This window comes from Plectrocnemia conspersa, unplaced genomic scaffold (genome assembly GCF_051122295.1).
Source record: "Plectrocnemia conspersa isolate PC_06_02 unplaced genomic scaffold, ASM5112229v1 ptg000007l, whole genome shotgun sequence".
Classification (NCBI taxonomy): domain Eukaryota; kingdom Metazoa; phylum Arthropoda; class Insecta; order Trichoptera; family Polycentropodidae; genus Plectrocnemia; species Plectrocnemia conspersa.
In genome coordinates this window covers 1,335,351-1,457,246 of record NW_028277171.1, presented here as the reverse complement: position 1 = coordinate 1,457,246, position 121,896 = coordinate 1,335,351, and the positions used below count along the sequence as shown (strand labels likewise).

At 33.5% G+C, this 121,896-nt stretch overlaps 11 protein-coding genes across 15 annotated transcripts; 6 read left to right on the top strand and 5 right to left on the bottom strand.

Moving 5' to 3' along the window:
• Positions 1-1,497: 1,497 nt before the first annotated feature.
• LOC148233614 (beta-3 adrenergic receptor-like) lies at positions 1,498-3,003 on the top strand. The gene is made up of 2 exons (XM_088188645.1): positions 1,498-1,719; positions 1,779-3,003. The coding sequence occupies exons 1-2, from the start codon at positions 1,604-1,606 to the stop codon at positions 2,791-2,793; spliced, it is 1,131 nt and encodes a 376-aa protein (XP_088044771.1). The 5' UTR covers positions 1,498-1,603; the 3' UTR covers positions 2,794-3,003.
• A 9,808-nt stretch (positions 3,004-12,811) lies between these two features.
• Prosbeta4 (Proteasome beta4 subunit) lies at positions 12,812-14,434 on the top strand. Its single transcript, XM_088189074.1, has 4 exons — positions 12,812-13,015; positions 13,090-13,283; positions 13,984-14,146; positions 14,209-14,434. Exons 1-4 carry the CDS (start codon positions 12,922-12,924, stop codon positions 14,382-14,384), a joined length of 627 nt encoding a protein of 208 aa, XP_088045200.1. The 5' UTR covers positions 12,812-12,921; the 3' UTR covers positions 14,385-14,434.
• A 1,505-nt stretch (positions 14,435-15,939) lies between these two features.
• On the bottom strand, positions 15,940-19,219 carry LOC148233612 (uncharacterized). Of its 2 annotated transcripts, none has more exons than XM_088189076.1 (4): positions 17,484-19,219; positions 16,666-17,116; positions 16,495-16,596; positions 15,940-16,425 (listed from the first exon to the last, which is right to left on the bottom strand). In XM_088189076.1, exons 2-4 carry the CDS (start codon positions 16,801-16,803, stop codon positions 16,132-16,134), a joined length of 534 nt encoding a protein of 177 aa, XP_088045202.1. In that variant the 5' UTR covers positions 16,804-17,116; positions 17,484-19,219; the 3' UTR covers positions 15,940-16,131. The 2 variants fall into 2 exon arrangements, with proteins under 2 accessions (XP_088045202.1, XP_088045201.1); XM_088189075.1 differs by having other exon boundaries at positions 16,666-17,440; positions 17,484-18,814.
• LOC148233611 (bleomycin hydrolase) lies at positions 18,958-22,084 on the top strand. 2 transcript variants are annotated; one of them, XM_088189072.1, is made up of 10 exons: positions 18,958-18,997; positions 19,082-19,485; positions 19,555-19,692; positions 19,754-19,874; positions 20,960-21,087; positions 21,155-21,282; positions 21,343-21,441; positions 21,509-21,629; positions 21,707-21,817; positions 21,889-22,084. In XM_088189072.1, exons 1-10 carry the CDS (start codon positions 18,988-18,990, stop codon positions 21,988-21,990), a joined length of 1,362 nt encoding a protein of 453 aa, XP_088045198.1. In that variant the 5' UTR covers positions 18,958-18,987; the 3' UTR covers positions 21,991-22,084. The 2 variants fall into 2 exon arrangements, with proteins under 2 accessions (XP_088045198.1, XP_088045199.1); XM_088189073.1 differs by having other exon boundaries at positions 18,958-19,485.
• A 27-nt stretch (positions 22,085-22,111) lies between these two features.
• Positions 22,112-29,517, top strand: LOC148233610 (glucose dehydrogenase [FAD, quinone]-like). Its single transcript, XM_088189070.1, has 10 exons — positions 22,112-22,264; positions 22,325-22,585; positions 24,997-25,171; positions 25,234-25,558; positions 25,616-25,796; positions 25,856-26,271; positions 26,332-26,497; positions 28,604-28,814; positions 28,880-28,924; positions 28,985-29,517. Exons 1-10 carry the CDS (start codon positions 22,244-22,246, stop codon positions 29,089-29,091), a joined length of 1,908 nt encoding a protein of 635 aa, XP_088045196.1. The 5' UTR covers positions 22,112-22,243; the 3' UTR covers positions 29,092-29,517.
• Positions 29,139-30,761, bottom strand: sqh (Myosin regulatory light chain sqh). Of its 3 annotated transcripts, none has more exons than XM_088189077.1 (4): positions 30,588-30,761; positions 30,244-30,468; positions 30,044-30,182; positions 29,139-29,536 (listed from the first exon to the last, which is right to left on the bottom strand). In XM_088189077.1, exons 2-4 carry the CDS (start codon positions 30,431-30,433, stop codon positions 29,338-29,340), a joined length of 528 nt encoding a protein of 175 aa, XP_088045203.1. In that variant the 5' UTR covers positions 30,434-30,468; positions 30,588-30,761; the 3' UTR covers positions 29,139-29,337. The 3 variants fall into 3 exon arrangements, with proteins under 3 accessions (XP_088045203.1, XP_088045205.1, XP_088045204.1); XM_088189079.1 differs by having other exon boundaries at positions 30,244-30,485; positions 30,588-30,734; XM_088189078.1 differs by having other exon boundaries at positions 30,244-30,485; positions 30,553-30,715.
• A 4,190-nt stretch (positions 30,762-34,951) lies between these two features.
• LOC148233608 (cuticle protein 10.9-like) lies at positions 34,952-35,749 on the bottom strand. Its single transcript, XM_088189069.1, has 3 exons — positions 35,555-35,749; positions 35,304-35,492; positions 34,952-35,241 (listed from the first exon to the last, which is right to left on the bottom strand). Exons 1-3 carry the CDS (start codon positions 35,718-35,720, stop codon positions 35,081-35,083), a joined length of 516 nt encoding a protein of 171 aa, XP_088045195.1. The 5' UTR covers positions 35,721-35,749; the 3' UTR covers positions 34,952-35,080.
• Positions 35,750-35,824: 75 nt separating this feature from the next.
• Positions 35,825-46,041, bottom strand: Vps37B (vacuolar protein sorting 37B). The gene is made up of 3 exons (XM_088189068.1): positions 45,905-46,041; positions 45,660-45,831; positions 35,825-36,171 (listed from the first exon to the last, which is right to left on the bottom strand). The coding sequence occupies exons 1-3, from the start codon at positions 46,013-46,015 to the stop codon at positions 35,825-35,827; spliced, it is 630 nt and encodes a 209-aa protein (XP_088045194.1). The 5' UTR covers positions 46,016-46,041.
• A 720-nt stretch (positions 46,042-46,761) lies between these two features.
• On the top strand, positions 46,762-47,807 carry LOC148233606 (chromobox protein homolog 1-like). The gene is made up of 3 exons (XM_088188542.1): positions 46,762-46,855; positions 46,946-47,178; positions 47,241-47,807. The coding sequence occupies exons 2-3, from the start codon at positions 46,965-46,967 to the stop codon at positions 47,564-47,566; spliced, it is 540 nt and encodes a 179-aa protein (XP_088044668.1). The 5' UTR covers positions 46,762-46,855; positions 46,946-46,964; the 3' UTR covers positions 47,567-47,807.
• Positions 47,808-51,185: 3,378 nt separating this feature from the next.
• Positions 51,186-52,105, bottom strand: LOC148233605 (uncharacterized). The gene is made up of 4 exons (XM_088188541.1): positions 51,909-52,105; positions 51,755-51,842; positions 51,587-51,695; positions 51,186-51,523 (listed from the first exon to the last, which is right to left on the bottom strand). The coding sequence occupies exons 1-4, from the start codon at positions 52,056-52,058 to the stop codon at positions 51,298-51,300; spliced, it is 573 nt and encodes a 190-aa protein (XP_088044667.1). The 5' UTR covers positions 52,059-52,105; the 3' UTR covers positions 51,186-51,297.
• A 3,891-nt stretch (positions 52,106-55,996) lies between these two features.
• On the top strand, positions 55,997-60,440 carry beag (IC cytokine homolog beag). The gene is made up of 8 exons (XM_088188587.1): positions 55,997-56,207; positions 56,278-56,545; positions 58,933-59,118; positions 59,190-59,254; positions 59,323-59,563; positions 59,620-59,971; positions 60,028-60,197; positions 60,269-60,440. Exons 1-8 carry the CDS (start codon positions 56,062-56,064, stop codon positions 60,347-60,349), a joined length of 1,509 nt encoding a protein of 502 aa, XP_088044713.1. The 5' UTR covers positions 55,997-56,061; the 3' UTR covers positions 60,350-60,440.
• The last annotated feature ends 61,456 nt before the right edge of the window (positions 60,441-121,896 follow it).

Here is a 121,896-nt window from a genome sequence, read left to right as displayed (position 1 = left end):
TACCCCCCCACCCAAATTACGTCTCTGAGCAAAAGTAGCGAAAGACATGAAAACTAAGGATTTGACTGAATAATTTGTGAATATGAAATGTAGGAGGAAAGATTTTAGTTTTTAATATTTGTTTAGAACTAGGTCGTGCTAATATTATATGAAAAATGGTTTAATCGCAGGTGTACAGATTTCCTACCCCTGCCACAATATTTGACTTTGGGTACTACACAATCAGCTAGATGCTCTTCTTCGACTGTGTACTACACTAAGTCCCAAAAACTTGAAATATGTTAAAAAATAATGATAATTTTAAAAATATATTGCTTTAGAATTTTTTTAATAAATTAGGTTTTTTAAATTTTTTTATCAACCAATTTTAGTTTAAAATTACCTTAAAGTTGGATTTATCGGACCAAGTGACTTTCGCCCAATCTTGGTGTTTTCGGGCCCACTCTAACCTTCGAATTTTATTTATTTCTGAAAGCCTCGGTTTATGTCGGGCTTTACAACCTCCGAGTCCCTTATCACCGTCCGCGAAAAACTGGTTGGTCTTCCGCTTGCAGAGACTTCTGCAGCCAGTTTTAAAGACGTTTCTTGGCGATTTTTAAGGGCCAACATTCAATCTTCTTTACAGATGTCTTTCGTGTTCTTTCACTTCATGGCTTTGATTTGTAAGAACCACATTCATTGAACCGTTTCAAAGCATTTTGGACAGCGTGTCGTGAACATTTAATGTATTTTCTAATTTCCGATATATTCCGTCAATAATATGCGAATGCAGTGAAATTATATTCGCTCTTTTAGCTTAATTCGCATTATTTATAAAATAATTAAAACGACAAATAAAGGATGAAATCAGGCAACTGAACATAACGGTCACTTCAGCGAGACTTCAATTAGACCTGCAATCCTTTTTTAAAACTCAAATGAACAAATAAAAACGACAAATTCCTTTATGTAGTTGCCAAATTTACAGTTAAAACTACCTGCTAAAAGTTTCAGTCCGACTATGCACTTGTAAAGATCTACACACTTTAATTTTTCTATATTTTATTTAATGTTATATTATATATACAATATTTGTCTATAAAAAATTATATTTTTTATGGATGTACTACATATTACATTGTTAAGGTTTTTTAATATGTGTTTGTTTGATATTTATTTTAATTTTCTGTTTTTATATGTAATTTGAAAAAAATATTCAGAAAATTAGTTTTTCTTTAGGGGGAAGGGGTGAGGCTGATAATAATTTTTGCCGGTTGCCCAAAACTTGAAGTTTCGTCACTGTTATCTACCTAGTATTAAAACAAGTATGGGTGCAAAGGATTAAGTAATTTTCTCGACGTTTCGACTCTATTATTACTATAAAACATAAAATTGTCTTTTCTTTCCTAATAATATGAGTTTTTAATTCGGTTTAGTTTACTAGGGGAAAGAAATGCGAGAACTGAATTAGCGCGGAGCGGTGGGAGATATTAGGAGTCGGAAGCGCCGGAGGGCTTCCGAGTGACGTCGAAGGAAAAGTCGCGAAAACGGCCGTCGCGTCGGCAGTCGGCCGTCGGCGGAGTCGCAGTGCGCTCGTCCGAGAAGGGGCGACGCAGGCGACCGGATGATATCGCCGTGGTCCTGGGCCGTGGGAGGCTGCGCTCTAGCCGCAGTGCTAGCCAACGGCCTGGCCCTGACCGCCTTCTGCGCGCGACCCGCCCTCAGGACCGTGGCAGACAGGTGCGTCGCTTCTTTCCGCTCCTCTCGAACGCGACCTTCACCCGAGCTTCTGTCCGCAGATTCGTGGCCAACCTGCTGGCCGGAAACCTGGCGTGCGCCGCCGTGCTGGGACCTCTGCTGGCCTTCGACCTAACTGCGAGCGGGAGGCCCTCGCCGTGGGCCTGCGCCGCCGCCGAGGGCGTCTCGGCCTTCTTCTGCCTGGCCGCGTCCTCGGGAGCGCTGCTGGTGGCCGCCGACCAGTACCTGGCCGTGACCGACCCGCTGCGCTACAGGGCCAGGGTCAACGGGCCGCGCTGCCTGTCGGCCGTTCTGGCCCAGTGGACGGTCTCCGCTCTGTTCGGCGCGGGAGCCGCGCTCGCTTCCGCCCCCTCGTCCGGACCCTGGGGCTTTTGCGAGACGTCGACTGCGCCCCGCGGTCTCTACGACGCGGTCTTCTCCTGCCTCTACGTCGGCTGCTCGCTTTCCTCCTTCGCCTCCGTGTGCCTGATGCGCGCCCGCATCTGGCTGGCGGCGAGGCGCAGCTTCCGCCCTCCGGCGCCGTCGCCGATCCGCCCGGCCTGCGTCTCGCCACCCACGTTCAAGATCGACTTGGTCGCGGACGACTGCCTGCGCTCCGTGCGCTCGAGCCCCGAATTAGGTGGACTCCTGCACCCGCCCTCTCCGGCCGCCTCGCCCAGACCCTCGCCGGCCAGCTCTCTGAGGTGGCGCGTCTCGAACGAGTCCCGGGCCGCTAGGGCTGGAGGACTAGCGGCCGCTCTCGCTGCAAGTCAACTCCCGGCCGCCGTCTCGAGGCTGTTCCCCCGTCTCGGCGTGCTGCCCCTGGCGATGCTGTGCCTCGGGGCCGCCGCCTCTCCGTTCCTGTTCGCCTTCCGGAGCCGCCGAGTGCGCCGGGAGTTGTCGGAGATGTGCGGGGCGCGAGAGGCGATCGGGAGAGACTGGCCTCCGAAGACGGCGCTGCTCGTGACTCGCGCCCTCGCGGCCCGCAAGGCTCGCCGCCTGCTCAAGAGGTCCCCGCTGCGAGACAGGAGGCGCAGGAGGTCCTCGACAGCCGCCTCCTCCGACGACGCCGGATGAGCCCACGTGTCTCTCTTCTGGGCTCTCCTGACGGTTCGTCTGCTGCGGGGCGAGACGGCCCAATTTTTCCGCGCGGAAAATCCCGACGCGACGTCGGCCGCGTTCGACTCCGGATAAAGACGCGATAATGTACAGGACGCGTGTTATAATATTCTCTACGATCATGTAATCGCGTATACGAGTGAATAAAGTGATATTTTTTAATTTACATATATGCGCGTTGTATTATTTTTAACAAGCGATATATTAATCCTCGCAGGATTAAGAATAAATAACGCTTATTTTACAACGATGAAAATGGAATAATTTTTTTATTATTTAATTTATCTGTTCCTCTTATGAGCAGTAAACCACTCACAAAGAATACACAGACAAGGCCGGCTCGAGAGTTGCGATTGGGATTGCAATAATACCGGTACTGACATTATTATTATTATTTCAATTAATTGACTTGCATGCAACTATTGTTTCGATAAAATAAATATTTTAATTAAAACATTTTAATTATTTATTATTTTGGAACAATAATCGTCTTTCACAAAATATCTACAATGAACGACCGCTTCTCTATGCCTCCTAAATGTTTATACCAGCGGTCAAAACACCACTCGCCAATTTCTTCCAATAAAATATATTACTCATTATTTTTTGCCAGTTACGATTATCCGAAAGAATGATAAAGGAATGTGGAGAAAAGTGTAAATCTGTTTGTTCAAACTTTTTTCAAAAACATATTTATGTGATTTACTTTAATTGCAAATTTAATATTTATTTTAGAATATCTCAATTATATTTATTTTCGAAAGATTGATCTCCCGTAAACTTATTTATTTATATTTATATTAAAAGAACATTAATTAAATTTGAGTTATAAATGTTTATGTAAATATTATAAAATATAAAATGCATATATAATGCACAACTCTTTTGACCCAGACAATTTGGCCTTACATATGCGATTTTTTTTTTTTAAATAATTAATTTGCATTTTTACAATAAATTATGTTATTAAAAATTGATTTTTTGTGTACTTTCAATGATGTAATGTAATAATTTCATATTTATTTACTTTCATCAACTTTGATGTAAAAAAAAAAGGCAACACATTTCAATTATATCGTCTGGTACAATTTATTTTTATTTGGTAACAAAAGAAATAACGTTGCATTATTTTTATATATATGTTTCACACAAAACATTGGTGTTTAGTGAAGCGTATTCTGTGGACTTTTTGGTTAAAAATATAGCGTTATATATAATTGCACTAAACATTTGATAATATGCACTTTGTACACACGAACATAAATTTGATTACTTTACACTAAAAATTTGATAGTATGCATTTTGTACACTCAAACTTGAATTTAATATTTTGCACAGATCTTTTTGACATATTTATAATATACATATGTTGTCTAATGTTTTAGTTTTTTTAAAACGATCAGAGGTTCTCAATATTTAATATTTAATTACGAAATGTATACCAGTTGTAAAACATCATTGGGATCATTCAGTGCAAAGTATTAATTATTAGTGCAACGTATTACTTTTTAGTGCAAAATATTCATTTTTAGTGGAAACTATTTATTCAAAATGACATAATTTGTTTTAAGTTCAATATATCTGTCGAATGTTATATAATTTATTTTTATTTTTGTGAATACGATTAAAAAAGTGTTTATGATGTTAAAAACCGTGCATTTAAATACAAGCCAAAAATATGTCTGAATGGAAATAATTGTCGGGGTATTCCAATGTTTGAGTTTTGCTAATCCGAGTGGTACTCGAATTATTTTTTCGTTTTTTTGATATCAATTAATTGAAATAATAAAAATAATGTCAATACTGTTATTTACTGCTTTGTCTCTAGGTAATATCGGTATTGAAAATTCCGGTATTTTTGCAATCTCGAGTTGTGTCTCACCCATAGGCCATTTTGGTTTTCAGCGCCCCATATTACAAAAAGATTCACTTTTTTTATAATATATATTTATACAATCCATACATATATAATTTTACTGTACGTATATGTACATAGATTTTTTGTGATTATGACTATAATAATATAATACTATGATATAATATTAATAAAGTATAATAGAACAATTAAAAAGACATATACTTGGTAAACGAGTACAGTGCAAATAAAATTAATAACAATATTTATACAAAGGTTTGCACCAATGTTTCTTAATCTTTATCGGCCATGCCCCACCAAAATATCTGTAAAATCCTAATGTAACAAGAATCTTGGCGTCAATGAAAGAGAAAGATAAAAGAAATATCGACAGTTAAAGTACTGAGGAAGAAATTACCAGGAGATTGTTAAATAATATGAGTGATAAATAGTTGTAAAATATACGAAAATATACAAAAAGAGAAAACTGACGTGCATAAAATAATTTTGGTTGGAGCCTTTCATGCAGTTCTAGTTTTCTAAATTTTTGTTTGTTTTTCATTTTATAAGAGAACCCCCACTTCAACAATCCACATTGATTAAATTTTTTGTCTGAAACATTTTTTTATACAATTGAAGGAGTTTAATAAAACCAAATATCTTGTATTTTGCATAAATTGGTAATTGTTTATTTAAAAAAAAATAGTATTTGAATATATCTGTTCAATTACTCGCAAATACTTGATCGTTAACTGATTTTAAAAATGTCATTTCAGGTTTGACATTTAAAAAGTCATTAAGAATATTGAATAGTTTAAAGCATGGTTTCCCAAACTATGTTCCGCGGAACACTGGTGTTCCGCGGAGCCGAAATAGATATTTCACAAAAATTTGGAGTAGATTACAAATATTATTAGTCTTGCTAATACATAAAAATTGTTTATAAATTTGATAAAAATCTTGAAAATATGTGTTAAATATTCAACATTGATGTGTACAAATTCTGGAGGGAAAAGTTTCATATGTCAGTGTTTGTTATGAAAACTTTATTTATGTGATGTCACTTTTATGCAATTTCTTTGGTGCAAATTTACTTTACGCAAATTCACTTGTACGTGATTTTTATACAAGATTTTTCAATCTTAGGATCCAATCTGTCAAATTTACAAAAGGTTATGGCGGATAATTTTTCACGCCTTTTTATTCTACGTGTTAATTCCTAAAACTAATTTATTGCGTTAAAACAGGATTGGGTGTAAACTTTTGGAAATGTAAATGAATTAAATAAAGTTTGCATAAAAATGAATCGATATTCTTGTACATTAATTTAGTCTGATAGCTACAGATTTTTACATTTTGCCAAAAAAAATTACAGAATTTACATATTATTCAAAAACTACCCATGGATCTTTGGTTGAAAACAGGAAATTTGACGAAATAAAGGCCAAATACTTTTACTGATACGTCTACATCGAAGAAGAAAATAACCCAAAAAATGTGATTTCTTCAAAATCGAATAAAGAACAAGTGTCATCTATAATATGAACAGACCAAAATGAAAGTAAATTATTTAAATTTTGGATTAACGTATATTAACAATTCAGATGCTCCTGATGCAATGTGTGTTTTGTGTCAAAAAATACTTGCAAACAGTTCTTTGGCTCCAGCTAAACTTCGAAGGCACTTCGAAGCACACACTCTGATTACAAAGGAAAAGACATGCAATATTTTAAGAGACAACGTGACTCACTAGAAAAGTCCAAATTTCAAATGATTACAATGGCTGAAACTGAAAATGAAAAGTTTCACGACGCATTAAAGATATTTCTACTAGAGTTAATTCGTCGACATGGACTTTGCAGTGAATATACATTGCAAATGGATGAATCTACAGATGCCGCAGGACTAGCTGTGCTATTGGTATTTGTTCGTTACACATATGATAAAAGCATTGAAGAAGATTTACTCACGTGTGCATATCTACATGGAAAAACTACAGTATTAATAATTACATTACAAAACAAGAGATAGGCTGGGAAAAGTGTATTGATATTTGTACAGATGGTACTCGTGCAATGGTAGGAAAAATGTAAGGTGTTTTATCACGTATCCTAAAAGTAGCTACAAGAGATACTAGCATTCACTGTATTTTGTATAGGCTTGCAGTGTTGACTAAAAAAATTTCCACAAATTTAAAAAATGTTATGAAGAAGCCGTGAAAATAATAAACTATGTAAAATCTAGACCACTTCAATCCAGATTAATTAAAATTTTGTGCGATGAAATGGGTAGTGAACATAAAGCACCTTTGTTACATACTGAAGTGAGATGGCTATCCAGTGGAAAAGCACTATTAAGACTTTATGAACTTCGAAATAAATTATTAGTCTTCTTGAAGGCACAAAATAATTTGCAACATTATTTTATCAAATTTTTACCAAATCTTTCCTGGTTGATACATCTTGCATATCCGGCGGATATTTTTACAAAGTGCAATGATGTTAGCTTATTACAAGGAAAAAGTATTATAATTTTTAATATGAGAGATAAAAAAAGATCTTTTGATAAAAAATTACAATTTTAAATTTTATCGGTTGAATCTAATAATTTTGATTGTTTACCTGTCTTGGATGAATGTTTAAATGAATTGAATTTTCAAGTTGATAAAAAAGTTTCACAAGTATTTTTAGAACATCTATAAAACTTGAAAATAACTTTCGGAATATTTTCCGAAAACTAGTAAGGACGATTCCTGGGTTCAGTTGAACCAGTGGGCTTAAGTGCAAGGGATTATGAGAATTTAGTTAAATTAATGAATGACTCTGATTTGAAAGAAAAATATAAAGATCAGCCATTAAATGATTCTGGGCGAGTGTGACTGAAGATTTCCCCAATGTGTCAAAACAAGCTCTGGTTTGTTTACTTCCATTTTCCACGACGTATTTATGCGAAGTGGGATTTTTTAAATATATTGCAACTAAAACAAAATACAGAAATAGACTCGACGCTACGGCAGATATGAGAATACAACTGACCAATATTGTGCCTGATATAATAAAATTGTAATTTAAGAACCCAAAATCATCAGAGTCATTAAGAGTTTTATTTTTTTGGGTATTTTTATGTTTATTAAATAAATTTAATAACATTTTTTACCCAACCTAAAAAATAAGCTAAGTGTTCCGCCAAAATTTTCGGATTTGCCAAGTGTTCCGCCGCTGAAAAAGTTTGGGAAACCCTGGTTTAAAGAATCTCTTCGGACAATCTCCGCGAAAACTAAATATAATACCGAGTTTATCTTGTCGTCTATAATTAATCTTAAATATTTAGTCAATTATTTTCCAAAGCCCGAAAAACAGTTTGAACCAAAATTGAAGAAACGAGTCATTGTGCTGACGTATTCAAATCCATTTGCATGATTGTTTCTAACTAATTTGTATCTTTAGTGTAATAATAATATAATAAACGGCAGTATCTTTGACGTATAGCTGCATATTTTCGTTGTTTGTGCACGAAGCCATGTCATTCACGTAAATCGGGAAAAATAAAAGTCCAAGTATAGAACCCCGAGAAACCCCGCAATCAGTAGTGGGGTAAAGGCGGGCCCGTTGGCTAAATTTATCTGATATTCAGATTTTACCCAATTTAAGCAAATAATTTAAATTTAATTAAAATTATAATTTTAATAAAACAATAAGTCGAAATAAATTATTAAATAAACTTATAATCGCGTGTTTAATTTTCCATTCCATTACGTTACGAGGTTGTGCTCTGTTATGTTAAGAGTATTTCCAATCTTTAACATTAAATCAACTAGATATTCTTTTCTGCAAAAACCCAAAAACTTATTGAAAAAAGTATGATTATTCTTTTAAAATATTGCTTAAGAAATTTTGGAATAAATTAAGTTTTTAATATTTTTTTGTATAATATTAACCAATATTAGTCTAAAATGAAAGTTGGATTTATCGGACCAAATGACTCGCCCAATCTTCAGGTGTCCAATCTCGGTGTTTTCGGCTCACTCTAACCTTCGAGTTTTATTTATTTCTGTGTCGGGCTCACATCGTTTATATAACAATATATTATTAAACAAAAAAATTATAACTGCAAATAAAGGGTAAAATCACGAAACTGAACATAACGGTCGATAGGCAATACAGAACAATAAGACCAGTAATCCCATTTTAAAACTCAAGTGAGCGATAAAAATCGACAAATTCATTTGTTGAGTTTTCAAAATTATGTTTTAAACTACCTGCTAAAATATTTTGGTCAGATTATGCACTTGTAAAGAGTTACACACCATTTTAAGGAGTGCCCCATTATTATGCTCAATACTGTATGTACGGAGATTATTTTTGGCGCTGATTTTGGACGACGTTTATATAGAATTTTTTTTTAACCATACTTGTCGAAGTCAAAATAGTTCAAGAAATATTAATTTTCGCTCGAATCGGGCTTTTTTAAAAACTTTCCGTGTCGATAAAATATTTTGCCTTTTTTCGAATGAGCAAAATTCATCTCGATAGTAAAACCACCCACGTTATTTCTTATTACAATGGAAGAGAGATCTCTTGACTATGCAATTGTATTAATAATTGGAAATATTTAACGGACTACTCTTTGTGTTGAAAGGCATTGCGTTCTACCCTGCACATAATAATGTTGTCTCTACCCCAGAGTGACCATCTAAATCGTTTCTTTTTAAGGCGAAACAACACACGACACAGATTGTGTCCAAGAAGCGATGCAATTGTTCCGCAAACATCCCCATACGTGATTCGCCAGAGCTGTCTCTAACCAGCATTATTAAAGATGTAACGTTTAGTCACAGACGGGGCAGACAGAGAAAAACTCGATGAGACTCATCAGAAGACGCCTCAAAGACACATCAGCGGATCGTACCGCATCATCACAACGACGAATATTCAACTCGAGATTCGAGCGAAGACTCTCCGTTTTCCAAGACCTGTCATTTCAAATCCACCGCCTGATAGCGGTATCTACATTTCTCTTTATTTGTAAGTTTAAAAAAATAATTATTAACAACTTTTCCGGCATCTATTTTAGCTGCAAAATAACGTCCCTTCGACGTTAAAACTCCAAGAAAAAAATATTTGTTGGCGTATTTTAAAAATATATCAAATTATATAACAAATACATTAAACATATTTATATAGTGGAAAGTTTATACCTTTTTTCTCTTAAGGCTTACTAATCAAGAGACACTGCGAGAATATTTTAGACAGCGACGTAACAGACCAAGGTACTTGTAGATTCCAAAGGGAGAACCTCAGAGAAGTGTGCTAGGCCCTTTCTCTTAATTTTATATACGGACGATACCAGTATTTTTGAAAACGCTGACCACGCGACAATATTAACTAGTTATTGCGGTATTAAAGCAATTGCGTTTAAAATAAAAAAATCCTACATAATTTAAATAGTTATTCAAAAAATATAGACAATAATAATTAACACGGATAAAACGAAAGCCATACTAGTTTTAACTCGTAGGAAACGGGGTAATTTCGTCAAGTAGAGAGCGAGTGCTAAATATCGAACGACACTAACGTCACTACACGTAAAAATATTTCGCGAGAACAAGCAAACCAACTAACTCACTAATTTCGAGTATCAACGACAGTGATAAAATCCAAATTTTAATATTATAAACATAAACTTCAACTACAGCAATCCCAGGTCTCTAAAAAAACTATTATGGTTAAACTATTCATGTGTATTTTTCTTTCATTCATTCTTATATATTTATCTTCATAATATTTTTTAGCGAATCTTCTGGTCTTTTTTTAGTAAATAATCGTAAACTGAGAACGGTGGTAACAAAGCTGTTATTTAAATAAATTAATGGATATGCATAAAAAAAACGTAGGTTCAAGCTAGTTTTTCTTCTCCAGAAAATGTCAAATCGAGAAATTTTATAAAGCATTTTTTATTATATAAAATTAAATTTGTTCGAATATTAAGATAATAAACCATTTCGAAGGTGTTAGTGCCAGATGTTTGAAAATATGCATACATTTCTCGGAAGATCGAAAGTATTTGAATGACCAACATTTTTTTGCAATCTAACCGGCCGTCGGTTTTATCTTTGCTTTGGTGATCTAAAAACACCTGCAGACGATTTAGGGCTGTTTTTATTTTTCGATAATAAAATAATAAGATAACAAAAAAAAACGATGATGTTTAATTCTAATTTAGATGGCATGTGTTTTTTAAAGGGTTGTTTTAAGAATAATATGTAAGAAGAAGTATAGACAGACTTCACATCTTGCATATTTCTCCATAGTTAGTCTACACCTGGATGTTTTAAAAATATGATAGCTATCCTTACCGATATTAATACAGACTTAATATTTTCAAACCGAATTTTGGTCAATAGGTGTGCGCAAAAACAAGTATCACTTCTAAGAAGTCAAAAATTGACAAAAATCGGGGCATCGCAGTGGGAACGTTGGGTAACGAGCGTTCCCACTGCGACGGCGACGGCATGATTTTATTGCTTTTGGCGTGGATTTTTGACTTCTGAGAAAGAATAATTTTTTTTGCGCTCTCTTATTGATCGAAATTCTGTTTAGATATGTTAAACTGTTGTTTTTCGGACTAAAAATATTTGTTGACATATACACTTGTGCGCATAAACACTCCATTGACGTTTGTTATCGTCTACGATATTTAGAGGAAACAATTAATCAAATCAAGCTCATGCTCCCCCCCCCCTTCCCTCAAAGCACTGTAGAAGATTTTTCGGTGCAGTAGACGCTGTATAATATTTTGGAACGATTCTAGTACTGTGCGACTTTTTCCGGTTCGTAGAATAATTAAGAAGTTATTTTTAACACTTGCCAAACGTAACAATACAAAGGCGCGTCCGATATTCGATTGCAGCAATTGAACCGATACGATTTCGACTATGCAAAAATCCCGAATCGAATGCTTCGACCGGAAACGAAATGAACTGCAACGGTCGCGGCCTTGTAGAGATATTCATTTTATCCAAATATATTTGCAGTTTGATTATTTGGCATGCAGTTCTATCGAAACGTTGCAAGCGTATACAACGTTTTAATAACGATTACGATATAGAGCAGCTTTTCAAGAAAGCTTTCGAAGCAATAGACAAAAGTATAATGTTAACGAAATTAGAGATTTAATAGTTTTAAGATGTTTTTTAATACAATAGTATTGACCCACTTCAATTATTGTGCAACAGTCTACAGTGTGTGGTCGTACCCGATCGTCTAGGACCTAGACGACTGAAGAGCGGCATACGAGAGACACCTAGACACACCTCTACAGTCTGCCTCGTAATGTCTCGTGTGTCGCTCTGTAGTCTCTCTTGTAGTCTGTCTCGTAGTGTCTGCCTGTAGATGTCTCTCGATGTATGTCTCATAGTGTCTATCAATGCCACTTGAAGATCGGCCTTATGGATCGTAGGTTGGGAAGGTCTCCAGCGAATCACAACCATACAGAGATCATTCAACCAATTGTTGCACTCGTATATTTGACCAACGAAATATGCCCACATCCTTAAAAGTAAATAGATATATAATGGGTATAGATTCTCTGTATTTTGAGGGTAATTACGACGTTCTTCAACACATTGTTTATGTATTCCTTTATGTTCAAAGGATCGTTTATTTCCTCTGGACATTACGAGGGTTTTTCAGTGTCAGTCTATGTTGTCGTTCTTGCGGGTTATTCTTTGTTTATATTATACAATTGACAAGATACATTATTGTAGTTATCATTTGGGGGGAGAGAAATTTTAGAATAAATTAAGTTTTTAATATATTTTATATTAACCAATATTAGTTTAAAATGACTTAAAAGTTGTATTGATTGTCCCACATCGTCGAGTCTTCTTGTCACCATCCGCGAAGAAACGGATGGTCATTCGTTTGCAGAGACCTTAGACTCAGTTTTTAGCTTTGATTTGTAAGAACCACATTCTTTGAACCGATATGATAGCGTGACAGCTCTTTTTTTCTACTTTGAAATGTTTATATAATATTATAAAATATATATATATATATATATATAACTAAACAATAGGAGCTGCAATCCCTTTTTAGAACTGAAGTGAGCAATAAAAAAGGAGAATAATAAAAGAGGCAATGGCCGGCGCGAAACGACGTCGTGGCCAACGACGAGTGAGTTGTGTGTTTCGCCGGCGCTCGTTCGGGACAGTCATAGCCTCATAGCGCAAAATGGAGTGCATAATAGGAGTGAAGTTCCGCGACTTCGTCATGCTGGCGGTGGACACGAACCTCGCCATGGGCGGCCTGATCCTGGCCAAGGACGGTAAGAACGCGACTGCTCGGCGTGAGCGTGAGTTGACACTAACTTGTAGCCCTAACCTGTTTCACCCGTTTCAGACGAAAACAAAATGTACCCGCTGACGAGCCGGATGGTGATGGCCGCGGTGGGCGAGGCGGGCGACACCACCCAGTTCGCGGAGTACATAGCCAAGAACATCCACCTCTATAAAATACGCAACGGCTACGAGATGAGCTCGGCGGCCGCCGCTCACTTCACTAGGAACAACCTCGTCAAGTGGCTGAGGAGCAGGGTCAGCTTTTTAATAATTTTACATCATTTTTACCATACAAAATTAAATAATTAGTGGTTTCAATATCCTTATATATAATATTATCCTAAATTGGTTTTCTTATTTAGAATCGATGCTGACCGATAGGGGATATTTTCTTGGGTTGCTGAAAACCAATATGAGAACTTAACAGTTATTTATTTTCTTTATGGCAAAATTCAAATTATCATTTGACTTTTTCACGCATAATATACAAAATCTATGAGAGGTCCGCTCTTGGTATTGGACTGGAATCGTATTATTTACATGCAATGCATAAGGGCTCGATATCTGACTGCGGCGACAGGCGACAGCCTTAAATGTTACAGTGAATTTGTATTTTTCACTAGTGCACTTCAAATACATTTTCATCAGTAGATACATAATTTAACTGTTATGTATTATAAAAGTTCGAAAATTAATTATAGGTTTACAACTTTCGTTAGGTCAAGTCATCGCATATTACTTCATAGTTTGTCTGCAATTCAATATTAAATTATTTTAAAAATATGATATACTGCAGACATTTGATATGGTAGTAGCAAACCGAATTTTGGTCAATAGGAGTCATCATGTCTCCTATTGGTCAAAATTCGTAATATTGTTATAAAAAGTCTTGATATCAACGCTAAATAACCCAACAATTTTAATTTGACCAGAAAAATGCATGTATAATCCGTAGAATCCGTACAACGTCAACATGCTGCTCGGCGGGTGGGACAAACAGGAGGGACCGCTGCTCTACCACATGGACTACCTGGGGGCGCAAGTGCCCGTTCCGTACGCGGCCATCGGCTACGGCGGTTTCTTCGCCCTCTCCATCATGGACCGATACCACAGAACCAGTACGTCGTTTTTCGATATCACCTGACACCGTGCGCTTTACGCTACTCACATCAATTTACAGATCAAACCGAAGACGAGGCTTACGAAATCATGAAGAAATGCGTCAGAGAAGTGCACAAACGACTCGTCATCAACATCCCCAATTTCAAAGTGGCCGTCATCGACAGAGACGGCATCAGAGACATGCCGACCATCACGTCTCTGAAGCTATCGCAAGAAGAAATGGCAGCGATTTAAGATACATATTTTTATACATTATTTTATATTCAATAAATTTGTCTTTCTAACCTGTGTGACCTTTTTAATGTGTGAATGAATTTTCTAATAAATTCACTACACTTACTTCTAAATGTGATATAATATACTTAACCTTATTACCCCATATGTGCGTATTCTTCATATGACCCATTATCTTTATTTTAGAATTAGAATTTAAAACAATCCAGCAAAGATGGAATTATGTATTATGAAACGTTACTTCTATTATTCAATTTTATTATTAAAAATCAGGTACGATTTAACAGGAAATTTTTTTGACAAATGGACATAAAACGAATTCTTCGTCTATTTATGTCATGTAAATCTTTTGAGTTATTCGTGAGATGATTTCACTGTTCTGATAAATGCTCGCATAATAATGCACAAACAATTATTTTATACATTGCTCATTTAAATTGTCCTCTATTCTTTTGCAAACATCTCAATTGCATTGACTCATTACGCCTGAAATTCATATAATAAAGTCAGCTTCTAGTATGCTGCGGACTAGGGCATCATAAAGAGTGCGCATTTCTTAATATAAAACTGAGTTTCCAATGCTTTTCGAAAGTCTCGCCTAGATCCTTAGTCAAGGAAGACCTGTAAGAGTATTTCGCTGGCATTGAGGACCTTAAAAATGATATTGTGTGGCATTTGTTGACACTAAAAGGTAATCGGTTATCAAAAGCCCACTTCCATAAAGAATTGAGATCATCCGTATGTAATAAAAAAATTTGAACAATTCATTGCTGTTTCTATGTCATTAATGAACAATAGACCCAAGCTGGATCCTAGCGGTACTCCAGTAGAGGTCTTATATCGTTCTGAAAATGAGTTTTTATACTTGAACTGACATCCATTGGTCAAATAATTTGAGAATAGCTTTATGAGACCTTAAGAAATTAGATAATTTTTTCACAAGTAAATCACGATTAACTCGATCAAACGTCCAATGTAAGAAGAAACAATGATTAAAAATGTATTTATGTAATACAATTTTTAATAATAAAAGTGCTAAAAGCAACACTCAATGCGAGACTTTTCACCCTTTTTATGAACAAGAGGATCTCAAAATTAAATTCAATATAAATCATAAAGTCCTTTTAAAATAAAATCTAGTCCTGAAGAAAAAACGTAAAGACAATTATTATAAAGAAACCGCAGAATAGCATTAACGATTATATTATAAGAAATAGATTTAAAGGTGTGTTTTTGCTCCTTTGACGAATACGATGGATGTAATGGACAGTTGGACCAATACAAGAGAAAATCAAAATTCCCTCATCACCGTAGACAATATTGTAAACGATATTCGTTCGGAGGATGAGGTGGTTCGACATGCTGACCAATAATATTTAAGTAATAATTAAAATAGTTAAATAAATATGCAAAAGCATGTAGTTTAATTTGAATAATATTTTCACAACAATTTCAGTATTATTCTCTATTTTTTATAATAAGTCTGGAGCTGACTGAATTGTATCTTGTCTTGATTAAGAATAGGCGCTCAACGCTTTGAGGTGAACGTTAAAAGTTTTTTATAATATAAAATGCGGTATTTATTCATAAGTTAGAACATATATGTATTATTAAAATTACAAAACATTACACAATATAACAGGTATTTATTATAGATTGGAATAATTAACGACAAAGCACTCGATAATTTATATAATAATTATTGCCAAGATTTCCGTTAGGATTGAAGCTATTTGTTTGTTGTTGACTATTTGCGCAGTAGCTTCTTCATCTGCTTGTTCTGGCTCTCCAGCGAGCATTGGGCGTTTTCGGCTCTGCTCAGCATACTGTCCAGCTTGTCCACCTGCGACGATATCTGGTCGTGCAGCTCGGAGCCGGGGACAGGGACGCGAGTCTCGGAGTCGTCGGGCAGCGCTCTCGGCCCGGAAGTCCCCTGACTGCCGTCCACCGGCAAGTAGCTGGGGTCGGTGGAGTACGACATGTTGTCCTTCGATCCGCCCAGCTTGTTCTTGATCAGATCGGCGATGCTTCCGTACATGCCCTGCGGTGGAAGACGGCTGCCGTTTTATACACGCTTGACCGCATTTTGAAAATACAGAGGGGACACTACCTTGATCCTGTTGATCTTGCGCTGGGTGCCCGTCAAGATGGAGTTGAGCTCGCTCAGTCCTCCGCTCGTCTGCTGGTACTCTTCGTTCTGCAGCGAAATGTCCTGTGGGTGTGGGTGTAGATGTAGAGGTAAGACTAGACGCAGGAGGGGTAGGGGCGAGAGAGGACTCACCTCGAAGCGAGCGGCGTCGGCGTCGGTGTCGGTCGCGATCGACGGCGCGTTCTTCGCGAGAAACTCGTCCTTGTCGGGTCTGTCGAGCCCCAGGAGGTCGGCCCGCATGCAAGCGTGCTCGTACGTGCCCTCCGCCATCGCTTATCGATCGCCGGTCGTCGCGAAGGTCATGCCCTTTTCGTCGGGACGGCCAAAGGGCGGGTCTCCGCGGCCCGTCAGCGACGGCAGCCGAATTCAAGCTTCGCGCTAAATCAATAATCGACCCGGTGTTGCCAGCTATTATCGGTACATATAATGTAGCATATTTGGAAGTGGCTAGGGATGTGCCCTAAAGTGGATTGGGAATATGAATGGGGATTTTATAAAAGCATTTTTTGTTTAACTATCTAAAATATTGTTTTATTATTTCTTAGCCTCGCGTTTTATAGAAAAAAAAACACAATTTGACAGTCTCGTTCAAAATTCAGAATTCAGGAGAGCCACTCGTCTCTGATAAAGAAAGGTATGTGAAAGTTTAATCACTTTTTATTTTACTAAGTGCGTCACATTTCCGAGAATCCTTCCTCTAAATATCGCCTACGATAATAAAAGTGCACGTGCATACGTATTTCTAACAATGCATGCGAAAACAAAATATTTTTAATCCGCAAAACGACAATTGAATCATAATAATAATATTATTTGTGTCAATATCAGATATATTCTCTGTACATACAACTATATCTTGAGTAAAATAAAAAAAATTCAGTTTACGAGAAATTGTTTTTTAGATTTTCTTTAAAGTATAACCCGAGAATTTATGGTTTAGAATCAGGAACTTCATTTTAGCTTATAGTATATGGTTTGTTATATAGTTATTACAATATATGGGTGACCAGTGCACGAGGCAGCACCGCTAGGTCGGCTACTGCTAATGCTCCGGTCACACTTCTATCTGGAATGGCGGGCACCGTTGGATCTCCCATCCGCTAACTCACTCACACAATAAGTTTTAAAAAAGTTTTGTTTAATTGATTTCAGGGACGGTAATGCTGACGGGTGGCAATCATACACAGATTGAGCCGCTGCAGTAGCATTTTTATTGAAGATATGAGCTGAGTCCGGAAGATTGGTCGTGTAGAGAGATATTTGTCACGCCAGTGCTACTCAAGTGCCGACCTGTTTTGGCCATAACAAATCTAAATTGGCCCCCATATGATTAATAAGCCTACAATATTGCAAAAACCCACGATCGAACGCGAATTAAATTTTAAAAAGTAAATTCAAAATATATAATTTTTTCCACGGCACAGCTTCGAGATTCTATTTAAGAAAAATACCAGTTTTAGATAGCGTATATCGAACTAGTGATTGCGGTTGTCGTATCGTCCAAGCGCCTAACGATAATGCCATTTTAATTTTCGAATATTACGTAATTGATTTAATTGAATTTTAATTATAATTATTATTTCAATTAAATAGAAACGATTAAAACAAATATTCTCCGTACCAGGGGTGAGATTAGACATTTTATCACCTGAGGCAAAAGACATAGTTTTAGTTATGTCGTCAACTTGGTTTTAATAACAACCCGGATTTTCTATCGATTTCTCCAAAGCAAAGATTATTCTTAAAATTAATTTATTTGCTTTAACGAAATTTTGTGTTCTGGATTGAAGTGCATTCGACAAAATATATATTTCTTCCAGATTCCTAATATCGGTTACGCAATTGCAAATCACAATTTGAAAAGATGGAAATCTTACTAGATTTCCTTGACAAATTAGATTAAATTCTTATGGATTTAAAGGATTGTTAAAATTGATTGAATACTTATTTAAAAGTGATATTGCAGCTTTTATTTTATTGCAATATATTGTAAAGTATAATCTAAGTAAAATCTTCCAATGATTCTTAGAATCCGACCGATTCCCAGTCCGACACCCTTTTGTCGTCTCATTCTTCTACGCTTATGATTTTATTAAAACATTCCAGAAGTTATATCTCAACATAGCTATGTATAAACCCATATCTGAAAACTGTTTCTTTATGTCAAGACGACATTCATGATGTTAATTTTAGCAAACATTTGAAATTGCTATTGTGAATTTTAGTGGTGTAATCACCAGAAGAAGCCATAATTTTTTGTCAAACTAGTCTTTTGCTTTCTATTTTTTCTTTTAAACTTAAATGGATGTAGTAAAAAAAGACATACAATACATTATAAATGTTAAAATTGTAGACTGAGATAATAATTTGAAGAAAGTGAAAATGTTGCAGATTAGGTAAAATAAAGCGCGCATTGGCAACATCGTTCGGTTGTGACGTTCGCTTCTTCGAGTCATGGCGTTCAGTGAGTTTTTTGGCGCACAATCACAATACGTACCTACTTTTGTGAAACATTATAATATACCGCTATACGACCTTTTCGTTTCAGATCCTCTGTCGAAGAAGAGGCTTTCGAGGTTGAGAGAGGAGTTCGAAGAGAACCCCGTGAACGTGCTGGCGAGGAACGTCTGCACAAAGATCGACCCGTTCGACGCGTGCACCTCCAGGAAGAACGCGGAGACGACTCAGCACGTCTTCCAGTACAAGGTGGACTCGGAGGTGAAGCCGGTCACCAACCAGAAGACGGCCGGGACGTGTTGGATCTTCGCTGCGCTCAACGCCATAAGGATCCCCTTCGCCAAGCACTGCGCCCTGGACGAGTTCGAGTTCTCTCAGGCGCACCTGTTTTTCTGGGACAAGATCGAGCGGTGCCACTACTGGCTGACGGCCGTGGTCGAGGCCGCTCGCAGGGGAGAGGACGCCGAGAGCAGGACCGTCTCGTACGTGCTGCAAGTGAGTCCGACTCTGACTCCGTTCCTCTTTTCCACTATGACTTCCTTTTTACGATTCGTTTTAAAAAAGGAGCCCGCCACCGACGGCGGACAATGGGACATGCTGGTCAACCTCGTCGACAAGCACGGACTGATGCCCAAGAAGTGCTACCCGGAGACCTACAGCTGCGATTCCAGCGGACGGCTGGGAGCCCTGCTGCGCTCCAAAGTGAGATATCACGTATCCGTATTGTATTATTCACCTTCGCTCAACCTGAATTACGTTTCAGTTGAGGGAGTTCGCCAAGGTTTTGTGCGATTTAGTGCGCGATAAAGCCGACCAGGAAAAAATACAACAAACCGTCGACGATCAGATGGTCGTGATCTACAGGATCGTCTCTATCTGTCTCGGTGCGTATCCTACTCGATACTACAATTTCATATTTTTGTGTTATTTCTTTGAAATTTCATTACAATTTTTAAACCAATTTATTTATTCATCATAAAACATATATTATATTATTTATTTTTATATATACCTATTGATGAATTTTCGTTTGCGCAATCTAATACCTAGTATTCATTAAAACTCAAAATGTATTGCTTTTCTCCAGTCACATCCTATAAAGGTGTCTTTGTCCATATAAAATATTTTAGTTTAGTTATGCTGTTATTATTGTGATTAAATTTAGTTCAGTGGCGTAGCTATGGGGGGGCGGAGGGGGCGGGCCGCCCCGGGCGGCACTTGCTTGGAGGCGGCATATTCGCGATGGGATCCTCTACTGTGGTTCTTATTGGTTACTTATATACATTTACAAATAACAAGAGCTTAATAATAACCAATTTATTATTTTAAGAAATGCTGATTCTATGACCCTACAAAAAATGTATGGGGGGGCGGCAATTTTAAGGATCGCCCTGGGCGGCACATGCCCTAGCTACGCCACTGATTTAGTTATTAAAAATATTAATAAATAGTGTATTCCGGGAGAATAAAATCGTGAAATAAAATTAAATTTAATATGACAAGTACTATAGTCTATTTATTTTCAAGAGTCAGTGCGCAAGAACATTGTTTAACGCGTAATCATAACATGCTTTTAAATTTCTGCCCTGTGATTGGTCGTTCGCCGTAAGATCAATCGTTTCATTGAGAACGACCAAGCACAAGGCAGAAATTTAAGAGCACATTTTGATTAAGCGTTAAACAATGTTCTTGCGCACTGACTCTTGAAAATAAATAGACTATGAGTAGTTGTGAAAAACAGAGTTCATTTTGCCAAAAATCACATTAATTGGACAATCTTTTGTACAACAAAATACATTAGAAAAAATCGAGTGAAAACAGTAAGAATATGAACAGAGCTTCAAAATAATAATGAAAGCAAACTAACAAAATTACATTTCTTTTCGCTTTATCTAATATTTATAAAAAAATCCCACCGAAATAACGATTCGACTATTAATTCGTCATTTCGTAATGCAAACGATTTTAGGAACTCCTCCTGAGAAATTCACATGGGAGTATTACAACAAATCCAAGGCGTACAAGTCGTCGGGCCCTATGAGTCCTTTGGAATTTTACGAAACCCTAGTGAAACCTGTTTTCAACGTAGACGACAAGGTACCAAACTTTACGATATCTGTAAATTGTCAACTATGCAGTTTTCTAATCGCTCTTCCGTTCGAAGGTCTGCCTCGTCACGGATCCGCGACCCAAACACCCGTACGGCTCGCTCTACACCGTCGACTGCCTGGGAAACATGGTCGGAGGACGACCGACCCTGTACAACAACCAACCCGTCGAGCTACTGATGAAGTGAGTTGGGAGGGACCCGCCGTCGACCGCCGCTCTCTAACCGTGCAATTTTATACACAGCGTCGCCGCCGAGAGCATTAAAGGAGGCGAGGCGGTGTGGTTCGGGGCGGAGGTGCAGAAGCGCTTCGACAGCAAACACGGGCTGCAGGATCTGGAGACGTAATATCGCCCCCCGACTCGTTCGACGCCGACTCGCCCGTCGCCCTAAAGACAGATCGCTTTTCAGGCACGACTTTCGTTCCGCGTTCGGCGAAGACTTCCAGATCACGATGAGCAAAGCCGACCGAGTGATCTACGGGGAGTCGTCCATGAACCACGCCATGGTCTTCACGGGCGTGTCGTTCGACGTCAGTATTCGACCCGACGACGGTCCGTTCTGTTCGGATCTCTCCGGACGGGGTTGACTCTTGTGATTATTTTTCAGAGCGACGGCGCGCCCTCCAAGTTCCGCACCGAGAACTCCTGGGGAGACGAGAAGGGCGACAAGGGCTACCTGCTCACCACCGCCGATTGGTTCAAAGAGTTCGTCTTCGAGGTGAGCCTTCGACCTTCGGGTCGCGACGCGGTCGATAGTACGCGCAATTTAACTTATTTCGCGATCGTCAGGTGGTGGCCGACAAGAAGTTCGTCCCTGCGGAAGTCCTCCAAGTCTTCGAGCGGGAGCCGATCTCGCTGCCCGCCTGGGACCCGATGGGAAACCTGGCCTAGCGACGATTCGGCGATCGTCGTTTTTAAACGCGTTTCGTACGAAAATTCGGCGCTGAACACCTCGCCTTTCGAATAAAGACTGATGAAACCCTAATTGCGTATCATTTTTCCCGATCTCCTAACGAATCCGTTAACGAGCCGCTAATGGTCCGCTCGGGGTCATCGCCGTATCTTCACCCCGAATACCAGTTTGACCAGGTCGACGGTCTAGGAGTCGACGACATTTCGGCCGAGGGCGTCGGAGCGGCCGGTCATGGAGCACAGGTTCTCGCAGGTGAGTCGCGGGAACGCGGAGAGGAGATGAAAGAGGACGTGATCGCGACGAGCTTTTCAGGAATGCGGCTGTCCCTCGGGTTACGCGGAGCCCGCGTCGTATTGGGGACCTAGCGCCGCGGGAGCGTGCGGCGGAGGCGCTTTCCTCGTCTTCATGTCCGTGCTGGAGAGCATCCTGCGCGGGCGCTGCGACCTGGCGGACCCCTGCAACCGCGTCAGGCCCCGGACCTCTCCCGACTACGACTACGACTTCGTGGTGGTCGGAGGAGGCACAGCGGGATCCACGGTGGCCTCCAGGCTCTCCGAGAACGACGACTGGAAGGTAGGAACAGAGGAAGAGACGAGCGGACCGATGCACTGTGGATATTTGGTCGACAAAAATTATTTCTCCAATTTAATTGATTCCATAAGTGCTCTTAGTTAAATACAGTACTCCCCGATTACGCGGTAGATTGGGGGCGTGCTAAGTGGGAGCGTGTACACGGGGATAAAATTATAATTTTTCGCAATACATATGTACGAATCAGTCCTCCCTTTAGCTTAAATGGGTGCGAGTGAGAAAGGAAAGCATGCTTCTATCTTTGGGTGAATAGACCTCCCATATTTACGGAACATGTAATTTTTGCACATTTTATTTCACTGTTCTAATTAAAGTCGTCGGGACAATTAAATGTCCCGTATTCAAGTAATTGTCGATAAAAAAAAGATTCTTAATATAAATATTTGAGAAAATTTGATTTCAATAATATTAAAGAAATATATTCAGGATTACAGTAGTATTTCGGAAAGATAAAGGAAAATGCTTTTTTTCGTAAAAAAAGATTTTGCTAATTTCGTACATTACTATTCTGCATTAAAGGGGCATGAATTTTTTTTTGTGTATTTTTAAATAATATGGTGTGCACTGTGATGCACAAAAGATCCCAGTGAAAATAAATCGAAAATGACTTCAAAAACAAACAATAAAATTATTGTACATTGTAAAATGCACTGGGTCTGAAGAGGTTATGGAATTGGAGTGAACCTTTAAACAAATATAAAGTTTTTGCATATTATTGGGAAAATCACCACACTGAATAAGTTCAAAAAACGGCTGGGTATCTATCTGATTTAGGAATAGAAGTAAATAAAAATGCCTTCTGTTCTAAAACAGTATATTACTAAATAAATAGAACATGCGAGACCAATGTACCAATACAAGGTCATACCGCACCTAATCATTCTTAGCGAGTGGGTGTGACGTAGTTCATGAGTGGGGGGGGGGGAGCGTTCTCGAGTATGAATCGCAGATTTTCTCAGGGGATAGTTCTCACAGGGCGCGTGTTCTTCGGGGGTCTACTGTTTTTTTCTTTTTGGCTATTTTATCGATATTCACCGGTTAGGTTAGGTTAACTAATAATTTAATTAAAAATTTTAACAAGTTTATTATTAGTCCAATATACAATTTTCCATATTAAAAACTATATTTTTTAATTCATGTGCAGGGCATAGCAGCATTTTGCCAACACGCCCTATACAGAAAAAAAAACAAAAAACTATTAACAACATATATTAAAAAAAAATATATTTACAAAAAAAAAACAAATTATATACATAAATTGTTAGATCACAACGCGTCCACCAACTGCGAGTACCTGGCTGAGAACTAATCAATACTATCCAACAGACAACTCCCCAATAAGCAGTGCTTATTTGCGCGTTGTCTAATATCCTGGACTTGTTACGTCTCCGACATAGATAGTGATACCAAGAGACCCTTATTAGACCCTTCTTCAATCAGATTTCTTCTCGTATTTGTATCTTCTTCTGCAATACTATTAATTTTTCACGTTCAGTTCACAGCTGCCACTTATTGTCAGGTAATTTATAAGATAGATGTAAGGTAGACTCAAAAAACGGATTCTAGCATTAAATATTTAAAGCCCAAACTTAAGTGTCTCAGGATTAACTTATTTATTAACTGTTAAAAGCCCTTAAAAGTTATACCACAAATGTAACATCTTATTGTAGAAGTTGTGTTGGTCTAGCATTCCACACCTTTTCATCAATTATGGTGTGCTTTACTAAATACATTTTGCTGCCGTCATGACTAGTAATCGCCAAAAGCAAGAAAATCGTGCCGTCGCAGTGGGAACACTTGTTACCGAGCGTTCCCATTGCAACGGCACCGACACGATATTATTGGTTTTACCGCAAATTTTTGACTTTTGAGAAATGATAATTGTTTTTGCGTTAATTGTCTTATATCAGAAGTCTGTAGTAATATTGTAAGGATAGCTATAATATTTTTAAAACATAGTGTAATACACATGTACAGACTAACTATGGAGCAATATGCGAGATGCCACGTCTGTCTGAATTTCCTCAAATGTCCCCACTTGCCCCCCCCCCCCCAAATAACGTCCCTGGTATTCAAAAGACGTCAAGAAACGAAGCGCGTGCATTCGCACAATTATCACCGAAACGGTCAATTGCGGTTGTCAATGTTGACATGATTGACGCTCATTGATGAGACCAATCGATCGCTTAGAGGCAATTGAAGCGCTGTAAACAATCAATTGGTCGCATCAATGAGCGCCAATCGCATCAACATTGACAATCCCAATTGACCGTTTCGGGGACCCTCAACAGAGCAACCGTTTTTAAGTATTTATAATCGACTTTTGCTGGCTCAGATCGAGCAAATACCCCACCCGCGACGAGCGAACGTACTCAAGCTTTCGCTTTTTCCAGGTGCTGCTACTAGAGGCTGGAAGTGACGAACCCCCGGGCGCGGCTGTGCCCTCTCTGCTGTCGTCTTACGCGGGAAACCCCTACATGGACTGGAACTACAGAACGGAGCCCGAAGAGAACGCCTGCCTGAGAGAGCCTGAGCGCCGCTGCTCCTGGCCGAGGGGTAAAGTACTAGGTAACTGAAATCTCTCGAGAAATATCTCTCTAGAATTTCGTTATATCGACGCGTTCTCCTAGGGGGCTGCTCGACGGTGAACGGCATGATGTACATCAGGGGGCACGAGAGGGACTACGACGGCTGGGCCGACGGTGGCGCGCGAGGCTGGGCCTGGAAAGACGTGCTGCCTTTTTTCAAGGCGTCGCAAGACAACCGACAGATCGGCAGCCTGGTGTCCCGGAAGCATCACTCCGCCGGAGGGCGGCTCACGGTGCAGCAGTTCCGCCACAGGCCGCCGCTGGCCGACGACCTCCTGAAGGCAGCCGAGGAGCTGGGCTACGGGACGAGTCGCGACCTCAACGGAGACCAGTTCAAGGGGTTCGCGGTGGCGCAGGCGCTCAACAGGTAGCCATTCTCTCTTCCCGTTTCTCTTAGTCTCTCTCACGCGGCGCTCTTCTTCAGGGACGGCTCTAGACTCAGCGCCGCGAGGGCCTTTCTGCGACCGGCAGCCGGAAGGAAGAACTTGCACGTGATGCTCAACTCGACGGTCACTAGAATCGTGATCGACCCGATCACCAAGATAGCCACCGGAGTCGAGTTCCTCTATCGCAGTAGAGAGCATTTCGTCAGAGCGAACAAAGAGGCGAGTGGTGTTTCGCCAATTCGTTTGCGATCGAATGTTATTTTATTCGCCGTTTTCAGGTAGTGCTATCGGCCGGCGCTCTCAATTCGCCCCAACTGCTGATGCTGTCGGGCGTGGGACCCAAGCGGCATCTAGAAAAGACGGGCGTTCCGGTGACCGTGGACCTGCCGGGCGTAGGGGAGAATCTTCACAACCACGTGGCTACCCTTGTCGACTTCGAGCTGACGGCGATTCCGGGTAGGAACCAACTGGACTGGGCCACCGTAGTCGAGTACCTGCTGCGTCGCGAAGGGAGCATGTCTTCCACCGGCCTCTCGCAAGTCACCGGGATCCTAGACTCGAAGTACGCCGCCCCGAACGGGAGCCACCCCGACGTTCAGATGTTCTTCCGAGGGCTGTCGGCCTCCTGCTCGCGGACCGGCGCCATCGACGAACCGCCCGATCCGGAGCACCCAAACGCGTTCGCCAAATTCAGGTGATTCGCGTTTATTTCGAAAGGAAGTCGATTCTCCGGAATAAAGCGTCGTCCTTTCAGCATAAGCCCTGTGATTCTCCACCCAAAGAGCAGAGGGCGCCTGGAGTTGGCTTCGAAGGATCCTCTGGTGCCGCCCAAGATGCACGCTCGCTACCTGACTCGCTCGGAAGACGTGGACACACTGGTGGCTGCAATACGAATGGCACTGAGGTTCGCCGACTCGGAGGTTATTTTTTAATATTAAAATTGCTCTTAATGACCAACAATTAATTTTACTCATATTTAATAATTTATGTTTCAAGCATTATGTTCATCCGTTGGTTTCCAACAGTTTTCTGTTTTACACTACACATTCGCTAATAGTAAACGAGTTACAGTAATGATAACTAGATCAGTTCGAAGGGCTCAGTCCTTTTTAAGAATATTAAAATCACGGAATATTAAAATCTTTGCAAGTTGTCCACATTGAGAAGTTGTGACTCGTTGTTGACGTGCTGTTGGAGCCTCGTTTAGCAGCAAAATGTTTTATAGCACTGACGACGTCTTCGACATCTAGGCCACGAATATCACGATGTATGTCTATATCGGGAACATACCACGGAATATTAAAATGTTTCGTAACATTTTATTTTTAAATTTCTTAATCATTTTAACGTAGCACTGTTTGGCACATCCCCAGAGTTGTATGCCGCAAACTCACACTGGTTTTAGGATTTGATTGCATATCTTGATTTTATTATACATTGATAGTTTGGAGTTACTTATTATCCATTACAGCTTTCTATATTTTATTTAATGTTCTTATTTTTACGTTTCAATGTATTTAGCTGTATTTTCAAATGGGATAGTGTTGCTGTTTATGAAAATGATTGATTTGGTAGTATGTTGTTTAGTTTTGTCTCTGTGTCATACTTTATCAAAAGCTTGAGCAACATCTAAGAAATCAGGCAATCAACTATTTTTTTCTTCTAGCGCCTTTTTCTATTAGATTAGTGATGCCATGCACTTAATCGATAGAATATACATTTTGGAACTAAAACTGATGGTCAGAAATTGCCTTTTTCTTCTCTATTATGGGTTTCATTCTTTTCAACAGGAATTTTTCGAATACTTTGGATATTATTAGTTTTGTGACGGGTGGCAATTAGACACAGATTGAGCCGCTGCAGTAATGTTTTATTAAATTTTAATGGTTGTTTACATTGTTAAAAAGCGGACGCGAGAGGACGCGTCCGAACGCCCGGATGACTGCCAGTGGAGAGAATAACCGTCACGCCAATGCTACTCAAATGCCACAAAGTTTTGGCCATAACAAATCTAGGCTCCCACATTAGTAGCGATGATATACATAGATCTGTACGATTTTACTTCGCTTAATGATTTTTCTGGCTTGGAAATCATTATTACTTCTGCTATTTTCTAGGCATTAGGCACATGTTTTAATCTAAACACTGCGTTAATTAAATATGCTAGATTAACTATTGCCTTTTTTGGAAGCTTCCTCATAATTTCTCCAGTTATTGTTTGGGTGTTTTATTTGAATTAATATAAGTTATTATCAGTGGCGTAGCTATGGGGGGGCGCGCCGCCCCGGGCGGCACTTGCTTGGGGGTGGCATATTCGCGATGGGATCGTCTAGTGTGGTTCTTAACCCTGAATGCACTAAAACATATATAAATCCACGAATAACAAGACCCTTATATTAACCAATTTATTATTTTAAGAAATGCTGATTTTATGACCCTGCAAAAAATGTATGGGGGGGGGGGTGGCAATTTTGAGGATCGCCCTGGGCGGCACATACCCTAGCTACGCCACTGGTTATTATTTCTATAGCTACTTCTTTTGGTGTAACATATTTTACTTCTTCATTTTCTATTCAGCCTCCTTGTCACTGTCTTGTATTTAAATTTCATTGCGTTTGGAGATTTTTTTCAAGATATTAGCAAAAGGGTTTTTGTTTGTTAATTATTCGCCCAATCTTCATTTATCGTTTTGATTGGCGGTATATGGATTATAGGCCTTTTCATAAATAATATTCTGTATCTTTATCTGCTATTAAATTGTTCAGGTAATTATTTATTGAATTTTCCTTAATTTTCGTTTTAATTGTTGTGCTTTATTATTTAGAATATTTTTATCCTTAGGGTCTCCGGTTTGATGCCATATTCTTCTTGTCCTTTTTTCATTTACCAGATTTATTATCTCTATTGTGTAGTACCTTGTAGGTGAGCTCTTTAGTATTGTTTCAAGCTGCTTTTTGTATGTCCTTGAAGTAGTAAAGGACTCGGAGGCGAGGACATTTCCGATTCGATCGCTCTTCCCCTTTCAGGTTCTGAAGAAGAAATGGGGCATCCGAGCGTCAAAGACGCCGATTAAGGAGTGCCTCAAGTTTGGCCAGTGGGGTAGCGACGGATACTGGAGGTGCTATGTGACCTATGCCACCGGTCCGGAGAACCACCAAGTGGGCACGTGCAAGATGGGCTCCGTCGACGACCCAACGGCGGTGGTGGACGAAGAGCTTAAAGTGATTGGCGCCAAAGGTTACAATCCTTCTTAACAAAACATTTGCCAAATCGCATAATGCTGAAAAAAAATTATCCGTCAGGTCTGAGAGTGATGGACGCCTCGGTGATACCGACGATCACTTCTGGTAATTTTTATAATTTTTTAGAAAATTGGGGTTGTTTACGACTAAACTTTTCAAACGCAGGAAACACAGCCGCTCCGGTCATCATGATCGCCGAGAGGGGAGCTCGCTTCGTACGAAACGCTTGGATCTCCAACAGACCTCCTACTGTGTTTGATCGAGTCGGATAGGGATCGAGGAGGATCGTCAAAAGAAAAAATACAATAAATAATATATATATGTATATAAAAACGTATTTTATTTATAAAACATATTCTTAAACTCCCGTTTGCTACGAATTAAGTCACGCTTTGTAAAAAAGTCCGAGAAGAATACTTTTTGGATTAAATGCCTCGTTTTTTATTCAATAATACTCGAATTGGAATGATGGATTTTGATTTTTATGGCCTCGATAAATGTAAACGTCCCTCTCTAAATCACTGCTCGTCCTTCTCTTTGGCGCCGTGTTTCAAGATGCGAGTGAACTCGGCGTAGTCGAAGAGACCGCCCATGCGAATCGGAGCCTCTCTGTACATCTCGTCCACGTCTTCGTCGGAGAAGCGGTCGCCCATCGTGGTCAACAACTCTCTGAGGCGGTCCTCGTTTATCACTCCGTTGTTCTCTTCGTCGAAACACCTGTATTGGAAATCCGAAGCTTTAATATTATTTGATGCGACTTTTTCTATTTTTTTTACAATGCAGTTATATTTTTTATGTAATTAAAAAGGTTAAAAATGAAAATTCTGGATGAGGAGTTAAATTTATGTGTAGATGACAAATGGTAAGGCCAGATATCCATTCAATCAATTAAAATGATACACATTATGACTCACTGTCGTATTTTTTTTGATAATAATCATTATACCTAATTATAATTTATATTTTATTTGCAAACGATATATCTTGTAAATAATAGTTTGTTGCGAAATTGAAATGGTTAAATAGGGTTGGCACAACAAAGATTTTTACACAAAGTAAAAAATCCAAACGAGCAATATAACAATAATAAAAGATAATTGTAAAAACCGTATTATAAATTATTAATTTGAATATAACTAGAAATGTTTTTGAGCAGTAAGCATAAGATATATGAAACAAGACACATTAATTATTATATAATAAAATAACGAACAAAGAGTTTACCCGAAAGCGTTCTTGATGACGTCTTCGGGGTCTGTGCCCTGCAGCCTCTCGCCGAACAGCGTCAGGAACATGGTGAAGTTGATGGGACCCGGCGCTTCGTTCATCATGCCCTCCAGGTAGTCTTCGGTGGGATTCTTTCCTGCGTCGGAGCGAAGGGCGCGTCAGATGGGGTCGAAGACGAGAATTAACACTAGACTCACCCAGCGAGGCCAGCATGTCGTGGAGGTCGTCCTTGTCGATGAAGCCGTCGTGGTTCTGGTCGATCATGTTGAAGGCCTCCTTGAACTCGGCGATCTGCGCCTGGTCGAACATGGCGAACACGTTACTGGTGGCCCTCTGGGCCCTCTTCTTGGTGGTGCCTCGGCGGCCGGCCGCTTTGCGGGACGACATCGCGACTCCGACTGACTCGCTGACTCACTGACTGACTGAAACGAAATCGCACCTTTTAAGGCATCTAGGTCGCATTGCGAAAGGTCACATCTGTCGGTCGAATACGGTCAAGAGTTTACTTTGCGGAGTGCGAAGGGAGGGTGGACTGAGTTACCTTCGAGGGGAAGCGCGAAAAGCGCGAAAAGCGCGAAAAGAATAAAAACCCCGCCCGAAGCACGATGACTAATGCACCGTCAGAGACGACAGACGGCAGCCGATGTTGCCGTGTTGCCGTTCGGGAGCGAATTCTCGCCACAGTGCTGCCACTCGAAATAATTAAATCGCGTTCGTAAATTCGCGTCGACGAACATTTATTTATTTCAAACTTTGAGAGATGGGTGAGTATATTCTCAGACGGCGTTTCAATCGTGCGTCAGTATTTGTTTGCCTATCGTCGAAGCTCAGAATATTCCTGCGCTTCTTAAATATTTTTCAATTACATCGTTAAATAATTTTAATATAAACTAACTGTTGACGCCCGTTTCGCTTATTGAATAACAAGAGAACGTTTATTTACATAAATCGCAAACGTCAGCGATAGAATTATTCCCGAAGACTCTTGATCCCGAAGGTTTTCCTACAACGTCTTTGTCCAGTAGTACTCTTAATATTTGACGAGTATGTACACTACGGCTCTGGTTTTGTAATAGTGATTTTAGCAAATTCTACTTACTTTTTATGACAATTCTAATATTATTTATATTTATTGTTTGCCGTTTCTGATGAATTCATTTCGGCAAATTGCAATGATTCTGCAAGTCTTTTTATACTTAAAATCTTTTTAACTTAAACAGATGTATAAAAATAACTTATTTCGAACGGTGGATATATTTCATAAGACATGAAGTTGTGCACTAAAAAAATTATATAATGGTTTAGTGGTGTTATAATATTCAGATTCTACGATTACAATTTTCTTACGAGGCAAGTTAAATTATTTTCTTAATAAATTCCAAATCAAATTCTTGGTAGTCGTTTACATTAATCATTTCATTAATGTGTGCGTATTCAAGATCTGCCATGTTGTAATCTCGTGAAGATAAAAATGAATTTAAGCAATTTATTGAAATTTATACGAATAAAATAAAATATATGGAATAAATTGATTGGGCATTTACGAAATACATGCAATAAACTATATCATAAAAATATGACATACGCGAGCAATTTAGAATAAAAATTGCATTATTCTACATAGTTCATAATTACAGGCTTTTTCTTATTATTTATAGTTCTCAATTATAAGATATTTTTATGATTTCATAACCCGACTTTTAATACTTGAGTTAACTCGTCGAGAATTAACTTGAGAATTTCACATATTTTTTAAAGTGTGTTTTATTCAAAATACCTACGCATACCTTCTTACTTTGTATATTTGGTGCAGCATTTGTTTATAAATCCTATTAGATTCCTGTTTGATTGAATTTTTGTGTGTCGAAAAAAAATTGAACTTTGTTAAGTAAAACTAGTTTTCACTTTGAATATATTTTTTAATACTGAAATATTATAATAAATTTCAAAATAATTGTTAACTGTAATTTGTTGTAATATATAATAGTGCATATAAATTGATTGTACCTATATCGAATAGAGAGGCTAAAAAAGGAACAAAGTAACGTATAAAATTCAATTTCTTTACAAAGCTGCTGAAACAAAAGAAACCTGAATCTTGTATAGGATATTGTTCATAAGAATTCATTGGAACACATAAATAATTTCACCACGTGTATACTATTTGAGAAGGCGATTTAATTAATGATAAAAATAAGTTCATAAATTAACTGAAATGTTTTAAATATCGTATAAAAAATATTGGAAAATAAAAATTCGAGCACTATTTATCATATGGATATTTCGAATGTACTGAGTGACTAGGATTTAAAATAAGCTTATTCAAGTATTGTACAAGCTATACGTATATTTCTGACAATCCCATCGACAATGGCCACGGACGAAATAAGTCTTATCAAATTAAAAATAATCAAAAAATATTTGAGATCAACAAGTAGTCAATTTGTATCTTTCTTTTTAAACAATTGATTAGCGCATTAGAAACATATAACAGGTAATTCGTAAAAGTGCCAAGGATAGTCACTTTGCGTTGCCTAATCCGAATAGCCGTTCTTCTCGTTCGGCCGACGTGTGCGAATATACCGATACATACATAAATGATTAAATGAAATTTATGTATTTATTGCAATATTTTTTTGTGGATTTATGTTATTATATTTTGAATAAAATTAGCAATAAATCTAAATAAAAATAACACTCGTTTGGAATATGTATAATTTATCGACAAAAGTAACCGTGAAACTGTCGTTTAATAAAATCTGTATTACTAATTTCGTTACTGGCAGTGTCGTAGTGGGGCCGGCGCTTTATTTAGAGGTAGGAGCGCGCTCATGTACATTTTACAAATTTCCAAATTTTTAAAACGTACCGGAAATTTCACGACAAAATCAAAACTGAAAAAAACCGTTCCTATCTGCGCCCGTGTAACACAAAAGAATCAAAGTAACAATAGGCAGTCCAATTCTATAGGTTGTCTGTACAAAGTCATAAACATACAACACAGTCTTTCTTCTGTGACACAAACACTTTTGCAGCCGATTGTCTTTTATTTTGAATTTTGACCGACCGTATTCAGGGGAGTGCAACCTTGGTACCTTATTCTATAATACGATTATGAAAATTTAAGCGCAGGTTAAAAAAAAAGTTGCTCTGTAAAGCTGAAAATTTTGCGCATAATAATCAAAAATTCCTCCACTCCTTGCATAACGCTAGCGCCCCACGACCGGTCGGAAGTAAGTCATCCCTTCGAGTGCACGCATCGTTTTCTCGGCGTCGATTGCATACTCGTACATTGGACAATTATTATTATTTTATTTGAGTACAGTTAAAAATCCAAACCATTGATTGTGATAAAGCAGGTAAGTGTTTCTACGTTTCATAGCTCTTTGTTGCAGTTGCTGTCATATTAAATACACAATATTGTTTTGAATAAGTACCAATTTTTAGTACTTTTTCCTATTTTTTTTTCTAATTTTGAGTTCATTAGTTATATTTCCCACCACTTTTTAATGTAGATTTTATATACAATATAAAGCTTAAGTCTAATTGCATACTATTGTTCTTAAAAATGGGACGGGGCTTAGTCGCGAAAGTTAGGACCTAAACGTTTTAAACTATTATAACTTTTTAATTAGCTGACGTGCTAACGTCAAATTTAAAATACAGTTTTATAATGATTGTTATTTTTTAATAATATAATCACCATGGTAAAATCAGTAAACCTCAAATTGTGGATCGCGTACTAATAAAATAAAAATTTGTTTAGAATCACCAAATATACACATGTTTAAAAATGAAAACAATACCGAGTATGATAAAATACTAGTCAAATACTTTTTCTTGTTAAAAAAACAGCAAATATCAAACTTTGTGACATATACAATTTATTTTTTATTTTTAACACTTGACGCGGCGAAATTCGCACGATCGTTCGACACGGAATTCCTTTTCCTCGAGCCTACAATTTAAGAAATACTTTAAATAAAATTGCATAAACTATTTCATGAAAAATATTTTTTTAAAAAAAAAAAGTTTTTTTTTATAATGTATTTTTTAACACTTATAATATTATATATTTGACTAAGAGCACTTATGGCAAATACCCCACAGTGCGACGCACTGTGGGGTATTTGCCCGAATAATCATTTCTTCGCTTTAGTTGATTCCATAAGTGCTCATAGTCAAATAAGTGTTAAAAAATACATTACAGAAAAAAAAACTTTTTTTTAAATATTTTTTATTTTTCATGCAATATTTCATGTATTATTATTTTAAAAAAGTATGTCAAATATTTCTTAAATTGTTAGCGCGACGAAGAGGAATTCCATGGTTCCTCGTCTAAACCAGTTTTTCTTCCTCGTCCAACGATTGTCCATTTGTATTTAGATGAGGTTCAGCTAGAAGTAAAGTGGCTACTGTATTTTTTAAAAAGAGTTTACTTTTTTGTTACATACTGGTCGCATTCCCGCTATGACAAGATTTGAACTTAATAATATTCTGTAAAAAAGACTTAATTAGATATATATATATATATATATATATATATATATATATATATATATATATATATATATATATATATATTTGATATGGAAAAATAAGAGTAGTTTTAAAATGTTCGTATTTTCTATTGCATATTGTAAATCAATGTTTAACTACTTGTTTGTCGAGCGTTTGGCGCATTTAGAACGGGCATCGTCATCGGCCTGAAATCGCTTTCGCTTTTTTGACTTATCCGCATCCGCGTTGAGTTTTCGCCGAAACGAAAAATTTTCGTGAGAGAATTTTCCACGATTCGATCCGAGGGCGAGCGAAGGTCTCGCGAGTCGCGACCGCGCACATAATTCGCGCGTTATGCAAACGTGCAATATTATGGTAATGGGAGATGACGAAAACGCGCGCTCGTTCGGTTATGCTCGTTTATTTACGTTCGTACATAATAATATAACAATTTATAATATAACGTTCACGACGCTTCTTCGCCTTGACCTTTACGCGGCGAAGAGCGCCTCAAGGCGGAAGAAGAGAGAGAGACTATCGCGCGGAGTCGGGGGGTAAGGCTGCTGTCCTGGCGGCTTCCCTCTCGGCGGCTATTTGCGCGTGCTCGGCGGCGATTCTGTCGAAGAGGGACAGGTGCATGATCCGCTCGTAGGTCACCTCGTCGGTGTCTATCGGGTGGGTGCCGTCCACGTTCACTGAAAGCCAACGCCGAGTTATCGAGGGTCGGAGGGATCTAGGCGCGGAAGGAGAGAGTTACCCGGAGAGCTCCTCCGGAGGGCGTGGTCCTCGGCGATCCTGTCGTAGAGCGCCGCGTGGAGGTTTTTGGCCGCGGCCACCTCCGGCGTGTCCGCGACGGGGTGGCTCAGCGAAGGGTAGAAGCCTTGTTCGTCGGCGACGTAGTCAACGGTGCGCACCTGATGATCTGGGTCCACGTAGGAGAAGGAGCCTTCGCGGAAGAGATAGCGTTAGTTTCGGATCGGGGGCGGACGCGTCACCGACGGCGGATACCTCTGACGACGCCGCTGCCGTCGCCCACTTCGCTGTGCACCCTGTCCGAGTGACCCGGGTACCTGCCCGCCTGGTAGCTGAAGGCGTAGGGCAGCGGCGGAGGGACGTCTCGTCCCGCGACGACCAGCGCCGCCAGCAGCGCCGGCAGGATCCGCGATAGAGCCATCCGACGGAGATCGCGATCGGCGCTTCAATGAGGCGACTCTCTCCTATCTCGCCGGCCTCGGTTTCGTCTCTCCCGCCCGTTCCGCCCGATCCGCCTCGGTTCGACTAGAAGCGGTCGTAGCCGGGCATGGGCATCGCCGGAGGACGCACCGGGTACGGCATCGCGTCGCCCCCGTACCGGGGGTATCCCTGAGGGCCGCAGTCGGGATAGGGGAAGAGCGGCGGCCGCGCCCCCGAGTCCGTTCTCAACAGTTCCGACATCTTGTCGGCCTTCACCTTCCTCAGGTGCATGACCACGCGCTCCTTGGAGAACTCTTCGAGAAATTTGTCCAGGTCCAGTTTGCCGTCGAGAAACTCCTGCGCGATCTTCTCCGACGACTCTTCGCTCTCGGCGGCGGCCGTCTCCAGGAGCGCCAGGGTCGTATCTGACGACACGCTGCTCGTCTTCGACTCTGAAAAAAACAAACTTTACAGGCGGCGGCAGAAAATCGTAAAAAAAATAACTTGGTGACAATATTTTTTAACTACAAAAATGGCCCGCGTAAAAAGAAAGAAACGACACGAACTTTCACAAACGCGAGTCTAAAACAGCGGTTTCGTCGGAGAAAATTTTAATTCGCGGAACACTTGGGGTTTATTTTTTAACAAAAAGGTGCCGGAATTCACTTCTTGTCAAGCTTTTTACTAAAGAAAATTATATTCAAATATCATTTAAATGAAATTGAAAGCAGCAGCGCATAAAAATTAAACAAAGAGTATCATAATTTTTCTTTACTTTAACAAAAGTAAAATAAAATCGTAAAACATCATTTATTTGACTAAAAGTTTATTTTGGTCCTTCTCGATTCCTTGTTTTAGTGTTGGTGTCTATGGCCGAATGAAATCTGAGAATCCAGAGATCAACGTATTTTGAAGAATCGAAAAATAGCAAAGGCGGTCCGACGAGGTTGATAAACAAAAGTGCCGAAACGAAGCTCGAAAGCGAAAACCAGCGTTCACTTTCACTTGAAAAAATGGGAATAGAATTCAGAGCATATATCAAACGCAATATATTTTCAGGATGTCTTTTCGAGAATGTATTCGCGAAATCCACGAATCATTTCTTCTTTATGGTAGTCTGATTGACATGTTCCTAAATTCTTCAGACCAATATTTTTAGTCAAGTACGCGAGCGCAAAGTGCAAACTCAACCTTTTTATATTTACATATATTTAAAAAAAATTATTCTTTCAACGTGGAATAAAATGCTTTCGAATAAATAGGATCATTTTTTGAAAAAAAAAAATGTGGTGTGAAATATACAGCGGCTGCAGCACATTTATAATAGGGTCTAAAATCAGGATGTCATTTAGGGGGAGGGCGATAAGTGGACAAAACGCATGTCATTTAAAGTTTTAAGTTTGAATATACTTTGACCAACACTCAGAAGTCCGTAGTAATATCGGACCAAATGCAAACAAACTATGGAGCAATGTGCGAGATGAGACGTGTCTGTACTTCTTCCTCTGCTTATAGTTTGGGTTATAACTAGGGCTGTGGAGTCGTTGGAAATTTTTCCCGAGTCCGACTCCGAATTTAAAAATTTCGATAAGATAATCTTAAGATATTAAATTAATTTTTAATTATTTTATTTATTTATTTTTATGTAAATAACAACAAAGAATTAAAAAATCAAAAATATTTATAAGAAATATGATTATAATTAGTTTTTGACTACTCACGTGCTTAATTTAATCAATAATATATTAAAAAATCCGTGATTCAAAGGGAATTAGATCTTTAAAAAAATAATTGCTTCTAATACTTTTGTTTACTTCATATTACCAACTTAAAACGCATTTCGCACGACGAACAATAAAAAAATGATTGGTCGGGGTGGAAAGTGTTAAAAATGAGTTGGAGTCGGTCGATTTTTTACGCCTCCGACTCCACAGCCCTGGTTAAAACACTAAATGGACTTTTCGCAACTGTCAAATTGAGTGTCACCGACATTTTAGATCACTAGCATATCAGTCAATTATATTTTTGCTAGTATAAATATATTTCTACTGGTGGATTGCAATACTGGTGTTAGGGCAAAATTTACCTTCGATACTACTGGTTTTACAAAATTAAATACCGGTAGTACCAAAAAAATTTTTTTTTTAAATTCCTTAAGTCTTATTTGTTGAAAACTATATGGCTTAGAACTACTAAAAGCATGATGCCCTATATTACTTGAAAGCAAAAGTTTAGAGTAAAATGATGCTCATTGTAGGGGATTAACCAAAGTAGTTTTATCGGGGTAGAATATCAAAGTAGAATAATATTATTTTTAGTTCAAGAGGACCAAAATATCGGCCCACCCTACCTATGCGAAAAACCCCCACAGGCCGATATATCGGCGCAATTTTTTAAAATTTAATTTAACATGTGCGATATTTTTGTACATGCGAGACGTGTAAATATACAAAGAATACATTTGCATTATCTTAGGTAAATCTAACGATACCTAGCAGTTCTCAGTAATTGTTATGTAACAAAGACATGACCGCAGCTTTTTTACGATAGGGATGACTGGCGAAGTGAAAACAAAAGCAGGTATTGCATACATGAAATTCTTTCTACTATTTGTACATTTTTGTCTTTATGGAGACATATTTTTACCCAAATAGTTCACGTAATATGCTTCACTAAACATTGGTATTAAATATTAGCAATAAGTAAGACTCAATAATTACATTTAAATAAAAAATTGCCTTTTTCTTTTTAAATATTTTTTTTTATTAAAAAATAATGAATTTATTAAATCAAAATTGATTTATATTTTATTTTTTTAAGTAAATAAATATGAAAAATACATTTTCTTTTAAAAATGTTTTTGTAATAAAAATATTAAATATATCAAAGCAATAGTTGACGTTATATTCGAATACTTTGATTTTGCTAATCAATAAACATGGTGAATCATTCGAGCGGTACTCGGATTATTTTTTCGGTAAATTAATAAAAATAATCATGTCAATACCGGTATTATTGCAATTCCTATTCACAAGTGAAAATATAACCACACTGAAAAATACACGTTCACTAATACATTATAATATTTATAAATCGCATGTAAATAAATAACGATAAGTATGTAAAAGTATATATTACTACATATGGAAAAGTTGATATCATATGGTTTTACTAGCACCAGCCAGATAAATTATATTTTCACTGGTAAATTTATATATATATATATATATATATATATATATATATATATATATATATATATATATATATATATATATATATATATATACAATACCTATGAACATGTATTCAGATATTTCACTAAATTGACATATTAAAAAAAATTGGGATAGATTCGAATGTTTTTTTTTATATTTTCTTTGAGGGATAAACCGAGAAGTTCTGGTTTAGAATAAGAGACGTCATTTCAGTTTTATCAGGGGAGGGGGGGGGGGGAATTGGCCAGTCAGTGTTTTTTTTTTAATATTTCGATTCATAGTACATATTTCATTATCTCTTTGAGCGGAATCGCCGTACATGTATGGTTGTCCAGATAGTTATATATTTACATATATCACTGAATAAATCATCACGATGTCACATTGCCACCGTTGATTTTGCTTTGTTTAAATATATCTTAATTTAGTATTAACTATTCGTATCCTGTCACACACAACTCATAAATTAAGTTTTAGATGCTCAATGTATCTCAAATTCCTGGCATAATGACATCATACACTTTCATCTTCACATAGGTCAAACCCGTGTAAAATATTGTGGCGACCCCACAAATAGTCGCACAAATAGTTACACACAAAAAGGGCAATTGTCTCATTGTTGATGACCGTGACCAAAAACGTTCATGCATTAACAATGAGACAAATATCATGGCACAAGAGGGATTCCTTTGGCCACACAACACGAGTCGTTAAGAGAATCTTTTTTGTGACAAAACGGTACGGACGCAATCAATCACCACAATGCAAACCCTTTCCTTAGAATTCGAAAGTCTGGAGCCAAGCAAAAAACTGGCTTTCGAAATACACATCCGATTTCTCGAATTCTAAGAAGACACTGTAGCGATTGGTTAGGAGATCGTTGCACATTCGTGATTGGCCAGCTAGAGTGCATCCCCCTAAAGGATATAAGCCCGGGCTCCGACGAGGAGAGGGCAGTCGGTCAAGAGACGGCCCAAGGCAGACGCTCCGAGATACGAGACGTCACCAGCAGAGCCAAGCGTCGCAGACGACCAGAGAGCCAAGATCTACCAGCAGCCATCCGGAGGAACCAGCCACGCGCCCTAACCGACAGACCTACAGATCACTCCTGACACTCGCCACACGCAGCCACAGAGCCCTGAGACATCATCACCTGCACACCTTCATCGCAGGACACGTCACGCCGTAATCTTTCATAGTCAAAATTGTAATTATAACTTAATAAACAATCTAGTAGGATTCATCGAAGAGTCTCATTGGCCGCGAGGTTAATCACCCCTAGGGCTACGCCCCCTAAAATATGTATAAATACGGCGTAAAAAGTTAAATAAAACACAGAACTATTTAGCCAGTCGGGCGAAGTTGAGCTCTAATATAGAAAGTATATAATATGAAATAATAGATTTTTTGATATTCACTTGTAAAATATTATTTGTAATATTTGATTTAATGCTGTTTTATTGTTATTGTTGAATAAAAATGCAACCACAACGACAATATATCGATCGTCGCACAAATATCAATTGCATTGGATTGAACATTGCAAGGTATACGTGGAAGCGAACATCTATTCGGTGATGCGTTAATATTATTAAAAAAAAAAATTGAGCCCCCTCATAATATGCAGCCTGGGTACCAGTGGCGTACGGTGGGTGTTAATATTGGGTGTGCTATAAAAAATTAAAAAAAAACGTACATTTTTTCATTTTTATTAGCCGAGGTTTTGGCATGCCTAAACTGCCTTACAGCTTTTTCCCGTATATAAATAAATAAATAAACATCAAACCTAATCTAAAATATTATTATATAAAAATATCAAATTTCCAATAAACATAAAATTATAATTATTTATATATAAAATCTAATCTTCTTTCTTTAATCATAAATTTTTCTATCACGCTGTCATAAAAAGTGCTTTTCTTTTTAATATCCATAAGGATCCCTTTTTCTATTGAAATCAAGCTAAGGCCACATTGACTTTCTTGGCCTTGGGTACTTCGATAACAATTATTAATTCGTTTCAGAGCAGAAAATGAACGTTCTGCTGAAGCAGTACTGCTTGGAAGAGTTAATATTAGTTTGCCTAATTTATCTATTTCCTGAAAACCTGACTCAAGATTATTTGTGTTCATAAATTGTACAAGCTCATGAACAGATTTCTCTGCAAATTCAGGTAAATGATAAAGAACAGCAAGCTCATTTTTTAAACTTATATAATCAAATAATGTTCCATAGAATTGTTGCAGTTTGGTAAGTAATTCATTTGGAAATTTTCCTTTATATTGCTCATATTTTTCTTTCTCCAGTAGGTGAAAAAATTCCAATTTGGACATTGAAGAAAAACGGTATTCAATTTGCTTACATATATTATCAACTATTGTATTAAATAGTTGGCTAAACGCGTGCTTTTCTTCAACAAGCAAATCATTTCTCAGTCATGGATAATTTTCTTCCGTTACATAAGAATCCCATAATGTTTCATAATTATTTTCCTGTTCATGTCTGAGTTGTTGCAAAATTTAGGTAATTTTCTTACAGCAATATAATATGTCAAAAGATTTGGATTGTAAAATGTTGTATAACACATCAGTTTTTCCAAAAAGGTTTGAAAATATGTGGAGAAGTTTTCTTGTTTCAAAATCTTCCAAAAAGCTAAGAAAACCTCGTGCTTTTATTACAGTGTCGGGGTCCCATAGTTCACAATTTTTCACGACGTCTCGAAAAAAGTCCGTAAATTCATTTCTGTATTTTTGCACTGTGTTACTTAACCGTGATGTGTAATTCCATCTTGTAGGTGTAACAGAAGGAAGTCTTCTAGCTACAAACTCTTGTAAAGCATTTATTCGTTTGGAAGATTTCGAAAAGAATGCAGACAATCCATTTAAAGTTTGAAAGAATGATTTGCACACTTTTATATTGGAAAGACCTTGTTGTAATGTTAAATTCAACATATGAGCATAGCAGTGTGTAAAAATGGCCAATGGATAAACTTCGAGTACTTTGGCTTGCAAACCATTAATATGCCCACTCATTACACTCGCCCCATCATAAGTCTGTCCAACTAAATTTTCTTGAATTTGAAATTCTTCAATTATATTTTCAACGTGGCAAAATAAGTCATCGGCTGTTTTATCAGAGCTAACGTCTGTAAAGCCAATAAACCGCTCGTAAACTTTACCTTCATAAACAAAACGCAAAACTGTTGAGAGCTGTGAGCTCGTCATTATATCTAAAGTTTCGTCAAGAATAATAGCGACAAAATTTGCTGAATTTACTTCTTCCTTAATATGATCTTTAATAACATCACCAATTGCTTCAAGTATGTCATTCTGTATGGATGGGGAAGTACCACGAAACACCGTTGCAGTATTTAAATGAGTATCCAAAACAGAATCGTATTCTCGAAGTGCATTTAAAAATTCAAGGTAATTTCCTTTGTTTAGTGAATTACAGGACTCATCGTGGCCTCGAAAAGGTTGTTCTTGTTTACCTAGATATACTACTACTGCGTCAATCATTCGTTTTAATATTTCTCTATTTTTATTAACTTGTTCATTATGTTGACTTATATTAGCTTTACGTTGAGCGACAATCATGACTTCAATTCGTTGTTTTCCAAACATTTTGAGAGAGAAAAATGATTGAACGTGTGACTGCGCTCTTTTGTGTTTTTTCAGTGCCGTTATCAGATGACTAAGGTCAGCAAATCCACTTTTATTCCACACGCTTATTTCTTTGGAAAACAATAAATATGGCCAACAGAACAATCTAGATCGAAGTTCGCAACCTGTTAACCACTCAGTTCGTTCATATGATGAAAATGAAAAATGTCTTGTATATTCACATTTATTGTCTTTATGCTTCATAAATAAATTAGGAAGAGGTGGACGTGGTTTGCCAATTTTGATTATCTTAAGTTTAATTTCATAACTTCTTTTTGAAAATGGATTATTCAAAATATCTTCAACAGTATTCTTCATCATTATTGGGGTAAATAAAAAAATATAATCCAGAATAGAAAATTAAATATTGATCATATGTAAATAAGATAATAAACTATTTTACGCCAAAATATAAAAAATGAGTGACCTGCTATTGTGATATAATGTAATAAAAAAGCAGCGACGGACGCAAAATTTTTGAAGTACGCGCACCAAATTCGAGACCAATTTTACTACTGAGCGCTGCCAGCCGACAGATCGACTTCAGCCGTTAAATCTCGGAACAATTTACTTTAGTCGGCGGCCGCCCGCAAGGTCGGCGCGTTATATGTGTTGTTCCAAAACGATCGCTCGCGCGAAAACGTTCAGAGCGAATGACAAATACCAATGCATACTATACACTGCATATTAAAATTTTATAATTTTGCATACTACTGTATGCAAAATGATGTCGCTTTACGCTCTAAATTTTCTAAATTTCTAAATTTATATTTTAGATGGTTTTGCGGGTGTGCGCCGCACACCTAGCACACCCTGAATATACGCCCCTGCTGGGTACCTTGCACCCGTTGCACTGGAAACGAATGCCAACACGTAGGTTTATTTCCATAGAGGAGAAGACTGCTTCTGGATTTAAAGCATCCAAGGACCGCCTAACTCTTCTCGGTGAAAATGCATCTGGAGAAATAAAATTGAAACATTTGTTGACCTACCAATCAGAAAATCTTGGTGTCTCTAAAAAAAATTTACCAGTTCTTTGGCGAAGCAACCGTAAGGCTTGGATGACACAACATTTATTTATGGACTTGACTATTGAAGAGCTGCAGGAAATGGACTGCCATACGTCCCTACAAAATGACGTCACTCGAACCTGTTCCCGTGTGAAATTTAACTGTTAAAACCATCGAAAAGGCCCTTTCTCTACACAATCAATGCATGGAATTGTTAGAAGAGAACGACGAAAATTACAAGCAGGTGAGTGCTGTTAAACGTGGCTGTAATGCTTAGATCGAATCTTGATTCGTGTGTCCCTTTAAAATCATCGAAAAACGTCTTCAAAGCTGGCTACTGAAGTCTCTGCAAGTGGATGGTCATCCATTTATTCGTGGACGGTAAGAAGAAGGCTCAACGATATGGGACTCAGAGGTTGTAAAGCCTGAGACAAACTGTTTCTATCAGAAATAAATAAAACTTGAAGGTTAGAGTGGACCCGAAAACACCGAGATTTGACATCTGAAGATTGGACGAAAGGCATTTGGTCCGATGAATCTAACTTTGAAGTACTTTTAAACTAATATTGGTTAATATAAAAAAATAATTTATTTAAAAAATTTTATTTGTTCATATTTTTGTATATTTTAGTCACGAGTTTTCACTTCCTATAGCTAATGTAATTCGGAAAATGTTCTTTGCGAAAATAGACAGTAGTAATTATCAGGCGCGTACGGTGAGATACATTCTCTTTCGCTCGCTCGCGTGTTAAGTGACGAGAGTGAGTGAGAGATAAGGGCGAGCGTTACGTGCGTTCCGCACGCCCATTTTTTCTCGCCTGGCAATTATATATAAAGTATATATTTTTAGTCCTATTTTTCACTTCCTAGAGATTTTAAAAAAAATAATCGAAAAATAATTATAAAAGGTAGTCACTACCTATCTCGTCGCCTAACATCAGAGGAAGAAGCCAGTAGATACTACCCGGCCCGTCGGTTAAGTGTTAAGAATGAATTTTGCTAAAATCCTTAATATCAGAGGACTTATGGAATACAGTGGACAGAGAAAAGTTATTATTTTTGTAAGAAGCGGCGTATAAAATTAAACCATTTTTCGGTTCGACGTATTTATGCGAATCATTGTTTTCAAACATGAATTTAATAAAATCAAGATATAGATCTCGACTCTCCGATGAGCATCTTTATGATTGTTTGCTAACAGGATTATCATCATACTCTCCTAATTATGAGGCACTGGCCAATGAAATACAATGCCAAAGATCACACTGACAGATTGATATTATATTATTTTTATAAAATGTTTTCTTGTTTTTTGTTTACTTTGTATATCGTTTTGCACGTACGTTTCTTTGTGTGTATGTAATTTGAGCAATAATTTTATTATTTATTACCCCTGTCCAATTATAAATATCATTAGAAAATATAGGCAGTGCCCGCCGCCCTACCGATATTTTAGAATGCGCTCTAGGGCAAAAAAAGGTTAGATTATTCCAAGTGTAAAAAATTGCGACGAAAAAAAAACTACAAATTCTTAAATAGCCACAATTGCAAAAAAGAGTATATTAGATTACTAGGTATAACTTGAATTATATTTTTGAGTTATTAAAGTACAATATTAATATGGGGCGCTAATGGACGATGAATAAACGGCTTAACGATGTGGCACTCAGAAGTTGTAAAACCAGAAGAAGATTGGGCGAAAGGTAATTTAAAACTAAAATTGGTTAATATAAAAAAATTTAAAAAATTGAATTTATCCAAAAATTTCTTGAGCAATAATTTTTTAAAATGTTTATATTTCAAAGTTGGAATCCACTTTCCGATTGTAACAAAAAAAGTAACGAGGAAGTGCCATACTTGGTTTTAGAATGTATACAGCATTTATTGTCAAAATTAAAAGGGAACAATTGCAAATCGAAAATGGTTGTATCATATATATATGTTAACTTTCATTTTTGATAATGACCATCTGTAAACATAACACGTCATCTAAAAATAATATAATAAATATTGACTGAAAAAAATGATTCTGATAATTAAAATAACGCACTGTATATCTGCAGCTTCTCGCGGATGGATCGGCACAGCTCCTCTCCCGCACCGGACTTGTCGGCGAGCTCCTGTTTGGCTTCGGACAGCTCGGGCTCCTTGGCGAGGTTGAACTCAGCCAGCGACCTGTTGCTGGCTATCAGCATCTCCTTTGCGGTCTCCCAGTCTTTGATCTGCGAAAAGAGACATAAACGGAGTGCCGAGAACCGAGAGATAACGACCGTTTCGACCGTTCGAAAAGCTCACCTGCTTCATGTCCTTGAACAGCGCCTCGAACTTGTCCTCGTCGTTGAGCAGCTCCTTGTGCTCCTCGCTGCTGAGGTGCGACAGCAACCCCTGAGCCTCCGCCAAGTCCATCTTCGCTGACGGCTGTCACTTCGGACGGAATTCGGACGTCGGCCATGACCGTTTTCGATATATTTTTCATTTATTTATTTATCATACATTCAAATATTCATGATTCAATTTTATTATAATTCCACAATTAATTTATTATGTCATTTCACTTTTTTAAATATTTCCTTTTCATTCAGATTCACTGTATCCCTTTACAAGAACCACTGGCAATCTTAAGACTTTTTTAACAATATCAGACGATCGGTTAGATTTTAAGATACTGCAGAGCGGTCGATTACGAAACAGACATCATCACGCCACATGTTATATTAAAATATATGCTTTTGAATGGTGAAGCAAAATAATAAAATAGGTTAAATTGGTAGAATAGAATGGATAATTCAAAATTTAGTTCTAGAACATGTAGCTTTAGTTGAATTATATAACTCGTTTTTAAGCGGTAGAATCTTTCTAATTAAAGTAAAAATTATCGCTATTCCAAATAATAAACCTCACAGAAATGATACCACACGGCCATTTTATGTTGTTGTAAAAATCCCCATCAAGCTGTAGATAGATTTGAAAAGAGAAAGAAAGAAACAAATTTGTAGATTGTAGGTCTTACCTTATATTCTAAACTTTCGACGATGTTTAAAATTCATTTTTATGTAGCACTATTTTGAATATAGAAAATTGATTTATAGGATTATGAAGTTTAGAGATTTTAATAAAGTTTCCCGCGATCCGCAACTTTGTACGCTGGCAACACTCGACCGGCGTCTTTTCGTTCCTGCGCGTCCCCGGCGCTGCGCTCGCTCGCCTTCGCCCCCCATTTTGCCCTGTGTTTCCGGACGGCCTCAGGTTCGTTCAAATCGTTTCGTATCGCTTCCGGTTCGCTTCCGGTTCGCTCGCTCGCAATCGCTCGTCACAACTTTGTCGCCGTTTCCGCAGCATTAACGGCGACGCGGAGATGTCGAAGAAGGAGGAGAAGGGAGCCTCCGAGGGCGAGGAGGAATTCTCCGTGGAGAAGGTCCTCGACCGCCGGATCAGAAATAACCGCGTCGAGTACTATCTCAAGTGGAAGGGCTACACCGACGACGACAACACATGGGAGCCCGAAGAGAATCTCGATTGCCCGGACCTCATCAGCACGTTCGAGGAGGCCCGGAAGAAGCGGGAGGCGGGTGAGTTATTCCCTTATTTGTGGCTGTTGTTATTTCGCTGTTCGTGCTCGTGCTCGTTTCAGAGGGAAAGACCGACGGAAAGACTAAGGAGGTGAAGAAGAAAAAGGCGCCGACGACGCCCGCCGACGTGAAGGGCGCCAAGAAAAAGTCCCCCGACGACAGAAAAGCTACCGGCTTCGACAAAAACCTCGAGCCGGAGAAGATCATCGGCGCCACCGACAGCTCCGGCGAGCTCATGTTCCTGATGAAATGGCAGGGCACGGACGAAGCGGACCTGGTGCCCTCCAAGCAGGCCAACCAGCGCTGTCCGCAGATAGTCATCCAGTTCTACGAAGAGCGCCTCACCTGGCACACCCCCAACGCCGACGAGCCCGCTAACGACGACTAGCGCTCTCGGTCGCCGTCGCCGTCGCCGTCGCCACTGCCACTGTCGCTTGTAAATAAACAACTACTTTTAATTTTAACAGATCGCGTTTTATTCCGCCAGAGAGAGACTCGACAATTTTGCACCTCCCGGTTTTTGTACATTTACGCGCACCTTCGTATATTACCTGTTAATTAGGTTTAATCTTTGAATTGTGAATTAAATTTGTACTGATATTTTTACATAATAAACGATGTTAACCAATCGTTAATTGTTTTTAAGCTCTCTTAAATACCCTCTTCTGTCTTTAATATTTGCGGCAGTCAAAAGGTGCAGAATTGTCGTTAGGGAACAACTTGAATTTTTTTCTTATTAAATCCACTGTGTCCATTTTTGATTGGGTTCATTGACTGCAACACATCCGTATCTAAAATAGAATTGCTCTTAATGTAATATTTTTTCCAAGTAGAAATTGTGCCTTTGTTGGATGATTCTTGTCGTGTTGGGTGCATTGTAAACAATCAATGGAACTTTTTTTAAAGCACGTGGTCTTAGAGATCGGGTTAAATAGTTGATCTGACGCATTACTGCAAAACAATTCAGACTACTCAAGTGTCGGTCGATAATTTGTAGTAGGACGTTTGTACAGAGTGGCCCTTGTGAAATCTCTCATCTTGTGGCGTAGTTTCGACTGGCATAGAAAATTGTTTCCAAAATCTGTCGATAGATTAACAGATTTTACGACCATTAGTGATATGACAATTCTAGGTAAAATGGTTGGAAATTACCAAATTTATTTATCGTAATATATCGAGGAGCCTAGTTTGAGTCGGTCTGTATCTTTGTGAGATATTTTTTATAAAACTGTTTTTATTTCCTAGTAGCAGATGGCGATCGGATTTCGATAAAGACAAGTTAAAATCTCCAGTTGATTCCGATCCTCTTAAACCGTCGACGAATTAAGCCAGAAACTTCGTATCTTCCTGATCTACGGTGCGGTTTTATTTAGAAAGGATCGGGCAAGTGAATAGAATGGGCACTGCAACAAGACAACGCACACCCTCATACAGCAAAAATGACATGAGAAAAAAGTGCTGAATTGGAGAGTTGCACCGCACCTGCTTTATTCACCAGACCTCGACTCATCTTATCATATTTTTCGATCTATGGAGCACTCTGAGAAACAAAAAATTCTGAAATGTGAACGACGTTGAAAGTCTTAAACCTAATCCGTTATTTTAACTCAAAACTGCAAAGTTTTTACAGAAGTTGAGTGTAGAACTAATATTTGTAGAAAAATAACGAACGCATAGATGAATTTAGCAATAGAAAATAAAATAAAATTAATAAATAACGAACGTTTTCAGCAAATCATTAATTTTCCAAAAATTGGAGCTTTTTCATTAATTTGAGAAATAATTCCGAAATAAAGAATCTTAAAATGTGTTGTGAAAATTTAAAATTAATTCTTATAAATAAAGTTAAACAGCAATTTTTCATCAATTTGTGAAGATAAATGCACTCCTATAGAAGTGTTTTTTGATATGAACGAATTACAAAACATCTCGGTTAACCCATACGTCACGGTGTCAAGGAACGAAATACGCGAGCCGATGGGGGCCATTTTGGTCCCAAAGTATTTTAATCCAAATATACGTTAAATTCCTAATAGATTTGTTTTGCATTCATATAACCATTTGTCATAAAATTCATAATTTTATTGATATTTATCAATAATAATTACGGATAAATATGACGAAAAGTAACCCAGGTCCAACCACTCCAAAAGCGCATTACGCACTGGTGGTGGGATTTTTTTCAACGTTGCATCGGCTCTAATACAGTATGTCCCAAATATTACACTCATAATCAATATAATTAATTTTTATTTAAGATATATAATTATTGCATATAATAATACGTAAAATTATATTTACAGGATATACTAAAATCGGAGTTCAATAATTATTTTTAGGTTTCAATAAATTCTATTTTTTAAAATAATATAGGTATATTTAAAAAAAACGAATGTGTGAAATTCAAATAAAAACGTAAGGCTCGGTTTGCTTTTTATATAAACTCTAAATTTACAATTTCTTCGATACACTGCTAATCTTTCGTCAACTGTAATATAATTTTGTTTGCATGCACCTTCAAACTTGTCGAAAACCAAATTGAATGCTTCCATTTTGTCTCCACTTGTATTCGTTCTCTCCGATCTTGTCAATCGGTCGTCAAATCTGAGAACACTATCTCTTGACATTGCAGCCGAATTAAAATATTGTCTAAACAATTCATTGGTTGTCCATAATTGCTTAAATTGAATTTTGCGGCCATTGAGTCTTCTCGAAGAAAGTAATATACCTACAAATGCATTTATTTCGACAACACTAATTGGAGAAATACACTTTTTCTAATATTATCTCGATCTATTTATTTTTTTTCACTGCAAAAGCGAGTAATTATTTCTTCCGTTAAATAAAGTAAAAATAGGTACATCTTTTATAAACGTGAAATTTCTACCCGAGTAAATTAGGCCAGATGCAAAGTTGATAATGTTAGCTAAACGGGTTCTGGACTGTCTAGGCGGGTTGGATTTTCAAGAAAATCCCGATTTTGAAACGTATATCAATCTATCGTCGAGTTCCAAGTCTACATCCCTTTCTTCCGTGTCAGTGTCGTTGTTGTTATCGCGTTCTACTAAATCTTCTTCGTCGGTCATGTTACATCCTTCCTCAATATCAATATCACTATCATATTCGTGATCACTTTCATCCAAGTCTTGTAAAATTCGAGGTAACTCCCCATCAGGGATAAATTTTTCTGCCATTTTCAAGCAATTATGATAAAATCCTACACTAGGTGAAAAAATATCATATAATATATACTGTTTTTTCGAGTAACACTGTCGTCTGGGCGGTGGAGTGGGGGAAATACTCGGCTCTGCTCGTCTTCCAGTGCACATGTACGCAAATCTGATGGATAATCGTAGTTTTATATTCTTTTGCTGTACTTATAATTGGAATATAATCCTTGACATGTTTTTAACAAATACGCAAAGTTTCAAATTTATAGTATTAATATCAAACGAGTCATTCAAGAAATAATAAAAAGTTGGGGTATCCGAATCCCCCATCGGCACGGATGGGTTAATCTGCGGATATTCCAATAAGAGTTGCTTCACTTGATTAACTATTTATAGCAAACTCAAACTTTAAAGAAATTCTTTAGCAATAGAAAGTGATTAGGAGATTAAAAATACAAATACAAAATTATTCTGGACAAGTTAACTGATAATATTTGACGATGGTTCATAAATACCCACTTGTTGCTTATGTTGAGGGAAACTATTTTATTTCCTTGGAATCGACGTACATTATTACCGATTAGAATAAATTTAGTTTTACGCCACTTATTAGATTAAAATATCATGTATATATTGAAAAAATGTTCATTACACTTAAAAGCGTACCGTATTTTTGTTTAAATACATGTACCTTAAAATTGTAAAACTTTCGTTAAATCGATTCGTATTGCTATTTACAGTTAATTTGTTTTATTAAATTATACTTTGTTGCATATGTTGATAAAAAGGGTTGTGAACATCCCTTGTAAAAGGTAATATTAGATAAAGAAAACAGGGTTATTGAAAATAATTTAATGTCCTATATATCGATATACACCTATTGACTGCGATTCGTCGGTGACGAAATAATTGGCGATGTTTCAACTCGCGAACCAAAAAACGAAGCATTTCATCTGTCCGGCGGGTGGTAGGGCGACGGCGTCGGCGTATCGTAATCGTTTCGCTCCGAAAGAGCCCCATACAAACACACGCCGGCTAGAATTGCGAATACGAGCATCGTTCCTACGAAATCGTCGGCGGGGTTGGACATGGGCTTGCTCATTTCTTCTCGCAGTATTCGACTGTGAATCCTGCCCTGATGCTTCTCGAAGCTCTCCGTGTAGTGCTGTTTCGTCCTGGAAAGACGAGAAAGGAGTGAGAAGCGTCACAGAGTTGGAGACATCGCGCGAGAATCGTACCACTCGTCAAAGTCGTAGTGGCGGCGGTCGTAGTTGGCCGCGTTCCGCTTGGCGCGGTGGACCTCCGGCTGCACGGTAGAGTGTCGCACGTAGTGGTGCTGTATCACACCTGTAAGATTAATAGTTAATATAACAAGAGAAGCAGAACTCTGCGATCTGTCTAGTGACCTTTATCGTAGAGTCTCTTCAGTTTGACGTTGCCCAGGATCTCGTACGCCTCCGTGATGGCCGTGAACTTTTCGGGGGCGCCGCCGTCCTAGAAGAGATGAGTCATGATATCCGTTGATGATATGATATTATGAACGGCGACAGGTCGGTTCACCTTGTTGACGTCCGGGTGGTGGGATTTGGACAGTTCGTAGTAGGCTTTTTTTATGTCGGCCTGAGTCGACTTGGGGGACACGCCCAGCACCTCGTAGTGGGTGGCGGCCTTTGCGGATGAGTAGGACCGCCACCACAGGCGAAACGACATCGTCCTTTGACAGTCGTCCGTTTGACAGTTAGCCGCCGAGCGATGGCAACACCTCGGAGCGACCTTCGTGTTACGAAACGATTTTATTTACGAAATCAGATCAGTATTATTTTCTTCATTTTTACAATTATGAAATCTTATAACAGAACAGAAATTATATATTTCTGGTACACATTTGTTTGTAATTTTATACAATTTATATAAAAATAAACAAAGTGATCCACCAAAAAGGGAATGAATTAAACAAACAAATATTATTATTTTATTCTTCTTAAATCCGCTAGTAACCTATTAGTATACCAACTCATACGTTTATAACTTGGTGGTGGCAAATATTGGTATTTATAAGGCACACTGGCATTACTAGTTATTATTCTCCAATTTTTTGATGCGGTGCGATTTGTTTGTAATTTAATCTAATTTTAACGTCACTTTCTTCACTATCATCATTAGAAGATGAAAAATCCTCCCCATCACTATCGTTTCAAAAAATATTTTCATTACAATCACTGTATTCAGCCATAGCACTGGTTTTTTTTACGATAAAATTTAAAAAAATATCAATCACTATATAGTCTTACTTGGACATAAAATACACACACCCGAGAGACTGTCGAAAACAATATAGTCCAGTAAAATAAGACGAAATAAAGGCTAAATCTCAGAATGAAAGATAGAAAGCTGAAATTTTGCATATAGGTACCTTTGTTTTGACGTTTTAAAGACGGGTTGAAAAGTCTCATAAGATGCCCGCTAGTCAAGATATCAAAGGTCACGAAAATCGTATTTTTGCAAATATCTCGCTTCCTATACGTCGCATGTCATTAGGAGGTTTTTAGTCAACGTTATACATCGGTATAAAACTGACTAGACCTACCCTTGCATTTTACCCCAAAAGTGGTTGGTTTAATTTAATAAATTGCATTTATTAAATTAAATTTTATTAATTTAAAATTTTAATTAATATTGTCTCATAAATTTCTTATTTATAAATAATTATAAATTAATATTATTTTTATTATATAATTAACTTTGTAAAGTGTACTAGACATAACGCCCTGTAGTTTATATAGTGTTATCCTATAAACGGGTGCGCGCATTGTGCCCGCTTCCCGCTCTCCGCGCTATATTTCGTAAACTGTTAATCATATAAAGAAATGAAGTCTATTGAACTTGTACAAAATTTTAATGACATCCAATGTATAGGAAGCGAGATATTTGCAAAAAAAAAATTGTGACCTTTGATATTTTGACTTTCGGACATTCGATCTTATGAGACTTTTCAGTCCGTCTTAAGAACGTCAAAACAAAAGTCTGCAAAATTTCAGCCATCTATCTTTCATTCCGAGGTTAATTCCTTATTTGATTGGACTAAATAGGCAATAAAAACGTCACCGACGCGTGTCTACCGAAGAACGATCGCCAACTATTGTCTTCGGGAGAAAGCTACGGCACATCTGCCTTTAAATTTAGTCATAAAAAAACCCGACTTATGGCGTTAATGAGCTCTCTCCGGCTTGATTCAGATAAAAATGATATGCTTCTTGAAACTCTTGTCTACAACACTGAAAAAATGCCATTCAAAACATGCATAGGAAATACCCAAAAATCGACGTTATATTTCATTAATTGAAATGCTGCGCTTGACGCACCATAATATAAAGCCAAGCGCTGGTGAGTCCCACTCGCCTTACGAGCGCAACAGGGTTAATATACAACATAGACTCTAGATTATTAGCTTAATTATTTATAGAGGAAGAGTTGACAAAAACATATTTGCGGATCCGTTATTTTTAATTTAAATTTGTTTATAACAATTATAATTTTCACATCAATTCCGGCAAGTCATCAAAAAAGATTTAGAATACAATTTTATTAAATGGTTTCTACTATTATACTAATGGACGGTTTACATGGCATTTTCGGTTCAATGACGAGTGCTGGATCTAACGGCGGACGACTCTTGCTGATTTTAAACCGAACATTTAGCATCCCACTTTTTGCGGGGACTTGCAGGTGTCACAGCAGTAAGTAAGCTTTTCGGACGGTTTGGTTCTTAACTTTCACGCTATATCGCTTTGTCGGAGAATTTCGCAAGAGAAAGATGGGTGAGTATATACTGTTTCTCGCACGGATTTTCTTGTACGTGTGCGAGCGAGATATACAAGTGCGTGTGACAGAGCGAGTGAGCTAGGGCAAGGTGCCTCGCGCGTCAGTATTTATTAGTCTGTCGTCGGGAGATTTGCGTCAAAGCGCAGAATATTCTTGTGCTTCTCATTACAATTTCCGACTTGACAAGTATATATCATATTTTTATTTCGATAAATAATTTTAATATAAGCTAATTTTAGTTTAAATATTATTATATTTATATCGATGGCCGAAAGATATAATGGTTCCGATGAATCGAATTTGAAGGTGCAGAATTTTCTCGGATAACGAAGACGTGATTAAAATGTTCGAATCGAAATCAAACGAAGATTATTACAATTACGAAGTAAGTACTTTTCTGTTTGAAATTATTATTTATTATAAAAGCAGTAATGCGTTCATGTGCTTCCTAACACGTTGGCGGTCAACATTTTGGTGACGGGTGACAATTATACATAGATTGAACGGCTGCAGTAGTATTTTATTGAATATAGTTAAAATTACACGTTAGAATATATGATGGCGGATGAACGGTGCACGAGACGCGCACCAGCCGTTCGAGTCCGCCAAAGATAACGTGTTTACGTCACGACAGTGTTACCAGAGTGCAGTCAAGTTTTGGTCATAATAAAACCTCAATAAATATATACAAATGGGCTCCACAAAGTATATTAAATAATAATTATTACACGTACGTATTATCCCAAAACAGTTGAAAGCAAGTCCGTTTGCCTTACTTAGCTTATTATATTTTAAAGCGTATATATTTTAAACGTTTAATGATTAGGGGGGTCCATTTATATATATATATATATATATATATATATATTCATTTAGGTTTACTATGGACAAAACTTTATTCGGCGGCATTCTGTTAATACTGGCGTGACGGACACACATTCTCTTGGCGACTATGGCGGGTTGGCGTGCTATCCACTCATTGTAATAATATTGAATAAAAATCACTGCGGCGGCTCAATCTGTGTCTATTTGCCACCCATCACCTCCCGTCGCCGAAAATCTATATTCGATAATTATTTTAAGACAGATTACGATAAAATATAAATTTACACTAATTCTTAAAAATAATTAATATTTTGCCAAAATAATAAAAACGAACATCTAAATAACGTAATGGGATATGACGTTTCACAATTTGTACAGAATCGTCCGTGGTGTATGGTGTACACCAAAATTCAAATTTATATTTACGCTTCGTTATTCCGCCACAATAATTTTAATTAATACATGAAATATTGAAACATATTTGTCGATTTTTCATATACTTATTATACGTTAATTTATTGAAAAACTGTTTCATTCTATTGTTACAATTATTGTATATATTGTTACACCTATTGTATGTGTCCATATTTAGTCGGCACTGAAAAGCTACATACAAGTTCATGAGTTCAGATACATAGAAGGGTTCTGTTGCTCGGTAGTCGGTACAAAGGTTTTTGGTACACAGAGAGCAAAAGGTGATAATTTTTATAAAAGAACAAAAGGACGATCATGCCGTCGAAAGTATTGCAGAAGTAATCAGCGCACAACACGTACGAACATAAACATAAAATGGAGTATTCGACAGTTTGATAAGCTCTGCAGTATTTCGGAAAAATACTTGAATGTTAAAAATTTGTATTTTAAACGATTATGTTTTTACAATTTAGTAATATGACATTTTTTGCAGCTCTTTCTGTCAATATTAATATAACTTGCGGAATTGTTGTTAGAATCGGTTTCGGAAGAAATGGTAATTTTAGTAAATAGTTTTTGGCTCTGGCAGCACTCGACGCCGATCTGTTTGACGTTTGGCCAGTTTGACAGATAGAAGAAAAACGCAGATAAAATGGGGGGCGCTTCGGACGAAGGGGGCGCGGAAGAGCCGATGTCGCAGCGCCTCACCAACGAGGACTTCCGTCGGCTGCTGATGACGCCGAGGGCTTCGCACACTCCCGCGCATCCGCCGCCGGCCGCCAAGGACTCCGCCCCCAGGTGCCGTTCGCTTTTTATTAAAAATAAACATAATATTAAGACGCGATTAAAAATAAAGATAATATTTCAGCTCCGCCCCGACGCCCGACGGTGAGGACCGCGGCGAGGCGCGAAGGAAGAAAAAGTCGTACTACGCGGCGCTGAAGAAGCAGGAGGACAATAAGTTGGCCGAGCTGGCTGAAAAATATCGGGACCGTGCCCGAGAACGCAGAGACAACGCCAATCCGGACTACAACCCCGAAGACCCCGTGGCCAACGCCAGCAACGCCTACCGTGCAGTCGCCCCCGACGTCAAGTCGGGCTTGGACGCCAAGGAGCGCCGTCGTCAGATGATCCAGGTGTTGAAACGTTTCGTTGCTTTACACATTTATAAAACATCTCGATTATAGTGTAAATATATAACACATTCAGCTATATATTTACATACATATACATATATAACTGAAAAAATATTGAGTCTCTGAATTGATATAAAAAAATCAATGCTTAAAATGAATTATTGAAAGACGCTAATACAAAAAATAAAATAATAATGAATAAATAACAACAGAAATAATTATCAACTGACCAGATTTTGAAAATATCCAAAGAGGACACTAAAAATATAAAGAATTTTATTTCGATTTCCAAATTTCCTTCAGATGAACGTATTTCATCATTGGGAGATCCACTTTTTAAATATGTAAAAGAGCTTCAAACTGTTATTTTTTCATTTTGGTTTTCGATTCATTGATTTTTAACTGATTTTTCCGGAATTGATTGATTGATTCATTCATTTATTTATTTATTTATTTTCTACATAGAACATTTCCTTGCATATTCCTTCTTTTGTAATAGGTATACTACATATATTACATAGATACAATAATATAATATAAATAATAATAATTAATTAAAGATATGATACTTAGAACTACAAGTATATAATATATATTATAATAATATAATTTATTTCACGAAACATATGTAAACGAAACAAATTTGTATATTCACAGTTACCTTTACTTATTAAAATATCTTCAAATGTATTTTCGTTTAAACTATTTCTATTGTCTCGTAAAATAAACTTTAAACCAGAGAACCACCATCGCAACTTTATATAAATAAGGATATGTATTTTTATTTTCCTCACAAAATTTTAAAATATGATTTTTTCTGTCTAATCTTTATACACGGTTCAAGTTATTTAATATGAATTTTATGTTCGCATCGGTAGAAATACGGAAGATGTGTCTCTATTGCCAATTCGCTCTTTGATTCAGTATTAGAATTCCCGGAGAGTAAAGACAATGATTTGGGTCACAATTTAAATATCTCAAAAAATGACATCGCTTATATGACTGATTTACTTGCCAGATTTAACGAGACTAATTTGAAACTACAAGGTGACACATTAAATTTAATCAAAACTAAAAGTGTAATATCTGCGTTTGTTGCAAAACTTTTGCTGTACAAACAAAACTAAATTCTCAGTTTCCAATCTTTCAAAATTGCAAAATAAAAAAACAAAAATTATAATTTTAATAAATACTTCTTCAACAAAATGTATTATTTATATTTTATTTTTACGTCACCATTTACCATTAAAGACATGAAAGTTAAATTTGTAATTTTTCTATTATGCATTTATGTAGTTTTTCACTCAGGGTCCGTGGGCCAAAAGAGTTTGGAAACCACTGGTCTAGAGTGAAGGGGGTTCACCCAAATATGTCTTCGAAAGATAAAGATTTAAATTCTTCGCAAGAATCATGAGCTGAAGATTATATATTGTTAGAAAAAACCCTATTCAAGAAGAATTACAAAATGCTATTTTGTCGATAGTCGAAGGAAATAAGGGAAGGAAAGAAGAAAACATAAAAAGAGATTTAAAAAAATTTGATATCTATTAAAAGCAAACAGATAAATTAGAAGCCTTAATAGACGCGTTGATGACAATAAGACCAACATCAACAACAACGGAATAATAAAAATAAAACTTCGCAGTAATATTAATTTCGAGACACTTGATGCATTCTTTTAAAAATATATGTTCGTAAAGTTAAAATATATGTAAAAGTTAACCTAATCTTTTATTTATTTATTTATTTATATGTGCTCGAATTTAAAATAATAATAGTTATTTTGGTACATTTGGTATATACTCGAGAGTACTCGAGTACTCGAGTATTTTAAAATTTTATTATTCGATACTCGAGTAGTTGATGGTTCGATTAATTTGAGACTCTAGTGGCTTCACTAGATGCTTGTGCTTGCTCGTTTGTAATTGAAATTGATTTCTTTCAAAATTGTAATTTGTTCCTAATATCTTTCAAATGTTGCACATTTTGTGATGTAGAAAGAAAATGCTCCTAGTATACAAACACTTTCTAGTAACAACGTTTATTTATATAATTCATTATAAAAATTTATATAATTCATTATAAAAAATATCTATAAAGAATTTTTTTAAATTACGTAATTTTATTTCGTTTGAACGATATTTTTTTTCAGTTCAGTTCCGATTTTCGTTTGTTATTATGTTAAGGTAAGCTTCTTCGTTTTTTATAAGTTTATATCTGGCATTTTTATATACCAATTATCAAATTCAGAATTTGTTTAATTCTAAATCTAAATACTCGACGTGACTGGAACATCTAACTGTAAAATATATATAAGCCTGGTTGTTTTTGTCCGCATGTGAAATATTTAGATTCAGACCTAATTCGCCCCACTCTCGTTCTCGCAGGAGTCCAAGTTCTTGGGTGGCGATATGGAGCACACTCATCTGGTCAAGGGGCTGGACTATGCGTTGCTGCAGAAGGTGCGGTCGGAGATCCGCAGCCGCGAGACCGAACAGGAGCAGCGTCTCGAGCGGCTCGCCGACGACGCTGAGGCCGAGCGGATCGACAGGGCCGAGAGAGACGATGCGAAGGCGAGTCTCGCTCGCTGCACTCTTCCGTTTCTCTGACATCCTCCGGATTCACGTCTTTTCTCCCGTTTCAGGAGGACGAGACCGAGTTCAAGACGGCGCTGGGACGCGACGTCTATAAGACTTTGGCGGCTTTCAAGTGAGTCTCCACATTTTCCACCCTCTCGCTGACGATTGAGTGTCAACGTTTTTCCTTTTCCTCCGTAGGAGCGAGCAGATCGAGAGGAACGAGATGTTCGCGCCCGGCAGGATGGCGTACGTGGTGGATCTAGAAGAGGACGGCGACACGGACATCCCCACGACGCTGATCCGAAGCCGAGCCGAGATTCCGGCAACGGCGTCCGGCCAACCCACGCTCACCACCAACGACATCGTCATCAACAAGCTCGCTCAGGTCCTCTCTTATCTGAGGCACGGGGCGAGACACAACAAGAGCAAGAAGAACAAGGTTTGCGCGTTTCGTTCGGTCGTCTCTCGTTTCCATCTGACCTCGTCTCGTTTCAGGAAAAGGCGAACAAAAGCGCCAAATCTAAAGATGACTCCATCTACGGAGAGATAGGAGATTACGCGCCGACTCGCGCCGAAGATGGCGCGGAACGCAGGGACGTGCGCGGCGAGGACTCTCGGAAGAAGGGCGAGTCCTATTTCGACGGGCCGCTCGAGAGAGAGAGAGAAGAGGTAGTCGTCTCGGGCGCTAAAGTGCGAGCGGCCAGTTTGCTGTCCAAGCTGGCTGCGGAGCCAGAGGGTTACGCCGAGTGTTACCCCGGCCTGCGCGAAATGGACGACGCCATAGAGGACTCGGACGACGAGGCCGACTACACCAAGATGGACGTCGGCAACAAAAAGGGACCCATAGGTGAGTTCCTCGAGTTTCGTATCGCCGCCCGTCGCTAACGGCAACTCCTCTTTCAGGTCGGTGGGACTTTGACACGCAGGAAGAGTACTCGGCGTACATGAACCAGAGAGAGGCGCTACCCAAAGCCGCATTTCAGTACGGCGTCAAAACCACCGACGGTCGAAAGACTCGCAAGACCAACAAGGAGAAGAACGACAAGGCCGAATTAGACAGAGAGTGGCAGCAGGTACGTCAGCGTATCTTTGTCATCTGTCGGCTTCGCTCTATGATCCTTTCTCTCTGTTCCGTCTGTTTCAGATCCAAAACATCATTCAGAAGCGAAAAGGCCCCAAAGATAAGTCCAGCGAAGAGCCGGATTTTAAAGTTCCCAAGTATTAGCGTCACGGATTTGCTCGGTTTTTATTTTATCGGATGACTCATTTCGAATACTATGTATATTTATTATGTAATAAAAATAAAAATTCGTTCATGCTTTAGTTTTATTTTATCTCATCTGATCTACTCCTAGTTTGAATTTTTTTAAATATACAAACCTCATAGATATTTCGGGGAAACGCGACACCTTCCCGACTGCGATAGCCTTACAATCAGGAATCTCACTTTAGTTTTTTTCAAGGGGGGAGGGCAAAAGTGGATAAATCAGTGGTTGTTTTTTTTTATATTTCCATTTTATTAGATAAATACCGTAACTACGATAATTACAAGAATGAATGTGACGATGGGATTTTAGCGCCTGCCTTCCAGAAGGGCGCTATTGCTTGCCGAGCCCAGGAAACGGTTAAGTAAAAATTGAATTTATGTGTCTAGATCACGTCGGAGGGTAACCATTTTAACGCCGACCGTTTAGGAGGCACTGTGGTGGTTAGCCAAGGAAGCGGAATGGCGGATGCCACCCGTTTCCTTGGCTGTAATCCACCCAGCAATAATAATACTGTTGTTCAGCGATGGCGCCAGTCGACCACACGCTGGAGTTCGCCATAAACAGTGTGGGAGAGTGAGATACCTCTTTTAAGTTTGAATTCCCAAACTCTTGAGAGGAAGTAAACTCATGCAATGTAAATGCAATATTAGTGCAATGCAGTCCGGAGAGCACTTCCCCGAACGCTCGGGAGAAACACTACTGAGATTCCAACAAACAACGTAACGCTACAGGGGTAGATCCCGCTAATCTGGCCGTCTAAAGCTGGATGCCGCCAAAAGGGTTGGACTCGTAGGGTTCAAGTACCGGTAACGGCGGTGGTTTAAGCAATGGAAAAAAGTAGTCATCGCTGTTGTTCAGTAATCTGCGCAAGTCGAATACATGCTGGAGTTCGCCGTAAACAATATTGGAGAGTGCGGGACCTTTCTTGTGTTTGAATTCTCAAACTCTTGAGAGGAAGTAAACTCTAAGAATACCCATCCGAGGTAGCGTCCTTTGGACTACCAATGACGACTAAATCATATCGTAAGTATAGTCGAAACCGTATCGTAAGTATAGAAATAGACCGTATCGTAAGTATAGTCGAAAGCTCTATTTTGTATAAAAAATTCAAGTCGATTTCTTAAATAGAAGCCTCATACGAGCGTTAACTATATGCAGAGTCGCATAAAAGCTCGTTCGAGGTCTCGGTCAATATATGGTAAGACTCGGTTTTTATTAAAAAAAAAAAAATTAAAAATTGCTTTTATATGAAAATTAAAATTCCAAACACTTTTTGCATACGACATTTTTCAGTAGGATTTCATTTAGCAAAGTTATGACACTTTTAATTTTTACGATAGCCGCCATTTTAAAAAAAAAATTTTATATATTTTTTTTTAACTTAACGTATAGGGGCTGCACGTTAGTTCTATGCGATACTTAAAATCAAAGTTTTAATCTTCGAAACCAAGCAGTTAAGAGCGTTAACTCTTCCGAAAGTCTCAAAATGGCTAGTATGGGGGTACGATCGAACTGATACATCGCTTGTTTTCAAGCAAAAATATATATTTTTTATATTTTACTTAGATGAACTTTAGGCTTCTCAACATTTCATGTATAGAGACCTTTTTGACAAAATTCAACACTACTGAGTTATAAGTGATTGAATTTTAATACTTGTCGCCATTTTGCAAAAAATTGACAAAATGGATTTTGCTAACAAACATACACAGGATGCTTAAGAATTCTATACTGTCACAAAAATAAAAATTCAAATATGTATAAATAAGCTCACACTGACCTAAACTATATTGAAAATCTGATGAGCGTATGTATGGTGGGTCGATCGACACATCACACTAAACGTGTTTTGAAAAAAAAATACTTTTATTTTTTAATTTTTAATTTTTTTTTATAGTATCGTAAGTATAGTCGAAAGCTCTATTTTGTATAAAAATTCAAGTCGATTTCTTAAATAGAAGCCTCATACGAGCGTTAACTATATGCAGAGTCGCATAAAAGCTCGTTCGAGGTCTCGGTCAATATATAGTAAGACTCGGTTTTTATTAAAAAAAAAATAATTAAAAATTGTTTTTATATGCAAATTAAAATTCCAAACACTTTTTGCATACGACATTTTTCAGTAGGATTTCATTTAGCAAAGTTATGACACTTTGAATTTTTACGATAGCCGTAATTTTAAAAAAAAAATTTATATATTTTTTTTAAACATAACGTATAGGGGCTGCACGTTAGTTCTATGCGATACTTAAAATCTAAGTTTTAATCTTCGAAACCAAGCAGTTAAGAGCGTTAACTCTTCCGAAAGTCTCAAAATGGCTAGTATGGGGGTACGATCGAACTGATACATCGCTTGTTTTCAAGCAAAAATATATATTTTTTATATTTTACTTAGATGAACTTTAGGCTTCTCAACATTTCATGTTTAGAGACCTTTTTTACAAAATTCAACACTACTGAGTTATAAGTGATTAAATTTTAATACTTGTCGCCATTTTGCAAAAAATTGACAAAATGGATTTTGCTAACAAACATACACAGGATGCTTAAGAATTCTATACTGTCAAAAAATTTAAATTCAAATATGTATAAATAAGCTCACACTGACCTAAACTATATTGAAAATCTGATGAGCGTATGTATGGTGGGTCGAACGACTCATCACACTAAACGTGTTTTGAAAAAAAAATACTTTTATTTTTTAATTTTTAATTTTTTTTTATAGTATCGTAAGTATAGTCGAAAGCTCTATTTTGTATAAAAAATTCAAGTCGATTTCTTAAATAGAAGCCTCATACGAGCGTTAACTATATGCAGAGTCGCATAAAAGCTCGTTCGAGGTCTCGGTCAATATATGGTAAGACTCGGTTTTTATTAAAAAAAAATAATTAAAAATTGCTTTTATATGCAAATTGAAATTCCAAACACTTTTTGCATACGACATTTTTCAGTAGAATATCATTTCGCAAAGTTATGACACTTTGAATTTTTACGATTGCCGCCATTTTAAAAAAAAATTTTATATATTTTTTTTAAACATAAAGTATAGGGGCTGCACGTTAGTTCAATGCGTTACTCAAAATTTAAATTTTAATCTTCGAAACCAAGCAGTTAAGAGCGTTAACTCTTCCGAAAGTCTCAAAATGGCTAGTATGGGGGTACGATCGAACTGATACATCGCTTGTTTTAAAGCAAAAATATATATTTTTTATATTTTATTCTGATGAACTTTAGGCTTTTGAACATTTCATGTATAGATACTTTTATGACGAAATTTAACACTACTGAGTTATAAGTGATTGAATTTTAATACTTGTCGCCATTTTGCAAAAAATTGACAAAATGGATTTTGCTAACAAACATACACAGGATGCTTAAGAATTCTATACTGTCACAAAAATTAAAATTCAAATATGTATAAATAAGCTCACACTGACCGTAACTATATTGAAAATCTGATGAGCGTATGTATGGTGGGTCGATCGACTCATCACACTAAACGTGTTTTGAAAAAAAAATACTTTTATTTTTTAATTTTAAATTTTTTTTTATAGTATCGTAAGTATAGTCGAAAGCTCTATTTTGTATAAAAAATTCAAGTCGATTTCTTAAATAGAAGCCTCATACGAGCGTTAACTATATGCAGAGTCGCATAAAAGCTCGTTCGAGGTCTCGGTCAATATATGGTAAGACTCGGTTTTTATTAAAAAAAAATAATTAAAAATTGCTTTTATATGCAAATTAAAATTCCAAACACTTTTTGCATACGACATTTTTCAGTAGGATTTTATTTAGCAAAGTTATGACACTTTGAATTTTTACGATAGCCGCCATTTTGAAAAAAAATTTTATATATTTTTTTTAAACATAACGTATAGGGGCTGCACGTTAGTTCTATGCGATACTTTATATCTAAGTTTTAATCTTCGAAACCAAGCAGTTAAGAGCGTTAACTCTTCCGAAAGTCTCAAAATGGCTAGTATGGGGGTACGATCGAACTGATACATCGCTTGTTTTCAAGCAAAAATATATATTTTTTATATTTTACTTAGATGAACTTTAGGCTTTTCAACATTTCATGTATAGAGATCTTTTTGACAAAATTCAACACTACTGAGTTATAAGTGATTGAATTTTAATACTTGTCGCCATTTTGCAAAAAATTGACAAAATGGATTTTGCTAACAAACATACACAGGATGCTTAAGAATTTTATACTGTCACAAAAACTAAAATTCAAATATGTATAAATAAGCTCACACTGACCTAAACTATATTGAAAATCTGATGAGCGTATGTATGGTGGGTCGATCGACTCATCACACTAAACGTGTTTTGAAAAAAAAATACTTTTATTTTTTAATTTTTAATTTTTTTTTATAGTATCGTAAGTATAGTCGAAAGCTCTATTTTGTATAAAAAATTCAAGTCGATTTCTTAAATAGAAGCCTCATACGAGCGTTAACTATATGCAGAGTCGCATAAAAGCTCGTTCGAGGTCTCGGTCAATATATGGTAAGACTCGGTTTTTATAAAAAAAAATAATTAAAAATTGCTTTTATATGCAAATTGAAATTCCAAACACTTTTTGCATACGACATTTTTCAGTAGAATATCATTTCGCAAAGTTATGACACTTTGAATTTTTACGATTGCCGCCATTTTAAAAAAAAATTTTATATATTTTTTTTAAACATAAAGTATAGGGGCTGCACGTTAGTTCAATGCGTTACTCAAAATTTAAATTTTAATCTTCGAAACCAAGCAGTTAAGAGCGTTAACTCTTCCGAAAGTCTCAAAATGGCTAGTATGGGGGTACGATCGAACTGATACATCGCTTGTTTTAAAGCAAAAATATATATTTTTTATATTTTATTCTGATGAACTTTAGGCTTTTAAACATTTCATGTATAGATACTTTTATGACGAAATTTAACACTACTGAGTTATAAGTGATTGAATTTTAATACTTGTCGCCATTTTGCAAAAAATTGACAAAATGGATTTTGCTAACAAACATACACAGGATGCTTAAGAATTCTATACTGTTACAAAAATTAAAATTCAAATATGTATAAATAAGCTCACACTGACCGTAACTATATTGAAAATCTGATGAGCGTATGTATGGTGGGTCGATCGACTCATCACACTAAACGTGTTTTATAAAAAAAATACTTTTATTTTTTAATTTTTAATTTTTGTTTATAGTATCGTAAGTATAGTCGAAAGCTCTATTTTGTATACAAAATTGAAGTCGATTTCTTAAATAGAAGCCTCATACGAGCGTTAACTATATGCAGAGTCGCATAAAAGCTCGTTCGAGGTCTCGGTCAATATATGGTAAGACTCGGTTTTTATTAAAAAAAAAATAATTAAAAATTGCTTTTATATGCAAATTAAAATTCCAAACACTTTTTGCATACGACATTTTTCAGTAGGATTTTATTTAGCAAAGTTATGACACTTTGAATTTTTACGATAGCCGCCATTTTGAAAAAAAAAATTATATATTTTTTTTAAACATAACGTATAGGGACTGCACGTTAGTTCTATGCGATACTCAAAATTAAAATTTTAATCTTCGAAACCAAGCAGTTAAGAGCGTTAAATCTTCCGAAAGTCTCAAAATGGCTAGTATGGGGGTACGATCGAAATGATACATCGCTTGTTTTCAAGCAAAAATATATATTTTTTATATTTTACTTAGATGAACTTTAGGCTTCTCAACATTTCATGAATAGAGACCTTTTTGACAAAATTCAACACTACTGAGTTATAAGTGATTGAATTTTAATACTTGTCGCCATTTTGCAAAAAATTGACAAAATGGATTTTGCTAACAAACATACACAGGAAGCTTAAGAATTCTATACTGTCACAAAAATTAAAATTCAAATATGTATAAATAAGCTCACACTGACCTAAACTATATTGAAAATCTGATGAGCGTATGTATGGTGGGTCGATCGACTCATCACACTAAACGTGTTTTGAAAAAAAAATACTTTTATTTTTTAATTTATAATTTTTTTTTATAGTATCGTAAGTATAGTCAAAAGCTCTATTTTGTATAAAAAATTCAAGTCGATTTCTTAAATAGAAGCCTGATACAAGCGTTAACTATATGCAGAGTCGCATAAAAGCTCGTTCGAGGTCTCGGTCAATATATGGTAAGACTCGGTTTTTATTAAAAAAAAATTATAAAAAATTGCTTTTATATGCAAATTAAAATTCCAAACACTTTTTCATACGACATTTTTCAGAAGGATTTTATTTAGCAAAGTTATGACACTTTGAATTTTTACGATAGCCGCCATTTTGAAAAAAAAAATTATAATTTTTTTTAAACATAACGTATAGGGGCTGCACGTTAGTTCTATGCGATACTAAAAATTTAAATTTTAATCTTCGAAACCAAGCAGTTAAGAGCGTTAACTCTTCCGAAAGTCTCAAAATGGCTAGTATGGGGGTACGATCGAACTGATACATCGCTTGTTTTCAAGCAAAAATATATATTTTTTATATTTTACTTAGATGAACTTTAGGCTTCTCAACATTTCATGTATAGAGACCTTTTTGACAAAATTCAACACTACTGAGTTATAAGTGATTGAATTTTAATACTTGTCGCCATTTTGCAAAAAATTGACAAAATGGATTTTGCTAACAAACATACACAGGATGCTTAAGAATTCTATACTGTCACAAAAATTAAAATTCAAATATGTATAAATAAGCTCACACTGACCTAAACTATATTGAAAATCTGATGAGCGTATGTATGGTGGGTCGATCGACTCATCACACTAAACGTGTTTTGAAAAAAATATACTTTTATTTTTTAATTTTTAATTTTTTTTTATAGTATCGTAAGTATAGTCAAAAGCTCTATTTTGTATAAAAAATTCAAGTCGATTTCTTAAATAGAAGCCTGATACGAGCGTTAACTATATGCAGAGTCGCATAAAAGCTCGTTCGAGGTCTCGGTCAATATATGGTAAGACTCGGTTTTTATTAAAAAAAAATAATAAAAAATTGCTTTTATATGCAAATTAAAATTCCAAACACTTTTTCATACGACATTTTTCAGAAGGATTTTATTTAGCAAAGTTATGACACTTTGAATTTTTACGATAGCCGCCATTTTGAAAAAAAAAATTATAATTTTTTTTAAACATAACGTATAGGGGCTGCACGTTAGTTCTATGCGATACTAAAAATTTAAATTTTAATCTTCGAAACCAAGCAGTTAAGAGCGTTAACTCTTCCGAAAGTCTCAAAATGGCTAGTATGGGGGTACGATCGAACTGATACATCGCTTGTTTTCAAGCAAAAATATATATTTTTTATATTTTACTTAGATGAACTTTAGGCTTCTCAACATTTCATGTATAGAGACCTTTTTGACAAAATTCAACACTACTGAGTTATAAGTGATTGAATTTTAATACTTGTCGCCATTTTGCAAAAAATTGACAAAATGGATTTTGCTAACAAACATACACAGGATGCTTAAGAATTCTATACTGTCACAAAAATTAAAATTCAAATATGTATAAATAAGCTCACACTGACCGTAACTATATTAATAATCTGATGAGCGTATGTATGGTGGGTCGATCGACTCATCACACTAAACGTGTTTTGAAAAAAAAATACTTTTATTTTTTAATTTTTAATTTTTTTTTATAGTATCGTAAGTATAGTCGAAAGCTCTATTTTGTATAAAAAATTCAAGTCGAGTTCTTAAATAGAAGCCTCATACGAGCGTTAACTATATGCAGAGTCGCATAAAAGCTCGTTCGAGGTCTCGGTCAATATTTGGTAAGACTCGGTTTTTATTAAAAAAAAATAATTAAAAATTGCTTTTATATGCAAATTGAAATTCCTAACACTTTTTGCATACGACATTTTTCAGATGAATATTATTTCGCAAAGTTATAACACTTTGAATTTTTACGATTGCCGCCATTTTAAAAAAAAATTTTATATATTTTTTTTAAACATAACGTATAGGGGCTGCACGTTAGTTCAATGCGTTACTCTTAATTTAAATTTTAATCTTCGAAACCAAGCAGTTAAGAGCGTTAACTCTTCCGAAAGTCTCAAAATGGCTAGTATGGGGGTACGATCGAACTGATACATCGCTTGTTTTAAAGCAAAAATATATATTTTTTATATTTTATTCTGATGAACTTTAGGCTTTTGAACATTTCATGTATAGATACTTTTATGACGAAATTTAACACTACTGAGTTATAAGTGATTGAATTTTAATACTTGTCACCATTTTGCAAAAAATTGACAAAATGGATTTTGCTAACAAACATACACAGGATGCTTAAGAATTCTATACTGTCACAAAAATTAAAATTCAAATATGTATAAATAAGCTCACACTGACCGTAACTATATTAATTATCTGATGAGCGTATGTATGGTGGGTCGATCGACTCATCACACTAAACGTGTTTTGGAAAAAAAATACTTTTATTTTTTAATTTTTAATTTTTTTTTATAGTATCGTAAGTATAGTCAAAAGCTCTATTTTGTATAAAAAATTCAAGTCGATTTCTTAAATAGAAGCCTGATACGAGCGTTAACTATATGCAGAGTCGCATAAAAGCTCGTTCGAGGTCTCGGTCAATATATGGTAAGACTCGGTTTTTATTAAAAAAAAAAATTATAAAAAATTGCTTTTATATGCAAATTAAAATTCCAAACACTTTTTCATACGACATTTTTCAGAAGGATTTTATTTAGCAAAGTTATGACACTTTGAATTTTTACGATAGCCGCCATTTTGAAAAAAAAAATTATAATTTTTTTTAAACATAACGTATAGGGGCTGCACGTTAGTTCTATGCGATACTAAAAATTTAAATTTTAATCTTCGAAACCAAGCAGTTAAGAGCGTTAACTCTTCCGAAAGTCTCAAAATGGCTAGTATGGGGGTACGATCGAACTAATACATCGCTTGTTTTCAAGCAAAAATATATATTTTTTATATTTTACTTAGATAAACTTTAGGCTTCTCAACATTTCATGTATAGAGACCTTTTTGACAAAATTCAACACTACTGAGTTATAAGTGATTGAATTTTAATACTTGTCGCCATTTTGCAAAAAAGTGACAAAATGGATTTTGCTAACAAACATACACAGGATGCTTAAGAATTCTATACTGTCACAAAAATTAAAATTCAAATATGTATAAATAAGCTCACACTGACCTAAACTATATTGAAAATCTGATGAGCGTATGTATGGTGGGTCGATCGACTCATCACACTAAACGTGTTTTGAAAAAAAAATACTTTTATTTTAAATTTTTTTTTATAGTATCGTAAGTATAGTCGAAAGCTCTATTTTGTATAAAAAATTTAAGTCGATTTCTTAAATAGAAGCCTGATACGAGCGTTAACTATATGCAGAGTCGCATAAAAGCTCGTTCGAGGTCTCGGTCAATATATGGTGAGACTCAGTTTTTATTAAAAAAAAAATAATTAAAAATTGCTTTTATATGCAAATTAAAATTCCAAACACTTTTTCATACGACATTTTTCAGAAGGATTTTATTTAGCAAAGTTATGACACTTTGAATTACTACGATAGCAGCCATTTTGAAGAAAAAATTATATATTTTTTTTAAACATAACGTATAGGGACTGCACGTTAGTTCTATGCGATACTCAAAATTTAAATTTTAATCTTCGAAACCAAGCAGTTAAGAGCGTTAACTCTTCCGAAAGTCTCAAAATGGCTAGTATGGGGGTACGATCGAACTGATACATCGCTTGTTTTCAAGCAAAAATATATATTTTTTATATTTTACTTAGATGAACTGAAGGCTTCTCAACATTTCATGTATAGAGACCTTTTTGACAAAATGAACACTACTGAGTTATAAGTGATTGAATTTTAATACTTGTCGCCATTTTGCAAAAAATTGACAAAATGGATTTTGCTAACAAACATACACAGGATGCTTAAGAATTCTATACTGTCACAAAAATTGAAATTCAAATATGTATAAATAAGCTCACACTGACCTAAACTATATTGAAAATCTGATGAGCGTATGTATGGTGGGTCGATCGACTCATCACACTAAACGTGTTTTGAAAAAAAAATACTTTTATTTTTTAATTTTTAATTTTTTTTTATAGTATCGTAAGTATAGTCGAAAGCTCTATTTTGTATAAAAAATTCAAGTCGATTTCTTAAATAGAAGCCTGATACGAGCGTTAACTATATGCAGAGTCGCATAAAAGCTCGTTCGAGGTCTCGGTCAATATATGGTAAGACTCGGTTTTTATTAAAAAAAAATAATAAAAAATTGCTTTTATATGCAAATTAAAATTCCAAACACTTTTTCATACGACATTTTTCAGAAGGATTTTATTTAGCAAAGTTATGACACTTTGAATTTTTACGATAGCCGCCATTTTGAAAAAAAAAATTATAATTTTTTTTAAACATAACGTATAGGGGCTGCACGTTAGTTCTATGCGATACTAAAAATTTAAATTTTAATCTTCGAAACCAAGCAGTTAAGAGCGTTAACTCTTCCGAAAGTCTCAAAATGGCTAGTATGGGGGTACGATCGAACTGATACATCGCTTGTTTTCAAGCAAAAATATATATTTTTTATATTTTACTTAGATGAACTTTAGGCTTCTCAACATTTCATGTATAGAGACCTTTTTGACAAAATTCAACACTACTGAGTTATAAGTGATTGAATTTTAATACTTGTCGCCATTTTGCAAAAAATTGACAAAATGGATTTTGCTAACAAACATACACAGGATGCTTAAGAATTCTATACTGTCACAAAAATTAAAATTCAAATATGTATAAATAAGCTCACACTGACCGTAACTATATTAATAATCTGATGAGCGTATGTATGGTGGGTCGATCGACTCATCACACTAAACGTGTTTTGAAAAAAAAATACTTTTATTTTTTAATTTTTAATTTTTTTTTATAGTATCGTAAGTATAGTCGAAAGCTCTATTTTGTATAAAAAATTCAAGTCGAGTTCTTAAATAGAAGCCTCATACGAGCGTTAACTATATGCAGAGTCGCATAAAAGCTCGTTCGAGGTCTCGGTCAATATATGGTAAGACTCGGTTTTTATTAAAAAAAAATAATTAAAAATTGCTTTTATATGCAAATTGAAATTCCTAACACTTTTTGCATACGACATTTTTCAGATGAATATTATTTCGCAAAGTTATAACACTTTGAATTTTTACGATTGCCGCCATTTTAAAAAAAAATTTTATATATTTTTTTTAAACATAACGTATAGGGGCTGCACGTTAGTTCAATGCGTTACTCTTAATTTAAATTTTAATCTTTGAAACCAAGCAGTTAAGAGCGTTAACTCTTCCGAAAGTCTCAAAATGGCTAGTATGGGGGTACGATCGAACTGATACATCGCTTGTTTTAAAGCAAAAATATATATTTTTTATATTTTATTCTGATGAACTTTAGGCTTTTGAACATTTCATGTATAGATACTTTTATGACGAAATTTAACACTACTGAGTTATAAGTGATTGAATTTTAATACTTGTCACCATTTTGCAAAAAATTGACAAAATGGATTTTGCTAACAAACATACACAGGATGCTTAAGAATTCTATACTGTCACAAAAATTAAAATTCAAATATGTATAAATAAGCTCACACTGACCGTAACTATATTAATAATCTGATGAGCGTATGTATGGTATGTCGATCGACTCATCACACTAAACGTGTTTTGAAAAAAAAATACTTTTATTTTTTAATTTTTAATTTTTTTTTATAGTATCGTAAGTATAGTCAAAAGCTCTATTTTGTATAAAAAATTCAAGTCGATTTCTTAAATAGAAGCCTGATACGAGCGTTAACTATATGCAGAGTCGCATAAAAGCTCGTTCGAGGTCTCGGTCAATATATGGTAAGACTCGGTTTTTATTAAAAAAAAAAATTATAAAAAATTGCTTTTATATGCAAATTAAAATTCCAAACACTTTTTCATACGACATTTTTCAGAAGGATTTTATTTAGCAAAGTTATGACACTTTGAATTTTTACGATAGCCGCCATTTTGAAAAAAAAAATTATAATTTTTTTTAAACATAACGTATAGGGGCTGCACGTTAGTTCTATGCGATACTAAAAATTTAAATTTTAATCTTCGAAACCATGCAGTTAAGAGCGTTAACTCTTCCGAAAGTCTCAAAATGGCTAGTATGGGGGTACGATCGAACTGATACATCGCTTGTTTTCAAGCAAAAATATATATTTTTTATATTTTACTTAGATGAACTTTAGGCTTCTCAACATTTCATGTATAGAGACCTTTTTGACAAAATTCAACACTACTGAGTTATAAGTGATTGAATTTTAATACTTGTCGCGATTTTGCAAAAAAGTGACAAAATGGATTTTGCTAACAAACATACACAGGATGCTTAAGAATTCTATACTGTCACAAAAATTAAAATTCAAATATGTATAAATAAGCTCACACTGACCTAAACTATATTGAAAATCTGATGAGCGTATGTATGGTGGGTCGATCGACTCATCACACTAAACGTGTTTTGAAAAAAAAATACTTTTATTTTAAATTTTTTTTTATAGTATCGTAAGTATAGTCGAAAGCTCTATTTTGTATAAAAAATTTAAGTCGATTTCTTAAATAGAAGCCTGATACGAGCGTTAACTATATGCAGAGTCGCATAAAAGCTCGTTCGAGGTCTCGGTCAATATATGGTGAGACTCAGTTTTTATTAAAAAAAAAATAATTAAAAATTGCTTTTATATGCAAATTAAAATTCCAAACACTTTTTCATACGACATTTTTCAGAAGGATTTTATTTAGCAAAGTTATGACACTTTGAATTTTTACGATAGCCGCCATTTTGAAAAAAAAAATTATAATTTTTTTTAAACATAAGGTATAGGGGCTGCACGTTAGTTCTATGCGATATTAAAAATTTAAATTTTAATCTTCGAAACCAAGCAGTTAAGAGCGTTAACTCTTCCGAAAGTCTCAAAATGGCTAGTATGGGGGTACGATCGAACTGATACATCGCTTGTTTTCAAGCAAAAATATATATTTTTTATATTTTACTTAGATGAACTTTAGGCTTCTCAACATTTCATGTATAGAGACCTTTTTGACAAAATTCAACACTACTGAGTTATAAGTGATTGAATTTTAATACTTGTCGCCATTTTGCAAAAAATTGACAAAATGGATTTTGCTAACAAACATACACAGGATGCTTAAGAATTCTATACTGTCACAAAAATTAAAATTCAAATATGTATAAATAAGCTCACACTGACCTAAACTATATTGAAAATCTGATGAGCGTATGTATAGTGGGTCGATCGACTCATCACACTAAACGTGTTTTGAAAAAAAAATACTTTTATTTTTTAATTTTTAATTTTTTTTTATAGTATCGTAAGTATAGTCGAAAGCTCTATTTTGTATAAAAAATTCAAGTCGATTTCTTAAATAGAAGCCTCATACGAGCGTTAACTATATGCAGAGTCGCATAAAAGCTCGTTCGAGGTCTCGGTCAATATATAGTAAGACTCGGTTTTTATTAAAAAAAAAATAATTAAAAATTGCTTTTATATGCAAATTAAAATTCCAAACACTTTTTCATACGACATTTTTCAGAAGGATTTTATTTAGCAAAGTTATGACACTTTGAATTACTACGATAGCAGCCATTTTGAAGAAAAAATTATATATTTTTTTTAAACATAACGTATAGGGACTGCACGTTAGTTCTATGCGATACTCAAAATTAAAATTTTAATCTTCGAAACCAAGCAGTTAAGAGCGTTAACTCTTCCGAAAGTCTCAAAATGGCTACTAGTATGGGGGTACGATCGAACTGATACATCGCTTGTTTTCAAGCAAAAATATATATTTTTTATATTTTACTTAGATCCACTGAAGGCTTCTCAACATTTCATGTATAGAGACCTTTTTGACAAAATGAACACTACTGAGTTATAAGTGATTGAATTTTAATACTTGTCGCCATTTTGCAAAAAATTGACAAAATGGATTTTGCTAACAAACATACACAGGATGCTTAAGAATTCTATACTGTCACAAAAATTGAAATTCAAATATGTATAAATAAGCTCACACTGACCTAAACTATATTGAAAATCTGATGAGCGTATGTATGGTGGGTCGATCGACTCATCACACTAAACGTGTTTTGAAAAAAAAATACTTTTATTTTTTAATTTTTAATTTTTTTTTATAGTATCGTAAGTATAGTCGAAAGCTCTATTTTGTATAAAAAATTCAAGTCGATTTCTTAAATAGAAGCCTGATACGAGCGTTAACTATATGCAGAGTCGCATAAAAGCTCGTTCGAGGTCTCGGTCAATATATGGTAAGACTCGGTTTTTATTAAAAAAAAATAATAAAAAATTGCTTTTATATGCAAATTAAAATTCCAAACACTTTTTCATACGACATTTTTCAGAAGGATTTTATTTAGCAAAGTTATGACACTTTGAATTTTTACGATAGCCGCCATTTTGAAAAAAAAAATTATAATTTTTTTTAAACATAACGTATAGGGGCTGCACGTTAGTTCTATGCGATACTAAAAATTTAAATTTTAATCTTCGAAACCAAGCAGTTAAGAGCGTTAACTCTTCCGAAAGTCTCAAAATGGCTAGTATGGGGGTACGATCGAACTGATACATCGCTTGTTTTCAAGCAAAAATATATATTTTTTATATTTTACTTAGATGAACTTTAGGCTTCTCAACATTTCATGTATAGAGACCTTTTTGACAAAATTCAACACTACTGAGTTATAAGTGATTGAATTTTAATACTTGTCGCCATTTTGCAAAAAATTGACAAAATGGATTTTGCTAACAAACATACACAGGATGCTTAAGAATTCTATACTGTCACAAAAATTAAAATTCAAATATGTATAAATAAGCTCACACTGACCGTAACTATATTAATAATCTGATGAGCGTATGTATGGTGGGTCGATCGACTCATCACACTAAACGTGTTTTGAAAAAAAAATACTTTTATTTTTTAATTTTTAATTTTTTTTTATAGTATCGTAAGTATAGTCGAAAGCTCTATTTTGTATAAAAAATTCAAGTCGAGTTCTTAAATAGAAGCCTCATACGAGCGTTAACTATATGCAGAGTCGCATAAAAGCTCGTTCGAGGTCTCGGTCAATATATGGTAAGACTCGGTTTTTATTAAAAAAAAATAATTAAAAATTGCTTTTATATGCAAATTGAAATTCCTAACACTTTTTGCATACGACATTTTTCAGATGAATATTATTTCGCAAAGTTATAACACTTTGAATTTTTACGATTGCCGCCATTTTAAAAAAAAATTTTATATATTTTTTTTAAACATAACGTATAGGGGCTGCACGTTAGTTCAATGCGTTACTCTTAATTTAAATTTTAATCTTCGAAACCAAGCAGTTAAGAGCGTTAACTCTTCCGAAAGTCTCAAAATGGCTAGTATGGGGGTACGATCGAACTGATACATCGCTTGTTTTAAAGCAAAAATATATATTTTTTATATTTTATTCTGATGAACTTTAGGCTTTTGAACATTTCATGTATAGATACTTTTATGACGAAATTTAACACTACTGAGTTATAAGTGATTGAATTTTAATACTTGTCACCATTTTGCAAAAAATTGACAAAATGGATTTTGCTAACAAACATACACAGGATGCTTAAGAATTCTATACTGTCACTAAAATTAAAATTCAAACATGTATAAATAAGCTCACACTGACCGTAACTATATTAATAATCTGATGAGCGTATGTATGGTATGTCGATCGACTCATCACACTAAACGTGTTTTGAAAAAAAAATACTTTTATTTTTTAATTTTTAATTTTTTTTTATAGTATCGTAAGTATAGTCAAAAGCTCTATTTTGTATAAAAAATTCAAGTCGATTTCTTAAATAGAAGCCTGATACGAGCGTTAACTATATGCAGAGTCGCATAAAAGCTCGTTCGAGGTCTCGGTCAATATATGGTAAGACTCGGTTTTTATTAAAAAAAAAAATTATAAAAAATTGCTTTTATATGCAAATTAAAATTCCAAACACTTTTTCATACGACATTTTTCAGAAGGATTTTATTTAGCAAAGTTATGACACTTTGAATTTTTACGATAGCCGCCATTTTGAAAAAAAAAATTATAATTTTTTTTAAACATAACGTATAGGGGCTGCACGTTAGTTCTATGCGATACTAAAAATTTAAATTTTAATCTTCGAAACCATGCAGTTAAGAGCGTTAACTCTTCCGAAAGTCTCAAAATGGCTAGTATGGGGGTACGATCGAACTGATACATCGCTTGTTTTCAAGCAAAAATATATATTTTTTATATTTTACTTAGATGAACTTTAGGCTTCTCAACATTTCATGTATAGAGACCTTTTTGACAAAATTCAACACTACTGAGTTATAAGTGATTGAATTTTAATACTTGTCGCGATTTTGCAAAAAAGTGACAAAATGGATTTTGCTAACAAACATACACAGGATGCTTAAGAATTCTATACTGTCACAAAAATTAAAATTCAAATATGTATAAATAAGCTCACACTGACCTAAACTATATTGAAAATCTGATGAGCGTATGTATGGTGGGTCGATCGACTCATCACACTAAACGTGTTTTGAAAAAAAAATACTTTTATTTTAAATTTTTTTTTATAGTATCGTAAGTATAGTCGAAAGCTCTATTTTGTATAAAAAATTTAAGTCGATTTCTTAAATAGAAGCCTGATACGAGCGTTAACTAATCGATCGACTCATCACACTAAACGTGTTTTGAAAAAAAAATACTTTTATTTTTTAATTTTTAATTTTTTTTTATAGTATCGTAAGTATAGTCGAAAGCTCTATTTTGTATAAAAAATTCAAGTCGATTTCTTAAATAGAAGCCTCATACGAGCGTTAACTATATGCAGAGTCGCATAAAAGCTCGTTCGAGGTCTCGGTCAATATATAGTAAGACTCGGTTTTTATTAAAAAAAAATAATTAAAAATTGCTTTTATATGCAAATTAAAATTCCAAACACTTTTTCATACGACATTTTTCAGAAGGATTTTATTTAGCAAAGTTATGACACTTTGAATTACTACGATAACAGCCATTTTGAAGAAAAAATTATATATTTTTTTTAAACATAACGTATAGGGACTGCACGTTAGTTCTATGCGATACTCAAAATTAAAATTTTAATCTTCGAAACCAAGCAGTTAAGAGCGTTAACTCTTCCGAAAGTCTCAAAATGGCTACTAGTATGGGGGTACGATCGAACTGATACATCGCTTGTTTTCAAGCAAAAATATATATTTTTTATATTTTACTTAGATGAACTGAAGGCTTCTCAACATTTAATGTATAGAGACCTTTTTGACAAAATGAACACTACTGAGTTATAAGTGATTGAATTTTAATACTTGTCGCCATTTTGCAAAAAATTGACAAAATGGATTTTGCTAACAAACATACACAGGATGCTTAAGAATTCTATACTGTCACAAAAATTGAAATTCAAATATGTATAAATAAGCTCACACTGACCTAAACTATATTGAAAATCTGATGAGCGTATGTATGGTGGGTCGATCGACTCATCACACTAAACGTGTTTTGAAAAAAAAATACTTTTATTTTTTAATTTTTAATTTTTTTTTATAGTATCGTAAGTATAGTCGAAAGCTCTATTTTGTATAAAAAATTCAAGTCGATTTCTTAAATAGAAGCCTGATACGAGCGTTAACTATATGCAGAGTCGCATAAAAGCTCGTTCGAGGTCTCGGTCAATATATAGTAAGACTCGGTTTTTATTAAAAAAAAATAATAAAAAATTGCTTTTATATGCAAATTAAAATTCCAAACACTTTTTCATACGACATTTTTCAGAAGGATTTTATTTAGCAAAGTTATGACACTTTGAATTTTTACGATAGCCGCCATTTTGAAAAAAAAAATTATAATTTTTTTTAAACATAACGTATAGGGGCTGCACGTTAGTTCTATGCGATACTAAAAATTTAAATTTTAATCTTCGAAACCAAGCAGTTAAGAGCGTTAACTCTTCCGAAAGTCTCAAAATGGCTAGTATGGGGGTACGATCGAACTGATACATCGCTTGTTTTCAAGCAAAAATATATATTTTTTATATTTTACTTAGATGAACTTTAGGCTTCTCAACATTTCATGTATAGAGACCTTTTTGACAAAATTCAACACTACTGAGTTATAAGTGATTGAATTTTAATACTTGTCGCCATTTTGCAAAAAATTGACAAAATGGATTTTGCTAACAAACATACACAGGATGCTTAAGAATTCTATACTGTCACAAAAATTAAAATTCAAATATGTATAAATAAGCTCACACTGACCGTAACTATATTAATAATCTGATGAGCGTATGTATGGTGGGTCGATCGACTCATCACACTAAACGTGTTTTGAAAAAAAAATACTTTTATTTTTTAATTTTTAATTTTTTTTTATAGTATCGTAAGTATAGTCGAAAGCTCTATTTTGTATAAAAAATTCAAGTCAAGTTCTTAAATAGAAGCCTCATACGAGCGTTAACTATATGCAGAGTCGCATAAAAGCTCGTTCGAGGTCTCGGTCAATATATGGTAAGACTCGGTTTTTATTAAAAAAAATTAATTAAAAATTGCTTTTATATGCAAATTGAAATTCCTAACACTTTTTGCATACGACATTTTTCAGATATATATTATTTCGCAAAGTTATAACACTTTGAATTTTTACGATTGCCGCCATTTTAAAAAAAAATTTTATATATTTTTTTTAAACATAACGTATAGGGGCTGCACGTTAGTTCAATGCGTTACTCTTAATTTAAATTTTAATCTTCGAAACCAAGCAGTTAAGAGCGTTAACTCTTCCGAAAGTCTCAAAATGGCTAGTATGGGGGTACGATCGAACTGATACATCGCTTGTTTTAAAGCAAAAATATATATTTTTTATATTTTACTTAGATGAACTTTAGGCTTCTCAACATTTCATGTATAGATACTTTTATGACGAAATTTAACACTACTGAGTTATAAGTGATTGAATTTTAATACTTGTCACCATTTTGCAAAAAATTGACAAAATGGATTTTGCTAACAAACATACACAGGATGCTTAAGAATTCTATACTGTCACAAAAATTAAAATTCAAATATGTATAAATAAGCTCACACTGACCGTAACTATATTAATAATCTGATGAGCGTATGTATGGTGGGTCGATCGACTCATCACACTAAACGTGTTTTGAAAAAAAAATACTTTTATTTTTTAATTTTTAATTTTTTTTTATAGTATCGTAAGTATAGTCAAAAGCTCTATTTTGTATAAAAAATTCAAGTCGATTTCTTAAATAGAAGCCTCATACGAGCGTTAACTATATGCAGAGTCGCATAAAAGCTCGTTCGAGGTCTCGGTCAATATATGGTAAGACTCGGTTTTTATTAAAAAAAAAAATTATAAAAAATTGCTTTTATATGCAAATTAAAATTCCAAACACTTTTTCATACGACATTTTTCAGAAGGATTTTATTTAGCAAAGTTATGACACTTTGAATTTTTACGATAGCCGCCATTTTGAAAAAAAAAATTATAATTTTTTTTAAACATAACGTATAGGGGCTGCACGTTAGTTCTATGCGATACTCAAAATTAAAATTTTAATCTTCGAAACCAAGCAGTTAAGAGCGTTAACTCTTCCGAAAGTCTCAAAATGGCTACTAGTATGGGGGTACGATCGAACTGATACATCGCTTGTTTTCAAGCAAAAATATATATTTTTTATATTTTACTTAGATGAACTGAAGGCTTCTCAACATTTCATGTATAGAGACCTTTTTGACAAAATGAACACTACTGAGTTATAAGTGATTGAATTTTAATACTTGTCGCCATTTTGCAAAAAATTGACAAAATGGATTTTGCTAACAAACATACACAGGATGCTTAAGAATTCTATACTGTCACAAAAATTGAAATTCAAATATGTATAAATAAGCTCACACTGACCTAAACTATATTGAAAATCTGATGAGCGTATGTATGGTGGGTCGATCGACTCATCACACTAAACGTGTTTTGAAAAAAAAATACTTTTATTTTTTAATTTTTAATTTTTTTTTATAGTATCGTAAGTATAGTCGAAAGCTCTATTTTGTATAAAAAATTTAAGTCGATTTCTTAAATAGAAGCCTGATACGAGCGTTAACTATATGCAGAGTCGCATAAAAGCTCGTTCGAGGTCTCGGTCAATATATGGTAAGACTCAGTTTTTATTAAAAAAAAAATAATTAAAAATTGCTTTTATATGCAAATTAAAATTCCAAACACTTTTTCATACGACATTTTTCAGAAGGATTTCATTTAGCAAAGTTATGACACTTTGAATTTTTACGATAGCCGCCATTTTGAAAAAAAAAATTATAATTTTTTTTAAACATAAGGTATAGGGGCTGCACGTTAGTTCTATGCGATATTAAAAATTTAAATTTTAATCTTCGAAACCAAGCAGTTAAGAGCGTTAACTCTTCCGAAAGTCTCAAAATGGCTAGTATGGGGGTACGATCGAACTGATACATCGCTTGTTTTCAAGCAAAAATATATATTTTTTATATTTTACTTAGATGAACTTTAGGCTTCTCAACATTTCATGTATAGAGACCTTTTTGACAAAATTTAACACTACTGAGTTATAAGTGATTTAATTTTAATACTTGTCGCCAATTTGCAAAAAATTGACAAAATGGATTTTGCTAACAAACATACACAGGATGCTTAAGAATTCTATACTGTCACAAAAATTAAAATTCAAATATGTATAAATAAGCTCACACTGACCGTAACTATATTAATAATCTGATGAGCGTATGTATGGTGGGTCGATCGACTCATCACACTAAACGTGTTTTGAAAAAAAAATACTTTTATTTTTTAATTTTTAATTTTTTTTTATAGTATCGTAAGTATAGTCGAAAGCTCTATTTTGTATAAAAAATTTAAGTCGATTTCTTAAATAGAAGCCTGATACGAGCGTTAACTATATGCAGAGTCGCATAAAAGCTCGTTCGAGGTCTCGGTCAATATATGGTAAGACTCAGTTTTTATTAAAAAAAAAATAATTAAAAATTGCTTTTATATGCAAATTAAAATTCCAAACACTTTTTCATACGACATTTTTCAGAAGGATTTCATTTAGCAAAGTTATGACACTTTGAATTTTTACGATAGCCGCCATTTTGAAAAAAAAAATTATAATTTTTTTTAAACATAAGGTATAGGGGCTGCACGTTAGTTCTATGCGATATTAAAAATTTAAATTTTAATCTTCGAAACCAAGCAGTTAAGAGCGTTAACTCTTCCGAAAGTCTCAAAATGGCTAGTATGGGGGTACGATCGAACTGATACATCGCTTGTTTTCAAGCAAAAATATATATTTTTTATATTTTACTTAGATGAACTTTAGGCTTCTCAACATTTCATGTATAGAGACCTTTTTGACAAAATTTAACACTACTGAGTTATAAGTGATTTAATTTTAATACTTGTCGCCAATTTGCAAAAAATTGACAAAATGGATTTTGCTAACAAACATACACAGGATGCTTAAGAATTCTATACTGTCACAAAAATTAAAATTTAAATATGTATAAATAAGCTCACACTGACCTAAACTATATTGAAAATCTGATGAGCGTATGTATGGTGGGTCGATCGACTCATCACACTAAACGTGTTTTGAAAAAAAAATACTTTTATTTTTTAATTTTTAATTTTTTTTTATAGTATCGTAAGTATAGTCAAAAGCTCTATTTTGTATAAAAAATTCAAGTCGATTTCTTAAATAGAAGCCTCATACGAGCGTTAACTATATGCAGAGTCGCATAAAAGCTCGTTCGAGGTCTCGGTCAATATATTGTAAGACTCGGTTTTTATTAAAAAAAAATAATTTAAAATTGCTTTTATATGCAAATTAAAATTCCAAACACTTTTTGCATACGACATTTTTCAATAGGAGTTTATTTAGCAAAGTTATGACACTTTGAATTTTTACGATAGCCGCCATTTTAAAAAAAAAAATATATATTTTTTTTAAACATAACGTATAGGGGCTGCACGTTAGTTCTATGCGATACTCAAAATTAAAATTTTAATCTTCGAAACCAAGCAGTTAAGAGCGTTAACTCTTCCGAAAGTCTCAAAATGGCTAGTATGGGGGTACGATCGAACTGATACATCGCTTGTTTTCAAGCAAAAATATATATTTTTTATATTTTACTTAGATGAACTTTAGGCTTCTCAACATTTCATGTATAGAGACCTTTTTGACAAAATTCAACACTACTGAGTTATAAGTGATTGAATTTTAATACTTGTCGCCATTTTGCAAAAAAGTGACAAAATGGATTTTGCTAACAAACATACACAGGATGCTTAAGAATTCTATACTGTCACAAAAATTAAAATTTAAATATGTATAAATAAGCTCACACTGACCTTAACTATATTGAAAAGCTGTTGAGCGTATGTATGGTGGTTCGATCGACTCATCACACTAAACGTGTTTTGAAAAAAAAATACTTTTATTTTTTAATTTTTAATTTTTTTTTATAGTATCGTAAGTATAGTCGAAAGCTCTATTTTGTATAAAAAATTCAAGTCGATTTCTTAAATAGAAGCCTGATACGAGCGTTAACTATATGCAGAGTCGCATAAAAGCTCGTTCGAGGTCTCGGTCAATATATGGTAAGACTCGGTTTTTATTAAAAAAAAAATAATTAAAAATTGCTTTTATATGCAAATTAAAATTCCAAACACTTTTTCATACGACATTTTTCAGAAGGATTTTATTTAGCAAAGTTATGACACTTTGAATTTTTACGATAGCCGCCATTTTGAAAAAAAAAATTATAATTTTTTTTAAACATAACGTATAGGGGCTGCACGTTAGTTCTATGCGATACTCAAAATTTAAATTTTAATCTTCGAAACCAAGCAGTTAAGAGCGTTAACTCTTCCGAAAGTCTCAAAATGGCTAGTATGGGGGTACGATCGAACTGATACATCGCTTGTTTTCAAGCAAAAATATATATTTTTTATATTTTATTCTGATGAACTTTAGGCTTCTTAACATTTCATGTATAGATACTTTTTTGACAAAATTCAACACTACTGAGTTATAAGTGATTTAATTTTAATACTTGTCGCCAATTTGCAAAAAATTGACAAAATGGATTTTGCTAACAAACATACACAGGATGCTTAAGAATTCTATACTGTCACAAAAATTAAAATTCAAATATGTATAAATAAGCTCACACTGACCGTAACTATATTAATAATCTGATGAGCGTATTTATGGTGGGTCGATCGACTCATCACACTAAACGTGTTTTGAAAAAAAAATACTTTTATTTTTTAATTTTTAATTTTTTTTTATAGTATCGTAAGTATAGTCGAAAGCTCTATTTTGTATAAAAAATTCAAGTCGAGTTCTTAAATAGAAGCCTCATACGAGCGTTAACTATATGCAGAGTCGCATAAAAGCTCGTTCGAGGTCTCGGTCAATATATTGTAAGACTCGGTTTTTATTAAAAAAAAATAATTTAAAATTGCTTTTATATGCAAATTAAAATTCCAAACACTTTTTGCATACGACATTTTTCAATAGGAGTTTATTTAGCAAAGTTATGACACTTTGAATTTTTACGATAGCCGCCATTTTGAAAAAAAAAATTATATATTTTTTTTAAACATAACGTATAGGGGCTGCACGTTAGTTCTATGCGATACTCAAAATTAAAATTTTAATCTTCGAAACCAAGCAGTTAAGAGCGTTAACTCTTCCGAAAGTCTCAAAATGGCTAGTATGGGGGTACGATGGAACTGATACATCGCTTGTTTTCAAGCAAAAATATATATTTTTTATATTTTACTTAGATGAACTTTAGGCTTCTCAACATTTCATGTATAGAGACCTTTTTGACAAAATTCAACACTACTGAGTTATAAGTGATTGAATTTTAATACTTGTCGCCATTTTGCAAAAAAGTGACAAAATGGATTTTGCTAACAAACATACACAGGATGCTTAAGAATTCTATACTGTCACAAAAATTAAAATTCAAATATGTATAAATAAGCTCACACTGACCTTAACTATATTGAAAAGCTGTTGAGCGTATGTATGGTGGTTCGATCGACTCATCACACTAAACGTGTTTTGAAAAAAAAATACTTTTATTTTTTAATTTTTAATTTTTTTTTATAGTATCGTAAGTATAGTCGAAAGCTCTATTTTGTATAAAAAATTTAAGTCGATTTCTTAAATAGAAGCCTGATACGAGCGTTAACTATATGCAGAGTCGCATAAAAGCTCGTTCGAGGTCTCGGTCAATATATGGTAAGACTCGGTTTTTATTAAAAAAAAAATAATTAAAAATTGCTTTTATATGCAAATTAAAATTCCAAACACTTTTTCATACGACATTTTTCAGAAGGATTTTATTTAGCAAAGTTATGACACTTTGAATTTTTACGATAGCCGCCATTTTGAAAAAAAAAATTATAATTTTTTTTAAACATAACGTATAGGGGCTGCACGTTAGTTCTATGCGATACTCAAAATTTAAATTTTAATCTTCGAAACCAAGCAGTTAAGAGCGTTAACTCTTCCGAAAGTCTCAAAATGGCTAGTATGGGGGTACGATCGAACTGATACATCGCTTGTTTTCAAGCAAAAATATATATTTTTTATATTTTACTTAGATGAACTTTAGGCTTCTCAACAGTTCATGTATAGAGACTTTTTTGACGAAATTCAACACTACTGAGTTATAAGTGATTGAATTTTAATACTTGTCGCAATTTTGCAAAAATTTGACAAAATGGATTTTGCTAACAAACATACACAGGATGCTTAAGAATTCTATACTGTCACAAAAATTAAAATTCAAATATGTATAAATAAGCTCACACTGACCTTAACTATATTGAAAATCTTATGAGCGTATGTATGGTGGGTCGATCGACTCATCACACTAAACGTGTTTTGAAAAAAAAATACTTTTATTTTTTAATTTTTAATTTTTTTTTATAGTATCGTAAGTATAGTTGAAAGCTCTGTTTTGTTTAAAAAATTCAAGTCGATTTCTTAAATAGAAACCTCATACGAGCGTTAACTGTATGCAGAGTCGCATAAAAGCTCGTTCGAGGTCTCGGTCAATATATGGTAAGACTCGGTTTTTATTAAAAAAAAAATAATTAAAAATTGCTTTTATATGCAAATTAAAATTCCAAACACTTTTTGCATACGACATTTTTCAGTAGGATTTTATTTAGCAAAGTTATGACACTTTGAATTTTTACGATAGCCGCCATTTTGAAAAAAAATTTTATATATTTTTTTTAAACATAACGTATAGGGGCTGCACGTTAGTTCTATGCGATATTAGAAATTTAAATTGTAATCTTCGAAACCAAGCAGTTAAGAGCGTTAACTCTTCCGAAAGTCTCAAAATGGCTAGTATGGGGGTACGATCGAACTGATACATCGCTTGTTTTCAAGCAAAAATATATATTTTTTATATTTTATTCTGATGAACTTTAGGCTTCTGAACATTTCATGTATAGAGACTTTTTTGACGAAATTCAACACTACTGAGTTATAAGTGATTGAATTTTAATACTTGTCGCAATTTTGCAAAAATTTGACAAAATGGATTTTGCTAACAAACATACACAGGATGCTTAAGAATTCTATACTGTCACAAAAATTAAAATTCAAATATGTATAAATAAGCTCACACTGACCTTAACTATATTGAAAATCTTATGAGCGTATGTATGGTGGGTCGATCGACTCATCACACTAAACGTGTTTTGAAAAAAAAATACTTTTATTTTTTAATTTTTAATTTTTTTTTATAGTATCGTAAGTATAGTTGAAAGCTCTGTTTTGTTTAAAAAATTCAAGTCGATTTCTTAAATAGAAACCTCATACGAGCGTTAACTGTATGCAGAGTCGCATAAAAGCTCGTTCGAGGTCTCGGTCAATATATGGTAAGACTCGGTTTTTATTAAAAAAAAAATAATTAAAAATTGCTTTTATATGCAAATTAAAATTCCAAACACTTTTTGCATACGACATTTTTCAGTAGGATTTTATTTAGCAAAGTTATGACACTTTGAATTTTTACGATAGCCGCCATTTTGAAAAAAAAGTTTATATATTTTTTTTAAACATAACGTATAGGGGCTGCACGTTAGTTCTATGCGATATTAGAAATTTAAATTTTAATCTTCGAAACCAAGCAGTTAAGAGCGTTAACTCTTCCGAAAGTCTCAAAATGGCTAGTATGGGGGTACGATCGAACTGATACATCGCTTGTTTTCAAGCAAAAATATATATTTTTTATATTTTATTCTGATGAACTTTAGGCTTCTGAACATTTCATGTATAGAGACTTTTTTGACGAAATTCAACACTACTGAGTTATAAGTGATTGAATTTTAATACTTGTCGCAATTTTGCAAAAAATTGACAAAATGGATTTTGCTAACAAACATACACAGGATGCTTAAGAATTCTATACTGTCACAAAAATTAAAATTCAAATATGTATAAATAAGCTCACACTGACCTTAACTATATTGAAAATCTTATGAGCGTATGTATGGTGGGTCGATCGACTCATCACACTAAACGTGTTTTGAAAAAAAAATACTTTTATTTTTTAATTTTTAATTTTTTTTTATAGTATCGTAAGTATAGTTGAAAGCTCTGTTTTGTTTAAAAAATTCAAGTCGATTTCTTAAATAGAAACCTCATACGAGCGTTAACTGTATGCAGAGTCGCATAAAAGCTCGTTCGAGGTCTCGGTCAATATATGGTAAGACTCGGTTTTTATTAAAAAAAAAATAATTAAAAATTGCTTTTATATGCAAATTAAAATTCCAAACACTTTTTGCATACGACATTTTTCAGTAGGATTTTATTTAGCAAAGTTATGACACTTTGAATTTTTACGATAGCCGCCATTTTGAAAAAAAATTTTATATATTTTTTTTAAACATAACGTATAGGGGCTGCACGTTAGTTCTATGCGATATTAGAAATTTAAATTTTAATCTTCGAAACCAAGCAGTTAAGAGCGTTAACTCTTCCGAAAGTCTCAAAATGGCTAGTATGGGGGTACGATCGAACTGATACATCGCTTGTTTTCAAGCAAAAATATATATTTTTTATATTTTATTCTGATGAACTTTAGGCTTCTGAACATTTCATGTATAGAGACTTTTTTGACGAAATTCAACACTACTGAGTTATAAGTGATTGAATTTTAATACTTGTCGCAATTTTGCAAAAAATTGACAAAATGGATTTTGCTAACAAACATACACAGGATGCTTAAGAATTCTATACTGTCACAAAAATTAAAATTCAAATATGTATAAATAAGCTCACACTGACCTTAACTATATTTAAAATCTTATGAGCGTATGTATGGTGGGTCGATCGACTCATCACACTAAACGTGTTTTGAAAAAAAAATACTTTTATTTTTTAATTTTTAATTTTTTTTTATAGTATCGTAAGTATAGTTGAAAGCTCTGTTTTGTTTAAAAAATTCAAGTCGATTTCTTAAATAGAAACCTCATACGAGCGTTAACTGTATGCAGAGTCGCATAAAAGCTCGTTCGAGGTCTCGGTCAATATATGGTAAGACTCGGTTTTTATTAAAAAAAAAATAATTAAAAATTGCTTTTATATGCAAATTAAAATTCCAAACACTTTTTGCATACGACATTTTTCAGTACGATTTTATTTAGCAAAGTTATGACACTTTGAATTTTTACGATAGCCGCCATTTTGAAAAAAAATTTTATATATTTTTTTTAAACATAACGTATAGGGGCTGCACGTTAGTTCTATGCGATATTAGAAATTTAAATTTTAATCTTCGAAACCAAGCAGTTAAGAGCGTTAACTCTTCCGAAAGTCTCAAAATGGCTAGTATGGGGGTACGATCGAACTGATACATCGCTTGTTTTCAAGCAAAAATATATATTTTTTATATTTTATTCTGATGAACTTTAGGCTTCTGAACATTTCATGTATAGAGACTTTTTTGACGAAATTTAACACTACTGAGTTATAAGTGATTGAATTTTAATACTTGTCGCAATTTTGCAAAAAATTGACAAAATGGATTTTGCTAACAAACATACACAGGATGCTTAAGAATTCTATACTGTCACAAAAATTAAAATTCAAATATGTATAAATAAGCTCACACTGACCTTAACTATATTGAAAATCTTATGAGCGTATGTATGGTGGGTCGATCGACTCATCACACTAAACGTGTTTTGAAAAAAAAATACTTTTATTTTTTAATTTTTAATTTTTTTTTATAGTATCGTAAGTATAGTTGAAAGCTCTGTTTTGTTTAAAAAATTCAAGTCGATTTCTTAAATAGAAACCTCATACGAGCGTTAATTGTATGCAGAGTCGCATAAAAGCTCGTTCGAGGTCTCGGTCAATATATGGTAAGACTCGGTTTTTATTAAAAAAAAAATAATTAAAAATTGCTTTTATATGCAAATTAAAATTCCAAACACTTTTTGCATACGACATTTTTCAGTAGGATTTTATTTAGCAAAGTTATGACACTTTGAATTTTTACGATAGCCGCCATTTTGAAAAAAAAGTTTATATATTTTTTTTAAACATAACGTATAGGGGCTGCACGTTAGTTCTATGCGATATTAGAAATTTAAATTTTAATCTTCGAAACCAAGCAGTTAAGAGCGTTAACTCTTCCGAAAGTCTCAAAATGGCTAGTATGGGGGTACGATCGAACTGATACATCGCTTGTTTTCAAGCAAAAATATATATTTTTTATATTTTATTCTGATGAACTTTAGGCTTCTGAACATTTCATGTATAGAGACTTTTTTGACGAAATTCAACACTACTGAGTTATAAGTGATTGAATTTTAATACTTGTCGCAATTTTGCAAAAAATTGACAAAATGGATTTTGCTAACAAACATACACAGGATGCTTAAGAATTCTATACTGTCACAAAAATTAAAATTCAAATATGTATAAATAAGCTCACACTGACCTTAACTATATTGAAAATCTTATGAGCGTATGTATGGTGGGTCGATCGACTCATCACACTAAACGTGTTTTGAAAAAAAAATACTTTTATTTTTTAATTTTTAATTTTTTTTTAAAGTATCGTAAGTATAGTTGAAAGCTCTGTTTTGTTTAAAAAATTCAAGTCGATTTCTTAAATAGAAACCTCATACGAGCGTTAACTGTATGCAGAGTCGCATAAAAGCTCGTTCGAGGTCTCGGTCAATATATGGTAAGACTCGGTTTTTATTAAAAAAAAAATAATTAAAAATTGCTTTTATATGCAAATTAAAATTCCAAACACTTTTTGCATACGACATTTTTCAGTAGGATTTTATTTAGCAAAGTTATGACACTTTGAATTTTTACGATAGCCGCCATTTTGAAAAAAAATTTTATATATTTTTTTTAAACATAACGTATAGGGGCTGCACGTTAGCTCTATGCGATATTAGAAATTTAAATTTTTATCTTTGAAACCAAGCAGTTAAGAGCGTTAACTCTTCCGAAAGTCTCAAAATGGCTAGTATGGGGGTACGATCGAACTGATACATCGCTTGTTTTCAAGCAAAAATATATATTTTTTATATTTTATTCTGATGAACTTTAGGCTTCTGAACATTTCATGTATAGAGACTTTTTTGACGAAATTCAACACTACTGAGTTATAAGTGATTGAATTTTAATACTTGTCGCAATTTTGCAAAAAATTGACAAAATGGATTTTGCTAACAAACATACACAGGATGCTTAAGAATTCTATACTGTCACAAAAATTAAAATTCAAATATCTATAAATAAGCTCACACTGACCTTAACTATATTGAAAATCTTATGAGCGTATGTATGGTGGGTCGATCGACTCATCACACTAAACGTGTTTTGAAAAAAAAATACTTTTATTTTTTAATTTTTAATTTTTTTTTATAGTATCGTAAGTATAGTTGAAAGCTCTGTTTTGTTTAAAAAATTCAAGTCGATTTCTTAAATAGAAACCTCATACGAGCGTTAACTGTATGCAGAGTCGCATAAAAGCTCGTTCGAGGTCTCGGTCAATATATGGTAAGGCTCGGTTTTTATTAAAAAAAAAATAATTAAAAATTGCTTTTATATGCAAATTAAAATTCCAAACACTTTTTGCATACGACATTTTTCAGTAGGATTTTATTTAGCAAAGTTATGACACTTTGAATTTTTACGATAGCCGCCATTTTAAAAAAAATTTATATATTTTTTTTAAACATAACGTATAGGGGCTGCACGTTAGTTCTATGCGATATTAAAAATTTAAATTTTAATCTTCGAAACCAAGCAGTTAAGAGCGTTAACTCTTCCGAAAGTCTCAAAATGGCTAGTATGGGGGTACGATCGAACTGATACATCGCTTGTTTTCAAGCAAAAATATATATTTTTTATATTTTATTCTGATGAACTTTAGGCTTCTGAACATTTCATGTAACGAGACTTTTTTGACGAAATTCAACACTACTGAGTTATAAGTGATTGAATTTTAATACTTGTCGCAATTTTGCAAAAAATTGACAAAATGGATTTTGCTAACAAACATACACAGGATGCTTAAGAATTCTATACTGTCACAAAAATTAAAATTCAAATATGTATAAATAAGCTCACACTGACCTTAACTATATTGAAAATCTTATGAGCGTATGTATGGTGGGTCGATCGACTCATCACACTAAACGTGTTTTGAAAAAAAAATACTTTTATTTTTTAATTTTTAATTTTTTTTTATAGTATCGTAAGTATAGTTGAAAGCTCTGTTTTGTTTAAAAAATTCAAGTCGATTTCTTAAATAGAAACCTCATACGAGCGTTAATTGTATGCAGAGTCGCATAAAAGCTCGTTCGAGGTCTCGGTTAATATATGGTAAGACTCGGTTTTTATTAAAAAAAAAATAATTAAAAATTGCTTTTATATGCAAATTAAAATTCCAAACACTTTTTGCATACGACATTTTTCAGTAGGATTTTATTTAGCAAAGTTATGACACTTTGAATTTTTACGATAGCCGCCATTTTGAAAAAAAAGTTTATATATTTTTTTTAAACATAACGTATAGGGGCTGCACGTTAGTTCTATGCGATATTAGAAATTTAAATTTTAATCTTCGAAACCAAGCAGTTAAGAGCGTTAACTCTTCCGAAAGTCTCAAAATGGCTAGTATGGGGGTACGATCGAACTGATACATCGCTTGTTTTCAAGCAAAAATATATATTTTTTATATTTTATTCTGATGAACTTTAGGCTTCTGAACATTTCATGTATAGAGACTTTTTTGACGAAATTTAACACTACTGAGTTATAAGTGATTGAATTTTAATACTTGTCGCAATTTTGCAAAAAATTGACAAAATGGATTTTGCTAACAAACATACACAGGATGCTTAAGAATTCTATACTGTCACAAAAATTAAAATTCAAATATGTATAAATAAGCTCACACTGACCTTAACTATATTGAAAATCTTATGAGCGTATGTATGGTGGGTCGATCGACTCATCACACTAAACGTGTTTTGAAAAAAAAATACTTTTATTTTTTAATTTTTAATTTTTTTTTATAGTATCGTAAGTATAGTTGAAAGCTCTGTTTTGTTTAAAAAATTCAAGTCGATTTCTTAAATAGAAACCTCATACGAGCGTTAATTGTATGCAGAGTCGCATAAAAGCTCGTTCGAGGTCTCGGTCAATATATGGTAAGACTCGGTTTTTATTAAAAAAAAAATAATTAAAAATTGCTTTTATATGCAAATTAAAATTCCAAACACTTTTTGCATACGACATTTTTCAGTAGGATTTTATTTAGCAAAGTTATGACACTTTGAATTTTTACGATAGCCGCCATTTTGAAAAAAAAGTTTATATATTTTTTTTAAACATAACGTATAGGGGCTGCACGTTAGTTCTATGCGATATTAGAAATTTAAATTTTAATCTTCGAAACCAAGCAGTTAAGAGCGTTAACTCTTCCGAAAGTCTCAAAATGGCTAGTATGGGGGTACGATCGAACTGATACATCGCTTGTTTTCAAGCAAAAATATATATTTTTTATATTTTATTCTGATGAACTTTAGGCTTCTGAACATTTCATGTATAGAGACTTTTTTGACGAAATTCAACACTACTGAGTTATAAGTGATTGAATTTTAATACTTGTCGCAATTTTGCAAAAAATTGACAAAATGGATTTTGCTAACAAACATACACAGGATGCTTAAGAATTCTATACTGTCACAAAAATTAAAATTCAAATATGTATAAATAAGCTCACACTGACCTTAACTATATTGAAAATCTTATGAGCGTATGTATGGTGGGTCGATCGACTCATCACACTAAACGTGTTTTGAAAAAAAAATACTTTTATTTTTTAATTTTTAATTTTTTTTTAAAGTATCGTAAGTATAGTTGAAAGCTCTGTTTTGTTTAAAAAATTCAAGTCGATTTCTTAAATAGAAACCTCATACGAGCGTTAACTGTATGCAGAGTCGCATAAAAGCTCGTTCGAGGTCTCGGTCAATATATGGTAAGACTCGGTTTTTATTAAAAAAAAAATAATTAAAAATTGCTTTTATATGCAAATTAAAATTCCAAACACTTTTTGCATACGACATTTTTCAGTAGGATTTTATTTAGCAAAGTTATGACACTTTGAATTTTTACGATAGCCGCCATTTTGAAAAAAAATTTTATATATTTTTTTTAAACATAACGTATAGGGGCTGCACGTTAGCTCTATGCGATATTAGAAATTTAAATTTTTATCTTTGAAACCAAGCAGTTAAGAGCGTTAACTCTTCCGAAAGTCTCAAAATGGCTAGTATGGGGGTACGATCGAACTGATACATCGCTTGTTTTCAAGCAAAAATATATATTTTTTATATTTTATTCTGATGAACTTTAGGCTTCTGAACATTTCATGTATAGAGACTTTTTTGACGAAATTCAACACTACTGAGTTATAAGTGATTGAATTTTAATACTTGTCGCAATTTTGCAAAAAATTGACAAAATGGATTTTGCTAACAAACATACACAGGATGCTTAAGAATTCTATACTGTCACAAAAATTAAAATTCAAATATCTATAAATAAGCTCACACTGACCTTAACTATATTGAAAATCTTATGAGCGTATGTATGGTGGGTCGATCGACTCATCACACTAAACGTGTTTTGAAAAAAAAATACTTTTATTTTTTAATTTTTAATTTTTTTTTATAGTATCGTAAGTATAGTTGAAAGCTCTGTTTTGTTTAAAAAATTCAAGTCGATTTCTTAAATAGAAACCTCATACGAGCGTTAACTGTATGCAGAGTCGCATAAAAGCTCGTTCGAGGTCTCGGTCAATATATGGTAAGACTCGGTTTTTATTAAAAAAAAAATAATTAAAAATTGCTTTTATATGCAAATTAAAATTCCAAACACTTTTTGCATACGACATTTTTCAGTAGGATTTTATTTAGCAAAGTTATGACACTTTGAATTTTTACGATAGCCGCCATTTTAAAAAAAATTTATATATTTTTTTTAAACATAACGTATAGGGGCTGCACGTTAGTTCTATGCGATATTAAAAATTTAAATTTTAATCTTCGAAACCAAGCAGTTAAGAGCGTTAACTCTTCCGAAAGTCTCAAAATGGCTAGTATGGGGGTACGATCGAACTGATACATCGCTTGTTTTCAAGCAAAAATATATATTTTTTATATTTTATTCTGATGAACTTTAGGCTTCTGAACATTTCATGTAACGAGACTTTTTTGACGAAATTCAACACTACTGAGTTATAAGTGATTGAATTTTAATACTTGTCGCAATTTTGCAAAAAATTGACAAAATGGATTTTGCTAACAAACATACACAGGATGCTTAAGAATTCTATACTGTCACAAAAATTAAAATTCAAATATGTATAAATAAGCTCACACTGACCTTAACTATATTGAAAATCTTATGAGCGTATGTATGGTGGGTCGATCGACTCATCACACTAAACGTGTTTTGAAAAAAAAATACTTTTATTTTTTAATTTTTAATTTTTTTTTATAGTATCGTAAGTATAGTTGAAAGCTCTGTTTTGTTTAAAAAATTCAAGTCGATTTCTTAAATAGAAACCTCATACGAGCGTTAATTGTATGCAGAGTCGCATAAAAGCTCGTTCGAGGTCTCGGTTAATATATGGTAAGACTCGGTTTTTATTAAAAAAAAAATAATTAAAAATTGCTTTTATATGCAAATTAAAATTCCAAACACTTTTTGCATACGACATTTTTCAGTAGGATTTTATTTAGCAAAGTTATGACACTTTGAATTTTTACGATAGCCGCCATTTTGAAAAAAAAGTTTATATATTTTTTTTAAACATAACGTATAGGGGCTGCACGTTAGTTCTATGCGATATTAGAAATTTAAATTTTAATCTTCGAAACCAAGCAGTTAAGAGCGTTAACTCTTCCGAAAGTCTCAAAATGGCTAGTATGGGGGTACGATCGAACTGATACATCGCTTGTTTTCAAGCAAAAATATATATTTTTTATATTTTATTCTGATGAACTTTAGGCTTCTGAACATTTCATGTATAGAGACTTTTTTGACGAAATTCAACACTACTGAGTTATAAGTGATTGAATTTTAATACTTGTCGCAATTTTGCAAAAAATTGACAAAATGGATTTTGCTAACAAACATACACAGGATGCTTAAGAATTCTATACTGTCACAAAAATTAAAATTCAAATATGTATAAATAAGCTCACACTGACCTTAACTATATTGAAAATCTTATGAGCGTATGTATGGTGGGTCGATCGACTCATCACACTAAACGTGTTTTGAAAAAAAAATACTTTTATTTTTTAATTTTTAATTTTTTTTTATAGTATCGTAAGTATAGTTGAAAGCTCTGTTTTGTTTAAAAAATTCAAGTCGATTTCTTAAATAGAAACCTCATACGAGCGTTAACTGTATGCAGAGTCGCATAAAAGCTCGTTCGAGGTCTCGGTCAATATATGGTAAGACTCGGTTTTTATTAAAAAAAAATAATTAAAAATTGCTTTTATATGCAAATTAAAATTCCAAACACTTTTTGCATACGACATTTTTCAGTACGATTTTATTTAGCAAAGTTATGACACTTTGAATTTTTACGATAGCCGCCATTTTGAAAAAAAATTTTATATATTTTTTTTAAACATAACGTATAGGGGCTGCACGTTAGCTCTATGCGATATTAGAAATTTAAATTTTTATCTTTGAAACCAAGCAGTTAAGAGCGTTAACTCTTCCGAAAGTCTCAAAATGGCTAGTATGGGGGTACGATCGAACTGATACATCGCTTGTTTTCAAGCAAAAATATATATTTTTTATATTTTATTCTGATGAACTTTAGGCTTCTGAACATTTCATGTATAGAGACTTTTTTGACGAAATTCAACACTACTGAGTTATAAGTGATTGAATTTTAATACTTGTCGCAATTTTGCAAAAAATTGACAAAATGGATTTTGCTAACAAACATACACAGGATGCTTAAGAATTCTATACTGTCACAAAAATTAAAATTCAAATATCTATAAATAAGCTCACACTGACCTTAACTATATTGAAAATCTTATGAGCGTATGTATGGTGGGTCGATCGACTCATCACACTAAACGTGTTTTGAAAAAAAAATACTTTTATTTTTTAATTTTTAATTTTTTTTTATAGTATCGTAAGTATAGTTGAAAGCTCTGTTTTGTTTAAAAAATTCAAGTCGATTTCTTAAATAGAAACCTCATACGAGCGTTAACTGTATGCAGAGTCGCATAAAAGCTCGTTCGAGGTCTCGGTCAATATATGGTAAGACTCGGTTTTTATTAAAAAAAAAATAATTAAAAATTGCTTTTATATGCAAATTAAAATTCCAAACACTTTTTGCATACGACATTTTTCAGTAGGATTTTATTTAGCAAAGTTATGACACTTTGAATTTTTACGATAGCCGCCATTTTAAAAAAAATTTATATATTTTTTTTAAACATAACGTATAGGGGCTGCACGTTAGTTCTATGCGATATTAAAAATTTAAATTTTAATCTTCGAAACCAAGCAGTTAAGAGCGTTAACTCTTCCGAAAGTCTCAAAATGGCTAGTATGGGGGTACGATCGAACTGATACATCGCTTGTTTTCAAGCAAAAATATATATTTTTTATATTTTATTCTGATGAACTTTAGGCTTCTGAACATTTCATGTAACGAGACTTTTTTGACGAAATTCAACACTACTGAGTTATAAGTGATTGAATTTTAATACTTGTCGCAATTTTGCAAAAAATTGACAAAATGGATTTTGCTAACAAACATACACAGGATGCTTAAGAATTCTATACTGTCACAAAAATTAAAATTCAAATATGTATAAATAAGCTCACACTGACCTTAACTATATTGAAAATCTTATGAGCGTATGTATGGTGGGTCGATCGACTCATCACACTAAACGTGTTTTGAAAAAAAAATACTTTTATTTTTTAATTTTTAATTTTTTTTTATAGTATCGTAAGTATAGTTGAAAGCTCTGTTTTGTTTAAAAAATTCAAGTCGATTTCTTAAATAGAAACCTCATACGAGCGTTAATTGTATGCAGAGTCGCATAAAAGCTCGTTCGAGGTCTCGGTCAATATATGGTAAGACTCGGTTTTTATTAAAAAAAAAATAATTAAAAATTGCTTTTATATGCAAATTAAAATTCCAAACACTTTTTGCATACGACATTTTTCAGTAGGATTTTATTTAGCAAAGTTATGACACTTTGAATTTTTACGATAGCCGCCATTTTGAAAAAAAAGTTTATATATTTTTTTTAAACATAACGTATAGGGGCTGCACGTTAGTTCTATGCGATATTAGAAATTTAAATTTTAATCTTCGAAACCAAGCAGTTAAGAGCGTTAACTCTTCCGAAAGTCTCAAAATGGCTAGTATGGGGGTACGATCGAACTGATACATCGCTTGTTTTCAAGCAAAAATATATATTTTTTATATTTTATTCTGATGAACTTTAGGCTTCTGAACATTTCATGTATAGAGACTTTTTTGACGAAATTCAACACTACTGAGTTATAAGTGATTGAATTTTAATACTTGTCGCAATTTTGCAAAAAATTGACAAAATGGATTTTGCTAACAAACATACACAGGATGCTTAAGAATTCTATACTGTCACAAAAATTAAAATTCAAATATGTATAAATAAGCTCACACTGACCTTAACTATATTGAAAAGCTGTTGAGCGTATGTATGGTGGTTCGATCGACTCATCACACTAAACGTGTTTTGAAAAAAAAATACTTTTATTTTTTAATTTTTAATTTTTTTTTATAGTATCGTAAGTATAGTCGAAAGCTCTATTTTGTATAAAAAATTTAAGTCGATTTCTTAAATAGAAGCCTGATACGAGCGTTAACTATATGCAGAGTCGCATAAAAGCTCGTTCGAGGTCTCGGTCAATATATGGTAAGACTCGGTTTTTATTAAAAAAAAAATAATTAAAAATTGCTTTTATATGCAAATTAAAATTCCAAACACTTTTTCATACGACATTTTTCAGAAGGATTTTATTTAGCAAAGTTATGACACTTTGAATTTTTACGATAGCCGCCATTTTGAAAAAAAAAATTATAATTTTTTTTAAACATAACGTATAGGGGCTGCACGTTAGTTCTATGCGATACTCAAAATTTAAATTTTAATCTTCGAAACCAAGCAGTTAAGAGCGTTAACTCTTCCGAAAGTCTCAAAATGGCTAGTATGGGGGTACGATCGAACTGATACATCGCTTGTTTTCAAGCAAAAATATATATTTTTTATATTTTACTTAGATGAACTTTAGGCTTCTCAACAGTTCATGTATAGAGACTTTTTTGACGAAATTCAACACTACTGAGTTATAAGTGATTGAATTTTAATACTTGTCGCAATTTTGCAAAAATTTGACAAAATGGATTTTGCTAACAAACATACACAGGATGCTTAAGAATTCTATACTGTCACAAAAATTAAAATTCAAATATGTATAAATAAGCTCACACTGACCTTAACTATATTGAAAATCTTATGAGCGTATGTATGGTGGGTCGATCGACTCATCACACTAAACGTGTTTTGAAAAAAAAATACTTTTATTTTTTAATTTTTAATTTTTTTTTATAGTATCGTAAGTATAGTTGAAAGCTCTGTTTTGTTTAAAAAATTCAAGTCGATTTCTTAAATAGAAACCTCATACGAGCGTTAACTGTATGCAGAGTCGCATAAAAGCTCGTTCGAGGTCTCGGTCAATATATGGTAAGACTCGGTTTTTATTAAAAAAAAAATAATTAAAAATTGCTTTTATATGCAAATTAAAATTCCAAACACTTTTTGCATACGACATTTTTCAGTAGGATTTTATTTAGCAAAGTTATGACACTTTGAATTTTTACGATAGCCGCCATTTTGAAAAAAAATTTTATATATTTTTTTTAAACATAACGTATAGGGGCTGCACGTTAGTTCTATGCGATATTAGAAATTTAAATTGTAATCTTCGAAACCAAGCAGTTAAGAGCGTTAACTCTTCCGAAAGTCTCAAAATGGCTAGTATGGGGGTACGATCGAACTGATACATCGCTTGTTTTCAAGCAAAAATATATATTTTTTATATTTTATTCTGATGAACTTTAGGCTTCTGAACATTTCATGTATAGAGACTTTTTTGACGAAATTCAACACTACTGAGTTATAAGTGATTGAATTTTAATACTTGTCGCAATTTTGCAAAAATTTGACAAAATGGATTTTGCTAACAAACATACACAGGATGCTTAAGAATTCTATACTGTCACAAAAATTAAAATTCAAATATGTATAAATAAGCTCACACTGACCTTAACTATATTGAAAATCTTATGAGCGTATGTATGGTGGGTCGATCGACTCATCACACTAAACGTGTTTTGAAAAAAAAATACTTTTATTTTTTAATTTTTAATTTTTTTTTATAGTATCGTAAGTATAGTTGAAAGCTCTGTTTTGTTTAAAAAATTCAAGTCGATTTCTTAAATAGAAACCTCATACGAGCGTTAACTGTATGCAGAGTCGCATAAAAGCTCGTTCGAGGTCTCGGTCAATATATGGTAAGACTCGGTTTTTATTAAAAAAAAAATAATTAAAAATTGCTTTTATATGCAAATTAAAATTCCAAACACTTTTTGCATACGACATTTTTCAGTAGGATTTTATTTAGCAAAGTTATGACACTTTGAATTTTTACGATAGCCGCCATTTTGAAAAAAAAGTTTATATATTTTTTTTAAACATAACGTATAGGGGCTGCACGTTAGTTCTATGCGATATTAGAAATTTAAATTTTAATCTTCGAAACCAAGCAGTTAAGAGCGTTAACTCTTCCGAAAGTCTCAAAATGGCTAGTATGGGGGTACGATCGAACTGATACATCGCTTGTTTTCAAGCAAAAATATATATTTTTTATATTTTATTCTGATGAACTTTAGGCTTCTGAACATTTCATGTATAGAGACTTTTTTGACGAAATTCAACACTACTGAGTTATAAGTGATTGAATTTTAATACTTGTCGCAATTTTGCAAAAAATTGACAAAATGGATTTTGCTAACAAACATACACAGGATGCTTAAGAATTCTATACTGTCACAAAAATTAAAATTCAAATATGTATAAATAAGCTCACACTGACCTTAACTATATTGAAAATCTTATGAGCGTATGTATGGTGGGTCGATCGACTCATCACACTAAACGTGTTTTGAAAAAAAAATACTTTTATTTTTTAATTTTTAATTTTTTTTTATAGTATCGTAAGTATAGTTGAAAGCTCTGTTTTGTTTAAAAAATTCAAGTCGATTTCTTAAATAGAAACCTCATACGAGCGTTAACTGTATGCAGAGTCGCATAAAAGCTCGTTCGAGGTCTCGGTCAATATATGGTAAGACTCGGTTTTTATTAAAAAAAAAATAATTAAAAATTGCTTTTATATGCAAATTAAAATTCCAAACACTTTTTGCATACGACATTTTTCAGTAGGATTTTATTTAGCAAAGTTATGACACTTTGAATTTTTACGATAGCCGCCATTTTGAAAAAAAATTTTATATATTTTTTTTAAACATAACGTATAGGGGCTGCACGTTAGTTCTATGCGATATTAGAAATTTAAATTTTAATCTTCGAAACCAAGCAGTTAAGAGCGTTAACTCTTCCGAAAGTCTCAAAATGGCTAGTATGGGGGTACGATCGAACTGATACATCGCTTGTTTTCAAGCAAAAATATATATTTTTTATATTTTATTCTGATGAACTTTAGGCTTCTGAACATTTCATGTATAGAGACTTTTTTGACGAAATTCAACACTACTGAGTTATAAGTGATTGAATTTTAATACTTGTCGCAATTTTGCAAAAAATTGACAAAATGGATTTTGCTAACAAACATACACAGGATGCTTAAGAATTCTATACTGTCACAAAAATTAAAATTCAAATATGTATAAATAAGCTCACACTGACCTTAACTATATTTAAAATCTTATGAGCGTATGTATGGTGGGTCGATCGACTCATCACACTAAACGTGTTTTGAAAAAAAAATACTTTTATTTTTTAATTTTTAATTTTTTTTTATAGTATCGTAAGTATAGTTGAAAGCTCTGTTTTGTTTAAAAAATTCAAGTCGATTTCTTAAATAGAAACCTCATACGAGCGTTAACTGTATGCAGAGTCGCATAAAAGCTCGTTCGAGGTCTCGGTCAATATATGGTAAGACTCGGTTTTTATTAAAAAAAAAATAATTAAAAATTGCTTTTATATGCAAATTAAAATTCCAAACACTTTTTGCATACGACATTTTTCAGTACGATTTTATTTAGCAAAGTTATGACACTTTGAATTTTTACGATAGCCGCCATTTTGAAAAAAATTTTTATATATTTTTTTTAAACATAACGTATAGGGGCTGCACGTTAGTTCTATGCGATATTAGAAATTTAAATTTTAATCTTCGAAACCAAGCAGTTAAGAGCGTTAACTCTTCCGAAAGTCTCAAAATGGCTAGTATGGGGGTACGATCGAACTGATACATCGCTTGTTTTCAAGCAAAAATATATATTTTTTATATTTTATTCTGATGAACTTTAGGCTTCTGAACATTTCATGTATAGAGACTTTTTTGACGAAATTTAACACTACTGAGTTATAAGTGATTGAATTTTAATACTTGTCGCAATTTTGCAAAAAATTGACAAAATGGATTTTGCTAACAAACATACACAGGATGCTTAAGAATTCTATACTGTCACAAAAATTAAAATTCAAATATGTATAAATAAGCTCACACTGACCTTAACTATATTGAAAATCTTATGAGCGTATGTATGGTGGGTCGATCGACTCATCACACTAAACGTGTTTTGAAAAAAAAATACTTTTATTTTTTAATTTTTAATTTTTTTTTATAGTATCGTAAGTATAGTTGAAAGCTCTGTTTTGTTTAAAAAATTCAAGTCGATTTCTTAAATAGAAACCTCATACGAGCGTTAATTGTATGCAGAGTCGCATAAAAGCTCGTTCGAGGTCTCGGTCAATATATGGTAAGACTCGGTTTTTATTAAAAAAAAAATAATTAAAAATTGCTTTTATATGCAAATTAAAATTCCAAACACTTTTTGCATACGACATTTTTCAGTAGGATTTTATTTAGCAAAGTTATGACACTTTGAATTTTTACGATAGCCGCCATTTTGAAAAAAAAGTTTATATATTTTTTTTAAACATAACGTATAGGGGCTGCACGTTAGTTCTATGCGATATTAGAAATTTAAATTTTAATCTTCGAAACCAAGCAGTTAAGAGCGTTAACTCTTCCGAAAGTCTCAAAATGGCTAGTATGGGGGTACGATCGAACTGATACATCGCTTGTTTTCAAGCAAAAATATATATTTTTTATATTTTATTCTGATGAACTTTAGGCTTCTGAACATTTCATGTATAGAGACTTTTTTGACGAAATTCAACACTACTGAGTTATAAGTGATTGAATTTTAATACTTGTCGCAATTTTGCAAAAAATTGACAAAATGGATTTTGCTAACAAACATACACAGGATGCTTAAGAATTCTATACTGTCACAAAAATTAAAATTCAAATATGTATAAATAAGCTCACACTGACCTTAACTATATTGAAAATCTTATGAGCGTATGTATGGTGGGTCGATCGACTCATCACACTAAACGTGTTTTGAAAAAAAAATACTTTTATTTTTTAATTTTTAATTTTTTTTTAAAGTATCGTAAGTATAGTTGAAAGCTCTGTTTTGTTTAAAAAATTCAAGTCGATTTCTTAAATAGAAACCTCATACGAGCGTTAACTGTATGCAGAGTCGCATAAAAGCTCGTTCGAGGTCTCGGTCAATATATGGTAAGACTCGGTTTTTATTAAAAAAAAAATAATTAAAAATTGCTTTTATATGCAAATTAAAATTCCAAACACTTTTTGCATACGACATTTTTCAGTAGGATTTTATTTAGCAAAGTTATGACACTTTGAATTTTTACGATAGCCGCCATTTTGAAAAAAAATTTTATATATTTTTTTTAAACATAACGTATAGGGGCTGCACGTTAGCTCTATGCGATATTAGAAATTTAAATTTTTATCTTTGAAACCAAGCAGTTAAGAGCGTTAACTCTTCCGAAAGTCTCAAAATGGCTAGTATGGGGGTACGATCGAACTGATACATCGCTTGTTTTCAAGCAAAAATATATATTTTTTATATTTTATTCTGATGAACTTTAGGCTTCTGAACATTTCATGTATAGAGACTTTTTTGACGAAATTCAACACTACTGAGTTATAAGTGATTGAATTTTAATACTTGTCGCAATTTTGCAAAAAATTGACAAAATGGATTTTGCTAACAAACATACACAGGATGCTTAAGAATTCTATACTGTCACAAAAATTAAAATTCAAATATCTATAAATAAGCTCACACTGACCTTAACTATATTGAAAATCTTATGAGCGTATGTATGGTGGGTCGATCGACTCATCACACTAAACGTGTTTTGAAAAAAAAATACTTTTATTTTTTAATTTTTAATTTTTTTTTATAGTATCGTAAGTATAGTTGAAAGCTCTGTTTTGTTTAAAAAATTCAAGTCGATTTCTTAAATAGAAACCTCATACGAGCGTTAACTGTATGCAGAGTCGCATAAAAGCTCGTTCGAGGTCTCGGTCAATATATGGTAAGACTCGGTTTTTATTAAAAAAAAAATAATTAAAAATTGCTTTTATATGCAAATTAAAATTCCAAACACTTTTTGCATACGACATTTTTCAGTAGGATTTTATTTAGCAAAGTTATGACACTTTGAATTTTTACGATAGCCGCCATTTTAAAAAAAATTTATATATTTTTTTTAAACATAACGTATAGGGGCTGCACGTTAGTTCTATGCGATATTAAAAATTTAAATTTTAATCTTCGAAACCAAGCAGTTAAGAGCGTTAACTCTTCCGAAAGTCTCAAAATGGCTAGTATGGGGGTACGATCGAACTGATACATCGCTTGTTTTCAAGCAAAAATATATATTTTTTATATTTTATTCTGATGAACTTTAGGCTTCTGAACATTTCATGTAACGAGACTTTTTTGACGAAATTCAACACTACTGAGTTATAAGTGATTGAATTTTAATACTTGTCGCAATTTTGCAAAAAATTGACAAAATGGATTTTGCTAACAAACATACACAGGATGCTTAAGAATTCTATACTGTCACAAAAATTAAAATTCAAATATGTATAAATAAGCTCACACTGACCTTAACTATATTGAAAATCTTATGAGCGTATGTATGGTGGGTCGATCGACTCATCACACTAAACGTGTTTTGAAAAAAAAATACTTTTATTTTTTAATTTTTAATTTTTTTTTATAGTATCGTAAGTATAGTTGAAAGCTCTGTTTTGTTTAAAAAATTCAAGTCGATTTCTTAAATAGAAACCTCATACGAGCGTTAATTGTATGCAGAGTCGCATAAAAGCTCGTTCGAGGTCTCGGTCAATATATGGTAAGACTCGGTTTTTATTAAAAAAAAAATAATTAAAAATTGCTTTTATATGCAAATTAAAATTCCAAACACTTTTTGCATACGACATTTTTCAGTAGGATTTTATTTAGCAAAGTTATGACACTTTGAATTTTTACGATAGCCGCCATTTTGAAAAAAAAGTTTATATATTTTTTTTAAACATAACGTATAGAGGCTGCACGTTAGTTCTATGCGATATTAGAAATTTAAATTTTAATCTTCGAAACCAAGCAGTTAAGAGCGTTAACTCTTCCGAAAGTCTCAAAATGGCTAGTATGGGGGTACGATCGAACTGATACATCGCTTGTTTTCAAGCAAAAATATATATTTTTTATATTTTATTCTGATGAACTTTAGGCTTCTGAACATTTCATGTATAGAGACTTTTTTGACGAAATTCAACACTACTGAGTTATAAGTGATTGAATTTTAATACTTGTCGCAATTTTGCAAAAAATTGACAAAATGGATTTTGCTAACAAACATACACAGGATGCTTAAGAATTCTATACTGTCACAAAAATTAAAATTCAAATATGTATAAATAAGCTCACACTGACCTTAACTATATTGAAAATCTTATGAGCGTATGTATGGTGGGTCGATCGACTCATCACACTAAACGTGTTTTGAAAAAAAAATACTTTTATTTTTTAATTTTTAATTTTTTTTTATAGTATCGTAAGTATAGTTGAAAGCTCTGTTTTGTTTAAAAAATTCAAGTCGATTTCTTAAATAGAAACCTCATACGAGCGTTAACTGTATGCAGAGTCGCATAAAAGCTCGTTCGAGGTCTCGGTCAATATATGGTAAGACTCGGTTTTTATTAAAAAAAAATAATTAAAAATTGCTTTTATATGCAAATTAAAATTCCAAACACTTTTTGCATACGACATTTTTCAGTACGATTTTATTTAGCAAAGTTATGACACTTTGAATTTTTACGATAGCCGCCATTTTGAAAAAAAATTTTATATATTTTTTTTAAACATAACGTATAGGGGCTGCACGTTAGCTCTATGCGATATTAGAAATTTAAATTTTTATCTTTGAAACCAAGCAGTTAAGAGCGTTAACTCTTCCGAAAGTCTCAAAATGGCTAGTATGGGGGTACGATCGAACTGATACATCGCTTGTTTTCAAGCAAAAATATATATTTTTTATATTTTATTCTGATGAACTTTAGGCTTCTGAACATTTCATGTATAGAGACTTTTTTGACGAAATTCAACACTACTGAGTTATAAGTGATTGAATTTTAATACTTGTCGCAATTTTGCAAAAAATTGACAAAATGGATTTTGCTAACAAACATACACAGGATGCTTAAGAATTCTATACTGTCACAAAAAGTAAAATTCAAATATCTATAAATAAGCTCACACTGACCTTAACTATATTGAAAATCTTATGAGCGTATGTATGGTGGGTCGATCGACTCATCACACTAAACGTGTTTTGAAAAAAAAATACTTTTATTTTTTAATTTTTAATTTTTTTTTATAGTATCGTAAGTATAGTTGAAAGCTCTGTTTTGTTTAAAAAATTCAAGTCGATTTCTTAAATAGAAACCTCATACGAGCGTTAACTGTATGCAGAGTCGCATAAAAGCTCGTTCGAGGTCTCGGTCAATATATGGTAAGACTCGGTTTTTATTAAAAAAAAAATAATTAAAAATTGCTTTTATATGCAAATTAAAATTCCAAACACTTTTTGCATACGACATTTTTCAGTAGGATTTTATTTAGCAAAGTTATGACACTTTGAATTTTTACGATAGCCGCCATTTTAAAAAAAATTTATATATTTTTTTTAAACATAACGTATAGGGGCTGCACGTTAGTTCTATGCGATATTAAAAATTTAAATTTTAATCTTCGAAACCAAGCAGTTAAGAGCGTTAACTCTTCCGAAAGTCTCAAAATGGCTAGTATGGGGGTACGATCGAACTGATACATCGCTTGTTTTCAAGCAAAAATATATATTTTTTATATTTTATTCTGATGAACTTTAGGCTTCTGAACATTTCATGTAACGAGACTTTTTTGACGAAATTCAACACTACTGAGTTATAAGTGATTGAATTTTAATACTTGTCGCAATTTTGCAAAAAATTGACAAAATGGATTTTGCTAACAAACATACACAGGATGCTTAAGAATTCTATACTGTCACAAAAATTAAAATTCAAATATGTATAAATAAGCTCACACTGACCTTAACTATATTGAAAATCTTATGAGCGTATGTATGGTGGGTCGATCGACTCATCACACTAAACGTGTTTTGAAAAAAAAATACTTTTATTTTTTAATTTTTAATTTTTTTTTATAGTATCGTAAGTATAGTTGAAAGCTCTGTTTTGTTTAAAAAATTCAAGTCGATTTCTTAAATAGAAACCTCATACGAGCGTTAATTGTATGCAGAGTCGCATAAAAGCTCGTTCGAGGTCTCGGTCAATATATGGTAAGACTCGGTTTTTATTAAAAAAAAAATAATTAAAAATTGCTTTTATATGCAAATTAAAATTCCAAACACTTTTTGCATACGACATTTTTCAGTAGGATTTTATTTAGCAAAGTTATGACACTTTGAATTTTTACGATAGCCGCCATTTTGAAAAAAAAGTTTATATATTTTTTTTAAACATAACGTATAGGGGCTGCACGTTAGTTCTATGCGATATTAGAAATTTAAATTTTAATCTTCGAAACCAAGCAGTTAAGAGCGTTAACTCTTCCGAAAGTCTCAAAATGGCTAGTATGGGGGTACGATCGAACTGATACATCGCTTGTTTTCAAGCAAAAATATATATTTTTTATATTTTATTCTGATGAACTTTAGGCTTCTGAACATTTCATGTATAGAGACTTTTTTGACGAAATTCAACACTACTGAGTTATAAGTGATTGAATTTTAATACTTGTCGCAATTTTGCAAAAAATTGACAAAATGGATTTTGCTAACAAACATACACAGGATGCTTAAGAATTCTATACTGTCACAAAAATTAAAATTCAAATATGTATAAATAAGCTCACACTGACCTTAACTATATTGAAAATCTTATGAGCGTATGTATGGTGGGTCGATCGACTCATCACACTAAACGTGTTTTGAAAAAAAAATACTTTTATTTTTTAATTTTTAATTTTTTTTTATAGTATCGTAAGTATAGTTGAAAGCTCTGTTTTGTTTAAAAAATTCAAGTCGATTTCTTAAATAGAAACCTCATACGAGCGTTAACTGTATGCAGAGTCGCATAAAAGCTCGTTCGAGGTCTCGGTCAATATATGGTAAGACTCGGTTTTTATTAAAAAAAAAATAATTAAAAATTGCTTTTATATGCAAATTAAAATTCCAAACACTTTTTGCATACGACATTTTTCAGTAGGATTTTATTTAGCAAAGTTATGACACTTTGAATTTTTACGATAGCCGCCATTTTGAAAAAAAATTTTATATATTTTTTTTAAACATAACTTATAGGGGCTGCACGTTAGTTCTATGCGATATTAGAAATTTAAATTTTAATCTTCGAAACCAAGCAGTTAAGAGCGTTAACTCTTCCGAAAGTCTCAAAATGGCTAGTATGGGGGTACGATCGAACTGATACATCGCTTGTTTTCAAGCAAAAATATATATTTTTTATATTTTATTCTGATGAACTTTAGGCTTCTGAACATTTCATGTATAGAGACTTTTTTGACGAAATTCAACACTACTGAGTTATAAGTGATTGAATTTTAATACTTGTCGCAATTTTGCAAAAAATTGACAAAATGGATTTTGCTAACAAACATACACAGGATGCTTAAGAATTCTATACTGTCACAAAAATTAAAATTCAAATATGTATAAATAAGCTCACACTGACCTTAACTATATTTAAAATCTTATGAGCGTATGTATGGTGGGTCGATCGACTCATCACACTAAACGTGTTTTGAAAAAAAAATACTTTTATTTTTTAATTTTTAATTTTTTTTTATAGTATCGTAAGTATAGTTGAAAGCTCTGTTTTGTTTAAAAAATTCAAGTCGATTTCTTAAATAGAAACCTCATACGAGCGTTAACTGTATGCAGAGTCGCATAAAAGCTCGTTCGAGGTCTCGGTCAATATATGGTAAGACTCGGTTTTTATTAAAAAAAAATAATTAAAAATTGCTTTTATATGCAAATTAAAATTCCAAACACTTTTTGCATACGACATTTTTCAGTAGGATTTTATTTAGCAAAGTTATGACACTTTGAATTTTTACGATAGCCGCCATTTTGAAAAAAAATTTTATATATTTTTTTTAAACATAACGTATAGGGGCTGCACGTTAGTTCTATGCGATATTAGAAATTTAAATTGTAATCTTCGAAACCAAGCAGTTAAGAGCGTTAACTCTTCCGAAAGTCTCAAAATGGCTAGTATGGGGGTACGATCGAACTGATACATCGCTTGTTTTCAAGCAAAAATATATATTTTTTATATTTTATTCTGATGAACTTTAGGCTTCTGAACATTTCATGTATAGAGACTTTTTTGACGAAATTCAACACTACTGAGTTATAAGTGATTGAATTTTAATACTTGTCGCAATTTTGCAAAAATTTGACAAAATGGATTTTGCTAACAAACATACACAGGATGCTTAAGAATTCTATACTGTCACAAAAATTAAAATTCAAATATGTATAAATAAGCTCACACTGACCTTAACTATTTGAAAATCTTATGAGCGTATGTATGGTGGGTCGATCGACTCATCACACTAAACGTGTTTTGAAAAAAAAATACTTTTATTTTTTAATTTTTAATTTTTTTTTATAGTATCGTAAGTATAGTTGAAAGCTCTGTTTTGTTTAAAAAATTCAAGTCGATTTCTTAAATAGAAACCTCATACGAGCGTTAACTGTATGCAGAGTCGCATAAAAGCTCGTTCGAGGTCTCGGTCAATATATGGTAAGACTCGGTTTTTATTAAAAAAAAAATAATTAAAAATTGCTTTTATATGCAAATTAAAATTCCAAACACTTTTTGCATACGACATTTTTCAGTAGGATTTTATTTAGCAAAGTTATGACACTTTGAATTTTTACGATAGCCGCCATTTTGAAAAAAAATTTTATATATTTTTTTTAAACATAACGTATAGGGGCTGCACGTTAGTTCTATGCGATATTAGAAATTTAAATTGTAATCTTCGAAACCAAGCAGTTAAGAGCGTTAACTCTTCCGAAAGTCTCAAAATGGCTAGTATGGGGGTACGATCGAACTGATACATCGCTTGTTTTCAAGCAAAAATATATATTTTTTATATTTTATTCTGATGAACTTTAGGCTTCTGAACATTTCATGTATAGAGACTTTTTTGACGAAATTCAACACTACTGAGTTATAAGTGATTGAATTTTAATACTTGTCGCAATTTTGCAAAAAATTGACAAAATGGATTTTGCTAACAAACATACACAGGATGCTTAAGAATTCTATACTGTCACAAAAATTAAAATTCAAATATGTATAAATAAGCTCACACTGACCTTAACTATATTGAAAATCTTATGAGCGTATGTATGGTGGGTCGATCGACTCATCACACTAAACGTGTTTTGAAAAAAAAATACTTTTATTTTTTAATTTTTAATTTTTTTTTATAGTATCGTAAGTATAGTTGAAAGCTCTGTTTTGTTTAAAAAATTCAAGTCGATTTCTTAAATAGAAACCTCATACGAGCGTTAACTGTATGCAGAGTCGCATAAAAGCTCGTTCGAGGTCTCGGTCAATATATATTAGACTCGGTTTTTATTAAAAAAAAAATAATTAAAAATTGCTTTTATATGCAAATTAAAATTCCAAACACTTTTTGCATACGACATTTTTCAGTAGGATTTTATTTAGCAAAGTTATGACACTTTGAATTTTTACGATAGCCGCCATTTTGAAAAAAAATTTTATATATTTTTTTTAAACATAACGTATAGGGGCTGCACGTTAGTTCTATGCGATATTAGAAATTTAAATTTTAATCTTCGAAACCAAGCAGTTAAGAGCGTTAACTCTTCCGAAAGTCTCAAAATGGCTAGTATGGGGGTACGATCGAACTGATACATCGCTTGTTTTCAAGCAAAAATATATATTTTTTATATTTTATTCTGATGAACTTTAGGCTTCTGAACATTTCATGTATAGAGACTTTTTTGACGAAATTCAACACTACTGAGTTATAAGTGATTGAATTTTAATACTTGTCGCAATTTTGCAAAAAATTGACAAAATGGATTTTGCTAACAAACATACACAGGATGCTTAAGAATTCTATACTGTCACAAAAATTAAAATTCAAATATGTATAAATAAGCTCACACTGACCTTAACTATATTTAAAATCTTATGAGCGTATGTATGGTGGGTCGATCGACTCATCACACTAAACGTGTTTTGAAAAAAAAATACTTTTATTTTTTAATTTTTAATTTTTTTTTATAGTATCGTAAGTATAGTTGAAAGCTCTGTTTTGTTTAAAAAATTCAAGTCGATTTCTTAAATAGAAACCTCATACGAGCGTTAACTGTATGCAGAGTCGCATAAAAGCTCGTTCGAGGTCTCGGTCAATATATGGTAAGACTCGGTTTTTATTAAAAAAAAATAATTAAAAATTGCTTTTATATGCAAATTAAAATTCCAAACACTTTTTGCATACGACATTTTTCAGTACGATTTTATTTAGCAAAGTTATGACACTTTGAATTTTTACGATAGCCGCCATTTTGAAAAAAAATTTTATATATTTTTTTTAAACATAACGTATAGGGGCTGCACGTTAGTTCTATGCGATATTAGAAATTTAAATTTTAATCTTCGAAACCAAGCAGTTAAGAGCGTTAACTCTTCCGAAAGTCTCAAAATGGCTAGTATGGGGGTACGATCGAACTGATACATCGCTTGTTTTCAAGCAAAAATATATATTTTTTATATTTTATTCTGATGAACTTTAGGCTTCTGAACATTTCATGTATAGAGACTTTTTTGACGAAATTCAACACTACTGAGTTATAAGTGATTGAATTTTAATACTTGTCGCAATTTTGCAAAAAATTGACAAAATGGATTTTGCTAACAAACATACACAGGATGCTTAAGAATTCTATACTGTCACAAAAATTAAAATTCAAATATGTATAAATAAGCTCACACTGACCTTAACTATATTGAAAATCTTATGAGCGTATGTATGGTGGGTCGATCGACTCATCACACTAAACGTGTTTTGAAAAAAAAATACTTTTATTTTTTAATTTTTAATTTTTTTTTATAGTATCGTAAGTATAGTTGAAAGCTCTGTTTTGTTTAAAAAATTCAAGTCGATTTCTTAAATAGAAACCTCATACGAGCGTTAATTGTATGCAGAGTCGCATAAAAGCTCGTTCGAGGTCTCGGTCAATATATGGTAAGACTCGGTTTTTATTAAAAAAAAAATAATTAAAAATTGCTTTTATATGCAAATTAAAATTCCAAACACTTTTTGCATACGACATTTTTCAGTAGGATTTTATTTAGCAAAGTTATGACACTTTGAATTTTTACGATAGCCGCCATTTTGAAAAAAAAGTTTATATATTTTTTTTAAACATAACGTATAGGGGCTGCACGTTAGTTCTATGCGATATTAGAAATTTAAATTTTAATCTTCGAAACCAAGCAGTTAAGAGCGTTAACTCTTCCGAAAGTCTCAAAATGGCTAGTATGGGGGTACGATCGAACTGATACATCGCTTGTTTTCAAGCAAAAATATATATTTTTTATATTTTATTCTGATGAACTTTAGGCTTCTGAACATTTCATGTATAGAGACTTTTTTGACGAAATTCAACACTACTGAGTTATAAGTGATTGAATTTTAATACTTGTCGCAATTTTGCAAAAAATTGACAAAATGGATTTTGCTAACAAACATACACAGGATGCTTAAGAATTCTATACTGTCACAAAAATTAAAATTCAAATATGTATAAATAAGCTCACACTGACCTTAACTATATTGAAAATCTTATGAGCGTATGTATGGTGGGTCGATCGACTCATCACACTAAACGTGTTTTGAAAAAAAAATACTTTTATTTTTTAATTTTTAATTTTTTTTTATAGTATCGTAAGTATAGTTGAAAGCTCTGTTTTGTTTAAAAAATTCAAGTCGATTTCTTAAATAGAAACCTCATACGAGCGTTAACTGTATGCAGAGTCGCATAAAAGCTCGTTCGAGGTCTCGGTCAATATATGGTAAGACTCGGTTTTTATTAAAAAAAAAAGAATTAAAAATTGCTTTTATATGCAAATTAAAATTCCAAACACTTTTTGCATACGACATTTTTCAGTAGGATTTTATTTAGCAAAGTTATGACACTTTGAATTTTTACGATAGCCGCCATTTTGAAAAAAAAATTTATATATTTTTTTTAAACATAACGTATAGGGGCTGCACGTTAGTTCTATGCGATATTAGAAATTTAAATTGTAATCTTCGAAACCAAGCAGTTAAGAGCGTTAACTCTTCCGAAAGTCTCAAAATGGCTAGTATGGGGGTACGATCGAACTGATACATCGCTTGTTTTCAAGCAAAAATATATATTTTTTATATTTTATTCTGATGAACTTTAGGCTTCTGAACATTTCATGTATAGAGACTTTTTTGACGAAATTCAACACTACTGAGTTATAAGTGATTGAATTTTAATACTTGTCGCAATTTTGCAAAAAATTGACAAAATGGATTTTGCTAACAAACATACACAGGATGCTTAAGAATTCTATACTGTCACAAAAATTAAAATTCAAATATGTATAAATAAGCTCACACTGACCTTAACTATATTGAAAATCTTATGAGCGTATGTATGGTGGGTCGATCGACTCATCACACTAAACGTGTTTTGAAAAAAAAATACTTTTATTTTTTAATTTTTAATTTTTTTTTATAGTATCGTAAGTATAGTTGAAAGCTCTGTTTTGTTTAAAAAATTCAAGTCGATTTCTTAAATAGAAACCTCAAACGAGCGTTAACTGTATGCAGAGTCGCATAAAAGCTCGTTCGAGGTCTCGGTCAATATATGGTAAGACTCGGTTTTTATTAAAAAAAAAATAATTAAAAATTGCTTTTATATGCAAATTAAAATTCCAAACACTTTTTGCATACGACATTTTTCAGTAGGATTTTATTTAGCAAAGTTATGACACTTTGAATTTTTACGATAGCCGCCATTTTGAAAAAAAAGTTTATATATTTTTTTTAAACATAACGTATAGGGGCTGCACGTTAGTTCTATGCGATATTAGAAATTTAAATTTTAATCTTCGAAACCAAGCAGTTAAGAGCGTTAACTCTTCCGAAAGTCTCAAAATGGCTAGTATGGGGGTACGATCGAACTGATACATCGCTTGTTTTCAAGCAAAAATATATATTTTTTATATTTTATTCTGATGAACTTTAGGCTTCTGAACATTTCATGTATAGAGACTTTTTTGACGAAATTCAACACTACTGAGTTATAAGTGATTGAATTTTAATACTTGTCGCAATTTTGCAAAAAATTGACAAAATGGATTTTGCTAACAAACATACACAGGATGCTTAAGAATTCTATACTGTCACAAAAATTAAAATTCAAATATGTATAAATAAGCTCACACTGACCTTAACTATATTGAAAATCTTATGAGCGTATGTATGGTGGGTCGATCGACTCATCACACTAAACGTGTTTTGAAAAAAAAATACTTTTATTTTTTAATTTTTAATTTTTTTTTATAGTATCGTAAGTATAGTTGAAAGCTCTGTTTTGTTTAAAAAATTCAAGTCGATTTCTTAAATAGAAACCTCATACGAGCGTTAACTGTATGCAGAGTCGCATAAAAGCTCGTTCGAGGTCTCGGTCAATATATGGTAAGACTCGGTTTTTATTAAAAAAAAAATAATTAAAAATTGCTTTTATATGCAAATTAAAATTCCAAACACTTTTTGCATACGACATTTTTCAGTAGGATTTTATTTAGCAAAGTTATGACACTTTGAATTTTTACGATAGCCGCCATTTTAAAAAAAAAATTTATATATTTTTTTTAAACATAACGTATAGGGGCTGCACGTTAGTTCTATGCGATATTAGAAATTTAAATTGTAATCTTCGAAACCAAGCAGTTAAGAGCGTTAACTCTTCCGAAAGTCTCAAAATGGCTAGTATGGGGGTACGATCGAACTGATACATCGCTTGTTTTCAAGCAAAAATATATATTTTTTATATTTTATTCTGATGAACTTTAGGCTTCTGAACATTTCATGTATAGAGACTTTTTTGACGAAATTCAACACTACTGAGTTATAAGTGATTGAATTTTAATACTTGTCGCAATTTTGCAAAAAATTGACAAAATGGATTTTGCTAACAAACATACACAGGATGCTTAAGAATTCTATACTGTCACAAAAATTAAAATTCAAATATGTATAAATAAGCTCACACTGACCTTAACTATATTGAAAATCTTATGAGCGTATGTATGGTGGGTCGATCGACTCATCACACTAAACGTGTTTTGAAAAAAAAATACTTTTATTTTTTAATTTTTAATTTTTTTTTATAGTATCGTAAGTATAGTTGAAAGCTCTGTTTTGTTTAAAAAATTCAAGTCGATTTCTTAAATAGAAACCTCATACGAGCGTTAACTGTATGCAGAGTCGCATAAAAGCTCGTTCGAGGTCTCGGTCAATATATGGTAAGACTCGGTTTTTATTAAAAAAAAAATAATTAAAAATTGCTTTTATATGCAAATTAAAATTCCAAACACTTTTTGCATACGACATTTTTCAGTAGGATTTTATTTAGCAAAGTTATGACACTTTGAATTTTTACGATAGCCGCCATTTTAAAAAAAAATTTTATATATTTTTTTTAAACATAACGTATAGGGGTTAGTTCTATGCGATATTAGAAATTTAAATTTTAATCTTCGAAACCAAGCAGTTAAGAGCGTTAACTCTTCCGAAAGTCTCAAAATGGCTAGTATGGGGGTACGATCGAACTGATACATCGCTTGTTTTCAAGCAAAAATATATATTTTTTATATTTTATTCTGATGAACTTTAGGCTTCTGAACATTTCATGTATAGAGACTTTTTTGACGAAATTCAACACTACTGAGTTATAAGTGATTGAATTTTAATACTTGTCGCAATTTTGCAAAAAATTGACAAAATGGATTTTGCTAACAAACATACACAGGATGCTTAAGAATTCTATACTGTCACAAAAATTAAAATTCAAATATGTATAAATAAGCTCACACTGACCTTAACTATATTGAAAATCTTATGAGCGTACGTATGGTGGGTCGATCGACTCATCACACTAAACGTGTTTTGAAAAAAAAATACTTTTATTTTTTAATTTTTAATTTTTTTTTATAGTATCGTAAGTATAGTTGAAAGCTCTGTTTTGTTTAAAAAATTCAAGTCGATTTCTTAAATAGAAACCTCATACGAGCGTTAACTGTATGCAGAGTCGCATAAAAGCTCGTTCGAGGTCTCGGTCAATATATGGTAAGACTCGGTTTTTATTAAAAAAAAAATAATTAAAAATTGCTTTTATATGCAAATTAAAATTCCAAACACTTTTTGCATACGACATTTTTCAGTAGGATTTTATTTAGCAAAGTTATGACACTTTGAATTTTTACGTGCATCGCTTGTTTTCAAGCAAAAATATATATTTTTATATTTTATTCTGATGAACTTTAGGCTTCTGAACATTTCATGTATAGAGACTTTTTTGACGAAATTCAACACTACTGAGTTATAAGTGATTGAATTTTAATACTTGTCGCAATTTTGCAAAAAATTGACAAAATGGATTTTGCTAACAAACATACACAGGATGCTTAAGAATTCTATACTGTCACAAAAATTAAAATTCAAATATGTATAAATTAGCTCACACTGACCTTAACTATATTGAAAATCTTATGAGCGTATGTATGGTGGGTCGATCGACTCATCACACTAAACGTGTTTTGAAAAAAAAATACTTTTATTTTTTAATTTTTAATTTTTTTTTATAGTATCGTAAGTATAGTTGAAAGCTCTGTTTTGTTTAAAAAATTCAAGTCGATTTCTTAAATAGAAACCTCATACGAGCGTTAACTGTATGCAGAGTCGCATAAAAGCTCGTTCGAGGTCTCGGTCAATATATGGTAAGACTCGGTTTTTATTAAAAAAAAAATAATTAAAAATTGCTTTTATATGCAAATTAAAATTCCAAACACTTTTTGCATACGACATTTTTCAGTAGGATTTTATTTAGCAAAGTTATGACACTTTGAATTTTTACGATAGCCGCCATTTTGAAAAAAAATTTTATATATTTTTTTTAAACATAACGTATAGGGGCTGCACGTTAGTTCTATGCGATATTAGAAATTTAAATTTTAATCTTCGAAACCAAGCAGTTAAGAGCGTTAACTCTTCCGAAAGTCTCAAAATGGCTAGTATGGGGGTACGATCGAACTGATACATCGCTTGTTTTCAAGCAAAAATATATATTTTTTATATTTTATTCTGATGAACTTTAGGCTTCTGAACATTTCATGTATAGAGACTTTTTTGACGAAATTCAACACTACTGAGTTATAAGTGATTGAATTTTAATACTTGTCGCAATTTTGCAAAAAATTGACAAAATGGATTTTGCTAACAAACATACACAGGATGCTTAAGAATTCTATACTGTCACAAAAATTAAAATTCAAATATGTATAAATAAGCTCACACTGACCTTAACTATATTGAAAATCTTATGAGCGTATGTATGGTGGGTCGATCGACTCATCACACTAAACGTGTTTTGAAAAAAAAATACTTTTATTTTTTAATTTTTAATTTTTTTTTATAGTATCGTAAGTATAGTTGAAAGCTCTGTTTTGTTTAAAAAATTCAAGTCGATTTCTTAAATAGAAACCTCATACGAGCGTTAACTGTATGCAGAGTCGCATAAAAGCTCGTTCGAGGTCTCGGTCAATATATGGTAAGACTCGGTTTTTATTAAAAAAAAAATAATTAAAAATTGCTTTTATATGCAAATTAAAATTCCAAACACTTTTTGCATACGACATTTTTCAGTAGGATTTTATTTAGCAAAGTTATGACACTTTGAATTTTTACGATAGCCGCCATTTTGAAAAAAAATTTTATATATTTTTTTTAAACATAACGTATAGGGGCTGCACGTTAGTTCTATGCGATATTAGAAATTTAAATTTTAATCTTCGAAACCAAGCAGTTAAGAGCGTTAACTCTTCCGAAAGTCTCAAAATGGCTAGTATGGGGGTACGATCGAACTGATACATCGCTTGTTTTCAAGCAAAAATATATATTTTTTATATTTTATTCTGATGAACTTTAGGCTTCTGAACATTTCATGTATAGAGACTTTTTTGACGAAATTCAACACTACTGAGTTATAAGTGATTGAATTTTAATACTTGTCGCAATTTTGCAAAAAATTGACAAAATGGATTTTGCTAACAAACATACACAGGATGCTTAAGAATTCTATACTGTCACAAAAATTAAAATTCAAATATGTATAAATAAGCTCACACTGACCTTAACTATATTGAAAATCTTATGAGCGTATGTATGGTGGGTCGATCGACTCATCACACTAAACGTGTTTTGAAAAAAAAATACTTTTATTTTTTAATTTTTAATTTTTTTTTATAGTATCGTAAGTATAGTTGAAAGCTCTGTTTTGTTTAAAAAATTCAAGTCGATTTCTTAAATAGAAACCTCATACGAGCGTTAACTGTATGCAGAGTCGCATAAAAGCTCGTTCGAGGTCTCGGTCAATATATGGTAAGACTCGGTTTTTATTAAAAAAAAAATAATTAAAAATTGCTTTTATATGCAAATTAAAATTCCAAACACTTTTTGCATACGACATTTTTCAGTAGGATTTTATTTAGCAAAGTTATGACACTTTGAATTTTTACGATAGCCGCCATTTTGAAAAAAAATTTTATATATTTTTTTTAAACATAACGTATAGGGGCTGCACGTTAGTTCTATGCGATATTAGAAATTTAAATTTTAATCTTCGAAACCAAGCAGTTAAGAGCGTTAACTCTTCCGAAAGTCTCAAAATGGCTAGTATGGGGGTACGATCGAACTGATACATCGCTTGTTTTCAAGCAAAAATATATATTTTTTATATTTTATTCTGATGAACTTTAGGCTTCTGAACATTTCATGTATAGAGACTTTTTTGACGAAATTCAACACTACTGAGTTATAAGTGATTGAATTTTAATACTTGTCGCAATTTTGCAAAAAATTGACAAAATGGATTTTGCTAACAAACATACACAGGATGCTTAAGAATTCTATACTGTCACAAAAATTAAAATTCAAATATGTATAAATAAGCTCACACTGACCTTAACTATATTGAAAATCTTATGAGCGTATGTATGGTGGGTCGATCGACTCATCACACTAAACGTGTTTTGAAAAAAAAATACTTTTATTTTTTAATTTTTAATTTTTTTTTATAGTATCGTAAGTATAGTTGAAAGCTCTGTTTTGTTTAAAAAATTCAAGTCGATTTCTTAAATAGAAACCTCATACGAGCGTTAACTGTATGCAGAGTCGCATAAAAGCTCGTTCGAGGTCTCGGTCAATATATGGTAAGACTCGGTTTTTATTAAAAAAAAAATAATTAAAAATTGCTTTTATATGCAAATTAAAATTCCAAACACTTTTTGCATACGACATTTTTCAGTAGGATTTTATTTAGCAAAGTTATGACACTTTGAATTTTTACGATAGCCGCCATTTTGAAAAAAAAATTTATATATTTTTTTTAAACATAACGTATAGGGGCTGCACGTTAGTTCTATGCGATATTAGAAATTTAAATTTTAATCTTCGAAACCAAGCAGTTAAGAGCGTTAACTCTTCCGAAAGTCTCAAAATGGCTAGTATGGGGGTACGATCGAACTGATACATCGCTTGTTTTCAAGCAAAAATATATATTTTTTATATTTTATTCTGATGAACTTTGGGCTTCTGAACATTTCATGTATAGAGACTTTTTTGACGAAATTCAACACTACTGAGTTATAAGTGATTGAATTTTAATACTTGTCGCAATTTTGCAAAAAATTGACAAAATGGATTTTGCTAACAAACATACACAGGATGCTTAAGAATTCTATACTGTCACAAAAATTAAAATTCAAATATGTATAAATAAGCTCACACTGACCTTAACTATATTGAAAATCTTATGAGCGTATGTATGGTGGGTCGATCGACTCATCACACTAAACGTGTTTTGAAAAAAAAATACTTTTATTTTTTAATTTTTAATTTTTTTTTATAGTATCGTAAGTATAGTTGAAAGCTCTGTTTTGTTTAAAAAATTCAAGTCGATTTCTTAAATAGAAACCTCATACGAGCGTTAACTGTATGCAGAGTCGCATAAAAGCTCGTTCGAGGTCTCGGTCAATATATGGTAAGACTCGGTTTTTATTAAAAAAAAAATAATTAAAAATTGCTTTTATATGCAAATTAAAATTCCAAACACTTTTTGCATACGACATTTTTCAGTAGGATTTTATTTAGCAAAGTTATGACACTTTGAATTTTTACGATAGCCGCCATTTTGAAAAAAAATTTTATATATTTTTTTTAAACATAACGTATAGGGGCTGCACGTTAGTTCTATGCGATATTAGAAATTTAAATTTTAATCTTCGAAACCAAGCAGTTAAGAGCGTTAACTCTTCCGAAAGTCTCAAAATGGCTAGTATGGGGGTACGATCGAACTGATACATCGCTTGTTTTCAAGCAAAAATATATATTTTTTATATTTTATTCTGATGAACTTTAGGCTTCTGAACATTTCATGTATAGAGACTTTTTTGACGAAATTCAACACTACTGAGTTATAAGTGATTGAATTTTAATACTTGTCGCAATTTTGCAAAAAATTGACAAAATGGATTTTGCTAACAAACATACACAGGATGCTTAAGAATTCTATACTGTCACAAAAATTAAAATTCAAATATGTATAAATAAGCTCACACTGACCTTAACTATATTGAAAATCTTATGAGCGTATGTATGGTGGGTCGATCGACTCATCACACTAAACGTGTTTTGAAAAAAAAATACTTTTATTTTTTAATTTTTAATTTTTTTTTATAGTATCGTAAGTATAGTTGAAAGCTCTGTTTTGTTTAAAAAATTCAAGTCGATTTCTTAAATAGAAACCTCATACGAGCGTTAACTGTATGCAGAGTCGCATAAAAGCTCGTTCGAGGTCTCGGTCAATATATGGTAAGACTCAGTTTTTTTTAAAAAAAAAATAAATAAAAATTGCTTTTATATGCAAATTAAAATTCCAAACACTTTTTGCATACGACATTTTTCAGTAGGATTTTATTTAGCAAAGTTATGACACTTTGAATTTTTACGATAGCCGCCATTTTGAAAAAAAATTTTATATATTTTTTTTAAACATAACGTATAGGGGCTGCACGTTAGTTCTATGCGATATTAGAAATTTAAATTGTAATCTTCGAAACCAAGCAGTTAAGAGCGTTAATTCTTCCGAAAGTCTCAAAATGGCTAGTATGGGGGTACGATCGAACTGATACATCGCTTGTTTTCAAGCAAAAATATATATTTTTTATATTTTATTCTGATGAACTTTAGGCTTCTGAACATTTCATGTATAGAGACTTTTTTAACGAAATTCAACACTACTGAGTTATAAGTGATTGAATTTTAATACTTGTTGCAATTTTGCAAAAAATTGACAAAATGGATTTTGCTAACAAACATACACAGGATGCTTAAGAATTCTATACTGTCACAAAAATTAAAATTCAAATATGTATAAATAAGCTCACACTGACCTTAACTATATTGAAAATCTTATGAGCGTATGTATGGTGGGTCGATCGACTCATCACACTAAACGTGTTTTGAAA

Excerpts from the sequence above, each read along its gene's own strand:
- Vps37B (XM_088189068.1), bottom strand. The coding sequence starts at position 46,015 with ATGGACTTGGCGGAGGCTCAGGGGTTGCTGTCGCACCTCAGCAGCGAG. Across the intron at positions 45,832-45,904 it reads TGTTCAAGGACATGAAGCAG|ATCAAAGACTGGGAGACCGC; the intron begins GTGAGCTTTTCG and ends CTCTTTTCGCAG. Across the intron at positions 36,172-45,659 it reads CGAGAAGCTGCAGATATACA|AGTCGAAGACGAGCAGCGTG; the intron begins GTGCGTTATTTT and ends TGTTTTTTTCAG.
- LOC148233610 (XM_088189070.1), top strand. The coding sequence starts at position 22,244 with ATGGAGCACAGGTTCTCGCAG. Across the intron at positions 22,265-22,324 it reads TGGAGCACAGGTTCTCGCAG|GAATGCGGCTGTCCCTCGGG; the intron begins GTGAGTCGCGGG and ends CGAGCTTTTCAG. Across the intron at positions 26,272-26,331 it reads AACGCGTTCGCCAAATTCAG|CATAAGCCCTGTGATTCTCC; the intron begins GTGATTCGCGTT and ends TCGTCCTTTCAG.
- Prosbeta4 (XM_088189074.1), top strand. The coding sequence starts at position 12,922 with ATGGAGTGCATAATAGGAGTGAAGTTCCGCGACTTCGTCATGCTGGCG. Across the intron at positions 13,016-13,089 it reads CCTGATCCTGGCCAAGGACG|ACGAAAACAAAATGTACCCG; the intron begins GTAAGAACGCGA and ends CACCCGTTTCAG. Across the intron at positions 13,284-13,983 it reads TCAAGTGGCTGAGGAGCAGG|AATCCGTACAACGTCAACAT; the intron begins GTCAGCTTTTTA and ends TATAATCCGTAG.
- LOC148233606 (XM_088188542.1), top strand. The coding sequence starts at position 46,965 with ATGTCGAAGAAGGAGGAGAAGGGAGCCTCCGAGGGCGAGGAGGAATTC. Across the intron at positions 47,179-47,240 it reads CCGGAAGAAGCGGGAGGCGG|AGGGAAAGACCGACGGAAAG; the intron begins GTGAGTTATTCC and ends TGCTCGTTTCAG.
- LOC148233605 (XM_088188541.1), bottom strand. The coding sequence starts at position 52,058 with ATGTCGTTTCGCCTGTGGTGGCGGTCCTACTCATCCGCAAAGGCCGCC. Across the intron at positions 51,696-51,754 it reads GAAGAGACTCTACGATAAAG|GTGTGATACAGCACCACTAC; the intron begins GTCACTAGACAG and ends TTAATCTTACAG. Across the intron at positions 51,524-51,586 it reads CACTACGACTTTGACGAGTG|GACGAAACAGCACTACACGG; the intron begins GTACGATTCTCG and ends TCGTCTTTCCAG.
- LOC148233612 (XM_088189076.1), bottom strand. The coding sequence starts at position 16,803 with ATGGCGGAGGGCACGTACGAGCACGCTTGCATGCGGGCCGACCTCCTG. Across the intron at positions 16,597-16,665 it reads CCGACGCCGCTCGCTTCGAG|GACATTTCGCTGCAGAACGA; the intron begins GTGAGTCCTCTC and ends CCACACCCACAG. Across the intron at positions 16,426-16,494 it reads GCAAGATCAACAGGATCAAG|GGCATGTACGGAAGCATCGC; the intron begins GTAGTGTCCCCT and ends CTTCCACCGCAG.
- LOC148233611 (XM_088189073.1), top strand. The coding sequence starts at position 18,988 with ATGGCGTTCAGTGAGTTTTTTGGCGCACAATCACAATACGTACCTACT. Across the intron at positions 19,875-20,959 it reads GATCGTCTCTATCTGTCTCG|GAACTCCTCCTGAGAAATTC; the intron begins GTGCGTATCCTA and ends AAACGATTTTAG. Across the intron at positions 21,283-21,342 it reads CCCGTCGAGCTACTGATGAA|CGTCGCCGCCGAGAGCATTA; the intron begins GTGAGTTGGGAG and ends TTTTATACACAG.
- beag (XM_088188587.1), top strand. The coding sequence starts at position 56,062 with ATGGGGGGCGCTTCGGACGAAGGGGGCGCGGAAGAGCCGATGTCGCAG. Across the intron at positions 59,119-59,189 it reads CCGAGAGAGACGATGCGAAG|GAGGACGAGACCGAGTTCAA; the intron begins GCGAGTCTCGCT and ends CTCCCGTTTCAG. Across the intron at positions 59,564-59,619 it reads ACAAGAGCAAGAAGAACAAG|GAAAAGGCGAACAAAAGCGC; the intron begins GTTTGCGCGTTT and ends GTCTCGTTTCAG.
- LOC148233608 (XM_088189069.1), bottom strand. The coding sequence starts at position 35,720 with ATGGCTCTATCGCGGATCCTGCCGGCGCTGCTGGCGGCGCTGGTCGTC. Across the intron at positions 35,493-35,554 it reads CGGCAGCGGCGTCGTCAGAG|GCTCCTTCTCCTACGTGGAC; the intron begins GTATCCGCCGTC and ends TCTTCCGCGAAG. Across the intron at positions 35,242-35,303 it reads CCTCCGGAGGAGCTCTCCGG|TGAACGTGGACGGCACCCAC; the intron begins GTAACTCTCTCC and ends GTTGGCTTTCAG.
- LOC148233614 (XM_088188645.1), top strand. The coding sequence starts at position 1,604 with ATGATATCGCCGTGGTCCTGGGCCGTGGGAGGCTGCGCTCTAGCCGCA. Across the intron at positions 1,720-1,778 it reads CTCAGGACCGTGGCAGACAG|ATTCGTGGCCAACCTGCTGG; the intron begins GTGCGTCGCTTC and ends TTCTGTCCGCAG.
- sqh (XM_088189077.1), bottom strand. The coding sequence starts at position 30,433 with ATGTCGTCCCGCAAAGCGGCCGGCCGCCGAGGCACCACCAAGAAGAGG. Across the intron at positions 30,183-30,243 it reads CGACATGCTGGCCTCGCTGG|GAAAGAATCCCACCGAAGAC; the intron begins GTGAGTCTAGTG and ends GCTCCGACGCAG. Across the intron at positions 29,537-30,043 it reads GTCATCAAGAACGCTTTCGG|GTGTTTCGACGAAGAGAACA; the intron begins GTAAACTCTTTG and ends TTTCCAATACAG.